The 144,179-nt window shown below is 42.2% G+C and overlaps 1 protein-coding gene across 1 annotated transcript; it reads right to left on the minus strand.

Annotated features, from left to right (window-relative positions):
- Positions 1-1,727: 1,727 nt before the first annotated feature.
- Positions 1,728-105,654, minus strand: IRX6 (iroquois homeobox 6). The gene is made up of 6 exons (XM_089692551.1): positions 105,610-105,654; positions 104,621-104,875; positions 104,188-104,297; positions 54,316-54,620; positions 31,530-31,638; positions 1,728-1,894 (listed from the first exon to the last, which is right to left on the minus strand). Exons 1-6 carry the CDS (start codon positions 105,652-105,654, stop codon positions 1,846-1,848), a joined length of 873 nt encoding a protein of 290 aa, XP_089548677.1. The 3' UTR covers positions 1,728-1,845.
- Positions 105,655-144,179: the final 38,525 nt, after the last annotated feature.

The following is a 144,179-nucleotide window of genomic DNA, read 5'->3' on the forward strand; positions in this document are numbered from 1 at the left end:
AAAATGTATTGATAAAAACGTAGGGAGGGAGAGTTTAATTAGCTCTTTGCCACTCAGTCCAGTACAGAATCTAATAGGGGTTACATTTTTAACACCACAGAGGGTTATGGAACTGCAATTCCTACTTCCCTTCTATTTGTGATGTGTCCCTGCCCTTAAAAAAGAAGTATACCACTACCTTATTAGTAAGTTTAATCACAGGGTATGAAGATTTCACATCAAAAACTCCACAATGGTACAAACTTAATCTCCATTGGATCATAACATTTGACCAGTGGTCACCCAGAGGACAGGAGGTTCACACTCTCTTGGAGCACAGGCTTCATGCTTCAGTCCTGATGTCATTTGTGCTTAAGAAAAATTAACTTGTGAGGGGTCTTTTGTACTATAAAAGCTAAACAGAGTCTAAAGCAACAAAAGAAACTGCACTTCATAAATGATGGAAGGCATCTGTAATCTTTGTATATCATGTAGCATTTTTATTCTTAGTATTTGAAGGTGTAACTAACCTTGTTGGTCATTAATACTGTAATTTGTAAACCCACAGGGAACACTGGATATCTGTCTTGCCTGGTAATGGTTAGTCTATACCACCCACAGGATGAATGGTGCCTAAGTTCACAGCCAATTCCATTGCATATAATCTGAGGCCGCACACCCTGCCTGACCCAGGCACAGATCCCCTTTCCTACACCAGAAGCAAGTGTGTCCAATGCATAGAAGACCAGCCAGTGTCACTCCTAGATGCTCACTACCGTGCTCTAGAATTTTCATGCCAAAATTTTATAGTCGGGTTTTTCTTGAGAACACCCAGTGCTGATTGTTGACCACAACAGATTTCAATATAACTGAAATCCACTCACCCCAAAAAACACTTCTCATGTACTCCTGCTAAGGTCACTTGTCACCCCTTCACAAATAAAAATAGCACAGATGGACTAGTAAAATTAACACATTTGTTTTAATTCCCTTGACTTCTTGTAGAAATGTTGACAAATACCAAATACTAAACAAGAACAGAAGGATCAGGGTAATATACTGCATATAACAATATAATGCAGCTTTTATTATAACTACAAAATATGACAGACATTATTTGCCATATTTATTTTTTACATATATAGACATTTCAGAAGGGTAATCCAAGATATAAAACTTAAACAAAAAAAAGACTATCTTTAAAGCACATTTTCAAGTTTTAAGTAAAATACTAGGGGACATTATATGCAGTGTGGACTCTCCACTGCTTGGCTATCCAGCTAGGTAATTAAGAGTGGGTCTGCACTGCATCTAGGGTCTTCCCATCCATAGTAATCCCCCAAGTGTTATACTTTACTCTCCACATAATGAAAGTCTCCATAAGTGGAAGAATCTCTATTCATTCCTATAATAAGTCCCGCCCAAAACTGAAGCCAAAAGTTGATGGCCTTTTCTAAGGAAAAAATAGAGATTTATGTGCAGTAGAGGTATAGTCTGACTGGGAGACTTTCTGTTAAGCGTTTGTACAGCTCCAAGCTGTCAGGCATAAAGATCTTTGCAGAACATTCAGGTTCTTTGCACACAGTAAGGTAATGTAAGACATGAGGGTATTGCTGTGGGTCGGCACAACTTAAAGAATAACTGCAACAAAAGTACAGTTACCATACAAAGCACAATACATCAGATGAAAGATCCAAAAAACAAAAAATTACCCCAATATGTGATAAAAATAAGGAAAAAAACATATATCATATTCCAGGTTTGGTTCTTTATGAAGTGGATATTATACAATAAAAATTAGCTGAACTTTTGCAGAAATTTTTGATAGCAGACAAGCATTTTGAAGTCATAGTGTCCTTTTTAGCATTACTGGATAAATCTGGTGGGTTCCAGCGTTTCACATAAACTGGCCAACCTGCTAAAACAAAAGTGTGCATAAATTTGTTTTAGAAATATAATTACATCAGTTCTTAACCCTTCACTTCTAAGGGTAAAACAAATCTTAAAGCGTAAGTAAAATTTTACAACTTTGACATATATTAGTAAAACTGTACATATCATCACAACTACTTTTTTTACAACTACATCCAGGTGAATTATACCTTGTTGGGCTTTCATTTGGTGGTAAATTGGGCTTTCATTTGGTGGTAAATGGTTATGGATATTCCCTGATTTTTTTTATTATTATCAAAGGAATAAAAAATAGTAAAGGCCCAAAAATAGTAAAAAAAACAAACCATTTTTTTAAATTTTGCTTTGTGTTTCTTGTTACTACCATAACCTACCACCAAAGAACAACCCAAAATAAATTTTCCAGCTCTTGACTATATGTATGTTATTTGTTGTTTGTACCTGTAGTACAGCCCAGAAACAACAGTGCGCATTTTGTATTGCTTTTTTACCTAAACACACTGACAATAATACCAAATTAAAAAAAAAAATTACAACCTGACCTTTCACCTTGACCTTTGACCCTGGCCTTGACCCAAACACTAACTCTGACACTGAACTAGATAAAACCTTGATCTAGGCATGTTTTTCTTTATTTTTTTCTTTTCTTTTTATATTTATTTATCTTTTTTTTTTTTTTTTACAAGCAGTTGTTTTTTTCTCTTTCTGCAAGGAGAGAGAGAGAGAGAGAGAGAGAGAGAGAGAGAGAGAGAGAGAGAGAGAGAGAGAGAGAGATACAATGCATCTCTCTTCTCCATTCATAGGAAAAAAAAGGGGGGGGGAGGCTACACAGTGACTGATCACTGTGATAGCCAATCAGAGGCTATCACAGCAGTTATGTGACCCGGAAGGGGGAGTCCCAGGTCCCGATTGTTAGAACGGGACCCGGGGCTCTTAGTGACACCCCAGTCTTTGTGCTGGGAGCATGCCGTGTGGTGCACTCCCAGCACAAAGACAGGTATGCAAATATGCGGTCACACAGAAAAAAAGCCCAGTTCTGTGAGATTGCATATATGTGTTATGTCGGTGCCAAGGGGTTAAATTATTCTCAAATCAACTGTAGAACTCTGGGGTGCAGGCACACATCCTTCTTTCATCCAAAAGCACAAAGCCTTACTATAATAAACTGCATGGCACTTTTTTTTTTAAGGGTAGCTTTTATTATAGTTTTTCAAAGATGCAACAAAAAGGCACAGGTAGAAAGGTACATGGACATACAGCAAATGAGTCACTACAAAGTACAATATGGTACAATAAAGATCCCAAAATATCAAATGTTGTGTGCTTATTCCATACATGTCAAAATAAAATCCCAAACACTGCCAATAAACAAAAGAGAAGTAACTGCACAGCAGCTTTAACAGTCCAGTTGTACTATCAAAGTATTGACTGTATGCGGGTAAGGTGTTAACGTATATATAGTTAATTTGCATTTCCCGGTAGGGAGCACGTGCGTGCTGCCTTACACGCGCTGCCATTGGCGGCTAGGGATGTCAATGATTGGGTCCCGGCTGGAGATCTGTGTAACAGGGGAGAGACCTGTGTGTAAACACAGGTCTCTCTCCTGCCAGCAAGGACATGCTGCTTTTTATTTCTCTGCACTGCACTTTTTTTCTTTTTGCTGTAGAACATCATACAGAAAGAACGAACAACAACAAAAAAATTTGCAACAGCCCCTACCCTATACCTATAACACCCTGTGAGGCTAGTATGGATTTTAAGGGAATTCCTTAAGCCAAAAAATAAAAAAACATGTTAAAAAAAAAAGGCTTGAGGTTCCTCAGGAAATTCATAGCAGACCTTTTGGAGGTTTGGTACAGATTGCAAAGAGGACTCCATGGAAACCAAGCATGCAGCCTGGTTGGTCAGGAAAGGGGGGGGGAGTGCCTTGTTGATGAGGACAAGGGGCCTCATCCCCACAACCCTTGCACAGTGGTTGTAGGGGTCTGCAGGCAGGGGGCTTATTAAAATCTGGAAGCCCCCTTTAATAATAAGGGCATCCCCAGATACTACCCCCCTGGTACCTTTTTCATAGGCTTTTTTGAGTTTGGACAAGGACACAGGGGCCCAATGATCCCCTATTGCCCGGGGGCCCCATGAGTTGTCAGTCTGCCCCTGGTAACAGCATACCAAGACATTTTAGACAATTTCATGCTCCCAACTTTGTGGGAACAGTTTGTAGATGGTTACTTCCTGTTCCAACATGACTGTGCACCAGTGCACAAAGTAAGGTCCATAAAGACATGGATGAGTGAGTTTGGAGTGGAGGAACTTGACTGACCTGCACAGTCCTGACCTCAATCCAATAGACCACCTTTGTGATGAATTAGAGTGGAAACTGCAAGCCAGGCCTTGTCGTCCGATATCAGCGCTTGAGCTCACAAATGCGCTTCTGAAAGAATGATCAAACATTCCCATAGGCATACTCCTAAATCTTGTGGACAGCCTTCAAGGAAGAGTTGAAGCTGTTGTAGCTGCAAAGGGTTGGCCAACTCAATATTGAACCCTACAAACTAAGACTGGGATGCCATTAAAGTTAAAGTTAATCTGCATGTAAAGGCAAGCATCCCAATACTTTTGACAATATTATTATTATTATTATACAGTATTTATAAAGCGCCAATAGTTTGCTCAGCGCTGTACATTACAAAGGCGGACAGAACATGTGAAAGAACAATACCAATACAATGCAAAACATGAGGGGATTGAGGGCCCTGCTCTTTCGAGAATATAGTGTATATGTATCTCTAAACTGTTCCACCAATCTAGAGTCAGAGTGCATACATCCTCCAAAGAAAAGCATGAGACAGGAAAAGGGGAACCATAGTGTAGCAACTGCTTTTTCTTAAATGCAAACAAGTGAAAATCACTCTGCTTTCCCAGCATTCGGGGCAGACCAGACTAGAACTTAAGATGTAAAAACACAGCTTCACATCACCATACATAGCTCCAGACTGCACTTGTTTCACTTGAATTTTGTTATTTATAGCCTAAAGCCTGTCTGACCAGTTTACTAATTTAACTGGTCATCTTCTGGTGAGATTACTCCCACTTGGGTTTACACCTTTGTTGGTGGAAAAAAATCAAGTGGATTAGAACAAGAGAAGGTAATTAATTATTCATGAAGATGCCCTGATTTAAGGAGTTTTTTGTTTCTTACTGAGACTATACTTGAACTGCACAGATTGCTCTTTGCAATGCACTTATTCTTTGGTGTTTGCACATACTGTATATTTTCTGTGTGGGGACTTTATTTAAATTGCACAGACTGTAGCAGTGCACTTACAATTTGTTGCTTGTTTGTACATATATTTGCTATTTTTGCACTGTTTTATAGGATTTGCACATTTATGCAATTGTACAGAATTATTGTTATTTTTGCGTATATTTGTTTGCATTTATGAATATTTGATTAATTATCTGCTCATTTTAAGTGCTATATTTTATGAGATTTAAAGTAATACCTGTGATTATGGGCAAAAACATGTATTAGGTTTGAATTACATAAATTTTCAAGCACAATTGAAATACTTATGATTTATTAAATTTTGTAACACTGTTTGGAGCAATTGCTTGTGAAATTTTAGAAAATGGGCACACATCCTTTATGTTTTTAATACTCAATTTAAGGGTCAGTGAAATGGTTTCACCCTTATTTCCACTGTAGCCAGTTACAAGTCTTTTAATAACAGACATTTAAACACCATGGAAGGAACCCCACTTGGTAAAGGGTTATATCCTTTTAATTTAATACTATTCATTTATTAGTATTCCTAAAAGATATGATCCCTTATCTTACTTATAACTACCACTGAACACTGACTTATCCACTGGACTCCAAATAAACTGGCAGAAAGTAATACTTTCACAGCTATAAGTAAAGTACTCAGTATATTCAACGTTATGAATTGTTACAGCTTTTAAAGTGTAAGGAAAGGCAAAACATTTTTTTTAAGTTTTAGATAAGAGGGGAGAGGGATTAGAACACCTGTCAGTTTTATTGTTGTCTATACCCCTGGTATAGAGAGTCACCCTCTCTATTTATCCTGTTTTCTCTAATTACTGAAAATGAAAATAGAGTAAAAGGAAAATCCCAAATTTGGGGTTGACATAAGAACACTAATAAAAGGGAAAATCTTCCAATGGGGACACTAGTTCTGATGGCCCTGTTTGCATATTGGAATACCCTCACTTTGGAGGGATTTCTTCTTACTTCCTGTTTCGGCTATGGGGCTGGAAGTGAAGGGAAATCTCCTAAATGGGACACAGATGGTAAAAAAAAATGACAGGGCTTGTAACTCTCCTTTACTCTATGCAAAATGTTTTTTATTGTTTGCTTTTGGTTATACTTTAAATATTTGCAGATAATTATAATTGAAGCCCGTTCTTTTGCCATACCAGAAAAAGTAGACCCATCACTACAGATCATCAAAACTTAGGCAATATCGTAACTGTCAGTGACAGGTAGAATTAACTTTAATAAGCAAATAATACTCCCCATATGTTTCAATTTTTACTCACATACACAAATATTGCTTCAATTTATTGAAATCATTATTTTCCCCATTTATCTGGGGTAACCTGAGACCCAAACTAAAATTGGCAACACTTAAAAGACAGTTCCAGATTTTTTTTTGTGCCATCTGGACATCTACAGTATTTAGCTGCTTTGTTTAGTTCTAACAAATGTCCTATCTCTGAAGACTTGTAAAGACTGGAAACATGCAACTACTAATGTTTTTGAAACCCCCAAAACTACTTTGCTACATTGGCACTACTTATTAATCCTTAACCACTAGCCTACCAGGCACTTATACCCCCTTCCTGCCCAGGTCAATTTTCAGCTTTCAGTGCTGTTGCACTTTGAATGACAATTGCGTGGTCATGCTACCCATATGAAATGTTGATAATTTTAAATAGAGCTTACTTTTAGTGGTATTTAATCACCACTGGGTGTTTAATTTTTTGCGATATAAACAAAAAAATAAGCAAAAAGTTGGAAAAAAACTTTTTCTTTGTTGCTATTATAAAATTTTGCAAACAGGTAATTTTTCTCCTTCACTGATATACATTGATGAGGCTGCACTGGTGGGCACTGATGAGGTGACATGGATAGGCAGCATTGATGGGAACTGATAGGAGGCACTAATAGGCAGCACTGATGAGCTGGAAATGACTGATGGCACTGATGGGTAGCACTGCTGGGCAGCACTGATGGGTGGCACTGATAGGTGGCACTGATAGGTGGCACTGCTAGGAACAGGTGGGTGGCACTGCAGGACACAGGTGGGTGGCACTGATGGGCACAGGTGGGTGGCACAGGTGGGCGGCACTGCTGGGCCCTGATCATCAGTGCCGATCTCTTCTCTGACAATTGCCAGCTATCGGCAGTACTTTCCTCACGCTGTGACAGCATGAGGAAAGTGCATCCGATAACCAGAAATTGTATTTACCCGGTGATCTCCATCATTGAACACAGCTGATCATGTGGTAAAAGGACACTGTGATTGTCCTTTAACCACATCACGTGATCAGCTGTGTCCACAGGACACAGCGATCACCGGAGGCGTCCTCCCAGAACTAGACAACCACGCTGTAGCTGTCTTTCGGCTATAGCGCGGTTAGAAGAGGTTAAATTGGCAGTATCTGTGTGGAACAATCAAAAATATCTTGTTTTTTTAAGTCCCAAATTATTTACTTTGATGGGATAAACCCCTATTAAATCAATTGCTTACTGTATCTAATGTTGTATAATGGAATTTGTATAGTATTGACATATTTTCAGATACATTTTAAGATGGGTCCTTTGCATTTCTGCATAGCTCCAAGAATTTGATATACCATAAACAATCTTTTATAGATTCTTTCAGCTTCTCTACAGCCTAGAAAAAACAGTTCAAATGCTAAAAAATGTTATATATATTAGTATCTACTGTACTTATTGGTTACTCATATCAAAAAGGACCAAAATAACCAATCTCAAACTATACTCACATCTAATTCATACTAAAATTGGGAGACATGTCTCAAAGCAAAAATAAAATGTAATTTATTGATTCTCTTACTGTCTGATAGCAAATGAAACTAAATTTGCTTTTATTGTGCATTTTTTTGGCAGGGGTAAATAATATACATTCCTAACTTTACATTATATACCATACTTAAATCCAACGGGCCCCTATAAAATGCTGTCAACCATAACCCAAATTTACCCATATGATCTAGAGTTGCTGCATTTTGCTAGCAAATTACTGACCTCCTTAGAAATATGTTACAAAAACTCCAGAATCTTTTTTTACTGTGTCTTTAGAGACCAATGGTTCTACTATGATGAGATAAGATATACTTTTACTTGCCTGGAAGGCTATAGTATTGAGCCCAAAAGTCATCTAGTCCTATATAACTATTATTATAACATTTTGTTTTTTGTTTTTAATGGATGTACTGGATGGCCTTTTGTCTTTTTTTCAGCCAGACTAACTATGTAACAATGTAACTATTAAGTGAAAACATTAGTCAACCAAGTAAAAGAAAAAAAAAACTTAAATTCCACCAAACATGCAAAACCTGCTGAATCCTATGATATGCTGAGCTCACATTAATGGAATATTTAGCTATGTTGACCATAGCCAGCCCCACAATAACATACAAAAAATACTGTATACACTGACGTTATCTGAATGTGCACTAAATCAGCAGTACTTATTGCCATGTCTCCACATTTGATAGATACAAATTTACTGTCCCTGAATCTCAAGTGTTTCACCACTGCATCCACAACATCAATAAAGCCTTCAAGAAAATTTCTGGATAGCCAATCCCACCAGTGTATCCAGAAAATGTGCAGGGTAGCAACTAGAGAAAGTAGAGAAAACAACAACAGCACAGAGTGCAAATTAAATGTAAAACATATCTTTGCTTTTACTTATTACTTAAAATAATAACACTCCATTTCAGAAAAAAAATTTAACTTGATCCAGGTTTACAAATTCTTCAGGGGAAATAAAGACAAAAGAAAAATCTTATATTTTCTATGTTTTCCATCCCATTTTTCTGTTCCATCCAGTAACTCCCAGTATGTAAGCAAATAAAAATATAAATACATGTTAAAATCATAAACTGATTACTTATCTTTGATAAAATAACCATGTTTATTATTCAGTAATTTAGAGTATAAGGTACTCATTTTATGAACTTATTCAGTTTCTTTCATAGAAAAGAAGTATATTACTACATCACCACAACAGTCAACAAAAACTTCTCCAATTCCAAAGATATTTAAACCATGTGATTTTATCCAGAATCATTCTAAACTTCTCTGGTTAACCATGTCTGTGCAAATGCTTCTTTACCTATGTTGTAAACACATTTCTCAATGTATTTTGCAGTCAGCATTTTTCCTAATACCAAAGTTCTTACTGGATACAAATGTAAAATCTCTTATTCAAAATACAGACATTCTATTGCTTAACAAGCCTTGTCCAACTTAAATCTCACTTTTCTCATATGGTTTACACACAAGTTTGCAGTGGGAGCCTACTTTTTCCTACTGTCCCATACCTGTATTCCTGCCCCTGCATCTTTTTTTCCAGGATCCTGACATTTCTAGTATTTGTGCGTGAGAACACAGGATTCTCCTTAGCTTTTTACTCAGTGCTGGGGAGGTAATCAGGACTGTATGATACCTGCATTTTTGCACTGTATGCTTTAAAATGACAGTCTGCAGTGAAACTGTTTTCCAATACAGTGTCTCTGCAAATTGTGTGCAAACTATGCCCACTAGGAAAACCATTATACTGTATGCAGTAATACTAAGCTTTCCCCTAAACAAGCAAAAAAGTTGCAGCACACAGACAAGTAAAACAATGACCATGTGACAATCTCAGTTATGTAAAAGATGGCAACTGTCAAGCTAATAAAAAGAATGTGCTTTGGGTCCAGGTTGAACATGAGGTCAACCTGAATCTTCCAGTTCTTAGTTTGGCTAAATTTGCCCAGTTCATCTCCCCAAACCCCTAGTTTATGTTTGCAAACAAACCAACTGGGGATTATAGGCAATGTTATTGATTAAATATGGTAGCAGTGCAACACTGTCAGGTGATGAGTCATTGTGGTTGACCAGGATCTGCATTGCTGGATGAAGTGATTGACAATGATTTACATGGGTCATTCATTCCTTTTTTCAAATAAAGGACTATGCGAAGGGGCCTGTTTTTATTTACTTTAATGGAATGAGTAATAAGGAGCGATTATGTACCACATACCATTCCTCAGGATGGACAGGTAACTTGGGCTTATTATAAAGGGAGATTCCAGATTCTAATAAGTCCCCTCCCAGCAAACCCTGATATCCTCCTAGGGATCAGATGTGGAGATAAGGCCCTTTTCCCCTCTAACATGTCTTTTACACCCTCACCAAGGTACCCTCGAATGTTAAAAGGTATGCAACCTGGTATGGTTCACAACTTCAAGTGCAGCTATAAGGAACCAAATATGTTATTTAGGGTTTTGTGTAATTTTGAATCCATATTTTGCAGTATTTTTAAAGAACAAACATGTTTTTCATGGTACATGTTCCCCTTGGCAATCTTCACTTACCCATGCTCTTTATAAAACTAGCTTGCAAATTAGCTTTGAAAAAGGCCAGAATAGTTTTCATAAACAAAGGGGTCTGGGTTTAACACAGATTTGGCTATATTATTTGACCTCTTGACTGATGAAACTGGCCTAGTGGAACATTCCAGAATCGAGAGTTCCATGGTTTAAACTTCAAAGTAAATTTTCTTTCACCTTATTATCTACCCAGTCTACTATGGTCTAATCATGGGTCTTCTGTACAGGAATTATTGAAACGTAACTTATTAGCAGATTAATCACTTAAACTTTGGCTTCTTTATAAAGATAAAAAGCACTTGATTTTCAAAGTTTCTTCATGGTACTAATTTTTGGGAGACCCAATATTTGTAACGGCATTTTCAAGACCTAATGACTTTCATTGGTGGCGGTCCCACGCAGTGACAAATCTTTCACATTTCCAAAAAGGTTACCCATACATTTCCCTTTCCCAACTCCAACAATTGAAAGCCATTTTTATGCCGAACATTATGAGCTCTCTCCTTCTGACTCCTATACAATGTATGAAAATAAATCAGACATGTCCTCATGGGAAGGGATTTATTTCATCCCTATATCAGAGATGAAACATGTCAGGATGTTGACGGGCGTAAACAGGGAGTGAGTTTACTGATTCAATGTACATACAGCAGTCATGTGTGATACGCTGAGTTTCCAGAATTTGTCTGGTGAGCCTCATTTTATATGGAAAAAAATAAAGTTTTGAATTTTATTACACTATTGGAAGCTTTTTTTCCCCCCTTACATGTCATGAGACTATTATCACACTGAAAGCAGAGTTCATAAGGAGAGATGTGTTAGGAGAAGCAAAACTGGTCTGGATGCTGTTCTAAAGTGCTTTTGCCTACCTGAAATATAAGAGGCACTATGATCTAGACACATCATCCCCCAGGTTATACAGGTGGAGGCCACTGACATTTTTGTTTCCCTACTCATCTTTTCTGACTATCTTTCACTAGTTTTGAATTTGGCTAGGGTCAGTGACACTACCAGTAGCATGAAGCAATACCTGGACCCTGCAGAGTTTGCACAGGCAGCCCAGCTCCTCCAGGATGGCACATCAGTACATGCCATTGGCAGAAGGTTTGCTGTGTCAGCAGTCAACAGCATGGAAGAGATTACTCTAGGAAAGTTGGACAGGGCCCTAGAAGGTCCTTAACTCATTAGCAAGACCGGTATCTGCTCCTTTGTGCAAGGAGGAACAGGATGAGCACTGCCATAACCTTACAAAATGAGTTCCAGCAGGCCACTGGTGTATGTCTCTGACCAAACAATCAGAAACAAATTCAAGAGGGTGGCCTGAGTGCCCAACATCCTCTAATGGGCCCTGTGCTTACTGCCTGGCACTATAGAGCTTGATTGGCATTTTCCATTGAACACCAGAATTGGTAGGTCCGCCACTGGTGCCCTGTGATTTTTACAGATGAGAGCAGGTTCACCCTGAACACATGTGACAGATGTGAAAGGGTCTAGAGGAGCCATGGAGAACGTTATGCTGCCTGTAATATTGTTCAGCATGACCATTTTGGTGGTGGGTCAGTGATGGTCTGGGGAAGCATATCCGTGGAGGGACACACAGACCTCTACAGGCTAGAAAATGGCAGCCTGACTGCCATTAGGTATCGGAATGAAATCCTTGGACCCATTGTCAGACCCTATGCTGGTGCAGTGGGTTCCTCCTGGTGCATGACAATGCCTGCCCTCATGTGGTGAGAGAATGCAGGCAGTTCCTGGAGGATGAAGGAATTGATACCATTGAATGGCCCCCACGCTTGCCTGACTTAAATCCAATAGAACGCCTCTGGGATATCATGTTTCGGTCCATCCAACACTGCCAGGTTTCACCTCAGACTGTCCAGGAGCTCAGTGATGCCCTTGTCCAGATCTGGGAGAAAATACCCCAGGACACCATCTGTAGTCTCATTAGAAGCATGCCCTGTTGTTGTCAGGCATGCATACAAGCACGTGGGGGCCATACAAACTACTGAGTACCATTATGATTTGCTGCAATGAAATCTCAGCAAAATGCACTAGCCTGCTGCATCATTTTTTCACTTTGATTGTCAGGGTGCCTTTTAATTCAGTCCTCTGTAGCAGTGCAGTTGAGCAGTGTATATATTTAATATACATCCAACATATTTGTGATAATTCCCAATCACTGTGTTCTTGAAAGTGTAACTGAATGACAGAAGTCTTCAACTACCAGAGTGTTCAACCACACGGAGATGAATTTCACATTCACCAGATCCCTGTGATCGATAGAGCAGCCTGCAAGCATTAGGTATCACAATCCAGGATGTGGAACAGCTGGATCCAGTCTACTTATAGATTTCACTAGAAAATTTTCATTCACCAACAATGAAAAATCAAGAGCCCATATATACACACCCACACACTGTATATACACTATATTGCCAAAAGTATTGGACACCCCTCCAAATCATTGGATTCAGGTGTTCGAACCACCTCCATGGCCACAGGTGTATTAAATAAAGCACCTAGGCATGCAGACTGCTTTTACAAATATTTTTGAAAGAATGAATTGCTATCAGGAGCTCAGTGAATTCAAGTGTGGTACCGTGACAGGTTGCCACCTGTGCAATAAGTCCATCTGGGAAACTTCCTTCCTACTAAATATTCCATAGTCAACTGCTAGTGATATTGTAAACAAAGTGGAAGCAACGGGCAACAACAACTCAGCTACGAAGTGGTAGGCCACGTAAAATGACAGAATGGGGTCAGTGCATGCTGAAGTGCACAGTGTGCAGAAGTCGCTAACTGTCTGCAGAGTCAATAGCTAAAGACCTCCAAACTTCATGTGATCTTCAGATTAGCACAACAGTGCATAGAGAGCTTCATGGAATGGGATTGGAATGGGTTTCCATGGCCGAGCAGCTGCATCCAAGCCTTACATCACCAATTGCAATGCAAAGCGTCAGATGCAGTGGTGTAAAGCATGCTGCTACTGGAGTCTTGAACAGTGGAGATGCGTTCTCTGGAGTGATGAATCACGCTTTTCTGTCTGGCAATCCAATGGATGTGTCAGGGATTGGCGGTTGCCAGGAGAACAGTACTTGCCTGTCTGCATTGTGCCAAGTGTAAAGTTTGGTGGAGGGGGGATTATGGTGTAGGGTTGTTTTTCAGGGATTGGGCTTGGTCCTTTAGTTCCACTAAAGCATCAGCATAACAAGACATTTTAGACAATTTCATGCTCCCAACTTTGTGGGAGCAGTTTGGGGATGGCCCTTCCTGTTCCAACATGACTGTGCACCAGTGCACAAAGCAGGGTTCGTAGAGACATGGATGAGCAATTTTGGGGCGGAGGAACTTGACTGGCCTGCACAGTCCTGACCTCAACCCAATAGACCACCTTTGGGATGAATTAGAGTGGAAACTGCGAGCCAGGCCTTGTCGTCTCACATCAGTGCCTGACCTCACAAATGCACTTCTGAAAGTATGGTCAAACATTCCCATAGACACACTCTTAAACCTTGTGGACAGCCTTTTAAAAGAGTTGAAGCTGTTAAAACTACAAAGGGTGGGTTAACTCAGTATTGAATCCTACAGACTAAGATATGTCATTAAAGTTCATATGCATGTAAAGGTAGGCATCCCAATACTTTTGGCAATGTAGTATATATACACAGTATATTTTTTTTTAATTTTGTTTATATGTTTTTCACAGTGTTACTAGTGATTACTAGTGATTACTGGTGTTACTAGTGATTTTAGCACTATATTGTTTGATTACCTTATGATGTTTTCTTGATACCTGACCTACCACATGCTACATTGCCTTCTGGTACATTTACCAACTTTGAACCTCTGTATGCACTGGAATTTACTCAATTTCCCTAATGTGATTTGAAAGTGCTCTATTTTATTTTTGTTTGCATTTTCGTGTTTTGTTCCATTTATATTTTGTATATCTGGCTCGATACAACAGCTGTGAATTGTCTTTCACAATTTTTATACAAATTATCTTGGATGTATCCACTGCATGCTGGATTTTGTACCTGTTTCACCTCTCTTTTTAATAAAAAAAGGACAGACAATATGACAATATTCACCTCCAATAGAATTCAGTAGGGTATACTGCTAAGTTTAGGGTTTGCAGAACCTGTACTAAACCAAAAACATTGCTTGGTTTGCTCATCCCTACCAATACAGTACAACAGGGCACAATAGGGAGTCTGTTTATAAATATTTTGACACAAGATTCATCCAAAATTTACATATTTCTTTCATAGAAAAATGTGCAAATCTCGGTAAAAATATATGACAAACAGTAAAGCACTATCAATGCAAAGACCCCAAAATCATTAATCAAATATCCAAAATTTTATAGAACATTTGTTTAGCTCATTACATGAAAGCAAGGTTAATAATGTAACTTAGATTACAAAGTCTTCAGTTTTACTCAAGTTCATTGATGTAAAAATGAATACACCCCACAACAAAAACTACTGCATTTAGCATTTTGTATGACCTCAGTGATTTGTAAGGACAGCACCAAGTCTTCTAGGCATGGAACGAACAAGTTGGTGACAAATTTCAACATCTTTTTCAATTCTTCAAAACAACCTCCTTTGGAGCCTGGATGCTGGATGGGGAATGTTGCTCAACTTGTCTCTTCAAAATGTCCCATAGGTGTTAAATTGGGTTCAGATCAGGAGACATACTTGGCCACTGAATCACTTTGTTCTTATTTATTTTATTTCAGGTACTTCTATAGTGCTGTCAATTTATGCAGAGCTTTACATATATGTTGTACATTCACATCAGTCCCTAACCCTTTAAGGAGCTTACAGTCTAAGGTCCCTAACTCACATTCATACATACACATACTAGGGCCAGTTTAGACAGGATCCATTTAACCTACCAGCATGTCTTTGGAGTGTGGGAGGAAACCCACGCAGGCACAGGGAGAATATGCAAACTCCAGGCAGGTGGTGCCGTAGTTGGGATTTGAACCAACAACCCTAGTACTGCCAGGTGGAAGTGCTAACCATTTTAGCCACTGTGCTGTCCTTCAGAAATGCAACTGCCTTAGGTGTGTGTTTTGGATCATTGTCATGTTGGAAAAGTGCACGATGACCAAGGGCACAGTGTGATGGTAGCATCTTCTCTTTCAATATAGAGCAGTACATCTGTGAATTTATGGTACCATCAAGGAAATGCAGCTCCCCGACACCGCCAGCACTCATGCAGCCCCACAGAAGGACACTGCCACCACCATGTTTCACTGTAGCCATCATACATATTTATTTGTACTCCTCACCTTTGCGAAGCCATACAGTTTTGAAGCCATCAGTTCCAAAAACATTTATCTTGGTCTCATCCTTCCAGAGTAGAGAGTCCCAGTAGCCTTCTTTTTCACCATGGGCCCTGGCAAATTCCAAGCAGGTTTTTTTATGCATGGGCTTTAGGAGAGGCTGGTGTCATGGGAAACAAACAATATCGCCAGTTTGGTTTTCTACTTCTTTAGCTAACTGCAGTGAACCTGCGTGGTTATTTTTTTCATCCCTTCTCATCAGAAGACGCTCCTGTTGAGGTGTTAACTTCCATGGACAACCTGGATGTCCCTGCGAGATGGTTGCAGTTCCATCTTTGTTACATTTTTTTATCACTTTTGCCTTGTGTAAAAAATACTTTTTTGCGTGTGCAAATTAACAAATCCTGTTTTGCAATCAATGGCCTGCATTTGTCAGAGTGTTTTGTAGTATAGTGTCCCATAGAAAATGTTGATTCTGAAAGGAAAGTAAAGATTTTCTGACAAAACTGTTTGGGTGTACCCATTTCTACTGAGCACTGTGTGGATATATATATATATATATATATATATATATATATATAGTGACATTATGAAAGGTGAGGTGATTGATGGACGCTTTGTGCCACCTCACATTCATATCTAGGAGACTAAAGTCCAGTCCGGGTTCTCCAGGCCACTTTGGCAGGGTTGGTTGATTTTGCAGGCCACTGATGACTACCACCAGGTGGTATAAATAAAGCAGGATTGGAGAAAGAAGTTGCTCTTGGCCTGGGACTTAGAGAGCCATACATAAGAGAGCTGTAGATGAAAGAGTTTACTTTGTACAAGAAAGGAAAAGGTTTGTACACAGTTTTGTTCTGTTGCTGACCGGGAGAAGCCCTTCACCTGTGAGATAGGAATCTCTTCTGTTTAGTTAGTGAGGATGGTGAGGAATTATTTTCTGTTTTGTTTTGTTTATGATGCATACTACTTTTTAAATAAACTGACTACAAGTCAGATTAAGAAAGACCTGCTGTCTGGACTACCTTTTTCACAGGGAAGGTGATCCCCCACAGGAGCAGACTGACCATTTGGAAACTTGGGCACTGCCCGAGGGCCCGGGGTCAGTAGGGGGCCCCATGAGATGCCCCTGGTATCTTTTTCATAGGCTTTTTTGAGTTTGACAAAGGACACAGGGGCCCCTATTGCCCAGGGGCCCCATGAGTTGTCAGTCAGCCCCTGATTCCCTACTTGAGCTAACCCCCACAAAGTACTGTATACACACCCATTTAGATTAGTGTTTATCATTTATTGATTTGGGGTCTTTGAACTGATTGCGCTTCACCGTTTGTAATATATGTTTCCTGTTGTAGTGTGATGAGTGCACATTTTGTAGTGATAGCTGCTTTCTGATTATTTAACTTTATTTTTTTATATTTTTGAATAGCTTGTGGGGATTTTATTATATAATCCTGTGTAAAAGCTGAGTGATGTATAACTTAGTAATGTATAAACAGATTGCTAGCAGTGTATAAATAGGGTCACAGTTAGGTAGGTTAAAAAATGACAATCAATTGACAAGTCAATTGAGTTCAAACAATAGAAAAATGAATGAATGAATCAAATCATTCAATCAATAACCTAGATATACATATACCTTAACCTATATTTGATAATGATAAAGGCAGAGAACCCTTGAAAACCCGTGAAAAAATTATGCAGCAGGCTAGTCCATTTTGCTGAAATTTCATTGCAGCAACTCAACATGGTACTCAGTGATTTGTATGGCCCCCCATGTGCTAACAACATCGGGCATGCTCCTAATCAGATCACAGATGGTGTCCTGGGGTATTTCCTCCCAGATCTGAGCTCCTGTACAGTCTGAGGTGCAACATGGCAGCTTTGGATGGATCGAAACATGATATCCCAGAGGTAATCTATTAGATTTAGGTCAAGTGAGCATAAGGGTCATTCAATGGTATCAATTCCTTCTTCCTCATGGAACTGCCTGCATACTCTCACCACATGAGGATGGGCATTGTTGCACACCAGGAGGAACCCAGGACCCGCTGCACCAGCGTAGGGTCCGACAATGGTTCCAAGGTTTTCATCCCCATACCTAATGGCAGTCAGGGTGCCATTGTGTATCCTGTAGAGGTGTGTGCGTCCCTCCATGGTTATGCCTCCCCAACCATCGTTGACCCACCACCAAAATGGTCATGCTGAATGATATTACAGCAGCATACCGTTCTCCATGGCTTCTCCAGACCCTTTCAAGTCTGTCACATGTGCTCAGAGTGAACCTGCTCTCGTCTGTGAAAAGCACAGGACGCCACTGGCAAACCTGCCAATTCTAGTGTTCAATGGCAAATGCCAATTGAGCTCTATGGTGTCAGGCAGAGAGCACAGGGCCCACTAGAGGACATCAGGCCCTCAGGTCACCCTCATGAAGTATGTTTCTGATTGTTTGGCCAGAGATATTCACACCAGTGGACTGCTGGAGGTCATTTTGTAGGGCTCTGGCAGTGCTCATCCTGTTCATCCTTACACAAAGGAGCAGATACCGGTCCTGCTGATGGATTAAGGACCTTCTACGGCCCTATTCAAAAGACAAATCTGACAGATTCCACGCAGAACTCCAAAAATGGATTGGACAAAATTATTGGCACTTTTTCAAAATTGTAAGAAATAATTGCATTCCAAGTTTGTGATGCTCCTGTAATTTATAATTAAACTCACCAGTATCCATTAACAGATCTTATTATTCCTGTTTCCACTGTGCCAATATTTTTGGCCATATATATATTATACACATACACACAAACCCTAGAGACTTTATATTCAAGAATTACTTATAAATCAGTTAATATCCAGTTCCACATTTAAACCCTTGGTGCATAACATGTCCAAAAAGTAGATTCATTTGGTTTCTTCCTGTGAGATGCTGCTCACCCAATTAATATCTCTCCAATAAGGTCACAGACTTTCATTCCCTCATAAATATATGGTGCTAGCATCCCTATTGTGCATTTTCCATAATGTAATAACATATTGTGGTTCTTATGCCCGATTTCAAAATTGTGTATATAATCAGAGATACGTTTACTCAAAGGCCTTTTAGTATGACCTATATACTGTAGACCACAAGGACACTGCAGGGCATGTGTAGTATCACACAAAGCAAAATTGTGTATATCATACATTTTGCCATTATAAAAGGAGGAAAATGTGTTTCTCCTTCTCAAGTTGGATCTGTTGACTTTACAGTCCTTGCACCTCCCTCAGGCATAATAAAGGAACAATTACAAACAAACTTATTCTCCCTGGAAAACAGACATATAAGAGGCAATATGATCACAATATACAAATCCCTGAATAGTGTCTTTAGCATTGTGAGGAAACAATGTAATCTTTGGTCTCTAAAAAAGACATGCAACCACTGAAGCTGGATGAGAAGCATTTCAGTCCCAAGCTACATAAGGTGTTATTTACTGTTAGAACAGTAAGGATGTGGAGTTCTCTTCCACAGTTGGGGGTGTCAGCAGAGAGTGTAGATAAATTCAAAAAACGTTTATGTCACTACCATTTTCAATATCCCTATATTATGTATTCACTAAAAAACACTAAACACACACACACACACACACACACACACGTTGAACTGGATGGACTGGTATCTTTTCAACCTTGCCAACTATGTGACTAAGGATAAAAAATATGCCATGTTGTCCCTGTATACATCCCCAATCCTGTATACTGTGTAACAAATATATCCATAATAATAATAAAAAATATACTGTGCAATAGTATACTCGTGAAATGTATAAATACACAAAAAAGTGTCCATCAAAAGATAAGCACAGTGTCAACCACAGTTGTGTCTTCAATTTAAAACTTCAGCATATCCACCACCTAGTGGCACACAATCAATTGCATAGAGACTAAGACCCCAAAATGCAAGCGGTCTTAGAAAGCTTTATTTTGATGGACACTTTTTTGTGCATTTATAAATCTTGGTCACATGTATACACTGAAGAATGACGCAATTGCACAGTGTATTTATGATCATTATCATGGATATGTTTCTTGCACAGTATAGTTATTTTCATTGATTTTTTTAGCTGGCTGATTTGCACTAAGTTTATATCATTATCACTATCTTTCTAAAGGGACAGCACAACATGTTATTTAATCATTGCTCGTTGATCAGAGGTATTGCTGTATTCAGATACCAGTGTCAACCACTGTTTTGCATTGCATTTTCTTTGTTCTGTTTGCAGTTTTGCACTGAATGAAGTTTTTTTTTTATTTTCAACTACTATTTGTGTAATCACAGCATGACCAGCACTTTACTATCCAAATAAGTGACAATTCACATTGTGCCTGGGGCATGAGTCATCTAAGGCACCTCAGGCTATGCATAAGTGATTTTTATGCTAATTTCCTATGACCACCTTTGAACAGTAATAAATGCACTTTTTTTCTTGACCAACTCCACTGAGGTTGTGGACAGTTATATACTGAATTTCATACTCCTTATTGCTCCTTACACTGTCACAAGTCTCTATTTGCAGCATCTAGTTCCCCTCTCAAATGTTGGACTGGTAGTCATGCTTTTGTAGTTTGTCTGTTACAGGCTTGGATGCTTGGACAAAGTTGCAATCCATTTGAGATCTGGTATATATGTACTCAGCAAAGAAGACTTGGAAGAAAGCACTGCAGATATAGTGATAGCTCAGGAAAACGTCATCCTTTGCCACTTACTATAAGTATTTTTTAGTGTCATTATTCATATGCAAACACTAACATTGTGATTGACATTTTTTAGGGAGATGACTAATTATATACTCTGCTGGGAATTAGTAATTGCTGAGTCTGGTCTATTCTTATTGAGTTAGGCTGTTTATAGGGTACAACAGAGAACTTAATGGCATTGCCATAGGAGGAATAGCTGAAGTTGTAAATTTTGTGATCTTTAAAGTTGAAGTTCACTCAAACACTAACTATACTTAAATCTACTCAAACCCCCATTCTAAGCCTATATCTCCCTGTAAAATAACAATCTATATATTTACCTACCAGGTGTGTATAAAATGTTTGGTGCATGGTATCAGAAAAACAAACAAAACAGAAAATACAAACAAATGACCTTTATTGGCCTTCATAATAATTGCCATCCCACACAACACACTTTTGGCAATGTTTTTAAAGCTTCTGGAAACAGTCAGCAAAGGCATCTTTACTAATCGATCACAGAACTACTGTCACTCTTTCTTGGACTACCGCCACTTTTGCAAAATGTGCACCTTTCATGATGCTTTTCAGGTGGGAAACACCCCACCTGAAAGGCACAGGCGCCAGATCAGGGGAGTACGGTAGATGATTGAGAACAGGTACGCTGCACTGGGCCAAGAATTGCCACACACGGATCACACAGTGCACAGTCACGTTATCGTGAATCAACATCCACTGTTCAGTCCTGTGCAACTCTGGCTGAACTCGACGAATATGTCGTAGCAACCATCCCTAAACTTCCTCATAGAATGTGGCCTTCATGGTTTGACCTGTAGTAACAAATTCCTTATGGATGATGCCATTGTTGAAGAAAGTGATCAAATTGTATTGGCCTTGAACTTTTGCAGGCGACTTTTTGGGTCACGGGGAAGACAGTGAGTGCCATTTCATTGATTGCCACCACTTAGATTCTGATCGAACTGGTAGCACCAGGTCTCATTACCTGTGATGTTGGTTTGCAGAAAGGATGGGTACTGGTCACACATGATAATGAAATCTCCAGAGGTTTCCATCTGTTTTGCTTTCTGTTCATCTGTAAGCTTGTGCGGCACAAACCAGAAACAGATCTTCCGTTTACCCAAGAGTCACCGTTTTTTTAATTGAATTCAATTGAAAAAAAAATGTGTGACCCCTGGGTAAAAGTTGTGTGAATTTTACAATAACATTTATAAACAGGCCCTCTTATTGTTAAGTAATGTAATTTGGATAAGAACATCCATGCATGAGAGTGTGTAATTTGTTAAAAACAAAGCAGCAAAGCTTTGTCATCTAACTATGATTAAAAACTGCAAATTAGGGCAAAATAGGGTCAGCATTTTTACTCTTGAATATGTTTTTTTAACGTAACAATAGGGATGAGCTGTCTGAACTAAGTCTGAACTCATTTTCTGACTGAATTTTTGCTTGGTGAGATTCCTCCTAAATATACATACCCAACCATAATCCATGATAAAAGGTTTGGTATGATATCAAGGGGGACCCCATGCAAAAACAAAAAAAATCATCAGGAAAAAGGATCTTGTGGAGATGAAGGAAAGCTGATAGAAGCTGTAATATATTGGCAATTTAAACTGCATTTTTTCTTTATAACTGTCAGTTTTGTTATAGTTGGTAAGGTTGAATATAGACAGTTATCCATACAGTTAAAACCAGTGTGTGTGTAATATTTTCCATATCCCTGTCCATTGCATTCACTAAGAAGTACATGCATCTAAAATTTGTTTGAATGTATCTATACTCTCTGCTGACACCACCAACTGTGGAGGAGAATTCCACAATTCCACAGTAAAGAGCCCCTTACATAGTTTAAGATTGATCCAATTTTCATTCAACTAATTGTGTTACCACGTCTTCTTTAAATACCTAAGATTAAATAGTTTCCTCGAAATGCTAGAGTCACCATTCAAAGATGTTTATATTGTGATCCAGGGGCGGACTGACCATTTGGAAACTCGGGCACTGCCCGAGGGCCCGGGGACAGTAGGGGGCCCCATGAGATGCTCCTGGTACCTTTTTCATAGGCTTTTTGGAGTTTGGGCAAGGACACAGGGGCCCCATGATCCCCTATTGCCTGGGGGCCCCATGAGTTGTCAGTCTGCGGGAATATGATGTTGTGATCATATCCCCTCTTAAGTGCCTCTTCTTTTCGTTCCTTATAATTGATGTCCTCTGGCCCTCTTATTAGATGTCTTGCCCTTCTCTGGGCTCTATCCAGTCCAAGCACATCCTTCTTGAGGTTTGGTGACCAAAACTGAATTGCATACTTAAGATGTGACTGAACCATTTGTAAAGTGATAAAATTATAGTTGTATCTCTTCAGTAAATACCCTTTTTCCATGCATGCTAAAAATCTGCTAGCCATGCTTGCCAAAGCCTTGCATTGCATGAGTCCGTGATGTACTAGGATTTCCAGATCCTTTTCCATATTTGTTTCCCCCAGAACTCCTCCCCCTGGTGAGCAAGCTGCATTCATATTTTTAACTCCCAAGTGCATTACTTTACATAGTCTACAATAAAAACTAAATTTACCTTTTAAAAAAACTATAAACGTAAAAATGTGCTTTAATTATTTTTTTCTTTTTTTTAGGAGCCTGTGAAGCATTGTACCCACAATCAGCAGATCATCGGTGCAATGCAAGGCTCCTTCAGAATGTCAGTAGCATTGTCTGCCTGTGCCTCTGATATGGGCAGGCAGTTACTGACGTCCAGAAATATCAATGAGCTACAAGAGTGCTCACCAGCACCCTTGTAATTAATTGAGAACCATAAGCTGTCTACCGCAATGGTTGATGGTAGTTGTAGTTCATTCATTCACAGAACTATGTGAATGAATGAAAAGAATGTGTGGGCAGAGCCCTGCACAGCCAGGCTGTTTTTAAATTGTGACAGTGGATGTGGGGAGAGGATCCCCCACCTGCTGTCACAATAGGGATCAGGTCGGGGAAGGCGACAGGTGATTTAGTAACATGTTATATGTTACACCCTATATATGGATATAACATGTAACATGTTACTAAAGGTAAACGTATCTTATAAATTTCATGTGCAATCTAGTTGCCCACCCCTCTATTTTAAGTAGGCCTTCTTGTGAAAGGTGCTGCATCCTCTTGTGAAGTTATTGCCTTGCTTACTTTTGTATCATCAGCAAACACTGAGACTGAACTATTATTTCAGCCTCTATATTATGTATGAACAAGTTAAACACATTTTTTACCTAGATAGAGCCCTGGGGTACTCCGCTCACAACTGCAGACCAATCTGAAAATATGACATTATCACTCTCTGGATGTGCTTCTGCAACCAGTTTTCTATCTAGGTACATAAATGCCAAAAGACTCACCCTAACTTGTAAATATTTAGTGAAAGATGCACTATGTCCACAGGCCTTCCTCTTGACAAAATTACAGCTTACCTCCTCAAAAGAATGGTAAATGGTTGATTAGGCAATAATGGTCATTCATAAATCCATATTGGTTACTACTGATTATACTATTTTCATCAGCAAATTCTTGAATATGGTCCCTAATCATTACTATTGATGTTAGGCTGACTGGTTTGTAGCGTCCAGGTATATATATATCTCTATCCTTTTTTGAATATTGGTGCTACATTTGCTTTTCACCAATCAGCTGGTACCATTCAGTCAGTATGTTGTCCTTAAAAAGTATGAATAGTGGTCTAGCTATAACATGGCTAAGTTCCTTAAGAACTCTCAGGTGTAAACCATCTGGTCCTGATCATTTATTCACATTACATTTTTCTAGTCTTTGAACATTAGTTTCTGTCAGCCACAAGGGTATATTCAATATACTGTTATTACTATTACTGTCTTGTTTATTATACCCCTCCTACAGAGGGGGTTTATATACAGTACCTCGTACTGATGCACCATTTTAGAAACAGATCAAGGGCATACTCCAGTCATGTTTTATGATACAAGTCTGCATTTTTAATGTTGCCTTTTAAGCATCAATAAAATCACTGCTTACCACCAAATGTTTTTCAAAGATTGTCTTTTTTTTTACTTTGGTAGATGTCCCCCCAAGAAAGTGTCCATTCCCCATGCCATTTGTTTGACAATCCCTTGCCTATCAGCCTAGAAAATGGCCTTTTACTGTTTTGTGACTCCCAGTGACTTTTGTGGGGTTTGGATTCCACACCTGAACTTCAGTAATGTATGGTGAACCTGCCTCGAACCAAACCTATGTACGTTTGGCTGATCACTTTGCACTGAATCAATAAAGACAACTCAAATTATAACTTATTTTTTCAGCTTCAGGTAATATGGAAATTGCCTAATATTATAAAACAGACACTGTGAATACATCTGTGTCTTCTTTGCCTTGGAATCGTTTGATGTTAGCAGTATAAATGTGTCTGTGCCATCTATACACACTGCATCAGCTGGCTCAGTATTGCTAAGCATTTCCCCAGAAACAATATATTTATAGTTTCATATATAAAAAGGTAGCTACAATCTTCAATATCACTGCCATTATATGTTCAGTTTTGATGCAAACAGGGCTTAGTAACCCTCTTCAATATGGTGCATGTACAGTAACCTGTAACAATAACTACTTTTTTTTTTTAATTTAAATATTTATTGATTTTTCATAATGTTACAACATTCCATCATAAACACATTTTAAATATCTAAGACCATTCTACATTTTCCTCTCTAAAACTCTTCCCTCTCCCAACCCTCCCCCCCCCCACTCCCCCCAACCTCACCCCCCTCCTTCCCCTCTGCCTTTTCACCCACTCTTTTCTATTAAAGCAAGAGAACCTTATCTATCATTCTAAGTTATAACTTCCTATATTTCACTTTCAATCCAGATTTTTACCATTTCTCATAATATAACCCCATCTTGTCTTCCTGCATATGATAACGTTTTTCCATCCTACTGATCTGATTCACTCTATTAACCCAGTCTTCCTCCTTCGGCACCTCTGTTTTCCACCAAATCTTGGGTATAAAGCTTTTTGCAGTATTAAGATAGTACCATATACCTGATTCTTTGTATTTATTTACCGATAGCTCAATGCTATGTAATAGACAAATCATTGGATCCAACCCTATGTCAATCCCAGTTATTATCTCAATCGATTTAACTATTAACTTCCAAAAAACTTGAATTTTCGGACATTCCCACCATATGTGAAACACTGTGCCAATCTCTCCACATCCCCTCCAGCACCACTTTGAATTCTCCACACTCATCCTGTGCTCAACATTCGGTGTGATGTGCCATCTTGTCAAACACTTATAATTTATTTCCACTTCTCTCATACTTATATTCTCGTGAGTCAATCTATATATCTTTTTCTGTTTATCTTAAACCACCCCCATATCTCTTTCCTATTTTATTATACAAATTAACTTTGTGTTCATGTGAAGTTCAGTGAGTATTCTATATACTTTGGCTATACCGTGCTTCTCATCCCCTCGTGACTCCAACATCCTTTCAAACAAATTCCAATCCTTTTTTAATCTCAAAGGTTACGGGAGATTCCTAATAAAACATTTTAATTGATGATATCTCCACTCATCTATCCTAATGAAGATCTCTCCTTTTTTCTCTTCCAAATCTTTAAGTGATCCCAATTCCCCCTCCGCCAATATATCTCTCAATTGAACATCTTCCTTTTTAAACCATTTCCCTGTTATCTCTTCTCTGCCCGGAGGGAAAAACTCAGTGTTTCCTAGAGGCATTAATATAGAATTGAAATCCCACTTCATATTTTTGTGCAAGTTATCCCAAACCCTTAAAACATTTAAAGTGTAAAGACTTGTGCTATTTTTCATTCCTCTATACTGTGCTGGCACCCATATAATCTTACTCATACTAGTTCCACTAAGTTCATTCTCAATTTTCACCCAACTTTTCCCTTTTGAATTATATGTCCAATCATAGATTCTTGCTAAAATTACTGCTTTGTAATATCTTTTAATATCTGGCAATCCCAATTCCCCCTTCTCTTTACTCCTGCTTAACGCTTCATAGGATATTCTTGGTTTTTTATTTCTCCATATATATCTTGTTATCATTCTTTTCATTGTCCTAAAAAAAGCTTCTGGGAGTTTGATTGGAATCATTTGAAATCTATACAGTATTTTGGGTACAATTACCATTTTTATCAGGTTTATGCGACCTATCCATGACGGGTTTCCTCCTTCTAATGTTTTTAATTCCTCCTTAATCTCATTTAACATTGAAATATAGTTTAGTTTATACAAATACTTATGTGAAGCAGTGAGTTTTATTCCTAGATATTTTATATCTCTTTCTCTCCATACAAAGGGAAATTCCTTTTGTATTTTTTCTTTTTCCCCCTTTGGTATATTAATATTCAGAATCTCAGTTTTTGTTGGGTTAATTTTTAAGTTCGATAGTTCTCCATATTCCTTCAGTACCTTCATTAGGTTTGGAAGTGTTATCCTGGGGTTCCCCACACACAGCAACAAGTCATCCGCAAAGGCCGCTACTTTATGTTCTGTAGTTTCTGTCTGAATTCCTTTTACATCCCCACTATTCCTTATTGTCGACAACAGGGGTTCCAATGACAGAACATACAAGAAAGGGGACAGCGGGCAACCCTGTCTTGTTTCATTTGACATTCCAATGGGTTCCAACCTCTCCCCATTTACCGTAATAATTGCGGTGGGCTCCCTATATAATTTTCCTATCCACTCTCTCATTTTCACTCCAATCCCCAGGGCTTCTAGGGTTTCTATCATAAAGCCCCAGTCAACTCAATCGAATGCCTTCTTGGCATCGATTGACAGCACCACCACCGGAGCTTTTCCTTTTCTGCTTATCTGAATGAGCATCAGAGTTCTCAACCCGTTATCTCTACCCTCCCTCCCTGGGACAAAGCCAACCTGATCCCCATGTATCCATTCAGGCATTAGATCTTTCAACCTATTTGCTAAAACCTTTGCGTACAGCTTAGTATCAGTGTTCAGTAACAAAATTTTTCTATAGCTAGAGCACTGAGAAGCATCTTTTCCTTCCTTGTGAATAAGAATTACATGGGCCTGTAAAGATTCTCTCCTCATCTCCATCCCACTTCCCAAGGCATTCATATATTTCTTCAACGTAGGTAATAATAATTCACTATATTTTTTATAGTACCTCACGGTATAACCGTCTGGTCCTGGACTTTTCCCCACTCCTGTACTTTTTAGTGCTACTTTTATTTCTTCCTGGGTAATTTCTGCATCCAGGGAGTTCAGTTGTGCTTCGCTTAATTTTGGTAGGCCCGCATTTTTTAGATATATCTTCCTTTTTTTAATGTTCACCTCTTTAGTGTCTTTTGAGGAAACTTGGGAACTAATATTGTACAGCTTTCTATAGTACTCCGTAAACACTTTAATAATCTCTTTAGTTGAATGAACCAACTCCCCCTTGGGGCTTTTTATTTTATCTATATAATTTCTGTTTTTCTTATTACTCAGGGCTCTCATTAAATATTTTCCTGGTCTATCTCCCCATCTATATCTCTCACTTAATACTTTATTATAGACTCTTCTCCTCTCCTCTTCCACCAATGTCTCTATTTCTTCTTTCTTAATTATTAACTTCTGTCTAGTTTCTTTTGTTATTTTATTCTTGTATATCTGTTCCAGGTCAAATATTTATTTTAAAAACCCACCGATTTTCTCTCCTTTCTTTTTTCTTTTTAGCTCCAATCGCAATCAAGATTCCTCTTATAAATACTTTATGGCTCTCCCACACGTTCTCCTTAAAATATAGCTTAATCTCTTCCCCAATCTTCTGAGCAGTATCCTTATCCAGGAGAAGCACCTCATTTAACTTCCATCCTAAACCTCCTGTCCACCGCCTTCCCCGTCCCATTTTCATTATAACAGGTGCGTGGTCCGAAAGTGTCTTTGCTTCTATTTCTGCTTTAACTAGAAATTCAATAAGTTGGTGGTCTACTAATATATAATCCAATCTCGAATATATCTCATGTGCATTTGAGAAGAAGGTATAGTCTCTATCATTCATATGCATAATTCTCCAGATGTCCACCAGTTGGTACTCATGGATCACCTTTTTCAAAACTCTCAGAGACCTACCCCCCTCCCTCTGCACAGAAGAGGTAGCATCCTTTTGTGGGTCCATACAGAAATTGAAATCTCCCGCTACTATCAAACGGACTTTTTTAAAATCCAGCAGTTTTCTCAACGCACCCTTCAAAAACATCTCCGGCTTCTTATTAGGACAATATATATTAGCTAATGTGCACTCGATTCCTTGTAGTTTACCTTTTAAAAACAAGAATCTCCCCTCCGGATCTGTCTTTCTATCCTCCAGCTCGAACCTTATATTCTTTGCCAACCCTATTTCAACCCCTTTTGCTCTTTTAATCAGGGAGTCGGCATAATACCATATTGGATAATATTTAGATTTTAACTTCACATTTGACTATCTCAAAATGTGTCTCCTGCAAAAATACTACTGAAGATGCTCTGTGATGTAACTCTTTAAATAATCTAAAAATCTTTTCCCAGGACAATTCAACCCATTCACAATATAAGTTATAAACTGTATTTCTTCCATCTTCCTTCTTAATTCTTTCTGCTTCTCCTCCAACTCTCCTCCTCCTCTTTCCTTGCTTTTATACCTCGCTCTATCATGCAGAGTGTTGACCCTAAAATCCCTCCCTCTCCACCTCCCCACCCTAGCCCCATCCCCCCTCCCATCCCCTCCCCCACCCCTTTTTAGGCTTGTAAACTGCCTACTAATCATTTGTGGGCCTAATCCTACCTTTGATTTAAAACTTTGGGGTTGACCTCCGCCCATGAACGGCTCTCCCCTCCTCCAACCTCCCCAATTACCCTCTCTCTATCCAATTGACTCAGAAAATTTCCACCAAACCCCCAGAACTAAAACTCTGGAGGGGGTATCATATCTTAAGAAGGGGGACGGAGAGGAAGAGAGAGACAGAGGAAGAAGAAGAAAAAAAAAATATTTTCTTTTAATTCTCTCTCCTCTCTCTCCCCCCTCTCTCCCCCTCCAACCAGCTGCCAGTCCTCTCTTCTTATAGCTTCTATTACTCCTTCTTCTTCTTCCCACCCCACTATCTCCATTCTTTGCAAGTCCAGTCTATCACAAAAGTCTCTCAATTCCTCCGGAAATCTTAGGTAGGCTGTAACTCCATTTCTCCATCCAATTAGGCACGCTGGGGTTCCCCATCTATAGTGCACATTCTCTTTTCTCATTTGCTCCAACAAGAGTCTCAGGGATCTCCTTCTCGGCATGGTCTCTGGTGTTAAGTCCGCAAAAATCTGGATATCTATTTCTCCATACTTAATTGTTCTTCCTTTGATCTTCCTCCAGATCTCATCTTTATCCCTGTACTTTTGAAATTGGACAACTGTATCTCTCGGTCTCACCTTTCCAGTAACCTGTTTGAGCCTTCCTATTCTGAAAACTCCATCCAATTTAATCAAGTCTAGTTCAGGTCTGTCCATTATGGAGTTTAAAATTCTGCAAACTAATTCATACAATGCTTTCCCTTTTGCAGTCTCTGGAATTCCTCGTACCCTGAGATTACTCCTCCTTTCTTTATTTTCTTGTACTTCCATCCTATATAGCAATTTTTTCTGAACATTCCCCATATTTTTTATCTTTTCTAAATTGACTATAGTTTGGGCCTGATTTTTAACTTTCTCCTCCATTTCTTCCACTCTCAATAACAGCTGCCCTAAATCATTACGAATAGTTGTCATTTCTTGCTTTATCATTTTCTCCAAACTTTGAAACATTTCTGTCATCTTTCTTATTTGGTACTTGTAATTCACTGTCAGATTCTTTCTTCTCCATAATATCCGCTATTTGTTGACTGCAACTACTGTTCATGCCCAATGATAATCTAGGGCTATTTCCCAGACTAGTTTCCATTTCACCCTTTTCGCTTGCGCCTTGGGACCTTTCTGGAGTAACATTTCCTTGGGATGTATATTTCTTTATCGTACCCGTTTGAGACTCTTTGAGCCCACTTCCTTTAACTCCTTTATTCTTCATGTCCTCTATGGCTCTTATTTTCTTCTATATGCTCAAGACAGGAAGATACCAAATGTCTATATTTTGTGACCCAGCCTTGCCTACTCAGTCCTCGGGGGGATTTCTCCGGGACTCCTGGGCCTTTCTTTCATAGCCCTCTTCTATTTGGGGTCCATCCTTTAACAGCAAGCTGGGTCTCCTGGGTCTAAGCCCATACAGTAAGCCGGGGAATGAAGCCAGGGGCGAACCAGCACCTCCTGCTCTCCTCGGGATGCCGGCCGGCTTCTTTTCCTCCCAGTGATCCTCCGCTGCTTACCATGTGGTTCCGCCTCGTCAGCTCATCTCCCGGCAACCCGGCTCGTTGTGACGTGAAGCTTGGGGGGATTGATCTCCTTCTCCACCTCACCGCTCCTCACATCGCCGACCCTCCGACTGCTCCACCAATACCCCCCGCACTCCGGTGAGTCTGCCCCTCCTTAACATGCATCTGGAGGGCCCCTGGGGAGGTCGGGAAGTGGAGCCTAGCAGGAAGCTACTGCCTCATGCTCTCCTCGGCCGCCATGTTCAGGCTCCTCCCCCACTCCGTCGGCGCCATCTGACAATTAACTACTTTTATTTGCTCCCTTTCAGTCCATTAAATGAAAATTTTAAAGTGTTTTGTTGTTGATCCTGCCAGAAGTTCAGTGAACTAGTAATTTTCTGTAGTGAGCTGACTGATTGAATTACTGACAGGATCTGACTTGTTGTTGAAAAAAAAGCAAAAAATAATTCAACTACCACATCTAATCACTGATAAGCGGCTTATATTAAATTTGTATTCTTAAAATTAGATACACATTAAGAACATATTTACAAATGTTTATATTTCTATTCTAGTCAATCCCTTAACACATAAGTCTTTTTACCTCTTCATCACTGGTCTGAAAGCTGTCTTTAGTAATTCATTGTGATCCACAAGATTGGTTTCCTTGTAATCTGATGTTTCTTTGCTTGTCTTAATGGCCCCCTCAATGTCTATATAGAAATAGAAGAAGAAACATTTACATTTATATAAGCTTCATTAAATGAAAAGAAGCTTTAAAAGATAAAGTTTACACAACTATTAACTTCTGCCAAGTAGTTTACTTAGTTGTGATAAGAAACAAAGCTCCAAGTTGTGCCATTTTTTAATGGTTTAGCATTTCTTTTCTCTAAGCTATTTAACAACCCCCCCCCCCAAACAAAAATTAGATTATTGTTGGACACAGGCCACTTTAAACTGCAATGCAATCAACATTATGAAACCATTGAAGAAAGGACCAACTGTGTCCAGCCTTGTAGGAAATAAAGACTGACCCTGTTGCATATTTTCAATTCCTAGCTTTTCATATTTAATGCGCATTTCTATCATTTTTCCATTGTCGTTTTTTACGCTTTTCATACAGATACAGCTATTTACTCCAAAATATAGTCAATAAAGCCTTCTGACTGAAAACAAATATTACATAATTGTGATTTCAATGCAACATAGAAGAATAAAGCCCAGCAATCTTATTTTTAATGCAAACAGGAAAATATTATCCATTTGCACTGTCCAAGGCCCTATGTTGTATTTAAGAACAAAAAATGTAATATTAAATAAAGAGTAATTGGCACTGCGCTAATTCGAAGCATGTAAAAATGTCTTTAAGAAATATTTCTCACAATATATCTTTCATAGTAAAATATATAAAGCAAATCACAAAAATAAATTGTTGAATAGGATACACATGAAACATCCAAAATAGTGGATAACAGTGATACACCCAAGATATACAAAAGGTGTAACCTAGGTACACCATTATTACATAGGTGACTATGGGTGAAAATAATACTACTTTTTAAACATAAATGGTGCCAACATAAACAGTGATATGATCCGTAAATGGGATCTCAACAAGACCATGCTTAATAAGCACTAAATAGTGCTGTGATGTGAAAAGATGCCGGAAATTACGTCACCACGTCTGGAAATTGCGTGACACAATTTCCGGCATGGACGCCATGTTAGTACTCCAATACACATCTATGCAAGTACACCCACAGCATGTGGTTCTCAAATGCTTATGTAAAAGATATATACATGTGAGTGGGCATTCATTTTTCTTTTAATTAAATTAATACATTATTACACTATGGGAGCATCTTCTTTTCTATTTCTTCTGGCTGCATGAGGATTGGCTGATCCAGGTTTATTGCTCTGGATAGGTTTCCTGCTGTGCCGGTATCCAGCAGTGAGGGGGATTGATCCATTGCTGTACCTTATACCTTCTGAAGTGGGTCCTGGTTGGTGCGATATTGTTTGAGAGGCGTTTTTGACCCTGTAGGGTCACTCCATGGAGGTGAGGGAGCATTTCGCCTAGTGTTGGATCTCCTCCTTTTGTGTATACACCTTTAATACACCAGCACAATTTAAGGACTATAGAACATCTTCACTGATTAAGGTGTTTTGGAATTTATGGTTTTGGTTGGATTGCATGGAATTTATGTGATTCATTATATGTTGGGTCATCCATATATGTTTTTTGAGGATTTATTTTGGTCCATATCATTTTTGTCACTTACTTAATTATTCATCCACTTTATCCCCTATTTAGGGGTCACTGTTATATGGTTCACTTTTATTTATTCACCAATATTTTCATTTTATTTGTATGTTTTGTCTGATCATTTTCTCTAGCAACAGAGTTACACCTTTTGTATATCTTGGCTATTTTTCACTGTTATCCACTATTTTGGATGTTTCATGTGTATTAGATTCAACAATTTGTTTTTGTGATTTGGTTTATATATTTTACTATGAAAGATATATCTTGTGAGGAATATTTCTTAAAGACATTTTTACATACTTAGAATTAACGCAGCACTAATTACTCTTTATTTAGTATTTTCCCATTTGGTATATGGTAAGGTGTTAGCAGCTTTACATATAGACTAGGAGACCTAGAGCGTGGGAGGACTCTATAGAGATAAAAATGGAATATACTGTATACAAATTGTTAGGTTTAGTGGCTACATTGGCTTTGTTCATGCTTTTAATCCATTTATTTTCACCCGGTGATCCTATCAGTAACATACATTACTTCCTGTCCTAGGATGATAGCACACACTCAGTAAAGCACTGTCCTTCTGGGATCTTTGCTTGATTTTGGGATTCTGTGAGCTTAGTCTTTTTTAAATCTCCCAAATTGCAGTCTAATAGTATAATTTTCATTAACTGTTTCAAGTACAGTTTAAATTCTAAGTATGGTACATCCTGTTAAAAGACCCTTATCTAAAATCTACTCTCGCTTCAAAACCAATAAGCAGATTTTGAAAATCTAATTCTACAAAAAACCAAGCCTCAAGCTGCCTAAACTTCTGAAAAACAAAGCAAAACATCTTACCTAGACCTCCACCAAAAACATATTGGCAGAAGCTTCATGTGTCAACACACTGGGTACTTCATATTTAATTTGACCAGCTATAAACAAATGCTATCACATATTTTAACAGCAGTGAAAACCTGATTAGATCTCTGGTGAAACTGAATATGTAATTTATTTGCTGGAATGTCTTTTGGATTCCAGTATGTTGGAAGAACCACACAGAAATTCAGAAGAATAGACCAACTTTATAGAAACACATCAAAAACTTTAATAGACCACAGTGTATTGAAACTACACACTATTTTCCCCAAAATCTATAAGCTCACTCAAAGTGCCCTCCATTGAATGCATGCATGCATTCTTCAAAAAACTAAGTAAGCATCCATATATGCTTTTCACAATCTATTCTCCATTTCAGTGGTTCCCAAACTTCTTTTCACTTGTGTACCCCTTGGCAACTCATTTCCATAAATTGTGCTCCATGATCTCAATCAGGTAGCATCACATTGTCATCTCCATAAACATATCTACATATATACAATCAGTACTGAACTGACACTGCCATAAACATGTCCACAGATATACAATCAGTACCTTAATGACACTTTTCTAAACATGTCCACAGGTATGCAATCTGCAACCTGGATATCGTTAAAAATTAGTGGCCTGAGAATGGGGGAGGGGCAGAAGGTGGAGTAGGGGAGGTCAACATCAAAAATACAAAAATCCTTTACAGAAAGTGCCTAAAAAGTCCTAAACCTACCTATGAAGTGACACATCTGTACAATGTATGCAATGTACAAAACCTACTACAACAAATCTGAACCACCAAATGCCAGGGATTCCCTTCACCTATGCCAGACCCTTATCCTAGATGAGGGTCAGGTGTAGATGTTGAATTGGGACCACCACAAAAAAACAGTCCGGGGATCCCCCTAACAATACACACCAGACCCTTATCCTTTAGGAGCACCTGGCATAGTTAAGGGGGACCCCATGCGAAAAAAAAAATGGGGTCTCTGGCAAATTCCATATGAAACCCTTCAGGACCACACACAAAATGGGTGGAGGAATTGTCAGTATCTAGAGACTCTCTTTAAAAATATAGCAGCATCCAGATACCACCCCCAATATAAATGGGTAAAACGTACATAGTACCGTTACTCATTTGCACATTTATTCAATCAGGTTTTATGATACACAACAAAAAAGCAAAAAAAAAAACACCAACCAATGGACACTTCTGATCCTGTCACTGGCTTTTGCTGATTGAAATCTCCTGGGGCTCCACTGATAAAAGTAAACAAAGAAGTGGGGTCTCTTTGGTGACATCCTTAACCAAGTATGATCATGTGGCCATAATTGGTCAGTGATGTTATGCTATCCCTATCCCTTTGTTTATATGGCTGTGGAATACTGGCCAGTAAATTAATGTGGTCAGGTGACATCATCACTTTTTCTTAAGGACACAGCAGATGCTAGCACCTGGTCCTTGCTTAGCAACCTCTGACAGATAGAAAGCTGTCATAGATATTATCAGTAGAAATACTGATACAATATATGATGTTTTGTTCCCACTGAATGGGCTAAAAGTTCAGCATTTGGACAAATTCTGAACATTAAAAGTTAATTGTTTGGATTAAACTTGATGCACATTCCTAACCAGACCTTTACCCAGTATGAAATCCTGATGGCCAGGAAAGGGTGGAAGTGAGCATGTGCCCACACCCCCTTCTGAACCACACTTGGCCACATGAAATAAAGAAACAAATGGCATACTGACCCCCCTTAAAGTCCATACCAGATCCTTTTAAGAACAAGTAGCCTGACTGTCCAGTAAAGGGAGGGGCAGCAATTGTGTGTTCTCTGAACCTTACCAGGTCACATGCCCTCAACATTGGGGAATTCTACCCCACATCTCTGGACTGGTGGATGTGCAATCTGTGGGGGAAACTTATCAGCTCAGTTTAGGATTTTGAGGGGGAATAATACACAAAAAAGTCTATATTAAACTCAGCCCTTTCCTGAATCATACCAGGCCACATGCCTTTATGCCCCCTATTTTGATTGAGATATCAGCATTTAGTAAGTAAGCATACACACACACCATAGGTAAAATCCTCTAATAAGAAAAAATGTAAAGAAATGATGCTTTCAAATGTAAATACCCCATGATGATCCTTTCCTGCCAATATAATGTTACAATTGACAATTTATCAAATGGATGTTCAGTGTAACTAGCTGGGGTGCTGGCTAATGTCATTGAACAAATAAGATCATGTAAGGTACCTGTTGTAAGGTATAGTCAAAAGTGGAGCTTTGCCTGGGGGTTGAGGCATTAGCGTAGTCAAGCAGGCCAGGTCAGCAACAAATCTTGACAGCAAGGTACAAAGTCAGAATCCAGAAGTGTGATCAGAGACAGGCAGGGTCACACACATATTGGCAAAGTAATTTAAAATCTGCAGGCAAAAAGAGTAATCCAGGAATCAAGCAAAGGTCATAGTCCAGAAGTTCAGTAGCTCAGCAGTATAGCACACCCAGGGATCCAACAAAGGCGCACAGAGCGCAGTAAGTCTTGTTATTTACAAGCTAAGCTGATTATAGATTGACTACAGCTGGAAGGGTGATGGAGCTAATGAGTCCCCGGGGTAAAAACACCAAGCAGATTATATGCTACAGAGCCTCAGACCCTCAGGCGGCAGAGTGGACAGAGCCACAACACAAAACAAAAAGGTCCCCGGGTTCAAAACCAGATAGGCACATGACAGGTCATGGCTACATTTAATCAATTATGTCATCTAGGTTCCCTTGCTGGTTTGTAGACATTCAACTGTCAGTCTGGTAAATGTCATTTTTTATGGCACAGTAGTGGGAGGGGTAAGGCAGTGCTAATTGTGTTTGTGGTACATAGTTACATAGTTAATCTGGTTGAAAAAAGACACTAGTGCATCCAGTTCAACCAACATAAAAAGAGAGAAAAAACAACCACGCACAATTAGAAAACCTTCATATACAGTTGCAAGAAAAAGTATGTGAACCCCTTGAAATTACGTGGAGTTTTGCATGAATTGGGCATAAAATGTGCTCTGAACGTCATCTAAGTCACAACAATAGAAGAACACAGTCTGCTGAACATAATACTACACAAACATTAGATGTTGCCATGGTTTAATTGCACATAATATGTAAACATTCACAGTGCAGGGAGGAAAAAGTATGTGAACCTTTGGACTTAATAAGTGGTTGACCCTCCTTTGGCAGCAATAACCTTAACCAAACGTTTCCTGTAGTTGCAGATCAGACCTGCACAACTATCTGGAGTCATTTTGGACCACTCCTCTTCACAAAACTGTTTCATTGTAGCAATATTCTTGGGATGTCTGGTGTGAATCGCTCTCTTAAGGTCATGCCACAGCATTTCAATGGGGTTGAGGTCAGGACTCTGACTGGGCCACTTCAGAAGGCGTATTCTGTGCTGTTGCAGCCATTGTTTTGTTGAATTACTTGTATGCTTTGGGTCATTGTCCTGTTGCATCACCCATCCTCTGCGGAGCTTCAGTTGGCGGACAGATGGTCGTACGTTTTCCTGCAAAATGTCTTGATAAACTCTGGAATTCATTTTCCCATCAATGAGAACAATCCGTCCAGGCCCTGAGGCAGCAAAGCAGCCCCAAACCATGATGCTCCCTCCGCCATGTTTTACAGTGGGGATGAGGTTTTGATGTTGGTGTGCTGTGCCTTTTTTTCTCCACACATAGTGTTGTGTGTTCTTCCCAAACAACTCAATCTTGGTTTCATCTGTCCACAGTATATTTTGCCAGTAGCGCTGTGGAACATCCAGGTGCTCTTTTGCAAACTTCAAGCGTGCTGCAATATTCTTTTTGGACAGCAATGGCTTCCTCCGTGGTGTCCTCCCATGTACTCTATTCTTGTTTAATGTTTTCCTTATTGTAGTTGTGTCAACAAAAATGTTAGCATGTGCCAGAGATTTCTGTAGGTCTTTAGCTGACACTCTGGGATTCTTCTTTACCTCATGCAGCATTCTGCACTGTGCTCTTGCAGTCATTTTTACAGGATGACCACGCCTAGGGAGAGTAGCAACAGTGCTAAACCTTCTCCATTTGTAGACAGTCTGTCTTACCATGGACACATGAACATCAAGGCTTTTGGAGATACTTTTGTAACCCTTTCCAGCTTCATGCAAGTCAACAATTCTTGATCGTAGGTCTTGTGAGAGCTCTTTTCTGCGAGGCATGGTTCACATCAGACAGTGCTTCTTGAAACCAGTAAACCCAAAACAGGTGTGTGTTTTTTAAGGGCAGGACAGCTGTCAGCAACACATCCAATATCATCACCCTGATTGGAGTCAAGGTTGGCTCACTCCTGGCTCCAATTAGCTCTGGGAGAAGTCATTAAGCTAGGGCCTCACATACTTTTTCCTCCCTGCACTGTGAATGTTTACATGTTATGTGCAATTAAACCATGGCAACATCTAATGTTTGTGTAGTATTATGTTCAGCAGACTATGTTCTTCTATTGTTGTGACTTAGATGACGTTCAGAGCACATTTTATGCCCAATTCATGCAAAACTCCACGTAATCCCAAGGGGTTCACATACTTTTTCTTGCAACTGTACATTATCCTCTTCCCACAGCTGATCCAGAGGAAGGTAATACAAACCCCAATAAAAAATGGTCCAATTTGCTCCAGCAGGGGAAAAAAACCTTCCTGATTATCCTGGATCAACTTAACCAAAATATTTGTATCAAGTTGTATTATGTGCATTTAGGAAATCCAAGCATTTTTAAAGCAATCTACTGAGCTGGCCAGAACCAGCTCTTGGGGGAGGCTATTCCACATTTTCACAGCTCTTACTGTGAAGAAGCCTTTCCACATTTGGAGATTACATTTCTTTTCCTCCAGACTTAGAGTACCCCCTTGTCCTCTGTGATTACCTTAAAATGAATACCTGAACACCTGGTTCACAATATGGACTACTTATGTATTTATACATGTTGATCATATCCCTTCCTTTAATCTCCTCTTCTCAAGAGAGAACACATTCAGTTCAGATAATTCATAGTTGAGCTCCTCCATGCCTCTTGGTTGCCTCAGCTTGGTTGCCCTTTTCTGCACTTTTTCCAGTTCCCCAATATCCTTTGGTGCCCAGAACCGAACTGCATATTCCAGGTGAGGTATTACTAATGATTTGTACAGGGGTAAAATTACATCTCTCTCTCTCTGCTGCCCATACCTCTCCCAATAAAAAAAATGATTTTGCTTGCTTTGGAAAATATAGCTTGGTATTGCATGCCATAATTAAGCTTATGATCTACCAGAACTCCCAGATCCTTCTCCACCATTGATTCCCCCAGTTGTACTCCCATTAGTATATGTGATATCAGGGGCGGACTGACAACTCATGGGGACCCCATGTAATAGGGGATCATGGGGCCCCTGTGTCCTTGCCCAAACTCAAAAAAGCCTATGAAAAAGGTACCAGGGGCACCTCATGGGGCCCCCTACTGACCCTGGGCCCTCGGTCAGTGCCCGAGTTTTCAAATGGTCAGTCTGCCCCTGTGTGATATATTTTTAGCCTCCAAGTGCATAACTTTACATTTTTCAACATTAAACCGCATTTTCCACATAGTTACCCAATTAAACAGTGCATTGAGGTCAGCTTGTAAGTTGGAGACATCCTGTAAGGACATTATTCCACTACATAACTTGGTTTCTGCAAAGACTGAAATAGTACATTTAATCTCAGACCCTATATAATTGATTTAGTTACATAGTTACATAGATAGTCTGGCTGAAAAAAGACAAAAGTCCATCTAGTTCAAACACAAAAAAAATTCTAATCCTATACCCACAGTTGATCCAGAGGACGGCAAAAAACCCCAGCAAAGCATGATCCAATTTGCTCCTGAAGAGGAAAAAAGTCCTTCCTGTTCCCCTGATAGGCAATTGGATATTCCCTGGATCAATTTTACCTATACAGTACATGTTAGTAACCAATTATATTCTGTATAACCAAGGAGGCCAGGCTTTTTTTAAAGCAATCCACTGAGCTGGCCAGAACAAACTCTTGAGGGAGTCTATTCCACATTCTCACAGCTCTTACTGTGAAGAAACGTTTCTGTATTTGGAGATTAAATTTATTTTCCTCCAGATGTAAAGTGTGCCCCCATGTCCTCTGTGATGACCTCAAGGTGAATAGCTCTACACCGAGTTCACTATATAAACCACTAATGTATTTATACATGTTGATCATATCCCTCCTTAATTTCCTTTTCTCAAGAAAGAATAAATTATGTTCATCTAATCTTTCTTCATATCTGAGCTTCTCCATGCTTCTTATTAGTTTGATTGCCCTTCTATGTACTTTCTCCAGTTCCCCAATGTTCTTTTTGTGAATTGGTGCCCAAAATGTAACTGCATATTCCACATGAGGTTTTACTAATTTGTACAGGAGTAAAATTATATCTCTCTCTCTGGAGTCTATACCTCTTTTAATACAAGAGAGGATTTTGCTAGCTTTAGAAACTGCAGCTTGGCATTGCATGCCATTATTAAGCTTATGATCAACTAGAGCTCCCAGATCCTTCTCCACCATTGATTTCCCTAGTTGTACTCCCCCTAGTATGTATGATGCATGCATATTCTTAGCCCCCAAGTGCATAACCTTACATTTATTAACATTAAGCCCCATTTGCCACATAGTTGCCCAATTAAACAGTGCATTGAGGTCGGCTTGAAAGTTGGAGACATCCTGTAATGATGTTATTCCACTGCATAGCTTGGTGTCATCTGCAAAGACTGAAACAATATTTTTAATCCCAGACCCTATATAATTTACAAATATATTAAAAAGTATGGGTCCCAACACTGAACCTTGGGGTACACCACTAACAACCCTAGACCATTCAGAGTATGAATCATTAACCACTACTCTCTGAATATGATCTTTTAGCCAGCTTTCCATCCATTTACATAAGGATTTTTCCAAGCCCGTAGACTTTACCTTACACATTAGCCGTGTGTGGGGAACTGTGTCAAACGCTTTTGCAAAATCCAAGTATACCACATCTATCCCTCTGTCCAAGGTTTTGCTCACCTCCGCATAAAAAGAAATCGGATTTGTTTGACAACTTCTGTCTTTCATGAATCCATGCTGTCTGTTGCTTAAAATATTTTTTTTCCAGCAAGAACTCATCTATGTGGTCTTTTATTAAACTTTCCAGTATCTTCCCAACTATAGATGTTAAACTAACAGGTCTATAATTACTTGGTAAAGATTTTGACCCCTTTTTAAATATAGGCACCACATTGGTCTTACGTTAATCCAGTGGTACTATGCCAGTCATTAAAGAGTCCCTAAAAATTAGAAACAAAGGCTTTGAAATGACAGAGCATAACTCTTTAACTGGTTGCCGTCCAGCCACAGTGTTTATACTGTGGCAGGGCAGCACAGCTGCGCAGAATCAAGTTTTTAAACGTCATTCTGCAAAACAGGTAGGGTGTGAGCACGAGGTGCATTACCGCCCTACCCGCGCCACCAATCACGGCCGCGGATGTCAATCACCAGGTCCCGGCCGGTCATTACCCGCCAGGTCCCGGCTATTACAGGCAATCACTGACAGGGAGCACAGCTGCAGTGTTTACACTGCAGCTCTGCTCCCTGTCAGTTCCGAGCACGCTGATCCTGAGAGAGGAGTTTATCTCTCGGGATCAGCATGTTCCTGTGAAGCACACCCCCCCGCCCCCTAGTAAAACACTCCCCTCACACAGTTAACCCTTTCATTGCCTAAAAAAAGTTAACCCTTTTCTCCCCAGTGCCATTAGTAGTGTCAGTGGTTTTTTTTTTGCACTGATCACTGTATTGGTGTCACTGGGGATGTCAGTGACCCCAAGTCAGTTCCCCCCCAGTGTCAGAATGTCCGCTGCAGTCCCACCATAAGTCACTGATCACTGCCATTAGTCGCTGATCGCCACCATTATTAGTATAAAAAAATTAAAAATCCAGTATCTATACCGCCATTTGTAAACGCTATAACTTTCACGCAAACCAATTAATTTACATGTTTTGTGATTTTATGTTAGCAAAGACATGTTGCAGAATACATTTTGGATGAAATTTGTGACAAAATTAGATTTTAAAATTTTTTTACTGGACGTGGTTTATAGCAAAAAGTCCAAAATTGTTTTTTTCTCAAAATTGTCAGACTTTTTTTTCAATAGCGCAAAAAATAAAAAACGCACAGGCAATCAAATACCACCGAAAGAAAACTCAGTTTGTGGGAAAAAAGGACGTAAATTTAATTTGGGTGCAGTGTTGCATGACTGCGCAATTGTCAGTTAAAGTAACGCAGCGACATAACACAAACCGCTTCTGTAACTGCTTCCTGACCGCCCTATAGCAGAAATACTGCTACACGGCGGCATGGGTGCACAAAATCACATATATATGATTCGTGCTCCCTTGGTTTTCATGCCCCTCCCAGATGGCGTCACATTGCCCGTCAGTACACCAGTTATCACATTTAACCCCTTCATTGCCAGGAACACGCTCATGCACAATAAACCTCCATTGCTAGTATAGTGTCTGAACGGATCAATATCTTTGATCAGATCAGCACTATACCAGCGTTCACATTATTATAGTGTCCCCAAAAATGCAGTGTTAGCGGGATCAGCCCCAGCACCTGCCAGCTCCTGCATTTAGCCCCTACGCCTACCCCCCCCTTCTCCCCCAGCAAGTGCAGTGTCAGTAGGTCACTGTCACTTGATATATTAACACAAAGCCGCAGTGTTCGCAGAATCAGACCTGATCTCTGTTAGCACTTGTCAGTAAATTTTGATGACTCTCATATAAAGTAGAGTGCCAGTACTAGTGCTACCTTTTGGTGAACTGGCGAGTACTAGTGGCCTAGTACATCCTGGTCTTTCACATATCTCTTAGATTGTAAGCTCCCAGGATCAGGCCCTCCTAACCCTCTTGTATTGAACTGTATTGTTCTGTATTGTCTCCCATTATATTGTAGCACTGAGCAAACTGTTGGCGCCATAAATCCTATATAATAATAATAATACCAGCACTGCAGTATGACTTGGCGATGTGGTGAGTCCCATAAGTGCAGTACAAGCTGGTGCGGTGGCAAGCACAAGTATTGTCCCGCAAACACCAAGAATTCATACACAGGCCCATAGAGCTCCTAGTATCCTTCCGATGTGCTTGCAAATCCCGATTGACAGCCCACAAATTCTGCAGCACCCGTACTTCTCCCATTCACTGCCCAACCTAGAATTCAGGTGGAAATAGCAAATTTAACTACTCCCCTTGATTTTTGGAGCTGTTTTTCACAGAATATCTGTATGCGTTGATTGTGGATCAAAACAATTTATATGCACAACAATTTATCGGTTTATTATTATTATGTATTATGATATTATTTTACATATTTATAATTAGTTTATGCTATTTATTAATAGAGATTTTGTAAACCCATGGTATGGGTGTCTACATGGGTATTTATACATCAGTATTTAGTGTTTATGATCCCTATTTATTTTAGTGGGATTTTTTGTATAGGATTTTTGAGAGAGTTTTACACACATATATAATCAGTCCTTCTGATTATAGAATCCACTACTACCACCAACTGTCTAGGACTTCCTGCACAACCCTCACCTCCCCTCCCAGATGGTCTGCCCTCCTGGCTGTTATGGATAGCAGTGACATCCAGGGCTGCCACCCCTGAGCTTGCCATCCCCACATTTTCACACATCTTCATATATATATATATAATTATTGTTTTTAAATTATTTTGGATTATTAATCATTATAATAGGTATATATGTTTTTGCCCAATTGTAAAATTAATATGGGGTAATTATCTGGGATGTAACTTGTATTAAGATTAATTACTATTGGTTGGGTATAGATTAGTGCCCATTTATTCCCATAGGTGGTGCTGGGATTTATATGTAGTATTTATACAGTAGTATTTATACAGTAATTGGGGTATTTTTAGATCTATATTAGGTGCTGGTACTGCAGTATTATATTGGGCTATAGGACTCCAGTAAAATGGCCCCTAGCTACAGTGCGGCATTGGTACATGCCCTTAGTGTGTATAAGCATACTAATATCCATAGGGGGTTTGGGTATGTTTGGGCAATATTCCTTGAAGTATTTTATTGTATTTTTTGGACCCCGATTTGTTGAATCATCACCGCTTTATCATATTTGGGGATTGAGGGAGCGGACTTCAATAAAATGGCCGCCGGAGGTCCGCCTCCAGTTCTTGATTGGTTGCCAGTCACCTATAAATGAAGTTCCTGTCACCATGGGCGTATACCCTGAGGAAGTCACGTGTTAAGTGTGACGCAACGCGTCGGGATGCGGAGAGGAACTTCTGGTAACGCGGTGACGTAATTTCCGACGTGGGGGCCATATTGGAAGACCTTTTTCATATACCGATGCAGTACACCCTAAGCATGAGGTAGAAAAGTTTCCATGTGAGGGAGGAAAATGTGAGTGGGCATTTTTATATATGCATTTAATACCTGAATAAAACATATTGCACTATGGAGGATCTTTTTGTTTTAATATGATCCTGGGAGAGTTTATGCTGGTAGCTGTGTGGAGGAGGCTTGGATTGAGGAGCATATACCACCACTGAGGGGGAGCCTGTGAGGAGTCTGTCCCTATAAGGATTGGTGTGATCCCTTAAGCGAGCTGGCCCTTTGGGGTCAATGTAAGAAGGTGAGGGGGCATTTTGGCCACTAAAGGATTGCCACGTATTATTTATCACCTGCACATCATCACTTGCATGAGAGTGAAGTTGGAGCAGGTTCATATATACAGTATGTTTTTGGGACTTGATTATATGATTGTTTGTGGATTGATTTGAGTATTGTTTAGTGCTATTTGTATTTCTGTTCTGTGTGATATATGACACATAGCACTGCTTGCACTAATGTTCCCATAGAGGGCATTCACGTGTTGCACATATCATTTATTTAGCTTATTGGATCCCTCAAGTGTGGATTTTAGGGGGAATTGAGTGTTGTGCACTTATATATGTTATATACATGTTTTATTTTATTCACTTACAATTTTGTATTTCAATTTGATTTTTGGAAGTATTTATCATATTAGTTATATGTTTAGCGCTACACTGTGTTTATTATTTGTCACTTTCACTTATTGGGTATACGTTTAGTGTCAGCAGCTTTAGGGTTAGGGCTCCATTTAAGCGCAGGAGAATCCTCTTTATATTTGTATGTGGCTAGGCTCCCAAAAATTCTCATACGCGTGGTATCCCCATACTCGGTAGAAGTAGCAGAATGTATTTTGGGGTGTAATTCCACATATACCCATGGCTTGTGCGAGAAAGAAATCATTTAAATGACAACTTTGTGTAAAAAAAAATGTTTTTGTCAATTTTCACACAAAGCAATAAATATACACTTACTGGGATTTTTTTAACCAAAAACATGTAGCAGAATACATTTTGGCCTAAATTTATGATGAAATGTTAGGTTTTTTTGGATATTTATTATGACCAAAATGAGAAAATATAGTTTTTTCAAAAAAAATTTTCTTCGAAAATTTTTCTGTTTATAGCTCCAAAAATATAGCGCACAGGTGATAAAATACCACCAAAAGAGAGCTCTATTTGTGTGGAAAAAAAGGACATAAATTTAATTTATGTACCGTATTGCATGACCGCACAATTGTCCGTTAAACTAGCGCAGCGCTGTATAGCAAAAAAATGGCGTAAATTGCAGTATCTATACCATAGTTTGTAGACGCTATAACTTTCACACAAAGCAATCAATATACACTTATTGGGATTTTTTTACCGAAAACATGTAGCAGAATACATTTTGGCTTAAATTTATAACTAACTTTGAGTTTACTATATATTTTTTATAGCTGAAAGAAAAAAATATTGTTTTTCTTCAAAATTTTCAGTCTTTTTTTGTTTATAGCATGAAAAATAAAAAGCGCACAGGTGATCAAATACCACCAAAAGAAAGCTCTATTTGTGTGAAAAAAAGGACGTACATTTTGTTTGGTTGCAGCATTGCATGACTGCGCAATTATCAGTTGAAGTAGTGCAGCGCCGAGTAGCAAAAAGAGGCCTGGTCAGGTAAATCCTCAGGAGGGCAAGTGGTTAAGGACCCGTGGGTGTATGCCATCTGGTCCAGGTGCTTTATTCACCTTTATTCTGTCTAAATATTTTTGGATCATATTTTTTAGCCAATGTGGATCATCTGGAGCTGTGTCAATTCCATGCTCATTATGGATAAGATCTCCCCCGTGCGCCTTTGTACACACAGAGCTGAAGAAGGTATTTATTAAATTTGCCTTCTTTGTCCCCAGTCACGCACTGTAGATTATTTTGTAAAGAGCCTACATGTTCAGACCTGACCTTTTTACTATTAATATATTTCAAGAATTTTTCGGGGTTTGTCATGCTATCTTTTGCAATCTGTCATTCATTTTAAATTTGTATGGCCTTTATTTCCTTTTTGCATATTCTGAAATTCTTAATTCTGTACTCTTTGTAATGTTTAAATGATGATAGCGTTTCTTCATTTTTATATTTAATAAAAGCTCTTTTCTTATTATCTATAGCTTTTTTAACTTTGCCCGTAAGCTAAATAGGTTTTATTTTTAGCCTTTTAAACTTGTTGCCCATGGGAGTATACAGTATTTTGCAGTGTGTTCACATACAGTCTTTTTGAAGAATTTCCATTTCTGTGTTGTGTTCATCGATGCCAATATTCCCTCCCAGTCTAAGTCTTGGAGAGCAGCTCTCAGCCTTGGAAAATTAGCTCTCTTAAAGTTAAACGGTTTTATTTTTCCCATATGTGCTTGTTGTTTACAGCTAACAATAAATTAAATCATGTTATGGTCAATGCTACCCAGATGTTCTTTTATATGGACATTCGTAATAAGCTCTGCATGGTTTAAGATTACCAGGTCCAGCAGAGCATCATTACTAGCTGGGGCCTCTGAACTGTACCATAAAATTTTTCCTGTACTAGGTTTATACATTTTTAACTGTTCCTGCAGTACCATTACTCCAGTCATTTCTGGGTAGTTAAAATCCCCCTCTATTATCATTGTCCCAGGCCTTGCAGCCCTTTTTACCTGTGCAAGGAGCTGAGTCTCCACCTCCTCACTAACACTGGGAGGCCTATAACAAACTCCAATTATTACCTTTGTAGCACACACCCCATCTGCAGTTCCACCCATAATGCTTCAGCCTCATCATACTCTCTCAACTAGGTCCTCTTTCACATTCGCTCTGAGATCACTTCTCACATAGAGACAGACACCACCACCTTTCCTTTTTACCGTCTCTCTGAAAGAACATAGCCAGGAATATTAATGGCACAGTCATGTGAAGAATAAAGCCAAGATTCAGCAATACCAATTAACTCATAGTTCTCTTCTTGCACCAAAGCTTCCAACTCACTTAGTTTGCTTGGCAGTCTTCTAGCTTTGGTGAACAAACACTTTAATGCATGGACATCTTGTGCACACGTATTTTGTATATTTTTTATTTTCATGCAAATGGTACCAATTCCAATGGTTGTTTATAACATGGGCATCTTCTTATTATCTGCCATAGCCCTCCCCCCATCGTTCTACATTCCACCCACCAATAAGGACTGACCCCTGTCTAATCTGTCTACCCCATTACAATCTAATTCTCCCTCCCCCCTTGATTCTAGTTTAAATACTCCTGCAGCCTCCCCATAAACCTCTCCCCCAGCACAGCAAACCATCTCTAGCATATAGTTCGCACCCCAATGAAAAGGCAGCCCAGTGCTCCTGAAACCCAAATCCTTCCCTTTTATACCAGGTCTTTAGCCATGCATTTGGTTCTCTAATCTCCCCCTGTCTTTCCTTAGTTGCACATGGCACAGGAAACATTTCAGAGAATATCACCTTGGAGGTCCTTCCCTTCAACTTGTAGCATAGTTCTTTAAATTGATTCTTAAGGAGCCTCCACCTTCCATTTATTCTGTCATTGGTTCCAAAATGAACCAAGACAGCTGGGTCATGCCCAGTCCCTCCCAGTAATTTATAAACCCGGTCCACCACATGCTGAACTCTGGTACCAGATACAATGGAAAAACAGAATGGTTGGCTGCACAAACAGCAATGTGGTGGATGCAATCCTTTATTAGAATCCTATACATGCAATATGATAAGAACCCTGGTACTAGGGAGACAGCAAACCTTCCGGTTGAGGCAATCCTGGTGACAAATTATTCAATCAGTCCTTCTGATTATAGAATCCCCTACTACCACCAACTGTCTAGGACTTCCTGCACTACCCTCACCACCCCTCCCAGATGGTCTGCCCTCCTGGCTGTTATGGATAGCAGTGACATCCAGGGCTGCCACCCCTGAGCTTGCCACACCCACATCTTCACCCAACTTTGCAAATCTGTTTGAGTGCACAAACCCAAAGTCAGCCTTCCTTTTCTGTGAGCCCCTACCACTACCTCTCACTACGGTAACCCATCTTCCTACCTGATAATGCTGATTAGCCCTTCCACCCTCCACATCAATCCCATTAGCTATCTGCTCAGACCAATTTCAGGGTTGTTGGTGCTGCCTAGTGTTGCAATTTGCTCCTCCAGATCCCTAACACGAGCTTCCAGAAGGGCAACACGCTCACATCTGTTGCAGCGGCACCCATCCTGGAGCTGTTGCTCCATTGTTGCATACTGTGCACTGCACAACACCTTCAACTCTGCTAGTACTTATATCCCAGTTACAATATTAATATTAATAATAGGAAATATCAGTTGTCACTTACAGGTTAGTAGACTCCTGTTATAATCTCCTGTTTTCCACTCCATTCTTTTTATCTCCACTTAATCAACGGTCTAGCACGCAAAATACAGGCAAGCTCAAGGATGAGCAAGCTCAGAGTGAGTTCTACAGAAAGTTATATAGTACCTGGAGCACCTGTGACCAATTAACCCCCCCTAATTAGCAGACTGAAGGAAGGCAAGGAAAGGAAAGGAAAGGAAGAAACAAAAATGCTACTTAAGTGACAGAAAAAGTGATTTAAGAAAGTAAAAGTTTATATCAAGACCCAAAAGAAGAAAATAAAACAAGCACCAGGAATCACCAGCAGTCAAAAGTAAAACTGACTTTCACTCTCCACTCAAATTTCCCACTCTTTTAGCTATCAGCCAGCATGTGCCAGATATATGTGTTAAAAAGTAACCCCACAACTGAATCTTGGGGTACACCACTAACGACCCTAGACCATTCAGAGTATGAATCATTAATTACTACTCTCTGAATACGGTCATTTGGCCAGTTTTCTATCCATTTACAAACTTATTTTTCCAAGTTTTTAGACTTTACCTTACAGATCAGCCATGTGTAAAGGAACTGTATCAAATGCTTTTGCAAAATCCAAGTATACCATGTCCACAGCCACTCCTCTGTTCAAAAATTTGCTCACCTCCTCATAAAAAAAATTAAATTTGTCTGATAACCTTTGTCTTTCATGAATCCATGCTGGCTGTTGCTTAAAACATTTTTTTCTGGCAAAAACTTATCTTCGTGGTGTTTTTTAAACTCTCCAACATCTTCCCTTCTATAGAAGTTAAACTAACAGGTCTATAGTTACTTGGCAAAGACTTTTAACACTTTTTTTAAATCTAGGCAACATGTTGGCCTTACGTCAATCCAGTGGTTCTATGCCAGTCATTAAAGAGTCCCTAAATATTAGAACATTAGAAGAATGATTTGAAATGACAGAGCTCAATTCTTTTAGGACACATGAGTATAAGCCATCCAGTCCAGGTGTGTTATTCACCTTTATTCTGTCTAAATATTTCTGGATCATATCAATTTTGAACCATTGTGGATTATTTGGGGCTGTGTCAATATCATCCTAATTATGGACATGAGCTCCCCATGCTCCATTGTATACAGAAGGTATTTCATAAATTTGTTTTCTCTTTTCCACAGTCACCCACCCTAGATTATTTTGTAAAGGGCCTATAGGAACAGAACTGACCTTTTTACTATATTTAAAGAATTTCTTTGGGTTTGTCTTCTTCTCATTTGCAATCTGTTGTTTGTCTGGAAATTTTTTAGCCTTGATTTCCTTTTTACATATTCTGTTATATTCCTTATAACAATTGTTGGAGAGTCACACAAAGTGTTGTGGGAAAGTCATTCATTGTGATTGATGTTGAATCTAAATCACTGCATGACATGATTGACTTTGAATGTCCAGAGTAGGACATGTTTATTTTGGGGGTAAAGAAAAGGCTCGCTGTCTTTCACTTTCCTGGCTAGGCTGAATACTTAAGGGTGCATAAGGGCCTGGTATAGATTTTGAACAGCACACATTATTTTTTGCTTGGTGTTCCCCCTCAAAATACATACCAGACCTATCCTAGATAAGGGTCTAGTATAGATGTTGAAATGTCAATTTGTTTTTTTTCCCAGTGTCACTTTTGCTGAAGTACATCCTACAAGTGTCCTACGTCATGTCAAGATTAAGGCATTCCTCAAGCATTGCATTTGAAGAAATTATTTTATCTTTTAATTTTGTTTTTTAAACTTTTGAAAAAGGTGTGATAAGTATTTTGTAAAACAACATTTTGCACTGGTACGTGTCCCCCATGGCAGTGCTCAGCTATCCATGCCTTTTTCCCCAAAAATGTGCATTGACGTCTATTCTGCTTCTAATTAATAAACCAAATTTTTACTTGCGTCATCAGCTCATCCCCTACAGTTATTACCATTTGTATCACTTGACCCTCCCTCTTAGACTGTAAGCTCTGACGAGCAGGGCCCACTGATTCCTCCTCTGTTTAATTGTATTGTAACTGTATTGTCTGCCTTCATTTTTGTAAAATGGTGTTCAAACTGTTGGTGCTTTAAAATCCTAAATAATAATAATAATGGAAAAAGGCAAGGACAATAGTAAGATTCAGCTACTACAGCTTTTAGGTTCGTCGATTCACCAGCAGACCCAACCCGGGTCAGTTCTCTCATCACTATTTGCTACCAATAATTGCTTTAAATGATTAGAATTTTTTTTCAGTTTGTAATAGTAAACACTCAACCTTTCAACCTGGCATTGGAACTTACCTGACTTAAAAGTTGCTCTGGGTCCTCACACCTCTCATACATTGTGGTTAGGAAAGTCATGAAAACAGTGTTTTCCTACAGACATTTTACAGAGGTTGTGTACTGTTAATGTGTTTTTTTTTTTTAAATAGGAGTTCAAATAAAGACAGCCCAGCAGGTGGGCATAAAACAGCTGTTTACATTATTTCAGGATGACAGTAAATCTGACTATAGATCTATTCCCCCATCAACACAGTCAGTGTTGATGGGGGAATCCTTCCAGGCCATACATGGCTTGAATCTCTGCAGGTCCCTGCTGAACCAGCCGAGATTTGAACCATCTGAGATTTGAACCATCTATGCCTGACTTTAGCCAATTTCCTATATGTAGTATCAGATGGATTGGATTAATGTGTAAAAGCAAGATTTTACTTGCATTGGTGACTTATTCTCCTTGGTGCTAATAACTACTACCATTCCACAGGATTTCTAAATCATAACACGTGTCACAACATTTAAAATCAAAACAATGAATTGACTGTTTTGCATAAATGTAATCCTGGGAATCACAGTGCATGGATGTAATTGCTCTTTCAAATAAAAAAATTAATTGCACAATTAACAATTATCAATTATTTGCACACTTAAAAGGTGCAATACCTTCAACTGTAGAAAATTCATATATTTCTCCAGGGACAGGGTGAGGACAGCTGCATTGAAAAGATTGTAGGTTTGATGAAGTACTAAGGATCTTTGGTGATTGAGAACTTTCATCAAAATAGTATGATTTGTGAGTTGGAGGTTTTTTACTGTGCACGGAAAATCCATGAGTACGCAGTCCTCTAACAAACAGACATTCTGGGCTACCTGATCTGTTGTCACTGCTTTCAATATCCTGAGCAATGCTTTCATCTGCTGTGTTAGCCAAAGACCAAATATGGGATTGGAGTTTTTCATTTTCACAGCTGACAGCAGTTTTGCCAAAACAATGGAGATTGTTTTTCTCGTCCATATTTCCCAACAGTGATTCTTTGTTGTTATTGTTGCATGAATGGTTGAGGCCTTTGCCATTCAGTGTCAAGTAACATTCATTAAGTTCTGATATGTATGTAATAGGTTTTGTGTCAGCAGGGCAGCTTAGATCGCTTTTAGTGTCAGTCTCCAAGCTGTTGGTCTGTTGTTCCGAGTTACTTAATGTTTGTTGTCTAATGTATTTTTCACATTTGCATATTTTTTCATCTGGAATATAAAAAGTATTTTAGAGGTAAACTAAAAGCATTCAACTACTGAGTATAATTTCGGCAAATTGAATTATTTTACAAATGTGATATCCAGAGCTTCTAAAATAAATATATGAATTATGAATCCACAATGCCATTATAATCAAGTTTCTTTAAATGGATTTCAGACATTCAGAAAATAAGTACCAAATATGTTCTGCTTGGGTGTAAAATCAGGGGTTGGGTCCCTTTTGAAACTTTATTTATGTAACAATCTACAATCATTCTCCAATTAACTACAGGTTGTAGTTAAATACAAACCATAGTACAGCACAATGTGGTGCTTTGTAGTACCATTCAGTTTAATGTGATGGCCAATGAAATGCATGCAGACTGCACTATAATTCACATATGTCAGTGGTGTGCTGCATTAAAAATAAAAAGGGTTAAGTAGGCTTGTTAGTGTGTTAAGGTTAACTACAGCCTATTCCATATGAATGGACTGCCTTAGTGTAACATGCTTTGATGCATGATAACACGTTAACATAGATGCCAATAGCTAACCTTATACCTAATTTGCACCTTGTTTAATACATAGATATACTACAAGTAAGAAATATTTTTTCTTTTAATGTGTGAAATAGATTATGTATTCAATACATTATATTTTAAGGCAAACCAAGAATAAACCTGCTCTATTCAGACTAAAGCATACCTTCAGTAAATATCTCATGTCAAAACAACCAGTAGGATTTAGAAACATTCAGTAGACATCTGATGTTATATGCAAATATAATTATTTTGCTGGAAAATAAAGCCCTGCCCTCTAAGCTTCCTTAATGATATAATTTTAAACAACCATTAAGACAGCTTGAAATATGAAAGCAGTCACGGACAATTATATAACCATTTTTATACCACTGTACTTCTATCAATGGAGGATCAGGGACCATTTAATTACCTAGTGCCATTTATGAATGGCACTGGATAAATAGGCATTGGGTGGCCTGGTAATCACTGTGTAAAAAGCTGGCACTGGGCAGGTAGATACACAGGGACACTATGCTGAGCTGGTCCAAGGCGCTAAGTACCATGTGACCACTGTGATTGGTCATGACCGTGATCACATGGTACTGTTTACAGTGCTGATCTCTCCCCTTCCCCTTGCAACAAATTGTGTAGTTGTGAATGGGAGTGGAAGGAATAGATCTGCAGCTTCAGGTTCATTCATTCTGTTTCAGTGACTCAGAAATCATTTTTGTTACCCATTTCATGCCTCCTCATACTATTTCTATGCTATCTCCATGTGAACTATATATTAATCCTTTCACCTCCCTAATCCTACACATCTGAACATTAACCCCTTATTTTCTGCATGATGCCACTGTATATATTAACCCCTTCACTTACCCCCCCCATACAAGTTTACTTTAACAGAAAGGCACACGTTTTTCAAAATTTTTGGTCTTTTTCTTTTTAGCAAAAAATAAAAAACCTACAGATTATTGAATACCACCCAAAGAGATCTGTCTCAAAACATGACATAAAACTCATCTGAGTACAGTGTTGGAACATAGTAATCATCAGTCAAACTATGACAGTGCTGAAAACTGAGAAATGGCCTGGTAATGAAGGGATATTAAAGGCTATTACTCAAGTGGTTAAAGAGTCAAGAATCCCATTTAACTTCAGCAATGTATATTTGGATGTATTAATTGCATTCACATGTGGCTTTCACTGACAGTCACCACTTTTTATGCATTTTTTTCATCATATGCTCAATTTGAGTTGCTTGGTATTTGGCCAGGTTTACTTTAATAGTGATGCTAAAGTTAAAATGTGTTGAACAGCACATACTGTACATTGATTCAAACACAACATGAACTAGTCACTTATATTATGAATGTTAATCTTATTCAATTTAAAAAAAAAAGGTATCATATTTACCTGGATCATCACTGTCAAAATTACTTTTTTCTTCACCTGGTTTTTCTTCTGTCCTTTCTTCACCAGATTTGCTTTTAGGTGACCAAGTCATCTTATTCTCCTTTTTCAACCTCCTTCTTGCATTAGCAAACCAGGTGGACACTTGAGTAAGGGTCATCTTAGTTATAATTGCCAGCATTATCTTCTCTCCCTTTGTTGGGTAGGGATTCTTCCTATGCTCATATAACCAGGTTTTAAGTGTGCTTGTATTCTCTCTAGTTGCATTTTTCCTTCTGGCAGAAACCGTGAAATCCAGTGTTCCAAACCTTTCCACAGATATTGAGTCACAAAGGGCAAAGACAGCGATAAAAAAAAATGTTACAGAGGGTCTAACTCTAAGCCAAGTTATGTAAAAGTGAAACAAAGTTTTGTTCAAAATAACATTGTAATTTATATTCATTTTGTGTCTCCTGTTATAATATCATTTCTTCTATATATCCCTTTTAAGTAGTAGCTTGTTTCTATTACACTGCGCTGATGATTGCCCACAAGCCTAAAGCAGGCTATCTTCATTATCTGTGCTGTAAACGAGTTCTGAATGCACAATAACTAGGAACTGTCCCACAAGACCAGAAACTAAAAGGAATAATTTGCACAGCTTTGCTGACTATTATAACATGAAAAATAATCTCCTTATTTTTGGGTCTGTTTTGGAAATAGCTCATAGCTGAACTCCTCCATCCCCCTTAACAATTTTGTTGCAGTTCAATGCTGCATATTCACGATGATACAGAAACTGTGTTTTTGTAAAGAGGTAAAATTATTTTAGCATTGCATAATATTGCTAAAGATGTGACCTACAAGCACTCCCAGATGCTTTTGAATTCTCGATTCCAACCTCAATATCATTTGAATTTGAACAACATTTAGCCCAAGACAGAACCCTGACGCACACCATTCACAACTTTAGACCATTCAGAGAAGTTATTTATCACTACTCTTTGGACCTGCTCATGTAACCAGTTTCCTATCCATGTGAATACAATGTCATCAACTTCAACAGACCTCATTTTAGAGTAAACATTAACCGCTTGCCGCCCTGCCACTGTGTATATACGTGTGCAGGGCGGCAGTGGAGCGCAAAACCACGTTTAAAAACGGGTTCCGCGCTCCCGACACTTTCGCCGGCAGGGGGCGCGCGCGCGCGCTCCCGCCGACCCGCGGGTGATCCGATTCGATCCAGGAGGGATCAATCATTAGATTTCAGCCAGTGATTTCTGGCTGAAATCGGATGATCGGTCCCTGTCCTATCCTGTCCTGTGTTGATATTTACACAGGGCAGGATATGATGTCATTCTTCTCTGCCTGGACACATTCCGTTCCAGACAGAGAAGAAGAGACATTTAAACGTGAGTAAAACAGCACACTGACAGTTAGAACACAGTCTAGGACACATTTAACCCCCTGATTGCCCCCCCCCAGTTAACCCTTCACTGCCCTGTCACCAGTGTCACTGATCAGTGAAGCGATTTTTATTGATCACTGTATCAGTGTCGCTGGCGACTTCCAATAGTGCTAGCGCCCCTCCCAGATAGCGCCAGTTTGCCCCCCAGTACACCAATAAAGCCATTTAACCCCTTAATTCCCCCCCCCACCCCCCCAGTTAACCCCTTAACTGCCCTGTCACCAGTGTCACTGATCAGTGAAGCGATTTTTACTGATCACTGTATCAGTGTCGCTGGCGACTTCCGATAGTGTTAGCGCCCCTCCCATATAGCGCCAGATTGCCCACTAATACACCAGTAGTCCCGTCTAACCCCTTGATCGCCCCCCCCCCTCCCTGAGTTGACCCCTTCACTGCCCTGTCACCAGTGTCACTGATCAGTGAACCAATTTTTACTGATCACTGTATCAGTGTCGCAGGCGACTTCCGTTAGTGTTAGCGCCCCTCCCAGATAGCGCCAGATTGCCTGCTAATACACCAGTAGTCCCGTCTAACCCCTTGATCGCGCCCCCCCCCCTGAGTTGACCCCTTCACTGCCCTGTCACCAGTGTCACTGATCAGTGAACCAATTTTTACTGATCACTGTATCAGTGTCGCTGGCGACTTCCAATAGTGTTAGCGCCCCTCCCAGATAGCACCAGTTTACCCGCCAGTACATCAGTAATCCCATTTAACCCCTTGATCGCCCCCCCCCAGTTAACCCCTTCACTGCCCTGTCACCAGTGTCATTGATTACAGTGAACAGATTTTTACTGATCACTGTATTGGTACTGGTGACTTGGTACTGGTGACTTCCGATAGTTTTAGCGCCCCTCCCAGATAGCACCAGTTTGCCCGCTAGTACACAAATAATCACATTTGACCCCTTGATTGCCAGGAACACGCTTACTTGCACGCTAAACCTTCATTGCTAGTATAGTGTCTGATTGGATCAATATCTTTGATCAGATCAGCGCTATACCAGCATTCACATTACTTTAGTATCCCCAAAAACGCAGTGTTAGCGGGATCAGCCCCAACACCTGCCAGCACCTGCGTTTAGCCCCTACGCCCCCCCCTTCTCCCCCGGCAAGTGCAGTGTCAGTAGATAACTGTCACTTGATACATATTACACACAAAACCGCAGTGTTCACAGAATCAGGCCTGATATCTGTTAGCACTTGTCGGTAAATTTTTTGTAGCGGTTCAAGCAGTCCCTGACAGCCAGGCGCTCTTTTTCCCGTGAGTCGCACTAGGTACCTGTAAATTTAGTGGCCAAAATGTCTAAGCAAAGGTACACTAGTGAAGAGGCCTATAGGATTCTGAGCATGTCAAGTGAGAGCGAAGGGGAAGACTCACTGGCAGAACCAGGCTCAGAATACGAACCTATAGACAGCAGCGGCACCCTGACAGCTAGCTCAGACGACGAGGAAGTGGTCCCTGCTAAGGTCAGGCGTACCCGATCCCATTCACAGGTTGCTGAGGTGGTACAAATGCATGATGACTCTCATATGCAGCAGAGTGCCAGTACTAGTGCCGCAGTATCTTTTGGTGAACTGGCGAGCACCAGCGGCCTAGTACGTCCTGGTCGTAGGCATACCAGCACTGCAGTATCACTTGGTGACGTGGCGAGTCCCATAAGTGCAGTACAAGCTGGTGCGGTGGCGAGCACAAGTAGTGTCCCGCGGCCACCAAGAATTCGCAGACAGGCCCGTAGAGCCCCTAGTGTCCTTCCATATGTGCTTGCAAATCCCGATTGGCAGCCCACAAATTCTGCAGCACCCGTACTTCCCCCATTAATTTAAATACTCCCCTTAATTTTTTTGAGCTGTTTTTCACAGAAGATCTTTATGCATTGATTGTGGATCAAAGCAATTTATATGCACGCCAATTTATCGCCGCCAACCCAAATTCAAACCTTGCCAGACCATTCGCATGGAAACCCATTATGGTTTCCGAATTTAAAGTTTTTTTGGGCCTAACCCTCAACATGGGCATTAATGATAAAAATCAATTGCGGTTGTATTGGTCCACCGACCCTCTTGTTCACATGTCCGTGTTCTCTGCTGCCATGGCCAGGCATAGATATGAGACGATAAGGCGTTTTATGCACTTCTACGACAACTCACTCAGTCGTCCTCAGGGTGACCCTGAATTTGACCGGCTCCACAAAATTCGGCCCCTCGTAAATCACTTTAACCAAAAATTTGCAGATGTGTATACTCCCCAGAAAAACATCTGCATCGATGAGTCCCTCATTCAATATTCTGGCCGCCTTGTAATCAAACAATATCTCCCCAGCAAGCGTGCCAGATATGGGATCAAGATGTATAAGACCTGTGAGAGGGCAACAGGCTATACATGTAAGTTTCGGATTTACGAGGGAAAAGATAGTTACTTGGAGCCCCCCAGATGCCCAGACTACATGGGGAGCAGTGGCAAGATAGTTTGGGACTTGGCGTCATCCTATTTCCATATGGGGTACCACTTATACGTGGACAATTTTTATTCAAGCGTGCCACTATTTAGACATTTGTTCAATTTTGGGAATTTGCACATGTGGCACTGTGCGATCTAATCGCCGAGGCTTCCCCCAACGGCTTGTAAATACCCGTCTTAAAAAGGGGGAAAAAGCCTGCTTGAGAAATGAAGAATTGCTCGCAGTGAAGTGGAAGGACAAACGGGATGTTTACCTCCTGTCTTCCATTCACGCAGATACGACCGTCCAAATTACCACGGCAGCTGGTGTTGTTGAGAAGCCCCTCTGTGTCCATGATTATAACCTTAACATGGGAGGGGTGGACTTCAATGACCAGATGATGCAGCCGTATTTAGTTTCCCGAAAATCCAAACGCTGGTACATAAAAGTGTCAGTTTATTTATTTCAATTGGCTCTATATAATGCTTTTGTTCTCTATAAAGCAACTGGACATAGTGGATCATACCTAAATTTCCAGTTAGAGAACATCAGGGCCCTTTTGTATCCAGAAGGTGCTGCGCCCCAAATCCCTCTCCCAGATGCAGTTAGCCATCTGCATGAGAAACATTTTCTCGATACCATTCCTGGTACCCCAACCCAAAGAAGACCCCAAAAAAGATGTCGTGTCTGCAGCAAACGTGGAATTAGGCGTGACAGCCGCTATTGTTGTCCCTCCTGTCCTGGCCAACCTGGCCTCTGCATCAAGCCCTGCTTCCGCCTCTACCATACACTAGTGAACTATTAGTATAGGGTACAGCACGGCACAGATCAGGGCACATTTACACAGGGTCTCAAAAGATGTTAGGTAGTCAGGAAACTGGCTATCGCATTTGGAGAGACCCTACCAGCTGTTTAAATATTTGAAGTTTGGAAAAAAAAAGTTAAAAAAATAAAAAAAATAAATAAAAGTACAAATACCCCCCAAAAAAAAAAAAAAATATAAAAACCAAAAATAGTTATAGTTTTTTTTGTTGTTGTCATTTTTGTGATTGTTCGACTTTCACTGGTTTATTGTTGTTTTATTGTTAACCATTTCTGTTTGCAGGAATGCTTTCAGCTGCAGCGTTGACCTGTTTATTCTGACAGCAACAGGAACTTGCTCTCAGAATAGACATAAGTCAGCGTGGGCAGCGCTGTTGGATGAGATTTTTCATCCGCAGTTATAAAAAACAGAATATATGCCAAAGCATGGGGGCCTGGGGTGGCCAGTGGGTGGATGGCCCCTATGCTTCGGCATATATATTTTATATTTGTTGGCACATTTCATATGTGCCCACCATTAGAAGTGGGTGGATTTAGGGAGGTTTCTAATGGTGGGCATACCACCACACACTTTTCCTTATAAAGTTGTTTTATTGAGTTTATGTTTTATTGTTAACCATTGTTGATTTCTTTGCAGGAACGTCAAACTGCAGCACTGACCTGTTTATTATGACAGCAACAGGGTCTTGCTTTCAGAATAGACATAAGTAGGTGTGTGCAGTGCTGTTGGATGAGATTTTTCATCCGCAGTTAAAAAAAAGAGAATATATGCCAAAGCATGGGGGCCTGGGGTGGCCAGTGGGTGGATGGCCCCTATGCTTCGGCATATATATTTTATATTTGTTGGCACATTTCATGTGTGCCCACCATTAGAAGTGGGTGGATTGAGGGAGGTTTCTAATGGTGGGCATACCACCACACACTTTTCCTTATAAAGTTGTTTTATTGAGTTTATGTTTTATTGTTAACCATTGTTGATTTCTTTGCAGGAACGTCAAACTGCAGCACTGACCTGTTTATTATGACAGCAACAGGGTCTTGCTTTCAGAATAGACATAAGTAGGTGTGTGCAGTGCTGTCGGATGAGATTTTTCATCCGCAGTTAAAAAAAAGAGAATGTATGCCAAAGCATGGGGGCCTGGGGTGGCCAGTGGGTGGATGGCCCCCATGCTTCGGCATATATATTTTATATTTGTTGGCACATTTCATATGTGCCCACCATTAGAAGTGGGTGGATTGAGGGAGGTTTCTAATGGTGGGCATACCACACACTTTTTCTGGCAGAGATTTCTTCTCTTTTTTTTCATTCAGCCCACAGGCTGCATAAAGAAAAAAAGAACATAGCATATACACCCAACAAGGACCAGTGACGTATTGGTACATCACTGGACTTTGAATGGTTATACCAGGGTGATGCCTGCAGCTGCAGGCATCATCCTGGTTTTATTTTTTTCAGCCGGCAATGGGCTTTCATGTAAAAGCATTCCTAGTGGTTAATTAGCTGCAGAATTGCCTTTACAAGCAGCGGGAGAAAATGGCCCCCCCTCCCCCTCCCTGAGATAGCATTAAAAGTGATTAAAAAATAAATAAATTAAAGGGACAGTGTAAAAATAATTAAATAAATCAGAAAAAAAGAAAAAAAAAAAAAAAAAAAAAAAAAAGGACCCTCGCCCATCCGCGCACGCGCACACCTGCGGTCGTGAGCGTTGACCCTTTCCCAGTATGGACACAGCGATTGCACCATGCATGTGAGGTATCGCCACGAACGTCAGAACAAGGGCAGTAATTATAGCTCTAGACCTCCTCTGTAAATCTAAAATGGTAGCTTGTAAAGGCTTTTAAAGCGTTGCCTATAGATATTAAAAATGTATGCAGTTTGTCGCCATTGCACAGGGCATGCGTAATTTTAAAGCATGTCATGTTTGGTATCTATTTACTCAGCATATCATCATCTTTTATATCATACCAAATAATTGGCCAATATATTGTAATTTTGTGCATTAAAATTAAAAAAGTGTATATTTTTCAAAAAAATTGCGTTTGAAAAATCGCTGTGTAAGTAATATGTGAGATAAAAAATTGCACCACCCACCATTTTATTTACTAGGGTGTCTGCTCTAAGAAAATATATAATGTTTGGGGGTTCACTTTAATTTCCTAGCAAAAATACAGATTTTTTTAATGTGAACAAAAAGTGTCAGAAAAGGCTTGGTCTTCAGGTGGTTAGAAGAGTGAGTGATGTGTGGCATAAACCTCTAATGCTGGGCATAAAATGCCCCCACCCCTCAAAATGACCCCTTTTTGGAAAGTAGACACCCCAAACTATTTGCTGAGAGGCATGTTGAATCAATAGAAGAATTTATTTTTTTACCACAAGTTTTTGGAAAATGAAGAAAGAAAATAAAAATATATTTTTTCTTTTCTTTTTTATATTTCAAAACCTTGTGAGAAAAAATTAGATCTGCAAAATACTTACCATGCCTCTTTTTAAATTCCTTGGAGTGTCTACTTTCCAAAAAGGGGTCATTTGGGGGGGTTTGGTGCTATCCTGGCATGTCAGGGCCTCCAAAACTGTGATAGGTAGTGGGGAAGTGAAATGAAGAAGTTACGCACTTTCAGGCTTTCAAAGTGCTCATTGGATTTCAGGCTCCTGTATGTGGCTAGGCTCCCAAAAAGTGTCACACGTGTGGTATCCTCATACTCGGTAGAAGTAGCAGAATGTATTTTGGGGTATAATTCCACATATACCCATGGCTTGTGCAAGAAATAAATCATTTAAATGACAATTTTGTGTAAAAAAAAAAACAAAAAAAAAGTTTTTGTCATTTTCCAGAAACGTGTGGAAAAAAAATAAATCTTCCATGGACACAATATGTCTCTCAGCAGATAGCTTAGGGTGTCTGCTTTCCAAAAAGGGGTCATTTGGGGGTGTTTTTTTCTATCCTGGTATTTTAGCACCTCAAGAGATGTGATGGGCGGTCAGAAAGTAAAAGCTGTGTAAATTTCAAATTATCTATACCATAGTTTGTAGACGCTATAACGTTCACACAAAGCAATCAATATACACTTATTGGGATTTTTTTTTACCAAAAACATGTAGCAGAATACATTTTGGCTTAAATTTATGACTAACTTTGAGTTTACGATATATTTTTTATAGCTGAAAGTAGAAAAAATTGTTTTTTTTTCAAGATTTTCGTGTTTTTTTGTTTATAGCGCCAAAAATAAAAAGCGCACAGGTGATCAAATACCACCAAAAGAAAGCTCTATTTGTGTGAAAAAAAGGACATAAATTTCGATTGGGTACAGCATTGCATGACCGCGCAATTATCATTTGAATTAGTGCAGCGCTGTATAGCAAAAAAAGGCATAAATTACAGTATCTATACCATAGTTTGTAGACGCTATAACGTTCACACAAAGCAATCAATATACACTTATTGGGATTTTTTTTACCAAAAACATGTAGCAGAATACATTTTGGCTGAAATTTATGACGAATTTTGAGTTTACGATATATTTTTTATAGCTGAAAGTAGAAAAAATTGTTTTTTTTCCAAGATTTTCGTGATTTTTTTGTTTATAGCGCCGAAAATAAAAAGCGCACAGGTGATCAAATACCACCAAAAGAAAGCTCTATTTGTGTGAAAAAAAGGACGTACATTTTGTTTGGGTACAGCATTGCATGACCGCGCAATTATCATTTGAATTAGTGCAGCGCTGTATAGCAAAAAAAGGCATAATACAAGATTTATATAGCGCCAACAGTGTACACAATGCTTTACAACATGAGGGCAGACAGTACAGTTAAAGTACAATTCAATACAGGGAGGAAACAGGGTCCTGCTTGTTAGAAATTACAATCTAAGAGGAGGGTTAGGTCATACAAATGGTAATAACTGTGGGGGATGAGCTAATGGATAAAACAAAAGTACAGTTGTTAGGTGGAGATGGGATAGACTTCTCTGAAGAGAACGGTTTTCAGGCATTGTCTAAAAGTGGACAGATTAGGAGATAATTTGATAGATTGGGGTAGGGAGTTCAATAGGATGGGAGGAACTCTGGAAAAGTGAGTATGGAAGGAGGTGACAAGGGAGCTAGATATCAGGAGGTTGGTATTTTGAGACTAGGTTAGTTATGTAACTGGGAGCCGAGTTGTGGATGGCTTTGTAAATTGTTGGTATTTTTCATTCAATTTGAAAATAGACAAAAACATATTTCTGTTACATGGAAATGTGCATACAGTATATTGTATATTGTTTTCACGCATCACAATTGGTAATTTGCTGTTGCTGAATCTTGAAAAATAAGGGCTGGGAAAAAAAGTGCATGTGAGCTTAGAGTTGGTTCAAAAATGGTTCACATTCATTATATAGAGACATAAATATGTTAACCACTTCAATACTGGGCACTTTTACCCCCTTCCTGCCCAGGTCAATTTTCAGCTTTCAGTGTTGTCGCACTTTTGAATGAAAAACACTGTACCCATAAAAAAAATGTATAATTTTTTTCACACAAATAGAGCTTTCTTTTGGTGCTATTTAACCATTTGCCACCCGCCCTATGGCCGAACGGCGGGCGGCAAATGTCATCAGCGTTCCGGGTGGACGCCATATGGCGTCCTCCCGCACATGCGCAGATTGCACTCCTGCAGAGCGGCGCAGCGGCACGATCTGTCACCGGCCGCGTACCTCGGACACGGCCGATGACAGATCTGAGTATCGGCCCCATTGCCGGTACCATGTGACCTGTTGTGACCAATCACAGTAGGTCACATGACAGTTGTATGCAATGGATGGCTTCATTCATGCCATCCATTGTATACTAGTGTCTAGCTGTGAATGGTCACAGCTAATCACATGCACATGTCATGTGATTAGCTGTGGCCAAATCACAGCTAAGCACAAAAAAAAAAAAAACAGAATGAATCGATGTCATTCAGGTAAATGCTTGCTTAAAGCAAAGTAATTCTTTGCTATAAGCAAATTGTGTAAAAAAAATAAAAAAATATACTGATCACTTCCCCAAAGTAGTACAATGTTACTATGGTAACATTGTACTACTTTGGTCATAGTGAAATATGAAAAACAAATCTTAAAAAAGAAAAAAAATTTAATAAAAAATAATAATAAAAAAAAAATATATATATATTTTTTTTTTTTCATACTGTCACCAGTCAGTGTCCCTGATCACCGCCATGCCAGTTATATGATGGCACTGTACTGCACTGGTGACAATATGTAAAAAAAAATAGTGAAACTAATTGTTTTAATTTTTTAATTTTCAGAAAAATTATGACAAAAAAAATACAACTTCAAAAAAGTCGCCATGCCTCTTATGAAGTACGTCGGACTGTCTACTTTGCAAAAAGGGGTCATTTGGGGGATATCTGTACTGTTCTGACATTCTTGGACCTCAAGAAATTAGATTGGCTGTCAGTACTTCAGGATTGATCAATATTCAGATCTATACCATAGTTTGTGAACTCTATAACTTTCCTACAAACTAAAAAATACATCCTAATTTGGGTTATTTTCACCAAAGACATGTAGCAGAATACATCTCGGCCTAAATTTATGAAGAACAATTATTTATTTGCAAACTTTTATAACAGAAACAAACTTTTTTTTTTTCCAAATTTTTGGTCTTTTTTTATTAATTTATCAAAAAATAAAAACCCCAGTGGTGATTAAATACCACCAAAAGAAAGCTCTAGTTGTGTGAAGAAAATGATAAAATTTTAGTTTGGGTACAATGTTGTAGGACCGTGCAATTGTCATTCAAAGTGTGAGAGCGCTGAAACCTGAAAACTGGCCTGGGCAGGAAGGTGTAAAATTGCCCGGTATTGAATTGGTTATTCACCACTGAGTTTTACATTTTTTGCTAAATAAACAAAAAAACTGAAACTTTTGGAAAAAACTCCTTTTTCTTATTTTTGTTATAACATTTTGAAAATAAATAAAATGTCTTCATAAATTTAGGTCAAAATGTATTCTGCTACATTTCCTTGGTGAAAATACGCCAAATTAGTTTATATTATTCAGTCTGCAGGAAACCTTGATATATATATATATAGCTAGAATATATATATATATCTCTATGACAATCGATCAATCAATGTACTGACGGCCAATCTCATTTCTTGAGGCCCGAAACTACCAGCATAGTACAAATACCCCCCAAAATACCCATGTTTGGAAAATAGACAAGGTATTAAGAAGCATGATGAGTTTTTTTGGAGGTTGTAATTTTTTGTTACAATTTTTTGAAAAATGTAGAAATAAAAAAAGTCACTTTTTTTTTTTTTACATATTGTCATCAGTCTAGTTTAGCGTGATTTAAATAACTGGTGTGGCAGTGATCAGGGACACTGACTGGTGACAGTATGTAAACAAAAAAATAAAAATATTTATTTGTTATTTTTTTTATTTTTTATTACATTACTTTTTCTTTTTTTTACTATTTTTTCATTTTCAACACACTGTGACCAAAGCAATACAATGTTACCATAGTAACATTGAACTACTCTGGGCAAGTGAATAGGAATGAATTTATTTATTTTTACACATTATGATTTCAAATACCAATGTCTTTCAATGATATTTACAATCATGGTTACTGAATGAAACTGATTCATTCAGTATTTTGTTGTGATTAGCTGTGATTAGGCATTGATACAGATGGGCTGTGATTGGCCCTGTCTGTACCATGTGCTTGCTTTGATCAATCACAGCTAACAACACAATTGTATACAATGAATGGCATGACAGAAAGCCATCCATTGTGTACAGCATGTGATCTTCTGTGATTGGTCACAGCAGTCACACGGCACTAGCAAGGGACTGGTGTAGTGATATGTCATCGGCTGTGTCCCGTGGCCCCGCAGCCGCGTGAACGGCTGCTTTTGACAGGACATCAAATGACGCCCAGTTACAACAAAGGTGTTAATAAGGTTTATTTGGAACAAAATTGAAGTTTTACCACAATCACTAAGCTAAGAGAAAATTTCCTTAGAGAGTAAAAATCCCCTTGCAAAGTGAAGAGCCTATTTGTCTTCAATGAATCAACCCCATTATATGGCAATCAAGGGCAGTACTAGTTGCTAGCACATAAACAGTGTTTTATCACAATGCCAATTTAAACTTTTTATCCTAAAAGGTATCATCTGCTAATTATAGCACCCTAGCTTATTTAAGCTAAAGGTCCAGCGCAATCCTTTTAGTTTGATTTACTAAGTGCAAGCAGGCTGTTCACTTTGCAAGGGAATTTACCAATGTAGCCTTATCTTACTGAATTAGGTGGACCTGTGTTGGCTTCCTTTGTCCAACAAGGAAGCAAAAATTCATTTTGTTTGTTTTTTTTATTTTCCTTGCACGTAATTGGGTATTCTTTGTAAAGTGAATTTTCACCCCTCCCCCTAAGCTAAGAAAAATTCCCTTGAAAAGTGCAAATTCTCTTGCAAAATGAACAGATTGTTTGCCAATCAACCTCTATGTCTTTTTCACATGTCTTTTTTGGAGACAATGGGATTAACAGTGTCAATGCTGTACTTCTCCATGCTGATATATTTTTTTTACATGACATGGAAGTAAAAAAGAATGCATATATTGCACATATTGGACAATCTCAGTCACGAAATGCATGCACTGCACTCCTATTGTGCAAACTCATCATTGATTACAAAAATTAGGCAACCAGCCATAAAAGATGTGGTACCCCTGGCTGTGCTGCTTTATGTATTGGCAGGGATGCAGATCCAGGCACATAGCAACAAGGCAAGGGATATGGAAGCAATGTGACTGTACAGCACAATTACAGCTTCAGTAGTACTTTGGACTTCCCAGTGTGGCCTGGCCCAGTCATATGTTAGTGTAAGAAACTAGATCTTTCCAGAACTGCAGCATCACCATCTTAGCCAGATAAGCATTTAATTCATAGACTGCTATATGTTTAAATGTGTGCTTTTTCTTCTTTTGTAGTTATTCTCTGAAGAAGGATTGGCACTAATAGTGGAAGTTAAATGAGAAAGATAAGTATATCAGCCTGTCAGATGTTTTTTCTGTCTTAACCCTTTCATCTTAGCCATTGTGGCTCAATCTGCTAATTGATTGATTGATTCATCAAGCATAGCAAATATGTTGGGTAGGTCAGAAATGTATTTCTGGTGGGTTGGGAAAGGGGTGGAGAGGTGTTAGAGAATGATTTCTGAGAAATGCACTTAAAAGTTCTTTCTCATTCCACTCTCCCTAAAGTTTTTTGAGTTGTTGCATCATTTCTGTCCCCACTACCCCATCAGATGTTTCTCCTGCTACACATCCTGAGGAATGTTGCAGGTCTTATCCATGCTGTCAAGTTTTTTTCTACCATTATTAGAGCTGATATCTGCAAAACCCCCTAAAGGTTTTATTTTTATTTGCTTCATCTCCACTGCATTTTACACTCTACATGTTACACATTTCTGACCCTTGCACTCTTTTCATTATGCTTTCTTGAGTCCTGCCTTGCCCTGAATACACAGTTTACAGTACATTAAATACTTCTGATGAAAATGTTCTGAGTAGTTGCTGATTGCTAAACAGTCCCTGGCTATGTCAATTAAGTTATTCTTTCATGTTGCCACAATGAGTAGTGTAATCTTCAACGTTTTATTTTCTGCAAACTTAATAACATACTAAAACAAAAAAAAAATAGTCAATCTTTCAATGGACAGACTTAGTACAGACCACCCTTTCACCAGTGTTGGCCTTACATATTGTTTTTTTCAATGTCTAAATCAGTGGTCTTTAAACTGTGGCCCAGGGGCCAGATGTAGCCCTTTGCTTGCCTTTATCCAGCCCTTGGGGCACTATTCCTTCTACTGACACCAATGATGGGGCACTATCCCTCCCACTGACACTAGTGACAATGCACTATTCCTCTCATGGACACCAATGATGGGGCATTGTTACCAACGCTAGGACATTTTCTACTCCCACTGACCACAGTCCAGCCCCTCTAAAGTCTAAGGAATAGTAAACTGGCCTTTTCATTTAGAAAATTTAGAGAACCCTGGTCTAAATAATGATCTTATAATAAATACTTGGACATAAGCACTTCCAGCATTAACACCAAACATATATGGTCAGGCCATATACTCTTAACCCACCTGACATCTTCTCATGGGTGAAGACTGAGAAACAAATGATTGCAACAACTCATAGAGTCAATCTTTTGGAATACAAGAACTGCTAGACTCCTGAGTTATGAGAATTTGACAATCTTTATGGCTGAAATATCAGCCATCATCATATTCAGACCTCTAACTTCAGTTTGAAATGACTCAGAAAATCCTTTATTACTCATTCCAGTCACTCTCCTTACTTAGAAAACTGACTTATACTAATGAAGGGTAATGTAAGTAAGTAAAATGTCTAGCTAACAACCTATGGAACAACTGGAGGAAACATAATTTCTCCACTCTGCAGCCACACAAGTGACAAAACAATGCAACCCAGTTCAAATCCTGGTAACATTGTCTTTGTGAAAGACTGCCTTCCACAAAGGAATGAATGGCTCTTCAGTCCTATCACCAAGATATTTTCAAGTGAAAATGTGGATTTCAAGAGACTATTCAAAACATTTGCATTTAATTGACTTGATAGATACCTATTTTACCTAAATATATACAGTACATATATTGAATAATCACATTCCTATTAACTAAGATCTGCAGCATGTAAAAATGTATACAAAGTTATGTATTTCATTTATTAGGTTTTTTTAAGCAGGCATGTCTTCCTTCTCAACTAACCTTAGTTGGAGGGAAAACAATTAAATATCCTGGGAAAAGTAGCCATCATCTTGGGGACTTCAAGTGTGGAGGGAACATTTATTTTGTCCATTGGTTCACATAATGAACATGGTATACAATTAATCACCCTGTGGTCATTACAGAGGACAAGGGGGCACTCTTTTCATCTGAAGGAAAATAAATTTAATCTCCAAATATGGAAAGGTTTCTTCACAGTAAGAGCTGTGAGAATGTGGAATAGATTCCCTCAAGAGTTGGTTCTAGCTAGCTCAGTGGTTTGCTTCAAAAAAAGGTCTGGATTATTTCTTGGATACACAGAATATAACTGGATACTAACATTTATAGGTAAAGTTGATCCAGGGAATATCCGATTGCCTCTTGGGGATTCAAGAAGGAATTTTTTTCCCCTAAAGGACCAAATTGGATCATGCTTTGCTGGGTTTTTTGCCTTCCTCTGGATCAACTGTGGGTGTAGGATTATAACTTTTTTTTATTGTTGAACTGGATGGACTTTTGTCTTTTTTCAGCCAGACTAACTATGTAACTATGTAAATATGTAACCATGTGACAGCACCTACCTGCACTAAGTTATGGCTACTTTTTCCAGCAGCACAAAACACTGTTATATCTATTCTGATTCTGCATTATCAAATGGCTGCACATGTTACTTGTAGTCTGTCTGGACACATGCTTAGCTGTTTTCTGCATGTGCATTATATGTAAAGTTCACTTTGCAAAGAAAAAAAAATAATTTAGCTTAGTCCAATCATTCCTTTTTTTTTCTTTCTTACACATAATTGGGTATTTCTTGCAAAGTGAATTTTCATTTTGCTTCACCTCATACTTGTACTAAGATAAGTGTAAAATTCACTTTGCAAGGATTTAGATACATTTCAAGGTACACATAAGCAATATGGTAACATGGAGTGACCACAGAACACTCTGCTTAGATAACTGGTTGACACTGCTCATTTAGGACCTATGTACAAACATGTATTTACAAGCATAGAACATGAATGAATCTGTTTTTCTGTAGCCTGGGAACCCCAGTTGTTGCATAACACTGTGAATGTTGATGAAAATGCACCCATATTTGTGTGCCTGTAAATGCAAGTATTGGCATTTACATGCACGTACCCACAAACAGTATATTTTGTAATTCATTCCTATGAAACAGAAGTACACAGCACTTGGGGATCTCCAGTACCACAAGTCCATGTGCATTTTATGCTGTATGCCCATATGCCTGCAAATATGTCCATGTACATTAGTCTTTATGGTGTACACATAGTGAAGTATAACAAGAGGAGAGAAAATTAAATACATACATACACTCAGGTTGAACCGGATGGGCTGGTGTCTTTATTCAACATTATCGAATATGTAACTATGTAAATGTACTTGTTTTGAAAGTATTTTCTGTTCATGATAAGGTGTTGCCTTTTTAATCACCCCACTACTAACCAATGTAATGTAGGTAAATAGTCAGTAGGAGCCATTAGAGATGAGCGAAGTATTCAAAAATTCGATTCGACTGATTCGGCGAATTCGTGGACAATATTCGATTCGAGACGAATATATTCGCTGTGAATTTAACTTAAAAAAGGGTGTTTCTAGGCTTCAGAGAGACTTAATATTAGTGCAGAACACTGTACCTTTAATTTAAATGCCCTTGGAGTCTGCTGGGGAAGAGAAATAATACTGTCAGTCAGTATGACATGCAGATGAGTGCCGTCGATCTTAGAATCACCGCACACTTCACTCATTTGGCCAGTCACGGGGCCAAAACCAGTGTTTGGAGCCACAGTGTGGCGGTGGAGGCAGCAGCAATGGGAGGCCATACAGCAACCTATGACAAAATGGAAACCAGCAGGAGTGTGAGGAGACCTCAAAGTGGCACATGGCAGAGTGGGAGCAATGGGAGGCGGTACAGGGACCCATGTCACACTGTGGACCCAGCAGCAGCGTGACGAGGCGGTACGGGGGCCCATGGCAGATTTGGGGCCTGGCAGCACCTATGGGAGGCCTGTAATCTGCCAGCAACCTATGACAAAATGGAAACCAGCAGGAGTGTGAGGAGACCTGAAAGTGGCACATGGCAGAGTGGGAGCAATGGGAGGCGGTACAGGGACCCATGTCACACTGTGGACCCAGCAGCAGCGTGACCAGGCGGTACGGGGGCCCATGGCAGATTACAGGCCTGGCAGCAGCAATGGGAGGCCCGTAATCTGCCAGCACCCTATGACAAAAAATGGAACACACCAGCAGTGTGTGAGGAGACCTGAAAGTGGCACATGGCAGAGTGTGGCGATGGAGACAGCAGCAATGGGAGGCCGTACAGGGACCCAAGAGAGACTCTGGACCTGGCAGCAGCATGAGGAGGCGGTATAGGGTCCCATGGCAGATTAGGGGCCTGGCAGCAGCTATAGGAGGCCCGTAATCTGCCAGCACCCTATGACAAAAAATTGAACACACCAGCAGTGTGTGAGGAGACCTGAAAGTGGCACATGGCAGAGTGTGGCGATGGAGACAGCAGCAATGGGAGGCCGTACAGGGACCCATGAGAGACTCTGGACCTGGCAGCAGCATGAGGAGGCGGTATAGGGGCCCATGGCAGATTAGGGGCCTGGCAGCAGCTATAGGAGGCCCGTAATCTGCCAGCACCCTATGTCAAAAAATTCAACACACCAGCAGTGTGAGGAGACCTGAAAGTGGCACATGGCAGAGTGTGGCGATGGAGACAGCAGCAATGGGAGGCCGTACAGGGACCCATGACAGACTCTGGACTTGGCAGCAGCATGAGGAGGCGGTATAGGGGCCCATGGCAGATTAGGGGCCTGGCAGCAGCTATGGGAGGCCCGTAATCTGCCAGCACCCTATGTCAAAAAATTCAACACACCAGCAGTGTGTGAGGAGACCTGAAAGTGGCACATGGCAGAGTGTGGCGATGGAGACAGCAGCAATGGGAGGCCGTACAGGGACCCATGAGAGACTCTGGACCTGGCAGCAGCATGAGGAGGCGGTATATAGGGGCCCATGGCAGATTAGGGGCCTGGCAGCAGCTATGGGAGGCCCGTAATCTGCCAGCACCCTATGTCCAAAAATTCAACACACCAGCAGCGTGTGAGGAGACCTGAAAGTGGCACATGGCAGAGTGTGGCGATGGAGACAGCAGCAATGGGAGGCCGTACAGGGACCCATGAGAGACTCTGGACCTGGCAGCAGCATGAGGAGGCGGTATATAGGGGCCCATGGCAGATTAGGGGCCTGGCAGCAGCTATGGGAGGCCCGTAATCTGCCAGCACCCTATGTCCAAAAATTCAACACACCAGCAGTGTGAGGAGACCTGAAAGTGGCACATGGCAGAGTGTGGCGATGGAGACAGCAGCAATGGGAGGCCGTACAGGGACCCATGAGAGACTCTGGACCTGGCAGCAGCATGAGGAGGCGGTACGGGGGCCCATGGCAGATTACGGGCCTGGCAGCAGCAATGGGAGGCCCCTAATCTGCCAGCACCCTATGACAAAATGGAACCCACCAGCAGTGTGAGGAGACCTCAAAGTGGCACATAGCAGAGTGTGGCGATGGAGACAGCAGCAATGGGAGGCCGTACAGGGACCCATGAGAGACTCTGGACCTGGCAGCAGCATGAGGAGGTGGTATATAGGGGCCCATGGCAGATTAGGGGCCTGGCAGCAGCTATGGGAGGCCTGTAATCTGCCAGCACCCTATGACAAAATGGAACACACCAGCAGTGTGAGGAGACCTGAAAGTGGCACATGGCAGAGTGTGGCGATGGAGACAGCAGCAATGGGAGGCCGTACAGGGACCCATGAGAGACTCTGGACCTGGCAGCAGCATGAGGAGGCGGTATATAGGGGCCCATGGCAGATTAGGGGCCTGGCAGCAGCTATGGGAGGCCCGTAATCTACCAGCACCCTATTTCAAAAAATTCAACACACCAGCAGTGTGAGGAGACCTGAAAGTGGCACATGGCATGAGAGACTGTGGACCTGGCAGCAGCATGAGGAGGCGGTATAGGGGCCCATGGCAGATTAGGGGCCTGGCAGCAGCTATGGGAGGCCCGTAATCTGCCAGCACCCTATGTCAAAAAATTCAACACACCAGCAGTGTGTGAGCAGACCTGAAAGTGGCACATGGCAGAGTGTGGCGATGGAGACAGCAGCAATGGGAGGCCGTACAGGGACCCATGACAGACTCTGGACCTGGCAGCAGCATGAGGAGGCGGTATAGGGGCCCATGGCAGATTAGGGGCCTGGCAGCAGCTATAGGAGGCCCGTAATCTGCCAGCACCCTATGTCCAAAAATTCAACACACCAGCAGTGTGTGAGGAGACCTGAAAGTGGCACATGGCAGAGTGTGGCGATGGAGACAGCAGCAATGGGAGGCCGTACAGGGACCCATGAGAGACTCTGGACCTGGCAGCAGCATGAGGAGGGGGTATATAGGGACCCATGGCAGATTAGGGGCCTGGCAGCAGCTATAGGAGGCCCGTAATCTACCAGCACCCTATGTCAAAAAATTCAACACACCAGCAGTGTGAGGAGACCTGAAAGTAGCACATGGCATGAGAGACTGTGGACCTGGCAGCAGCATGAGGAGGCGGTATAGGGGCCCATGGCAGATTAGGGGCCTGGCAGCAGCTATGGGAGGCCCGTAATCTGCCAGCACCCTATGTCAAAAAATTCAACACACCAGCAGTGTGTGAGGAGACCTGAAAGTGGCACATGGCAGAGTGTGGCGATGGAGACAGCAGCAATGGGAGGCCGTACAGGGACCCATGACAGACTCTGGACCTGGCAGCAGCATGAGGAGGCGGTACAGGGGCCCATGGCAGATTAAGGCCTGGCAGCAGCAATGGGATGCCCGTAATCTGCCAGCACCCTATGACAAAATGGAACCCTGGGCTGGGGCAGGCAGAACCGCCGTATCTTTATCACGGTTTTCCCAGGCCACCGAATGGCGATGCTGCATATGCTGACGCAACGCTGTAGTCCCAACATGGGCCCCCTGGCCACGCTTGACTTTCTGGCCACATAGTCGACATACGGCTACGTTTACTTCCTCGGGCGGCTTGACGAAAAATTGCCACACCCCCGAGTAGGAAACTTTGCCCCCGCTACTCCTCACTGGCTGACTGCTACTTCCTCCGTGCACACCGGCATCACTACTGGCCGTGGTGGTAGGCTGCAGTGGAGCTGGTGCTCTACTCCGTGGCCGTTTGCCTCCACTGACACTGCTGCGACCCTGCTGCCTCCTGGCAGCATCAATGGGAGGCCGTACAGGGACCCATGACACACTCTGGACCTGGCAGCAGCATGAAGAGGCGGTACAGGGGCCCATGGCAGATTACGGGCCTGGCAGCAGCAATGGGAGGCCCGTAATCTGCCAGCACCCTATGACAAAAAATGGAACACACCAGCAGTGTGTGAGGAGACCTGAAAGTGGCACATGTTTGGGGCATGATTCATGGCGGATTTAGTCAGTTGTGTCAGGAACTGTTGGTTTGAAATCCAGACTAATCCACGCCTGATTCATTTTCACAAACGTGAGTCTCTCCACACTTTGGGTGGACAGTCGTGTCCTCCGCGGAATTACAATACCTCCTGCCGCACTAAACACGCGCTCCGATGCCACGCTACTGGCCGGGCATGACAGCCTTTCAAGGGCAAATTCAGCTAGTTGGGGCCAAAGGTCAAGTTTCGTTGCCCAGTAGTCAAGGGGATTGTCTACCTCGGTTGGCAGGGTGCTGTCCAAGTAGGCCCAAGCCTGTTGTTTGAGGTCCTGCTCCAGGTCCACCTGATGCTGCTGCTGCTGCTGCGGCTGGTTAGTAGTTTCCTCACTGCGCTGGTGAAGAAAGCTACTCATCATCGACTGCAGACTGAGGCAGCCGCTGCTGGTGGAGCTGCCACTGCTCCTACCACCCCACCCCTCCTTTGCTGCCATGGCAGCGGAACGCGAGCGCACAGGGCCCACAGTGTCTGAGGATGGACGTTGGCGCACAAAGGCAGAGACCAACTGACTACATAGGTGGTTTTTATAGTACGTTATTTTGGCCTCCCTCTCAGCAGGTGTGAAAAAGGCCACCATTTTTGAACGGTAGCGAGGGTCCAACAAGGTGGACAGCCAAAAGTCATCCCTCTGTCTGATGGTTATTATTCGGCTGTCGCTACGCAAGCAACCGAGCATGCTATGGGCCATTTGTGCCAAGGAATGCGAGGGACTCCCTGCCTCCTGTCATGGAAATTTTGTATTGTTGGTCGAACTTTAAATGTGTCATATATTCGTGTTATTCATATGTCTCTCGTGTGGCTTAATTAAAGCTCTGAAGGCTGCAATTGGGCCATGCGCATGTACAATGTATGTATTACAGTACTCAGCTTGGTAATGGATGAGATGGCAGATCTACGCTTATAGACCGGCGTGTATACCACCACGGCATTCGATGCGAATGTCGCTGGCAGTAGACCGCGGGCCTGTATCCACATATCAGCAGCATAGTACCACGTGGGCTTCATAACGCAAGGCGCCAAGCGGTACGAACTCCGCGTGTAGGCTTATGCATATCTTACAACCCATTACCAATCTGAACTGTATCCGGATGGATGTGTTTTAATAAAGATCGTACCGGGCCCATCCAGGTACAGACTGATATTTTTAGGGAGTGCTTGTGCAGAGAATGGACATACCAATAGAAGCTAGTAGGACAGGAAATATGACCTCAGATGGCTCATGGGGGGGAAGGGGAGGAAGTCTGCTGACCTCAGAAGACTCATGGGGGAGGACCAGTGATAGATAATAGGAAAGGCTATGCTCCAATTGGAATATACATCCTGTGTATAGGCACTCCCCATTGCATTGTTTGGTGGGAGGGGATTGACTTTATTCATGTGGGGGGCATGTGTGTATTTTTAATAAAACAGAGAGCTGGGTCTAAAACCAGCCCTTATGTGAATTGCAACCATCATCCTGAGAGTGTCGTTTGATCATTCTAGGGTAACAGAGCTCTAATTCCCCCACATTTCAACAGAGCCAAAGTATTTGGATGGGCAGGAATCGTGTAGTTTAGCTGCAGTCGTGGTAAGCGAGATTCGCACAGCTTTATGGGGGATTTCTGCGCATCCAACTGCGAGTACTCAAGGTAAGGAGAAATTCGTTAAAGCGAATTTCCAAGACAGTTTGGCGAGCCTGGTGGATACTAACGCGTATTCTTGCATAGCTAACCAAGAACGGGGGGGGGAATAGCCATCATGAACTAGCAAAAAGTATGCCGGCACATTTCAGGTCTCTCTGCCATTAAGAGGATCGCTTTTTGCGTGTTCGTGTGGCTCTGTTAGCTAACAAGAATTACCGCTTGGCAGGGACCTAGTTTTTTGTCCTAAACTCTTGATTTGTGGGTGAAAGACAAGGGTTTGTCTCTGCGGAGAGCAGCAGAGGGGTGGGTTTGGTTGGCTGGATTTGGTCAAGTTTAAAAATCTTCCAACCAAAAATTAAACGGGTATATGTTTTAGTGGGTAAAAGTTGTTGCATAGTGTTAGGTAAGTATTTGTGGGCTGTAGGTACTGTGGTAATTGCTCTACCCCCTCCACGTGAGGTAATTATTACAGTGCTGAAAGTTTTAGGTTAATTGTTAACTGCTGTAAGATCTCTGTGTGTATATAGTCTGTGCCGTGTTTTGTGGTACTACTGCTCCCAGCAAGCATGCAGCAGGGGGTCCTTTCTGTTACATGTGCATGTTAGTGTGATATGTTGGTGTTTTATGTCCGTTCTGTGATTGTGCCAAATTGTGTTGTATGTGTGCTGTATATTGTTGTGTAATTGTCCAGTGTATGTTCTGTCCAAAAGTCTGTTTTATGTAAGAGGTTAGAGGCAATTTTGAGGCTAGAGTCTGCCGTGTGCTCCTCTGTGGGGGGCCATTCTAGTGTTACCATGTGCTTCCCTGTGGGGGGTCACTCTAGTATCTGCCATGTGCTCCTCTGTGGGGGGTCATCTTCTTGACTAACCACATGGACTACTTTTGTTTGGTGGCCATTTTGTTGGCTACCATGTGCTTTCCCTGTTGGTGGCCATTTTGTTGACTACCATATGTGCAGTAATCTCTATGCAATGTGCATGAAGTTTCCTATATGCATTTGAGCCATATTGTGTTTTTAATCCAAATTTTTTACAGTTTCATTTGTTTGCTTTTAGCTTTAAATTTGCGTATTGCCAGCCAATTTAAAGTGTGTTAAGCGAGTTTTCCCTTCACGTGTTCCACATTTAGTGAGCGCGGTGAAGTCTGGGTTTTTGCACATAGATTTCTTGTATAGTGATTATGTTTTTCTTGTGTTTTTCCTGTTAAAAGTAGTTCCTTATTGTAAAGCGGGTTTGTTTTAAGCTGCTGCGTCACGTGTTTCGCGTCCAGCAGACTTTTTGTGTAAACGGTTTTAGGTGGTTGCAGTGAAGATTGCGTGTGTAACGTGGATCATTTAGCGGTGCTGATAGGAGTGATTTTTGCGTCAGCAACAAGGTTACTTTTGGCGCAGTTTTTCGGTTTACCTCTGTGTAATTGTTTTACTGTGAAATGTCCCGTGTTTTTCATAAGGATCCACTTTGTCCTTTTTAACAGTTTTTCAGGTTGAAAAAGGGTTTTTCTGTGTGTATTAGGAAAGTTTTTTTCTTTACACAAATTTCCTAAAGGTCAGTTAGCAGGTTTCTGGCCAACCAGTGACCCCTAAGTAACATCCAAGAACCCCTCTTTTTGTTTTGACTTGTGTTAGCTACTGTGTGAAGGGAGAGAAAAGCCACTTTCATCATTGTGCGGTGTGGCCTGCCAAACACAGTGGGTGATGAGAACCACATAAATTACGCTGTGCGAGTGGGCGGTCCAGGGAAGTAACACTTAGCCTGGTTACCACAAACACTTCGGGTGGTCAGGATCACATAAATTGCGCTGTGGGAGTGGGAGGTGTGCTCTCAGTCTGACCGCCACTTGATGCGCTTCGGGTGATCGATAAGTATCACATAAATTACGCTGTGCTGGGAAAGTGGTGGAATCAGGCCTCTCGGTAGGATCCCACCGAGTGCTCCAGGGGGTAAACAGGTACCCGGACGCGGGATATATACCAGTGACTAGACACGATGGGCAGTAGTCAGTCCATGAAGAGAGAGGGGGAACCAGCCCTCTTCAGGGTAAGGACAGCTGCACAACTGATGAAGGTGAGTTTGGGGGGGAAGTCTACAGAACCCCTCAAAAGGTGGAATAAATGGTCGAAGGGTACCAGATGGGAAATTCCCCGGGAAGGTACATTTGACGCATGGAGGTGGGAAAAATTCATCTCTGAATTTGAACCACGGATGCAGGCGTCAGAACTAGAGATCGCACAGCTATGGCTTCACAGGTCAATCCGATTAGGGAAGCAGGGCATACATAAACTGGTGTCTGTCCGGAAGAACCAGGTGATGTATACCTGGCCTCCAGAGGGAATAAAACAGGAGGATCCAGTGTCAGAGGTGGAGGAAGCTCTTTCAGGGCTGACTCTACTAAGGCAGGCAGGATCAGGGTCTGCTGGGGTTCCCGAACAACCAACAGTGGCTGAGATAAGTATAACTGCACCTGTCTCTTCTGTTAGTGATGTCACTCTTGATGTACCTTCTGTGTCTTCTGTATCTATGCCTCAGCCTCTACCTCTACCTCTCCCTTCTTCCTGCTTTACCCCAGCTCCTTCTGTTTCCAACTATGAAGCCTACTCAACAACCGATTTGCAGACTATCTGTGAATCGAGGGGAATAGACACCCGGTTAAGAAACAGGGCGGATTGCATCAAAGCGCTACGAACCACTGATCAGACCCCTGCCCCCCAGCTATACCCTGATCTGAGGGACCTCAAACCTGAAGGTGCAGTAAGCGAGGTGGTTAATCTAAGCCCACCGATGAAGCTGGGTCAGCCCTTGCACTCTTCCCGAACCGAGGCCTATCCAGTCAGAGTGCAGCAATTTGAAGGTCCTCCCAATGCACAGGGGGAACGGACTTTAGGGGAACGGGTAGTTTGGCATGTCCCCTTCACCCTGGCAGAGATCTGCACTATTCTGGCTGAGCTCCCGGACTATCGAGTCAATCCGAGAGGATTTGCTCGAATGTTTGGACAAAACCAGTTCAGCTATGGTATGAGCGGGTCAGATTGTGCGCAGATCCTGCGGGCAAAGGTGGGCATGGAAGTGGCCAGTACAGTGATTGCAGGGTGCTCTATAACCACGCATGAGGAGATGAGTTCAGGGGGCAAAGAGTTCTGTACACAGCTAAAGGCAAAGCTTCCAGAAATGTATGGTGCTACCTCTACTACAGACATGATGAAGCTCACCCAGGGTCCTAATGAGGAAAGCGCCTGCTTCTGGCGCCGTCTCAAGCAGACGGCACTGGATGCGGATCTGGAAGTTGGACCTGATGCTCCAACTGAAGGGGTAAAGGTGACCGCGACGCACATTCTGTTGCGGGCCAAATTTTTGGAAGGCATCAATATTAAAATTCGGGAAAGGCTGGTTCTGGCCCGACCCGAATATAATGAGATGTCTATCCCTGCTATCCTTTCCACTCTTGCGGCAATAGAGAGGGAAATGGATAGAAGAAAACAAGACAAGGCCAAAGTTCTTATGTCCCAGACCCCACACGAAAAACCAAGGGATCTGGGTCACAGGAAGGATAGGCCCCCACCCAGGTGCTTCCAGTGCCACCAAACGGGGCACATGAGGAGGAGCTGTCCCCAATTACCTAAAGGTCGATGGCAGTTCATTCCTGATGAGTCCTCCGCCCCTATGACCACCATGGTAAGTAACTCCTATGAATTCTCATAGGAAGTTGACAAATCAGTGTCGGCCCAGATCCATCTTTTTCTAGAGGAATTAAAATATCCCCTCCCTTGCCTCACCGACACCAGTGCAGCAAGAACGGTCCTGCGAAAACAGGACATCCAAGGCAAGGTACCCCTCTCAGGGGAAAGCCCTCCTAACCCCTACTAACTTCACTTTCAAACGATGCACTATTCTTAACCCAGCTTCTCTTCTTCCTGTGTCGGAAGATGAGAAGGGGGGGGAGGACAGCAATGACAGTGCTGAATTTTGCAACACGACTAACAATACTAACACCTCTTCTGCTAACATGTCTTCTTTGTCCACTACTAATCTCTCTTCCAAAGGACACGACTGCATTTCTTTGGTGGAACTGGAGTCAGCGGCGACACACCCCATATCACCCCGAGAGTAGCGGTAAGGTTGAACGTCTTCCGATACCCAAAAACCTTGGCCTGAGTGTCTCCCCATTGCCCCCGATTCCATCCGGAATGCCCCTCGGCAACCACATGGGCTGTCACCCTACGAGGTGTTGTTTGGGGGACCTCCCAAAACAGGGTTGTACTTTCCTCAACAGTTGTCGTCTTTGCATTCACAGCTTACAGGTTATGTGCAATCTCTGCAACGGGAGCTGCAGAAGATACACCATCGGGTTCGCGAATCGCTCCCCGATCCAAATGCAATAACTGGTGTTCTTTCTATTGAGCCAGGTGATTGGGTCGTCCTAAAGAAACATCAAAGAACCGGACTCGAGCCACGGTTCACCGGACCATACCAAGTCCAGCTGACGACACCTACCTCACTCAAACTCGAGAGACGAGACAACTGGGTGCACGCAAGCCACTGCAAGAAGCTTTTCAGCTACACCAGAGAATGAGGGGTGTCATTTTCCTTTTTCTTTTTGTTTGTATGTCATACATGTGTGTGAACGGAGGAAAAGACGGCAGATACCCCAACCTTTTATTTAAAATGCACCTGCGTTTAGCCAGAACCGCCAACAAAACCAACTGTTGGGTATGCTCTAAGCCCCCACCCAGTCATCACATGTCCGCAATGGCCGCTGTTCATGCCCTATATGACATCCGCATCGGCATGAAAAAGCAAGGGACACCTGGTCAGCCCCCACGTAGACATTTGTCGGTAGAACTTAATGACACATTTTTAGCAGGTAACATCAGTTTTAGCACCAATATTAGCTCTAGCTCCTGTAGGACCCTCGTCAGTCCATTATGGGTAACTGGGCAGCTAGGCAGCCCTCAGGTGTGCTTTAACATCAGCTTTGGCACAGGTAACAAGTTTGTTGGGACTACCACCTGCGAGGGAGGTATAACTGTCAATCTGACTAACCAGACTTCCCTTCTGAGTAACCACACTGACCGACCAGACCACGTGTGTTGGAAGGACGGATGTGATGTGCAGACTGAGGGAGCAATCCCCCAGTCTGTGCAACTGTTGCTCAGTGCCAGAGGCCGAACGAGGAACTCTTCCTGCTCTGCTCTGACAGGTCCATACTATTTTCTGTGTGGTTCGGCAGCCTATAGAACATTTCCCCAGAACGCGAAAGGTGCCTGTGCCCTCATAAAGCTAGTCCCCGCATCCTATATAGTGATGGATCATGAAGAGTTGATGGTCCACAAGAAGGTAAGGATGGCAGGGAGAGTTCGCAGGGAGCTGTTCTCTGAGGGCGACCAAGCATGGGCTTGGTTCCCCTCATGGACAGGATGGGGAATAGAACTTATGAAGCGCCTGAACAATTTTTCTGTCATCGTGGATAGTATGTTTAACGAGACCGTAGAGGCTGTCAGAGAAATTGCCCAAGAACAACGGCAGATGGGAATTTTAGTGCTTCAGGAGAAGATGGCCCTTGATTATCTTTTAGCCGCCAAAAGGGGGTTCTGTGAGGAATAGAACTTATGAAGCGCCTGAACAATTTTTCTGTCATCGTGGATAGTATGTTTAACGAGACCGTAGAGGCTGTCAGAGAAATTGCCCAAGAACAACGGCAGATGGGAATTTTAGTGCTTCAGGAGAAGATGGCCCTTGATTATCTTTTAGCCGCCAAAGGGGGGTTCTGTGAGTTCATCGGAGAGGATTGTTGTACTTGGATAGAAGACACCGATGACAAGGTCCAGGCCCATATGGACAAAGTTAGTGAACTACAGGGAAAAGCTAGAGTTATAGCTAGTGAGGGTTGGAATCCGTTCAAGGGTTTGGGAGGATTGGGAGATTTCCTGTTCTCCATCGGATCTTGGTTGAAGGAAGTGGGAGTGTATGTCCTGATGCTTCTCTTTTTCATCTGCCTTTTATATGCCGCGGTGAGATGTTCCTGTTGCCTCATCGACCGTGTAAGCCAAGCTCGGGCAGACGACCACATCTCCATGCCCGCTCCTGGGATCCCACTCCAACCACTGATCGGAGGAAGACCTCACCAACCATCCACCTTCTCTACAGATTACGTCCTGGCTTCCCTCTAATTTATCTCTCTGACCACATTCTCCAAGACCTTCAAGCAAGCTTCAAGCCTCATCATGGTTTGTGTCTGCAATTTGGAAAACCGTCTGGGTCGAGACCAGCCTTGTGTGGCCCCGTCTGCAGGGGCAATTTGAGAATCTATTGCTGGATCTCCCCAGACCACCGTGGGATCACAAGCCTTATTCATACCACAAGTCTGTTTGTGGTTTTTGCAAGAGCCTTCCTGTAGTGAAGGTTCCAACGCTCTTGAGGATCATTGCTTCAATCAAGCCTGTTTGCGTCGAGTCTGCGTCGGGTCTTGTTGTTTCAGGTACCCCGTGGAGCTTTATTCTCAGGGACAACTACAGGAACTCTTTGAAGTTTGAGACTACACCCATCAAGCTGAAGAAGATCAAGAAGGGACACGAGGAGAATATGATAAAACAGGAGGGAATGTCATGGAAATTTTGTATTGTTGGTCGAACTTTAAATGTGTCATATATTCGTGTTATTCATATGTCTCTCGTGTGGCTTAATTAAAGCTCTGAAGGCTGCAATTGGGCCATGCGCATGTACAATGTATGTATTACAGTACTCAGCTTGGTAATGGATGAGATGGCAGATCTGCGCTTATAGACCGGCGTGTATACCACCACGGCATTCGATGCGAATGCCGCTGGCAGTAGACCGCGGGCCTGTATCCACATATCAGCAGCATAGTACCACGTGGGCTTCATAACGCAAGGCGCCAAGCGGTACGAACTCCGCGTGTAGGCTTATGCATATCTTACAACCCATTACCAATCTGAACTGTATCCAGATGGATGTGTTTTAATAAAGATCGTACCGGGCCCATCCAGGTACAGACTGATATTTTTAGGGAGTGCTTGTGCAGAGAATGGACATACCAATAGAAGCTAGTAGGACAGGAAATATGACCTCAGATGGCTCATGGGGGGGAAGGGGAGGAAGTCTGCTGACCTCAGAAGACTCATGGCGGAGGACCAGTGATAGATAATAGGAAAGGCTATGCTCCAATTGGAATATACATCCTGTGTATAGGCACTCCCCATTGCATTGTTTGGTGGGAGGGGATTGACTTTATTCATGTGGGGGGCATGTGTGTATTTTTAATAAAACAGAGAGCTGGGTCTAAAACCAGCCCTTATGTGAATTGCAACCATCATCCTGAGAGTGTCGTTTGATCATTCTAGGGTAACAGAGCTCTAATTCCCCCACATTTCAACAGAGCCAAAGTATTTGGATGGGCAGGAATCGTGTAGTTTAGCTGCAGTCGTGGTAAGCGAGATTCGCACAGCTTTATGGGGGATTTCTGCGCATCCAACTGCGAGTACTCACGGTAAGGAGAAATTCGTTAAAGCGAATTTCCAAGACACTCCATCTCCACAGCATACTGCCACGGTGCATCTGGGTCCTCTGTCTCCTCCTCCTCCTCCTCTACCAGATGCTCCTGCTCCTCCACTCCTGTCCGCTGAGTGGAAAAACCACCCATTTCACTCAATAATTCCTGAGCACAAATGTCCTCCTCTACCTCCTCCTCTTCTTCCTGTCCTGCCCCCACAGGGGTCATGTGGCGTTGAGATCTGTGCGCCACGTCTACCGCACCCTGACCAGCCATTGTTAACAGCATTTGTTCCAGGACGTGCAACAGAGGAATGACGTCGTTCATCCCATAGTCCTGCCGACTCACGAATAGCGTGGCCTCCTCAAAGGGCCTGAGCAAGCGGCAGGTGTCACGCATGAGCTGCCAATGGCTGACATCGAAGTTACACAGGGGAGTACCTTTATCCGCTTGTAACATCAGGAAATCGGTGATGGCCTTTCACTGTTCGTAAAGGCGGTCTACCATGTGTAGGGTTGAATTCCACCTTGTTGCAACGTCGCAGATCAGGCGATGCTGTGCAATTCTGTTCTGCCGCTGCAGCTCAAGGAGGGTGTGCTTTGCGGTGTAGGAATGGCTGAAATGCATGCAAAGTTTACGTGACATTTTAAGGATGTCTTGCAGTGGGATGGTGGATTTTAGGAACCGCTTGACAACCAGATTGAACACGTGAGCCATGCATGGCGCATGGCACAACCTTACTTGACGCAGAGCAGACACCATGTTCTTTCCGTTGTCGGTCAACATGGTTCCGATTTTCAGTTTGCGCGGAGACAGCCATCTGTCGATTTCTCTGTTCATTACACTGAGAAGTTCCTCCCCTGTGTGACTACGTTCGCCTGGACCTGGCAGCAGCATGAGGAGGCGGTATAGGGGCCCATGGCAGATTAGGGGCCTGGCAGCAGCTATGGGAGGCCCGTAATCTGCCAGCACCCTATGACAAAAAATGGAACACACCAGCAGTGTGAGGAGACCTGAAAGTGGCACATGGCAGAGTGTGGCGATGGAGACAGCAGCAATGGGAGGCCGTACAGGGACCCATGAGAGACTCTGGACTTGGCAGCAGCATGAGGAGGCGGTATAGGGGCCCATGGCAGATTAGGGGCCTGGCAGCAGCTATGGGAGGCCCGTAATCTGCCAGCACCCTATGTCAAAAAATTGAACACACCAGCAGTGTGTGAGGAGACCTGAAAGTGGCACATGGCAGAGTGTGGCGATGGAGACAGCAGCAATGGGAGGCCGTACAGGGACCCATGACAGACTCTGGACTTGGCAGCAGCATGAGGAGGCGGTATAGGGGCCCATGGCAGATTAGGGGCCTGGCAGCAGCTATGGGAGGCCCGTAATCTGCCAGCACCCTATGACAAAAAATGGAACACACCAGCAGTGTGAGGAGACCTGAAAGTGGCACATGGCAGAGTGTGGCGATGGAGACAGCAGCAATGGGAGGCCGTACAGGGACCCATGAGAGACTCTGGACTTGGCAGCAGCATGAGGAGGCGGTATATAGGGGCCCATGGCAGATTAGGGGCCTGGCAGCAGCTATGGGAGGCCCGTAATCTGCCAGCACCTTATGTCAAAAAATTGAACACACCAGCAGTGTGTGAGGAGACCTGAAAGTGGCACATGGCAGAGTGTGGCGATGGAGACAGCAGCAATGGGAGGCCGTACAGGGACCCATGAGAGACTCTGGACTTGGCAGCAGCATGAGGAGGCGGTATAGGGGCCTATGGCAGATTAGGGGCCTGGCAGCAGCTATGGGAGGCCCATAATCTGCCAGCACCCTATGACAAAAAATGGAACACACCAGCAGTGTGTGAGGAGACCTGAAAGTGGCACATGGCAGAGTGTGGCGATGGAGACAACCCACCGATTGTTTTGCTCGCTGCCAAGCTGCCACCCTCTGCTCCTGATGATGCGGAAGCAATAGCCTGATGACGACGAGGCTGCCAAGTGCAATCAGCCTCATCATCATCAATTAGGGTCTCCGCCTCACTACTAGCCCCCTCGGCTGCGTGTGGGTCAGGAGACAGACCTGTCTCTAGACCGGCTACCGAGCCACTCTCCTCGCCACTACTTCTTCGCCTGGCTGCTGAAGAGGCGGATGTCTCCCCCCGTTCCTGACCGCCCTCCAGTACAGTTAGCTCTTCCTCACTGTACTGGATGACACCGGGAGCACTAGCCTCTGGCTGCGAATAGTGCTGCCTCGACCCCTTCCTCTGCTGCCACGTCTGCTCGCTCCTAAAACATTGCCTCCTCTGCCACTCCTCTGCATGTTGTCTGACATACTCTTTAATTAAACGATTCTGTGTCCCTGAGTAACAATTCTGTGTCCCTGAGTAACGTTTCTGTGGCCCTAAGTAACAGTTCTGTGGCCCTCAGTAACAATTCTGTGTCCCTCAGTAACAATTCTGTGTCCCTCAGTAACAATTCTGTGTCCCTCAGTAACAATTCTGTGTCTGTCCCTGAGTAACAATTCTGTGTATGTCCCTGAGTAACAATTCTGTGTCCCTGAGTAACGTTTCTGTGGCCCTAAGTAACAGTTCTGTGGCCCTCAGTAACAATTCTGTCTGTCCCTGAGTAACAATTCTGTGTCTGTCCCTGAGTAACAATTCTGTGTCCCTCAGTAACAATTATGTGTCCCTCAGTAAAAATTCTGTGTCCCTCAGTAACAATTCTGTGTCCCTCAGTAACAATTCTGTGTCCTTGAGTAACAATTCTGTGTCCCTCAGTAACAATTCTGTGTCCCTGAGTAATAATTCTGTGTCTGTCCCTGAGTAACAATTCTGTGTCTGTCCCTGAGTAACAATTCTGTGGCCCTAAGTAACGGTTCTGTGGCCCTCAGTAACAATTCTGTGTCCCTGAGTAACAATTCTGTGGCCCTAAGTAACGGTTCTGTGGCCCTCAGTAACAATTCTGTGTCCCTGAGTAACAATTCTGTGTCTGTCCCTGAGTAACAATTCTGTGGCCCTAAGTAACGGTTCTGTGGCCCTCAGTAACAATTCTGTGTCCCTGAGTAACAATTCTGTGGCCCTAAGTAACGGTTCTGTGGCCCTCAGTAACAATTCTGTGTCCCTGAGTAACAATTCTGTGTCTGTCCCTGAGTAACAATTCTGTGGCCCTAAGTAACGGTTCTGTGGCCCTCAGTAACAATTCTGTGTCCCTGAGTAACAATTCTGTGGCCCTAAGTATCAGTTCTGTGGCCCTCAGTAACAATTCTGTGTCCCTGAGTAACGTTTCTGTGGCCCTAAGTAACGGTTCTGTGGCCCTCAGTAACAATTCTGTGTCCCTGAGTAACAATTCTGTGTCTGTCCCTGAGTAACAATTCTGTGGCCCTAAGTAACGGTTCTGTGGCCCTCAGTAACAATTCTGTGTCCCTCAGTAACAATTCTGTGTCTGTCCCTGAGTAACAATTCTGTGGCCCTAAGTAACGGTTCTGTGGCCCTCAGTAACAATTCTGTGTCCCTGAGTAACGTTTCTGTGGCCCTAAGTAACAATTCTGTGGCCCTCAGTAACAATTCTGTGTCTGTCCCTGAGTAACAATTCTGTGGCCCTAAGTAACGGTTCTGTGGCCCTCAGTAACAATTCTGTGTCCCTGAGTAACGTTTCTGTGGCCCTAAGTAACAATTCTGTGTCCCTGAGTAACAATTCTGTGTCTGTCCCTGAGTAACAATTCTGTGGCCCTAAGTAACGGTTCTGTGGCCCTCAGTAACAATTCTGTGTCCCTCAGTAACAATTCTGTGGCCCTAAGTAACGGTTCTGTGGCCCTCAGTAACAATTCTGTGTCTGTCCCTGAGTAACAATTCTGTGTCTGTCCCTGAGTAACAATTCTGTGGCCCTAAGTAACGTTTCTGTGGTCCTCAGTAACAATTCTGTGTCCCTGAGTAACAATTATGTGGCCCTAAGTAACAGTTCTGTGGCCCTCAGTAAAAATTCTGTGTCCCTCAGTAACAATTCTGTGTCTGTCCCTGAGTAACAATTCTGTGGCCCTAACTAACGTTTCTGTGGCCCTAAGTAACAGTTCTGTGGCCCTCAGTAATAATTCTGTGTCCCTGAGTAACGTTTCTGTGGCCTTAAGTAACAATTCTGTGGCCCTCAGTAACAATTCTGTGTCTGTCCCTGAGTAACAATTCTGTGGCCCTAAGTAACGGTTCTGTGGCCCTCAGTGACAATTCTGTGTCCCTGAGTAACAATTCTGTGTCTGTCCCTGAGTAACAATTCTGTGGCCCTAAGTAACGGTTCTGTGGCCCTCAGTAACAATTCTGTGTCCCTGAGTAACAATTCTGTGGCCCTAAGTAACAGTTCTGTGGCCCTCAGTAACAATTCTGTGTCCCTGAGTAACAATTCTGTGTCTGTCCCTGAGTAACAATTTTGTGGCCCTAAGTAACGGTTCTGTGGCCCTCAGTAACAATTCTGTGTCCCTGAGTAACAATTCTGTGGCCCTAAGTAACAGTTCTGTGGCCCTCAGTACCAATTCTGTGTCCCTCAGTAACAATTCTGTGTCTGTCCCTGAGTAACAATTCTGTGGCCCTAACTAACGTTTCTGTGGCCCTAAGTAACAGTTCTGTGGCCCTCAGTAACAATTCTGTGTCCCTGAGTAACGTTTCTGTGGCCCTAAATAACAATTCTGTTGCCCTCAGTAACAATTCTGTGTCTGTCCCTGAGTAACAATTCTGTGTCCCTAACTAACGTTTCTGTGGCCCTAAGTAACAGTTCTGTGGCCCTCAGTAACAATTCTGTGGCCCTGAGTAACGTTTCTGTGGCCCTAAGTAACAATTCTGTGGCCCTCAGTAACAATTCTGTCTGTCCCTGAGTAACAATTCTGTGGCCCTAACTAGCGTTTCTGTGGCCCTAAGTAACGATTCTGTGGCCCTCACTAACAATTCTGTGTCCCTGAGTAATGTTTCTCTGTCCCTAAGTAACGTTTCTCTGTCCCCAAGTAACGTTTCTGTGGCCCTAACTCTGTCCCTAATACAGAGCGGTCTGCCTCTCTTGAATGACTGGAGGCAAATGAAGAATTCTAAAATGGCCGCCATTTATAGCTCGACCATTACACAGTGCTGGCTGGCTGGCTGCTGATTGGCTAATGCGATCACATGTCATTAAGGAATGCATTATGGGTCAGCGCGCCTTGTCTGCGCGCCTTCCCAGACATCCCCGCTCCGTCGCCGCACATGTCCGCCGCCATTTTAGGGAAAAAAATCGAAAATTTTCCAATATTCGAAACGAATTCCACTTCGCCTACTTCCTACGATTCGCTCATCTCTAGGAGCCATTTCTTTTTTCTTCCATAATCTTTATATTGAGTATAAAAATGACAAAGACAAATGAAAAGTAACAAAGTGTCAGTACAAGAAAATATGAAGACATAGTCACAGAATCGTATGAAGTGATAGTGACACTCCTCAGTGACAAGGTTAAGCAACACAAAATGCATGTTTTAAATCAGAGTATAAAGCGAATGGGATCATCAAATAAGCTGTGAGAATCTTAGGCCAACTGTTTAGTTCACAGAATCAATCATATAAGTAAATGGAATGCAAAATATATAACTAAAGGTGCAAGTCCTCTTGATAGCACTAAACGCTAACTCAATAGTTACTGTACAGAGCAGCTGAAGTTATTGTGAATCCACCACACATTGAGGACCTCCGCAGGGAACTACGGAGGCCAGGGCAGCAACGTATGAAACATATTGGTATGGGGACCATCAAGTATCATGGTATTGGACAGAAAAACTTTGGTTAGATAGGATAATGTTTGAAATTAACTGCCAATGTTTATGTTGAGAAGAGGCAGTGACTATACAGTAAAGGGGGATTTCCTCTATAAACAATGAAGATATAATTCCCCAGCAAGTATCCCATGATGAAGAGTCCAGTGGGGGCAATGTGTGTCTTTATTGGACATTTTTAAACAGCCTTTTTTACTGCATTGACCAACTACAGTCATGTCCATATTTATTCAATGATCTTTTGGGAGACCCCCACTCTTTTGTTTATATTTAGCTGTCATCCGTCAAAGCTGTCATTCACGGATGAGCAGTTGTCAGGATCAGCAGCTTTTTTTATCCTTTGGTGGGTTGGGGAGTATTGTTCATCATCAGTGACATGGATCTGCTGGACTATGTGATTGACTGTGGATTTACAGCATGGGCAAGTTTTTTTGTATTTCTTTTTATCAAAAAGCTTCACGGGGGCGCATGTGCAGCCGACATCCAAAATGGCCACTCAGTAATTCAGGTCCGCTGCCTCACCTCCTTAGCAGTGTGATTTATCGCGACAACCAGAACTCCACAAGAAATCAATAAGGGGTATAACCCTCTGGTGCCATGCCCAGAAGGAGGAAGTCCCCGTTGACCCCCAGCAGCTCACGGACTTCTATCCAGCCCTGGACACATGGAGCCAAGATGGCACCGGCACCTCACAGCGAGGATGCTCCATCCTTGCTGCAGGCACTGACAGCTACACTCCAGATCCCAAGCTCCTGGTACCCCTGTACAATGGTGACCCTGGTGAGTCCTCTCCTCCTCTATCCCCACATATAGGAGCCCTGCGAAGTCCAGACCCAGAATGGAGGAGCTCCCACTTCCAGACCCACACTTCTCAGCTACTCCTCCCACCCCTGTGCTGCAATTACAACCTGTCATTGAGAATTTTCCTGCTTCTGACCAACCTATTTCTGAATTGGCAATGAAAAATATGTTAAGGCAAACCCTTCAGAGTGATATTTCAAATGTGATTGGCCCTCTCTCAAATGCCTTAACGGATCACTCCAAGCGAATGCATCATATTGAGAATAAAATGGCCGCATGTTCACAGCTCATAACTCGGTAGTAGACGCCCACACAGATCAAGTATCCAAAATCACTCAATTGAAAAATAAAATAGCAGACCTAGAAGACCGCTCCAGAAGAACAACATAAAAATATGCGAAATTCCGTAATCGGTCACCAATGACGCCGTTCTACCATACATACAATAACTGATGACACACCTCATCCCTACAATTAATGTGACTGAGGCCACCATAGATAGGGTGCATAGAATTCCAAAACCCTAACTTCTACCAGCATCCACCCCAAGAGATGTGATAATTAGATTACACTTCTACCACATCAAAGATAAATTAATGGCGGCCGCCAGATCCCTGCAGCATTGCCCCACTCACACGCAGGTATTAAATTGTATGAGGATCTGTCTAAAGAAACTCTCCAAAACAGGAAAAAATTTATCTCAATTACTAAAGCCTTAAGAAACCACAATATAAGCTACAAATGGGGCTTCCCCACCAAACCCCTCCTTAACCTCCCTAGCAGTATGATTATATCCGTATTTCTGTGCTCAAAGCAGTAAATTTTTTTGCATGGAAATATGTATTTTTTTATTGTAGGCCTGTAATTTTAGGAATAACTTACTGAAATCTGTCCAAACAAGAGTCTAGTAAACATCCCGGGTATGTTAAAATTTGAAACACGAAATCATAAATTATAATTTAATAAATAATCATAAAAAATAATTTAATAATAATAAATTTAATTCAATAATATAATCAAACCAAAAACACTGAAATGTGAAATAGAGCGCCAAGTTCGCACATCACTGAGCAAAGTCGCAAAATCGTTTTCAGTGTCTGATGACGAATTTCCCCACGAATCATTATCACTCAATTCTGCAAGTAGTTCTATTTTACTATCGCTGTTCTCTAGCTGGTCTAAAACCGATTTTGACCTAAAGGGATGCTTTTTGACTGCCATGGACGTTTCTCAGTTTCCAGGCAGAAAGAACAGTAAAAATGTAGGCAGGGCACAGGACAAAGCACTAGGGACAAAATGTATGTGAAATGGTTTGATACAGTAATATTTTACTATGTTATTTTAGTGAATGTCACTTTTTGCCATTTTCAAATTTGCCGTCGTTCCGTCCCCGTACGTCCCGACGTGGCAGGGGATGGAACCCAGAAGACAGATGCCGGCATCCGCCGGAGGACATTACAGGGGACACTGCAGGAGGGACATCGCGGGAGCGCAGGACAAGGTAAAAGAAGAACAGATCCCGGAGCAGCGCCGCATGGTAAGCCCGAGTGTAGCTCGGGGTTACCGCTTGTGGTACTGAAATTTTACCCCTAGCTACACTCGGGAATACCGCCAGGGAGGTTAAGCCTCAGGGGAGATCCATTACTCTTAGGAACCTAGATGATAGCATAAATCTTCTCAAGGAATGGAATATAATTCCAGTAGATGAGTGCAGGAACAACCCTAACCAGTCACTCCAAATAGAGGGTGACTGGACCTGACCATCATCTTCAAGCAAGTCAGAGTCCCGAATAAACCACCACAACTTGCTGCTTTAGAGCCTAGGCCTATCTCTAATCCTAGCTCTGTTTCTTTCGTCATTGCATGATGACAACAATGTGGTGTTGAACCCTTCCTCACGCCCCACTATGACAGTAGTCCTCCAGACTACTCATGTTTCTTGCATTGTTAGCAAGATTTTTTTATATACAAGTTTTCCCACTCTCCCTCTCTGTTACTACCAGTCATCAATACTCCACCAACTCTCCACATATCCTTGGCAAACGTCCTCACATAACCAAGATATAAGTGTCATACTCTCACATAAAGCTTCCACATCAACGTAGAGAATTACCATTAACTCTCCATAGAAAGGATCTGTCCACCTTCAACACTCTTCCAAGCGACTCGTGCTCATTGTGAAAATATATACGACCTCAAAATCACCCAACTAACACCCTGCCACAAAATGATTAAAATAACCTCACTAAACGTTAGAGGACTTAATTCACCTTTCAAGAGATTCTTCTTAAATAAGGAAATAACTGACCTTCACGCAGACATTATCTTTGTTCAAGAGACTCACTTCGCTCTTTCTAAGACACCGTCATTTTACCTCAAGAATTTCTCAACATGATATCTGGCATCCAATCACAAAAAAACGAACGCAGTTATGACTGCAATCAAAGACTCCCTTCCCTTCCAACTCCGATCGGAATATGCTGATCCATCGGTCGCTTCCACATATTGGTAGCTCTGATTGATAATAATCCATTCACCCTGGTAAATGTTTATGGCCCAAACTCAGACCAAATACGATTCTACAAACAAATTATTCCCAAAATATCTTCAATTAATTCAAGGACAACTACTAATCGGAGGAGACTTCAATATTGTAAACAATATACATATGGATTATACAATATAAAAGATGCGGCGCTATAGATAAAATGTCCAAAATATCAATATATGGTGGTTAGGTGATTAATGTGATCACAAAAGAGTTATATCACAAGCAAAGTGACATGCGGTGCAAAACCAGTCTTTGTGACAATTATTTTTCTTCAAAGTGCTGCTTCCATGCAGTAAAACGTGAAAAGGATAAGGCTGTGCACTCACCAGATGCACAGTGTAACTGCGCATTTAGAGATATATTATCTCCACTAAATCCACAAATGGCTTCAAAAGGTCAGGTCAGGCCGGATATTCCTCCATCCGCTGAATGTTGCTAGTAATCCACGGTCTCTCTCTTAGGTGGCTCTATAGGTGATGAGTGACTCACCAAGGGCCACAAAGAAAGGAGACCAATAGCGTGATACCGTTTAAGGAATATTTATTTCATCAAAAAGCCTTACAAACCATACAATATAAAAGATGCGGCGCTATAGATAAAATGTCCAAAATATCAATATATGGTGGTTAGGTGATTAATGTGATCACAAAAGAGTTATATCACAAGCAAAGTGACATGCGGTGCAAAACCAGTCTTTGTGACAATTATTTTTCTTCAAAGTGCTGCTTCCATGCAGTAAAACGTGAAAAGGATAAGGCTATGCACTCACCAGATGCACAGTGTAACTGCGCATTTAGAGATATATTATCTCCACTAAATCCACAAATGGCTTCAAAAGGTCAGGTCAGGCCGGATATTCTTCCTACAGCGTCACTATCTCTCTGCCGCCGGCACCACGGAGGTCCCGGCGGCCACCTTTCTATTCACCTCATGGTCAGTGATTGTTTGTTTTCCTATATCATACTGTATATGAAATAAATATTCCTTAAACGGTATCACGCTATTGGTCTCCTTTCTTTGTGGCCCTTGGTGAGTCACTCATCACCTATAGAGCCACCTAAGAGAGAGACCCTGGATTACTAGCAACATTCAGCGGATGGAGGAATATCCGGCCTGACCTGACCTTTTGAAGCCATTTGTGGATTTAGTGGAGATAATATATCTCTAAATGCGCAGTTACACTGTGCATCTGGTGAGTGCACATCCTTATCCTTTTCACGTTTTACTGCATGGAAGCAGCACTTTGAAGAAAAATAATTGTCACAAAGACTGGTTTTGCACCGCATGTCACTTTGCTTGTGATATAACTCTTTTGTGATCACATTAATCACCTAACCACCATATATTGATATTTTGGACATTTTATCTATAGCGCCGCATCTTTTATATTGTATGGTTTGTAAGGCTTTTTGGTATCCTTTTTGATGCTGTGGCTGCTTTTTGTTTTCATAGCGCTCACAACTTCTTTATATATTAATATACATATGGACACCTCATCTGGCAAACGACCCTCAAAACGTGAAGAACAATTTCTTCACAACAATGATCTATATGACATCTGGAAATGTCAACACGGCTCTGAAAAGGACTACTCATACTTCTCTCCTTCCCAATTATCGTACTCTAGAATAGATTTCTTCCTCACAGACAAATGGACATTACAACATATTATCTCTTCCTCGATAGGCTCTATAACCTGGTCAGATCACGCACCAATCAGCATTACACTGACCACATCTAGTAGCATGAATATCCCTAAACCGTGGAGATTAAATTCTATGTTACTGTAAGATCCTCTTCACAGGAAAACGATTGTAGATGCTCACAATCTTTTCTTTGAAACTAACAACACGCCTGACATATCAATTAACACCCTTTGGTCTACTTATAAAGCATTCATGGGAGGGATCCTTATTCAATCTCTTCCCAAGTGTCATCCCCTAGAAGATTTCAGATAGATGAGGTCTTATCCTCTATAAAAACCAGAAAAGAAATTAATAAAAACAACCCCTCCCAACAGAACTCCTCAGCCCTCTTTAAAGAAAGGGAAAAACTCAGACCCATCCTACAATCCCAATATGACCTAAACTTGAAAAAGTCAAAGCCAAATATTACACGTTACACAACAAAGCAAGCTCCCTCTTGGCTAGGGCAGTTAAACGCCAACGTCTCAAACTGAAAGTCCATATAATTTGACACCCACGATCCAACAAGCCTCTATTAAATCCTTCTGATATAGAAAATGCATTCGCAGACTTTTACAAAATTCTCTATAACCTCAAAGTGGACACTGAGACCACTCAACCCTCCTCCACCAAAATAAATTCCTTTTTACAATCAAACTCCTGGCTCTTTCTGCAGACCAGTTACAAAACATTTCATAACCCTTCAACCTTAGGGAAATTGAATCTGTCATCCAATCCCTACCACTCCACAAATCTCCAGGCTGTGATGGATATTCCAATGAATATTATAAACATTTTGCCACTATCCTATCTCCACAATTTACAAGTCTCTTCAATATAATTGCCTCCATGGGCTTTATACCTAAAGATATGTTACAATCCAAGCTTGAGAAAGGAGCGCACTTCCGCCATTAGAAGCCAGCACATGCTCCAAAATGCGTCGCATTGCATCTTGGTCACTGACGACATCAAGCCTACGCCGATGCTGCGGTTCAGCGTGTGTTTCAGCCACCAACTTTTTGGGAGCACGTGCATGCTGGCCGGCTTCACATCTGTCTCCCTCCTGAACCACACTCCCTACCATTGAGACGTGGACAATACAGGCACCACATGGCACCACCATGTGGCAGGCACCACATGGTGACAGCCGTTCCACATGGTGTTTCTACACCACAATACCCTACATGCTTTTTTTACTCTACTACCATGTGAGGGATCATACTTTTATCATATATTAAAGTGGTCTGCTGCACTTGGAGGCGCTTCTTCTTCTCTCCTTACTACACCATAATAACCATACCTAAAACAGGAATAGATCCCCAAAAGGTACAAACCAATAACCTATATCTATCATTAATACCAACATCAAACTATTTGCTAAACTAATTGCCAGTAGACTTCTCCCTCTTCTCTCCTCCTTGATACATTCAGACCAAGTGGGTTTCAGACCAGACAAGCCCCATACGCCACTAGACACCTAATTTCATTAATACATGACCTACAAGAACACCTTACACCCTCACTACTCTATTCATTAGATGCAGAGAAAGCATTTGACAGGATTCTCTGGGGTTTTATGCAATCAGTTCTACAAAAATTTGGAATCATAGGATGGTTACAAACGGCAGCATTGTCCCTATACTCATCTCCATCGGCCAGATTCTTAACAGATGGAATACTTTCAAACCCATTTGACATCTCCAACGGAACAATATAAGGCTGCCCATTATCCCCAATAATCTTTGCACTACTAACTGAGCCACTGGCAGCAAAAACGAGACAAGATACTCAGATAACAGGTATAAAATTTCATGATGTTGAACATAAAATAAGTCTATTCACTGACGACATTATATTAATGATAAGCAACCCAGCCAGATCCCTATACAGAATAAGAGAGCTCCTGAGAGATTACGCTGCAATCTCATACTATAAACTCAATGAGCACAAATCCTTTATCTTAAACTTACACACACCTAAACAAACCCATTCACTCCTCACAAAAAAATGTCCTTACATCTGAGCTGAACACTTGCTCCTCTATTTGGGATTCAACCTAACAGCTTCTACATCCCAACTTTACAATCACAATCATAAGATGTTCCTTCAGAACCTCCCCAAAGAGATTTCTACACTGCACACCTTTGGGCTGACCAAATTAGGATGCATAACCACCCTAAAAATGTTCATATTGCCTAAAATTCTGTATATTTTTAGGACCCTTCCCATACCCATAACTTTTTTCATTTCGCACAGAAACATTTTTCACAATTGCTATGGGAGCTCAAACGCCCCAGATGCTGCAATAATCTCTTAATATGCCCTTAGGTGGAACAAGTTTCCCCCATCTCCACACATACTACCTAGCCTCGCTTCTCGACCAGCTTTACTACTGGTGGCACTCATCAGAGGAAAAAATCTGGTCTTCTATGGAAGCCCATGCCTTCCACCCCAGCTCACCACAAACCTACCTTCTACTCTATTCCATGAACCGCAAACTCCCTCCAATCAACCATTCCTGCATAAAAGCATCACTAGATGCATGGCTTTCCCTCATGACACACTCCCTCCAAAATTCTAGAAAGATATCTATTCTGTTGAATGCCCTCTCCACCTTCTCCCCATTTCTTAACCTAACCAAATGGGAATCCTCAGGAATCACTTTGATTTCTGACCTTTTTATAAACCATAAAATAGCCACGTTCCATCAACTCCAACTCAAATACTCCATACAACTATTTCCGCATAAATCACTGCCTAAAATCCAATGAGATTCCCCACACAACAGAAATACCAGATTCATCTTTCCAATCCTGAACAAACCCAATTACCCAGGCAAAGGAATCTCAACATTCTACTCACTTTTACTAAACTTAAAATTTTCTTTAAAAACAACCTCTCTGACAAGCTGGGAGACATTACTTTCCCAAAAATTCTCCGACCAGATATGGCATAAAGCCTTTGCCATCACATATAAAGCCTCGCATTGTGCTACACACTGGGAATCTTACCTTAAGCTGTTACACCAATTGTATCTAACTCCATTGCGCCAATCTAAAATATACCCAGCACATTCTCCACACTGTTGGAGACAATGTGGAGAAGTGGGCTCCCTATTTTACATCATCTGGTCCTACAAATCCATAGGATCTTACTGGAACAGCATCTTTACAGTAATATCAGAAATATCTGATACTATAGTATAACCCTCCCCTGAACTAGCTCTACTCCATATGGGGATAGATAAATTCTCCCCTGACCTATATAACATCATTATACACACCCTCTATGCAGCTAAAAACAATATCAATACCCTATGGAAATCCACAGCTTCACCCTCCATAAATAAAGTGATAACTTACCTGAACACCCAGTGTGATATGGAAAAGAGATTCTCCATATCCCTTCTCTCCTACCCCAAATTCCACAGATCTTGGCTATCATGGTCACTTCATTCTAAATGTACAGTTCAAGTTTGATAGCATCCCCCCTTTGGAGTATAATAATTTCCAAACTACATACTATCTTCTTCCTCTATGACTAGTATTTTGTATTTTTGTACCACTGTTACCCATTCCTATCACCCTTCCCCATCCTTTCTGCCCTACCTATTACCCCCCCACCCCTCCCCAAGGTCCCCTGTATACTGGCTCATATAAGTTCATTATCTAATCCTAGCTCTTCCTATGTACCAATCTTACAACAATGTACTTCTACCAGACATAGCCTCAAAATTATACTAATGTACATCTGTGAACCTACTGCTTACCCTGTTCTCTTCTACCATGTTGTCTGTAAAAATTTCAATAAAACAAGTTGAATAAAAAACTTGACTCGTGTGTTTTTTATTTCCTTTTCACTTTTATTTTATGAATGATTAAAGGTACATTGTACCCCTTACTCGATCACATGGGTGGCATGGTATCTGGGTGTCCCTTTATTGTTAAAGGGGCTTCCATATACCTAAAAGCCTTCCGCCTGCAGAACCCCAATAAATACCAGGCCATGGTTGTGGGAAATAGGCCTTCATCCTCATTAACATGGTACATGGTGCTTTGCCAGGGTCAATCTTTCCTAGCAAGGTACCCCCTCCCAGGGGCAGACTGACAAATCATGGGGCCCCCGGGCAATAGGGGATCATGGGGCCCCTGTGTCCTTGTCCAAACTCAAAAAAGCCTATGGAAAAAGGTACCAGGGGCATCTCATGGGGTCCCCTACTGACCCCGGGCCCTTGGGTAGTGCCCGAGTTTCCAAATGGTCAGTCCACCCTGCCCCCTCCTGATGTTGCCATTTAGCCTAGAAATGGCCATTATTGTTTACCATTCTGATCCCACTTACTTCAGTTGTATTTGCATTTGGCACCTAAACTTCAGTCATGGATACATATGGCTCATCTCTAATAGTGATTACAAGTGTAAACACTGGCAGTAATCAGATTACACACAACTGTCTCCTCTTACATGATAAAAGCCATTGTGACAGTGGGAGAGGGAGAGCTGGCTGAATTGCATCCAGTGCCAGTGTTCTGATCATATCACAATGCACACAATACACATAATCACAGGCAGTAGTGGTTTTTCAAGTTTGCTGATCATTCTCAGTGTAGGTGTTGCTGATTATTGCAAACACTAAGTACCATTGTTCAAATCACATTACAATACACCTAATAACACGCAGTAGCAGTTTTCCAATGTACTGATCACTATCAGTGCCAGTGTTGCTGATCACAGCAAATTCCAGTGGTCTCAGTTTGCAGATCACTGCAAATGCCAGTGTTTACAGTCTGCACATCATAGCCATTGTTTCCAATCTGCTGGTCACAGCCAGTGCCAGTGTTTCCAGTTTTCTGGTAACAGACACATTTTCCAGTGTGCTGACCACATCCAGTGCCAGTGTTCACATCCCAGTACAGTGTTCCAATTACATCACAGTGCACACGATACAAATAATCACAGCCAGTGGCAATTGTTTCCATTTTCCTGAACACTGTCAGTGCAAGGGATTCCAGTTTTCAGATCACAACAACTGCAGTGTTTACAGTTCGATTATAGCTTGTGCCACTGTATCAAGTTTTCTGTTCACAGCCAGCACCAGTGTTCCCCGTTTGCAAGTCACCGCCATTGCCAGTGTTCAAATAACATAACAGTACCCACAAAACATATACAGTAATTTCAGCCAGTGGCAGTTTTCAGGTTTTGCTGATCACTGTCAGTGGCAGTGTTGCTGATCTTAGCAAATGCCTGTTTTTTCAAGTTAGTGGATCACAGCCAGTGGTTTTGATTTGCTGATCACATCCAGTGCCAGTGTAACTTCACAAAGCACACAATAAACATAATCACAGCCAGGCAAAGTTTTCCGGTTTCGTTGATCACTGTCATTGTCAGTATTGCCAGTTTGCTGATCACAGTAAGTGTTGTCAGTCTGCTAACTGCATCCAATGCTAGTATTCAAATCACGAATCAAAAAAACAATATACATAATTACAGCGGGTGGCAGTTTTCCAATTTTGTGATCACCGTCAGTACTAGTCTTACTGATAACAGTAAATGCCAGTGTTTCCAGTTTATTATTCAAAGTGCTAGTGTTTCCAGTTTGCTGATCAGCAGCCTTGTCACAGCCAGTGGCAATGTTGCAATTCACAGCAATTTTAGGGTTTCCAGTTTGCTGATCATAGCCAGCGCCAGTATTACCAGTTTGCTGTTGACAACTAGCTCTAATGTCTATAGTCTGCTGATTGCAGCCAGTACCAATGTTCAAGATCGCATCACAATGTTCAAATCATTGCACACAATACATATAAACACAACACCCAAATGCAGCCAGCGGCAGTATTCAGCTTTTGCTGATCACTGTCAGTGTCAGTGTTGCAGATGACAGCATATGTCAGTGTTGTCAGCTTGCTGATAACAGCAAGTCCCAATTTTTCAATTTTGCAGATCACAGCCAGCACCCATGTTTACAATTTGCAGAACACAGCAAGTGCAGTGTTTCTAGGTTGCTCCAATGTTTTTAATTTTCTGATTGCAGCCAGGGCCCACTTTCCCAATTTACTGAAAACACTCAATTCCAGTGTTTTCCTTTTGTGCACATTTTTACTTTGTTTCCCTATTGTCCAAAAAATGTGCAGCACTGAGGAGGATACTGAAAGCAGCAATGATCCCAAAGTCATATTCCAATTATGAACCTGTAGAAAACAGCTGTAAATTATATCCATCTCTGATTAAGAAGGCAAAGAGTTCCCTGCAAAAAGAATCAGGCCTCTTAGCAAATACCTTGTGGTATTGATTTTTGAAAATGGGGTCATTTGGAGGAGTTTCTACTGTCTTGGCAACTAAGGGCCTGACAGGTAGTCAGTAAATCAGCTGTGTAATTTAGGTCCATTGAAAGCCTGTATTGTAGATGCCATTATGTTGCTATGCAGCAAAAAAGTCTCACCTATGTGTTTTTCACATTCTCAGGAAGAGTAGCAGAATGTGTTTAAGGTATAATTGTAAGTGTGCTTCTGATGTTTGCAAAATATCTTATTAAAATTACAACAATCATTTTTCTTTTCTTTATTTTCTGAAAAAAACTTGTGGGAAAAAAGAAATCTGCATAAGACTTACCAACCATACTTTAAAAAAAAACCTGTTTTCTGCTTTCCAAAATGTTTTCATTTTGTGGGTATTTCTATTGTCTTGGCACATCAGGGTCTCCAAAAATGTGTCAGATTGTCAGGAAATCAAATGTATAATACAGTATATGTCCTGTGTGTCTGAAGGTACTCCTTGGATTGTGGGCCCCTCTCTGCAGCTAGGCAGTGAAAGGGTCTCACTTATGTGGTATCCACATACACAGAAGGAGTAGCATAATGTGTTTTAGGGTGTAACTATAAGTATGCTCATGCTGCATGTGAGAAAATATTCATTACAATTACAAATTTATGTAAAAACATTTATTTTCTTTCTTTGTTTTCCAAAAAAAGTGTGGCAAAAATATAATCTTTAAAGACTCATCATAGCTCTTAGCAAATAACCTTAGAGTTCTGCTTTCCAAAATGGGGTTATTTTGCAGGCATTTCTACTATACTGGTACTTCATGGCCTCCAGAAATGTGATAGTCAGGAAATCAGATGTGTAATATATGCACCTTAAAAGTCTGAAGTTGCTCTTTGGATTTCAGATACCTCTATGTGGCTAGACAGTGAAAGAGTCTCACATGTGGTATCCCCATACTCAGGAGGAGTATGACAAGTAGTAAGAGTAAGAAATGTAGCAGAATATATTTTAGTTTACAGCTATGAGGGTGGACTACTTAATTTAGTTTGTTTCATAACATAAAGTAAGGGTAACAGATGTTTTTTTTTTTTTTTAAATGTTGGCATTTATTATATAATAAAAAAAACAGTGTTTATTATATATCACCAAAATAAATCTCTATCTGTCTCAAAAATGGTACAGTGTTGCATAACTAAGCAATTGACAGTCAAACTATTACAGTAATGAATCCTGAAAAAATGGTCTAGAAAGAAAGAAGGTAACATGTTGTTATTGAAGACATTTGCAAAATTGTAGAAGAACAGCATTTTAATTACTGTTCTTCAGTAAATATTAACTTTAAAATATCACAATACTACTAATGAACAACCAGAACAAGATCTACAATGCAGCAAAAAAAAAAAAAAAAAAGCTTCTATGATTGGCTGGTTGGTTAACAGGACTCAGGGTATACTTCTTTGCACTTTAAACACTAAATGCAGGCAGTACTTTCAAATGCACATATTTTAACCTATTAAAAGCCAATAAAAACATTGAACAAAAAATCATGTGACTAAATAATAAAAAAAATGTATTGCATACTATGCAAAATAACAGGTTTGCCTTTCATGAAGTAGTTGTAAGCAGTCATTTTTGCCCTTCCCATGATCAAGCACTGTCCTGAGAGGAGGATGGAAAAGCCCTTCCAAGTCCTATAAAAGATTTTAAACTGAAAAAAAAATTGGCCATTTGCACTGTAAAAATAAATGAACACTAATGAAATGTGTGCAATGTGTGACCACTGCTGTGTTATGTATTATTCTTGCTTTCATTTCTCCCTTGCAGGAGAGTCAATACTAAGCAGGGGCGGGCTGACAACTCATGGGGATCATGGGGCCCCTGTGTCCTTGCCCAAACTCAAAAAAGCCTATGAAAAAGGTACCAGGGGCATCTCATGGGGCCCCCTACAGACCCCAGGCCCTCGGGCTGTGCCCGAGTTTCCAAATGGTCAGTCCGCCCCTGATACTAAGCATCCAAAACTAAAACTTACAGTTCTTGTGGCAGTACAGAGCGTACAGAGATCACAGTTGATCACTTGCTCTGCAGCTCATCTATTCTAAAACCATCTCTTTTCAATTAATGCCAGGCATTCTGTGATTGGAGGTGGTGCAGATGAACAGCACAATCTCCTCTTGTCCAGAAAAAGAACACATCACATCCACTGAAAAGAATGCAAGAAGTTTCTGAGATGAACTGCATATAAAGTATGTGTAAAGATTAAATAAGGTAAACAGTCTGTCTAATGTAAAGAGATACAATTTATACCTCAATCCCTAAACACAAGTACACAATTTACACAATATATTTCTAGCCCTCACATATTTGCTAACATTTCAAACTAATCAGAAGATACATGTTTCACTAGAAGGATAACAGAAATGTGTTGGTGAGACCAGAACATGGATGTGTCTTTATAGGGGCTGGCAGAGATAATGTCACAGTGCTGCTAAAGAGTCCTGCAAGGCAAAGAGTCCTGAATTCTGTGGGACATCCTGTTAGAATAGATGATAAAGAGTATGGCACAGAGTTCAGACCCACATGGATGTCCTGTAGGATTCAGGACACTTAGCAAATATAGTATGCATTCCTGAATGTTTAATAAAGAAATGCCTCCTAATGCAATACAAACAAAATGACCATACAATAAACATATAGCTATCTCAAAGTGTATCATGCAGGAGTGACATTACATACATTGGTTATGAGAAGTCCTTGATACAGGAAAATGAGGAAATACATGCATGCAGTGGATAAAAATAAAGAGTCATATGTAGAGTGAAGAATGTGTCTGTCACTGTAGTTGGAAATGAAAAAAAGAATGTATCATAGAAAACTTTGTAGGTTAGTGTTAGAAGCTTGACACACTAGTAGCTGGTGTAATGATCAACAAAGAGGGACTGCACTGGATAAGTCAGAAGATTGGTGGATGAGGCAAATACCTTAACTTCACCAAGCAGCAGACTAATATGAGATTGTTTAAAGTATACATTAAGCCAGGAAAAGGCATCTCCAGATGCCAGCATGTCAGTTCATCTTTCTTTTGAGCCCTCCATGAGATCTTAAACCTAAGAGCACCAAGATGCAAATTGCAACATGCTCTCATGGTTAAAAGTCTTAGCTGGTTTCTTCTTACCTCTTGCATTTCACTATTTACCAGTTAGGCCAGCCATCCCCATGACAGTCAATAGTGCTGGGCAAGAAAAAAGGGTGGCTGCTTTGGCTTTCCATTAAAGCTGTGCTGATTTAAATTAGCTTCCTAAACTCACATTAGTTTCATGCATAATCATTTGCTACATTCTCTCTCTTTTACATTACTATAGATAACATATAAGACAACATTGTTTCTGCAGATCATACTGGACATATATACAAAGTTGTAAAGTTCATATTTGTTGATACTAAGATCAGTGTAATATTCCTATATTATTCGGCATTATCATTCTACAGATTATTAGAGTTTACTTAGTTGGTAACCTAACATGCATTTTTCTCTATGATATGATTGCTTTGGGATTCATCACACAAAGTGTTAGCTGAAAGTGGTGTGGTTTGATGTCTGTTATGCCATCACAGACAGAGCATTAGTTATTCTTATTGATCAAAGAAAACCTTACCTATCATACTGGTACTGCCCCAAGGAATGATCATATGGAGAATATACAGAGGGTTGAGATATCCCTGAATGCAAGGCGCTGCTAGAATCCTTCATTTCATACTGCGAGGTCTTACATTTGTAGAAAAAAAAACATGCAATTAAATTAACATACAATCGAACATTTGCAAGGAGTACATAAGAAAATAATGTGCAGCATTGCATGTAACATTTGGGAAAGTTACATTTTTCTCTCTACCACTAAGTGGTTAAACTCTATGGAAACGCAATACAAAGAATAATTAAAAATACCAGTGTTAAAAAAGGACTCATAGTTTCAATATTTAAATGTAACATGTATTGCAGTTTATAGGTTTGGACTGCTTATGAAAACATTGAAGATCAGCAGGAAGAACTGAAAAGAGTAGTTTGTCAGCAAATTCAATGCTACTCACCAAGGTTGAATAAAAGGCTGTGGGATCAGAGCTGCAAGGGAGGTAACTGGCATAGCCCAGGCTTGCTGTGGTTTGCGGAGGGTTGTACATTCCAAAAGCTGCATTAAGATCAGTTCTTGTGCTAACCAACAGCCTTTTCTCATAGGAAGGACAGCAGATGGCAGAGGTTTGGACAGAAGCAGCAGAGATCATAGGCAAAGATCCGGATGAAGAAGTATCGTAACAAATTGTGCTGGGATTTACAGAAACCAAGAACTGTGGACAGAAATGCAGCATACAAAATCCACTAAAGTTTATGCAATAAATATTTGTAAAGTAATAACCCTGCACAAATTATATTCAATTATACATTGACATATTTATGTAGCTTTATACTGAAATGATGTGTACACTGTACTCTGTGTTTTGCTGCGGCATATACAGGATAAATAAAGAAGTTATTTGATGTAATTAGAATACCCTTATTATAACATAACTCAGTAATAGATTTAATATATACTATTTTATAATACACTTATAATTAATTAATACTAACTTATACTGCACTTATATTTATTTAATACTAATTTATTCTGCACTTTTCTTTTCATATATGTGTAGATACTATTTAGGAAAAAAAGATGCAAAATAATGCCAATTTTAACTTTTTGTATGCAGAAAATACATATAAAGCTAATATGAGATACATTCATAAATTGTTGTGTAATAAAATTATTAATGAAAATTAGTCAATAAAAATCAATTTATAGCATAATAACAATAACCAGTATTGATTATTATTTAAGTTGTAGGCAATAAACATATATATATATATATATATATATATATATATATATATATATATATATACATACCACGTACATACATATACACATACATATACATGCACACACTCAACAGAAGTACAAATAAAATGCCAGTTCATGCAGTAATCCTCCTCATGTCTGCGCTATTGGACTGATGAATGAAAGCAGAGTATTGGCACTTACCTGTGAGTTGCTGTTGTATGGATAACTAAACTGTGAAAATGACATCTTCTCTTTGTTTTTTTTACCATAAACAATAGCTCAAAAGCAGAGCATCAGTAACTGAAGTTGAATCTGATCTACATCCCAGGTCTTTTTACATGATTATATATGAGTGCATGTAAAAGTACAAGTGATTGCATGTAACAAGTACAGCATCTTCAGCTTCCAGGTCAATGTTCCAAAGTGGTTAAGCTTTCTATTAGAAAGAGTAAATTAAGGATTCATAGTTCAGCTGACAAGATTAAAAAAATATATCTTGCAAGATGGGAAAGCAGCCTCTCATGTTATTTACTTGTATATATATATATATATATATATATTTTACATTCATCCATGGAAAAGAAGGAGAAATACGTCACAGTAATCCCAAAGCACAGTACATGATAGGATCCCAGACATGCAGTTGATTTTTCTAGATAGGCTGCATATTTGTTCCACATTTTTGTAACCCCTTCAGTACAGAGATATTGTGCTGAATCCTTCTGCTGATTTCCTAACAATATCATTGGTTAACTAAGTGATTTCACACAGCAGTTTGTTTTCATGAATAGAAATGTTTGCTGTTAGTCAAAAATTTTAGATAAGAATTATTAAATGTTTAATATCAATTTGTGATGATCAACAAACAACAAATGTAAAAGCTAAATAAAGTTTTTTACCTTGTCTGTATAGGACTAAAAATGTACTAATTTAGAAACATTCCACAGACATTTTAGGATGTAATGCTAAGATTATATACCTAAAATTAAATTTTGTATTAAATAGGTGTTCCTGATTTCCTTTATTGTGGAAGAGTGGAACTACTAAAATATGCATTTTGAGTCAAACTGTTGAGTCAGTATTAGTTTTTACATTATTCACACCAAAAGTTAGGGCTTTACATACTGTAAGTTTATTTCCTGGGCTGCATAACTACAACAAAGAAAATCTTCACACAAAGCTGAAAAACTATCTCCAGTCTGTTTTGGCAAATAACATTTCCTATTTCTCATGTCTAATATATTCCCTATTTTATACTGTGGTCTACTTCTTTTCTTTCGTACCTTCAGACAGAAACCAGTCATGGCAAATTCCCTAAATCTAAAATGCTATTTTATTTCTATGGATACAATATTTAAGTGTGTGATGCATACATCCTAATAAATTACTATATTGTTTACTCACATGAAATACCTGTAAAATAGTATGGATAATGGATGGCATTTTTATTTACGTAGCTAAGCACTAAGATTCTGAAAATCAAAAGCAATCATTTAAAGCATTGAATTTAAGTGCATTTACATATGTGTTTATACGTTTCTCTTACTGATATTTGTCAAAAATATCAAAAAATAAAACACGAGTTGTTACAGCAAAATAATAATTGAGGGTACATTGTCAGTTTTCAGCAAAAACAAAAAAAAATATAAAACAAAAAAAACTTGATGTTACCCAAGCAGGACATATGGCACAGACAGGCCACCGGCTTAGAGACAAACAGTACTTACATGCAGAGTTAGGTGATTGCATCAGTTAAGAAGTTAAAATGTCTTTTATTACTTTACCTTTATAAATTGTCCCAGATTTACCTGTGGAACAATGTTCATCTTTTACTGGGTTTACAAGGTTGATATCTCCAGAACCTCACTGGGTATTTGAAATAACAGTGGAAGGTAAAATTACAGACTCACATAATGAGATTATTAGGCTAAAAAGGATAATGTGTACATTTGACTTTTCTGAGCACATATTTCCTTTTTCTGTACAATGGGTCTAATATTGTTTTCCTCATATTATCACCTTCTGAATACCATACTGACATTCTAAAGGATTTATTTATTTTAAACCATTTAAGTTCCATAAAGAGCTGGAGGATTTTCAAAAATAAATATACATTCATTTGAAATTCAAATAATTTGTCATCAATGGCAAGGGCCCCTATGTAAAACCCTAGTTTTCTACACTAATTGCTGGACCTACCACACTCCCTTTTTACTACTTCCCTGTGAACATACAATAAAGCAGAGTAGATATGCTGATGATTAGTGGTGGTATGTCTACTCATGTGTCCTGTGTACATAGCCATGTGTCTGGTTCTCACATGAGTAATTTATTGGGACATAGGGCATAGTCCTTGTGAAGTGCTGTTATCTACCATATCCCCTGCAGTGTGGTAAGTTTATAGTAGTAAAAGGTGGAAAACAAACTGTCTCACGCCACCTCACAACACCATCTTTCACTATATTAATTTTTTTTCCTTAGAGTAAGCACTCTTATCAAAGAGCATCACATGCTATTAAAAGGGCTTGCTGATTATGTTACACAATTATTGCATTCATTCTGTCTACCTGTATATCAGTTATTATTTTCAAAGGATGAAATGAACATGGGCTGCTGAGGATTTGTGTTTGTGTAATTTATACCTCCTTGCTGCAATGGTTCTGCTAGATCTGTGATTCTATTCATATGTGCTGCTGGCTTCTCTGTTCACCAATGGGCTTCGCCTGCTCCACTGTGGATTTATATCCTTTTCCACTTCCTGGGTTGCCTCCCAGTTTGCTTCTCTATATATCAGGGGTGGACTGACAACTCATGGGGCCCCCGGGCAATAGGGGATCATGGGGCCCCTGTGTCCTCACCCACACCCAAAAAAGCCTATGAAAAAGGTACCAGGGGCATCTCATGGGGCCCCCCACTGACCCAGGGCCCTCGAGCACTGCCCGAGTTCCCAAATGGTCAGTCCGCCCCTGCTATATATACACATTCTCAGTGCAGGCTGCCTTGCCTGAGCAACTTCACAGTTCTCTGAGCTCCTGTTCACTTACTATTACTTGTATTGTGTGTTTGACTTCCCGTGCACCAACCCCAGCTTTGTCTTCCATTTGTGTTTGTCTGCCACTTGCCCTAACTTCAGCTTGTTTCCTGGATTGTCTTCTGCCATTTGTTCTCTGCATACAATAGCAGTCTCTGTCACATCAGCTGGGCATACTTGGGGGCTGCGACCTGGTTCCAGCTTGCTGCACATCCATTCTCACCATCAGAGATACTAGTGAAGAAGCAGGGTGGGGCTTAGACTCTGCACCCTGGGGAACCCCAGGTTGGCATTCTACAAGGGCTAACTACCAAAGAAACCTGACAAAGACATTTTTCATAGATATACACCAGCAGGGATGCACTGAAACCACCCACCAAAGCTACCATGACTTTTATAATACAACTATATGAAACTCGTAATATGAAAGATAAAAGGAAGTCACAAAAATTTGCCCAGTGTTTGACTTTAAAGGGCAATGTAGGACTGGTGCAAGGATATGATATAATAATCATAGAAGATGTACACTTTCCCTTGTTATAGGGAGGTACACATAGCATATCAACAAACAGCAGATATGCTTTTGGCTATCGTTGATAAATCTGAGCAAGTGGAGATGTGTATAGGGTAGGGTCAGTATCCTGACCCTACCCTGATGTGTTAGCCGTATAATAGAGTAAGCTTGAACTTACCCCTCTGAGTACGTCCTTGCTAGGATGAAACATGTCAGGGAACACATAGCCCAGAGAGGGAGTTCAGCTTACATACATGGATACAGTGAGATACCATAAAAAAACACAGCTTTTGCTTTTAAAAGAGAAAAACCTTTTGCTTGGCTTTCTAAAAAGAGGAGAACTTTTGCTGGTTGGAGAGACTGCTGCTTGCTAAGCAACACCACTTTTCACCTGCCTACTGTTCCATCCAAAATCTCAAAGAACGCTATACCTGGGAGTGGTGAGATATTGTGGTCAAAGTATCATAACTTTTATTCAGTTATTACTAGAACTTAATAACTATTTTTATTGAGCTGTAGTACTGGTACTGTGCATGGTGATATCAACTGCTAATTATTTCGTAATTGTATAGATCTTGTTGAACCATAGAGATTGGATGGTGTATAGGGAGATTGGATGCTAATTTATCGTATCGGGTTGTATTGGTTGTAGAATAGAGTTTTTTTTTTATATATATATTGGTATGCTGTAAATGCATTGTTATTAGGATGCATTTAAAGTGTTTCAGTTTTTATAATATCAGAAGTAGTTTCCCTACCTCCCATCGGCCGCGGGAGTTGTGGGGAAATGCACTAAATGCTGAAATCAGCTGAAAAGAATTCAGGAAAATTACATTGTGGTGGTTTTATCAAGGTGTCTGTATTATTTATTTTTATTGATTAAGTTATTTTGCTATAATGGCTGGAGGCACTGTGTCATAATTATATACAGGAGTCAGACACCGCCCAATTATTTAATAATTCATTATTCATAAAAGCACCACATTACCCCAAAAGCACTACAATTTGCAGCACAGCAAGCGACATACATGTATATTTGCGAACAGTGATATTTTTACATACAAACATAATGAACAGAAGGAAAAAAAACCCAAAATGATCATACACACCAATGGTAGAAAACAATTGTACATACTGTAGCTAACTGGCTTTGTCCCAACACACAGTTGGAGTGGATAAAACAACTAGTATACCAAGGGTAGATAGACCCCAAGTGGGGTCAACTCAGGGGCATGGAATCAATGTGGGTATAGATATAACACAGTGATAACAAAAGGACATATCACTGCTTTTAATTCTTTTGGTAGGATGCAATTTCAGATGGGCAGAGAAGGCAGATTTTATCTGATTCTGAAAACAAAAAAAGTAATGTCTTTTTTTCTAAGACTAAAGAAAGAAAAAGTGTACAGATTTGCTGCACAGTATGTACTCCTATTTTGCTATGATGCAGTTTCAAGAGAGAAAACATGCAGATCCCATCTGTAGAATTCAAAAAGGCAGCATCATTTCTTTCTGAGACACAGATTTGCAGCACAGCTTTTAATTCTTTTTCTAGGATGCAATTTCAGAGAGACAGAGCAGGCAGAAAGAAAAAAAACTAATGTCTTTTTTATGAGACTGAATACAGAACAATTGTACAAATTTGCAGCACAGATTTTAATTATTTTGTTAGGATGACATTTCAGAGGGACAGAACAGGTAAATTTAATCTAAGAACAAAAAACTATTGTATTTGTCTCTGAGACAGAAGGCAGAAAAACTGGACACATGTATAGTATAGTATATAGCCCCTTTTTTGTTTGGATGCAATGTCAAAGGAAGAGGTCAAGCAGATTTAAAAAAAAAATAAAAAGAAGTGTCTTTTTTCAGAGATTGCAGACAGAAACAATTATACAGATTTTTACTCTTTTTGGTAGTTTATTTCAGAGGGAAGAGCAGGCAAGTGCCAATGTAAACTAAGAAAAGAATGAAAAATTTAACAGATTTTCTGGATTTTTTAAAGCCTTTTTCATAGGCCACTATGAGAAAGAGAATGATAGAAAGAGATTCCATCTGGAAGTAAATTATTGTTTATTTTTTAGATTAAAAGCAGAAAAGTTAGACAGATTTGATAGACAGTATGTGGTTCTTTTTTGCTAGCATGCACAGAAGAAATAATTAAATGTACAGATTTACTGCACAGAGTGGTCACATGGTCATATTTGAACAAAATCATTGGAATTCACAAGCAAGAATGGAATACTCCCAGGTGTGTTATTTAAAGGAATTGGGCATGCTTAATGGCTTTTAATTGCTATGAGTTTCCTTCAGTTTCATAGTTTCTTCAGTACAGCTGGCAAGGAACTGTAATCCCTCACCCCTATATATACACACCAGAGCCATGTGTTATACCCATCTGCACCATTTGGCTCCACCCCTGACATCATATTGTCATGTTACACCTGATGCACACATGTAATGTCATCATCATATATGCGTAGTATAGCCAATTGGAATCAGAGGAAGCAGTGGCCGAGAGATCCACCCCAAGATGGCCAAAGAGAGTGGGTGAAATGGGATAGACCTCTCCAACTTCCCAACTACGTGCAAATAGCCCACAATGGCTCTCATGGTGGCAGGGACCTGCATTGGCTTAACGTAATCTCCTTAGGTGACATAGGAGGACTGTTGTGTGTGTGTGTGTGTGTGGTGTGTGTGTGTGTGTGTGTGTGCATGCAACTCCTCCATCGGGAAGCCTCCAAGAGAAACATAGAAAATAAATGCAACCATTAAGGTTTACCAATGTTACAGATAGTATTCTATAATACTATGTACAACAAATCTAGGCAATGTGATACTGAGTATGTACAATTCACAAAGCACCAACTTGTATCAGTGCTTCAACTGTATCACAGAAGTGGTTTACAATGTTTCACAATCATATCATCAATATGTGTTACAAGCAATTGAACAGGTGTACCAGTGCTTAAAGTGATTCTAAAGCCTGAAGGTTTTTGACCTTCATGCACAGAATGAACCTTCAGTGTAGCTTCCCCCTCATACTTCTCTTATACTCACCTGAGCCTCATCCCAATCTAGTGATGTGCATGAGAGCAGAAGCTATTCCAGGTCTCTGCCTTCTCATTGGCTAAGACACAGCCAGTGGCTAATGTCAAATCACAGCTAATGAGGGGAGACTGGGGGGGGGGGGGTTGGGTTGAACCGCACTCTGTGTGTCTCATAGACACATAGAGGTAGCTTGGGAGTGAACAGCTGCTTGCTCTGGGGGCACTCAATAGGGGGGATGGGGAAGGGACCAGGAGCAAATTCTGTCAATTCAGTAGAGTGGCAAGCACTCTGATTGGCCACTTTTAGGAGCCCCTTTGATATTCTGGGTGATAGGTAATGCCTTTTGGGCTTGAAAAGCTGCAGTCATAATTCTAATCAAAGTTGTTCAGATATTTCCTAAACTGCGTTCTTTTACTATTATTTAGATAAACACGTTGAAGAAAGCTATTTACCATACTTAATACCCCTTTTCATGTTATTAGATAGTAGTCTTTTCAAGTCTGACTGAGTTATCTGCAGTTTATCACCCTTGCAAGTTTGCAAATTACCTCATTTGAAATGTAACAAGTTGGCCCCTGAGTGCCAAAGTAATATTGCATAAAATTAACATAGCAAAGAGTTCTTGGTTCAGCTTAGCATTTGTTGTGTAAAATACATCTAGCTCATTCCTAGAATACACCACATACAGTATATATATATATATATATATATATATATATATATAATTACAATATCCCTACAAAGACCATTGCACAGAGCAGGTGAGTATAACATGTTTGTTATGTAAAAAAAAATCTGAACCTTTACAATCACTTTAAGTCATTACTACTCAAAAATGGTTTGATGCTGATCACTTAATTCACCTGCAGCTAGTACTGTATATCCATTTTATCCCCAATTGTAGGAGTAGGTGATCAAATCGCCACCACACCAAAGTCCTATCCAAAGCAAAAACGCTAACCTAGGATAGTCCAATAGTAGTGATGTAGGGCCACATGTTTGGAAATGGGAGCCCTTAGATCATCGTTTTCAGTAGAAAAAATGTGGTCATATATCCTAGGACAGAAAAGATAGTTTATCTTTCTACTGTAGAATGCATCACATTAGCAGTTCATGTATGTAAATGTATATGTAGTTAATGATGCTCATTATCATGGGATAATGAGTGCTAGCAGGGTTGAAGGTTTTGTGCAGTGCACAGTGTGCCGCATGTATGCAACAATGGAGCAACAGCTCCAGGATGGATACCACTGTGACAGATGTGAGCAGCATGCCCTTCTGGAAGTTTGTGCTAGAGATCTACAGGAGCAAGTTGCAACACTGGGCAGAACCAACAACCTTGAAAGGGGCTCTTCAGCTCTCTGAGCATGTAGCTAATGGGATTGATGTGGAGGGTGGAGGGGCTAATCAGGATTATCAGGTAGGAAGATGGGTCACTGCAACAAGAGGGACTGGTAGGGGATGGCAAACTCAGGGGTGGCATCCCTGGATGTCACTGCTATCCCTAACAGCCAAAAGGGCAGACCATCTGGGAGAGGGGGTGAAGGTAGTGCAGGAAGGCCTAAACAGTTGGTGGTAGTAGGGGATTCTATAATCAGAAGGTCTGATAAAATAATTTGTCACCAGAATCACCTCAACTGAATGGTTTGCTGTGTCCCTGGTACCAGGGTTCGGCATGTGGTGGACCGGGTTGATAAATTACTGGGAGGGGCTGGGCATAACCCAGCTGTCTTGGTCCACGTTGGAACCAATGACAGAATACATAGAAGGTAGAGGATCCTTAAGAATCAATTTAAGGAACTAGGCTGCAAGTTGAATGGAAGTGTCAGGGATCTCCACGATCCCCGCAGCGATGGTCCCGGTGCAGGCGCGGTGCGCCGCCCTGTGCAGGGACTCGGGCACCAGGTCCGGGCCGACCGCGGCGTTCGAGTTCGCGCATGCGCAGTAGAAGCCTCGGCCGCCCGCTGGGCACCAATGGCAGCGCAGGGCGGGATATTTAAATGGCCCTGAGCTGTCATTCAGTGCCTTCTGGTCTTACCTGCATCCTGTATCCTGTGAACCTGTGCCCTGTAAGTTTTTGACTCGGATTGTACCTGACCTTGCTATTTTCTCCTGTTCTGACCCTTGCTTTGTCTGACCTCTCTCCTGGATGCCCCCTATTGGATCTGACCTGCTGTTGCTGACCTGGCGTGTGACCCGACTATTCTCTGCCCGCTGCCTTGTACCATACCGTCCTCTCTGTTACCGACCCGGCCTGTCTGACCTTGCTCATCCATCCCTCGCAGTGGGGTCTTCAGACCTCCTCATATCAGACTCTTTCCCGTGGGAGCCCTCGGCGCATACCACTACCACTGACGGACGTACCCAGTAGCCCCGACCTGGTCTCGGGGTGCTCCAAGTCCATCCCCACCATCAGGGGCCCTGGTGAACAAGCACTCTGGGGCTTAGACTCTGTGCGCTGGGGACGCCTATTCAGTGGAGTGCTAGTGGTACCGCCGGGTGGTCCCTTACAGTACCAGAAGGCCATGACTGAGTCTAGAGGAGGGCCCTCTCCGCTTGAGGAAATCTGCAGGCACCTATCTAATTTGACACAGGCCGTATCGGCCCTGCAGGACAGATGTTTACAGATTGAGAATCAGTTCCAGACCTGCACTATATCTGTCCCTGCCCCACAGGCCGGGGTTCCCGCACCCCCGGCCGTAGTGGCCCCTGTACCAGCTTCTGGGGCTTCCGCACCACTTCCTGCGGCCGAACCCCGAGTACCCATACCAGAATGCTTCCATGGGGACCACACACGCTTCAGGTCGTTCCGTGAGTCCTGCCTTCTTTATATTGAATTACAACCACGGACCTTTGTGACTGAATCCGTGAAGGTGGGGTTCGTCATCTCCCTCCTGCAGGGTGAGCCCCAAGAATGGGCTCACCGACTGCGGGGAAAGAATGACCCTCACCTAAGTTCGGTTGACAGTTTTTTTGACGCAATGGCTATCCTATACGATGACCCACAGCGGGCAGCCTCGGCTGAAGCCACTTTGTACACGCTCCGGCAAGGCCGTCGAGCGGCAGAGGAATACACATCTGAGTTTAGGCGTTGGATGGGGGACACACGCTGGAACGAGTTTGCACTTTTGCATCAATTCCGTATAGGCCTATCAGAAGCCCTGAAAGATGAACTCGCCCGGGTAGAGGTGCCTGAGACATTAGAGGACTTAATTGCTCTGACCATTAAGATTGACCGTAGACTGCGGGAACGCAGGTTTGAGAGGTCCGGTCAGGGTCATGGAAGTACCTGGGGGTCATTTCAAGGTTCCAGCCAAACAACTAGGCCAAACATCCAGAACCTGCCACCTAGAGATATTCCTGAACCCATGCAGCTTGGCCTGGCACGGCCTAAATTATCTCCAGAGGAACGCCAGCGCAGACGATCCCAGAACCTGTGCCTCTACTGTGGTGAAGCTGGTCACATGGTACGATCCTGCCCGCAGAAACTGAGTAAGTGCACCTCTTCTTCCTTGTCTATTGGCAATGTTAGTCCATCCCAATACTTAGTGGTGCTCCTTTCCTTTCAGCTTCCAGAAAGGACCGTGGAGGTGACGGCCATAGTTTATTCGGGGGCATGCAGCTGCTTCTTGGATATTAATTTTGCTCACCAGCAGGGTATTCCCCTCCAATCAAAAGAGAAAGGGTTCAATATATTTTTGGCCGATGGTTCCCGGATAAAATCGGGGGTAGTTAACCAGGAAACCCCCTCCATTGCCACTGCCATTGCCGACCAGCACCAGGAACTCCTCCGCCTGGATGCTATTGCATCGCCCCTTTTCCCAGTCATTTTGGGGCTCCCATGGTTACGGGCCCATAACTCCCAAATTGACTGGGAAACTGGGGTAATCTCGTTCCCTTCCCCATACTGTCGGGAACACTGCCGCACTTTCGGGCCCGGAGGTCCCCCAGTTCCTCCTGTGCTCTGAAGGGGATGCCGATTTAAAACAGTTAATCCCTGCAGCCTACCATGAGTTTCTAGATGTGTTCAGTAAACGGGGAGCCGATACTCTACCCCTCACCGCCCATATGACTGTCCTGTTGAACTGTTACCCGGCTTAGAGATTCCTTTTGGGCGAATCTTCCCCCTTTCGGAGCTTGAATTGGGGGCCCTGAAGGAATACATTGAGGACAGCCTCCAGAAGGGGTTCATCTGCCCCTCCACTTCTCCGGCAGGGGCGGGAATTTTCTTTGTAGAAAAAAAAGACAAAACCTTGAGGCCGTGTATCGATTACCGGGAATTGAACAGGGTCACAATAAAAAACCGTTACCCACTGCCATTGGTACCGGAGTTATTTCAAAGTTTAAAAGCGGCAATGGTTTTCACAAAGCTGGATTTGAGGGGTACATGCAACTTGGTTTGCATAAGGGAGGGGGACGAGTGGAAGACGGCATTCCGCACCCGCTTCGGCCACTTTGAATATTTGGTCATGCCTTTCGGGTTGTGCAATGCACCGGCCACCTTTCAACACTTTGTGAATGACATCTTTAGGGACTTCCTGGATATCTTTGTTATCGTCTATTTAGACGACATTTTGATTTTCTCACCTTCCTTGGGGGAGCACAGAATACATGTAGCAAGGGTATTGGGGCGATTGCGGCAGCATGGGTTGTACGCCATGGCAGATAAATGTTGCTTCGAACAATCCAGCATTACTTTTCTGGGCCTGATTATCTCCACCGCGGGGGTCGCGATGGACCCTCAGAAGGTCGCTGCAATTCTGGATTGGCCTGAACCCACAAACAGGAAAGGCATCCAACGATTTATCGGGTTTGCAAACTTTTACCGGACGTTCATCAAGAACTTCTCGGGTCTGGTCTCCCCCATTACTCAGCTAACCAAGCTTGGAACTCGGTTCAGATGGACACCAGATGCTCAGGAAGCTTTTGAAGCTTTGAAGAAGCTGTTCACCTCGGCACCCATTTTGGGTCACCAAGACGCCGCCCTACCCTACATCTTAGAGGTAGATGCATCGGAGAATGCAGTAGGTTCCATTCTTTCCCAGCGGAAGGGCACCAAGGAATTGCTCCATCCTGTAGCATTTTTCTCACGGAAGCTTACCCCCGCGGAGAAAAACTACGATATCGGTGATCGAGAACTACTGGCGATCAAAACGGCAATAGAGGAATGGAGGTACCTGCTGGAAGGTGCCGTGCACCCAATCTTGATATTTACAGATCACAAAAATCTAGAATACCTGAGGACCGCCAAGCATTTACGCCCACGACAGGCGAGATGGGCATTATTCTTTTCAAGATTTAATTTCCACATCACGTACAGGCCTGGATCAAAAAATACAAAGCCAGATGCGTTATCACGCATGTACGAGGATGCCAAGGAGATCCCAGTGCCCGACACTATCCTGTCCTTGGGTAACTTCTTGGCACTTCAGTCGGACCTTCGTTCCAAGATAATGGAGGTGTCCACAACCGTATCAACCCCAGTTGGGGTGTCCCTCCAGAACAAGAGGGGACTCCTATGGAAGGAAGATCGGATTATGGTGCCGGAGGAAGCCTGAACCCTGGTCTTGGGACATTGTCATGACCACCCGATGGCAGGGCACTTTGGCCCAGAAAAGACCCTAGAGCTTCTCCAACGCTCCTTCTGGTGGCCGGACATGGCTAAAGATTGTAAGGGCTATGTAAGATCCTGTATCACCTGCCAGAAGAACAAACCATCAAGGAACAAAGTTTGGGGTCTGCTGCGGCCTTTATCGATTCCTGAACGACCTTGGCAAAGAATCTCGCTAGATTTTATAGTCGAGCTTCCACCATCACTAGACCACATGGCAATCCTTGTGGTCGTGGACCGTTTATCCAAAATGGCCCACTTCATTCCATTGAAGAAAACTCCCTCGGCAGCCGAGACTGCGTGAGTATTCATTCGTGAGGTTGTAAGACTGCATGGGGTCCCCGAAGACATTGTCTCGGACCGAGGGGTCCAGTTTACGTCAAGATTTTGGAGGGCATTATGCAAAGCCCTGGACATCAAATTGTCCCTTTCCTCTGTGTTCCACCCTCAGACTTTCGGACAGACCGAAAGGACCAATCAGACCCTGGAGCAATACTTGCGATGCTACACATCTTTTGCTCAAGATGACTGGATGCTACTTCTACCCCTGGCGGAATTCGCGTAAAACAGCGCTTGCCATTCAGCAACGGGGCAGTCCCCGTTCTTTTCCAGTTATGGGTTTCACCCTGTCTTCCTCTCGGATTTGGTCTCGGAATGCCCAGTTCCAGCAACACAAGATGTAGTAACGTTTTTTTCCGCAAACAACAAAAAACTTCAAGAGGCCATCAGTCGGGCCCAAGAGGACTACAAGAAGGCATTCAACAGGAAATCTGGTGTTGCGGCCTGGGGAGAAGGTTTGGTTAGTGACATCCAATTTAAAGATGCTTTGCCCTTCAAAGAAATTGGGACCTAAATTTATAGGCCCCTTTTGCGTTAAGCGGATGGTCAACGAGGTGGCTTACGAACTTGTCCTCCCTGACACACTCAAGATCCACCCAGTCTTCCATGTGTCCCTGCTGAAACCAGTGATCCCAGATGCCTTCCCTGAATGAGAATCTAGACCTCCAGAGGCCATAACGGTTGAAGGACAAGAAGAATTTGAGGTAGAAACAATCCTGAAGTGCCAAAGGAGGGGGGGCCAGACCCAATTCCTAATCAAATGGAAGGGCTATGGCCCTGAGGAGAATTCTTGGGAACCAGTCCATAATGTCCATGCACCCAGACTTGTCCGGAGGTTTTTTCGCGATCACCCGTGGTGGAGAGATCGGGTGGGCATCCGGAGGTTGCCCGTAGGGGGGGGGGCAATGTCAGGGATCTCCACGATCCCCGCAGCGATGGTCCCGGCGCAGGCGCGGTGCGCCACCCTGTGCAGGGACGCGGGCACTAGGTCCGGGCCAGCCGCGGCATTCGAGTTCGCGCATGCGCAGTAGAAGCCTCGGCCGCCTGCTGGGCACCAATGGCAGAGCAGGGCGGGATATTTAAATGGCCCTGAGCTGTCATTCAGTGCCTTCTGGTCTTACCTGCATCCTGTATCCTGTGAACCTGTGCCCTGTAAGTTTTTGACCCGGATTGTACCTGACCTTGCTATTTTCTCCTGTTCTGACCCTTGCTTTGTCTGACCTCTCTCCTGGATGCCCCCTATTGGATCTGACCTGCTGTTGCTGACCTGGCGTGTGACCCGACTATTCTCTGCCCGCTGCCTTGTACCATACCGTCCTCTCTGTTACCGACCCGGCCTGTCTGACCTTGCTCATCCATCCATCCCTCACAGTGGGGTCTTCAGACCTCCTCATATCAGACTCTTTCCCGTGGGAGCCCTTGGCGCATACCACTACCACTGACGGACGTACCCAGTAGCCCCGACCTGGTCTCAGGGTGCTCCAAGTCCATCCCCACCATCAGGGGCCCTGGTGAACAAGCACTCTGGGACTTAGACTCCGTGCGCTGGGGACGCCTATTCAGTGGAGTGCTAGTGGTACCGCCGGGCGGTCCCTTACAGGAAGAACCTCCAAGGTAATATTCTCTGAAATATTACCTGTGCCATGCGCAACTCAGGAAGGACAGGAGGAGATTAGAGAAACAAATGCATGGCTAAAGACCTGGTGTAAGAGGGAAGGATTAGGGTTTATAGAGCACTGGGCAGACTTTTCATTGGGGTGCAACCTATATGCTAGAGATGATTTGCACCTAAATGGAAGGGGGTCTTCTATACTGGCGGAGAGGTTTATGGGATGGCTGGAGGAGTATTTAAACTAGGATCGAGGGGAAAGAGAGAATTAAATTATAATGGGGCAGATAGATCAGACAGGGGTCAGTCCTTATTGGTGGGTGGAATGGGGAAAGATGGGGGGAGGGCTATGATAGGTGATAAGAAGTTTCCCATGTTACAAACAACCATTGGAATTGGTACCATTTGTACGAAAATAAGAAATGTGCAAAATACATGTGCACAAATTGTCAATGAATTAAATTGTTTGTTCACCAAAGCCAGAAGTCTGCCAAGCAAAATAGGTGAGTGGAAGCTTTGGTGCATGAAGATAACTATGATTTAATTGGTATTTCTGAATCTTGGCTTCATTCTTCACATGACTGGGCCATTAATATTCCTGGCTATGTTCTCTTTCAGGGAGACAGGGTAAAAAGGAAAGGTGGTGGTGTCTGTCTCTATGTGAGAAGTGATCTCAGAGTGAGTGTGAAAGAAAACCTAGTTGAAGGAGACTGTGATGAGACTAAAGCATTATGGGTAGAACTGCACATGGGGGTGCATACTACAAAGGTAATTGTTAGAGTTTGTTATAGGCCACCCAGTGTGAAAGAGGAGGTGGAGACTCAGTTCCTTGCACAGATCAAAAGAGCTGCAAGGGCTGGGACAGTGATAATAATGGGGGATTTATCTACCCAGAAATTGACTGGGGTAATGGTACTGCAGGAACAGCTAAAGGGCAAAAATGTATAAACCTACTACAGGAAAATTTTATGATGCAGTTCATAGAGGACCCAACTAGGAATTATGCTGTGCTGGACCTGGTAATTTCAAACCATGGAGAGCTTATTACTAATGTCCATATAAAAGAACATCTGGGTAGCAGTGACCATAACATAATTTCTATTATCGTTAGCTGTAAACAACAAGCACATATGGGAAAATAAAAATGCTCAACTTTAAGAGAGCTAATTTTCCAAGACTGAGAGCTGCTCTCCAAGACTTAGACTGGAAGGGAATATTGGCATCAATGAACACAACACAGAAATGGGAGTTCTTCAAAAAGACTGTATGTGAACACACTGCAAAATATATTCCCATGGGCAACAAATTTAACCACCTCCCTCCCGCCATATAAGAACATAACAGGTGGGCGGCAGTTCTTTCATTCTGGGAGGATGTCATATGACGTCCTCCCACTTTTGCTGTGCATGTTCACCCTCATGGGCATGTGGTGCGGCTATCGGTGGTGCACTGTGGCTCTGGGACACAGCGGATCACCGATCACTGTAAAGAGCCGATGACATCGGCTCTGTCATGTGATCAGCTGTGTCCAATCACAGCTGATCACATGTAAATAGGAAATGCTGGTTATCAGCAGTCCTCTCCTCACGCTGACAGCTCATGAGGACAGGAGAGCCAGTAATCGGCATTTCTCAGAGGGGACATCTACACTGATCATCAGGGCACTGATAATCAATGCCCTGATGATCAGTGTAGCCCCATCAGTGCCACTTGTAAGTGCCCATCAATGCCAAATACCAGTGCACATCAATGCCACATATCAGTGCCTGCCAGTGCACGTACAGTAAATGCCACATATCAGTGCCTGACAGAGCTCATTTCAGTGCCGCCTATCAGTGTCAGTCAGTGCTGCTTATCAGGGCCCATTAGTGCTGCCTATCAGGGCCCGTCAGTGCCGCCTAACAGTTCCAATCAGTGCTACCTATCAGTGCCAGTCAGAGCCGCCTATCAGTGCCATATACAGTTGAAACTCAAAAAATTAGAATATCGTGCAAAAGTTCACTTATTTCAATAATGCAACTTAAAAGGTGAAACTAATATATGAGATAGACTCATTACATGCAAAGCAAGATAGTTCAAGCCGTGATTTGTCATAATTGTGATAATTATGGCTTACAGCTCATGAAAACCCCAAATCCACAATCTCAGAAAATTAGAATATTACATGAGATCAATAAAACAAGGATTGTACATAGAATAATATCGGACCTCTGAAAAGTATAAGCATGCATATGTACTCAGTACTTGGTTTGGGCCCCTTTTGCAGCAATTACTGTCTCAATGCGGCATGGCATGGAAGCTATCAGCCTGTGGCACTGCTGAGGTGTTATGGAAGACCAGGATGCTTCAATAGTGGCCTTCAGCTCTTCTGCATTGTTCTGTCTCATGTCTCTCATCTTTCTCTTGGCAATGCCCCATAGATTCTTTATGGGATTCAGGTCAGGCGAGTTTGCTGGCCAATCAAGCACAGTAATCCCACGGTCAATGAACCAGGTTTTGGTGCTTTTGGCAGTGTGGGCAGGTGCCAAGTCCTGCTGGAAAATGAAGTCAGCATCCCCATAAAGCTCGTCTGTGGAAGGAAGCATGAAGTGCTCCAAAATCTCCTGGTAGATGGCTGCGTTGACCCTGGACTTAATGAAGCACAGTGGACCAACACCAGCAGATGACATGGCTCCCCGAATCAACACAGACTGTGGAAATGTCACACTGGACTTCAAGCAGTGTGTGCTTCTCCATTCTTCCTCCATACTCTGGGTCCTTGGTTTCCAAATGAGATGCAAAAGTTGCTCTCATCAGAAAAGAGGACTTTGGACCACTGAGCAACAGACCAGGTCTGTTTTTCTTTAGCCCAGGTAAGACGCTTCTGACGTTGTTTGTTGTTCAGGAGAGGCTTGACAAGAGGAATACGACATTTGAAGCCCATGTCCAGGATCCGTCTGTGCTCTTGATGCACCGACTCCAGCCTCATTCCACTCCTTGTGAAAGTCCCCAACACTTTTGAATGGACTTTTCCTGACAATCCTCTCCAGGCTGTGATCATACCTGCTGCATGTGCACCTTTTTTTCCACACTTTTCCCTTCCACATAACTTTCTATTAATGTGCTTTGATACAGCACTTTGGGAACATCTAACTTTTTTTGCAATTACCTTTTGAGGCTTTCCCTCCTTATGGAGGGTGCCAATGATGATTTTCTGCACAACTGTCAGGTCAGCAGTCTTTCCCATGATTGTGATTCGTAGTGAATTAGACTGAGAGACCATTTAAAGGCTCAGGAACCCTTTGAAGGTGTTATGGCTTAATTAGCTGATTAGAGTGGGACACTTTGAGCCTAGAATATTGCACCTTTTCACAATATTCTAATTTTCTAAGATTGTGGATTTGGGGTTTTCATGAGCTGTAATCCATAATTATCACAATTATGACAAATCACGGCTTGAACTATCTTACTTTGCATGTAATGAGTCTGTCTCATATATTAGTTTCACCTTTTAAGTTGCATTACTGAAATAAATGAAATTTTGCACGAAATTCTAATTTTTCGAGTTTCACCTGTGTATGAGTGCTTCCTTTCAGAGCCCATAAGTGATGCCTGTCAATACTCTCAGGTGATACCTGTCAATGTCCATCTAGTAAAGTAAATAGCAAGGAAGGCACCTCTAAGTGCAGTATGCAGCAGTTTATTGTGTAGTAAAGGTTAAAAACACTTACAAAAGCAGTCAGATAAAAGCTCATCAGGTATAATGCCATGGAGACACACTGAGCCGACCAGCGGTAGTGAGTGTGGTAGAACGCATGGGCAAGATGGAGGTGTGGAACACACAAGCCGGACGGGCAAGGAGAGGTGTCGAACACACAAGCAGGACATGACATCAAGAGGACGGTAAAGTGTTTTGGAGCACGTGCAGACACTCCTTCTTCAGACCATATACCCCCATGATAGCCACTACTACGTCTCCCACCTTTTCTACCATCATTGGTATGTATCAGTGTAGAAAACCACGGTTGTTGACCGGTAAGTTTGTCCTTCATGCTCAAAATAAATTTACCATCAAGGGGAAATCTTACAGGATCAAGGAATTTTGCACTTGCTCCTCAGAATATGTTGTTTATTGTTTAGCCTGCCCATGTGGTATGCACTACGTTGGCAGGACCACATGCAGTGACGTCCCTAGGGAGGTGCGGGCCGCAGAGGGTAACACCATCAGAGGGAGTGCAGGAGCAGGATGCCAGCAGAGCTTCTGGGCTCTGTGAAGGTCCTGGCCAGTTATTGGGGTGATCCTGGATTCCTAGCACAGTGACAGCTGAAACTGGTGTGGATGGTAAAATGAGTATCCCGAACCCGTGAAGATATGTATCCCTTGAAGCAACTGTGCATGTGCTGGTTTCAGGCTGAAGAAGCCAATCTCCGACTTAAGCACAGAGCTGCCACAGTTAACCCATTACAGGCTGCAAACCACTGAAGCTGATCCCGCGGATCACTATGGGTTGCAAGATCAGTTAACCCCATATAGGTTGAACCTATATGGGGTTAACTGATCTTGCAACCCATAGTGATTTGCGCGATCAGCTTCAGCGGTTTGTAGCCTGTAATGGGTTAACTGTGGTAGCTCTGTGCTAAGGTCGGAGATCGGCTTGTCTGACTCTGCTCCTCGCTACACGGTGCACCTGCATCCATCCATCCTGCACGGATCCAACCGCTCTCACCAGACAGATCCCAGGCCCTCTTACCCCACGGAGCTCCTGCGACCGCTGTTCCACTCTCAGCGGTTCCCGAGCCGGGGTTGTACAAGAAGTCTGCATCTTCACGTCAGGCTCACTACCCAGGTACGTGACAGGCTGCCCTAAAATAGATGTGCTGGCAGCATCTTTGCTTTCTGTCTAAATGATCCCTAGAATGTGAATTAGAATGAAGCCTTGTCTGTTTAAACACCTTCAAAGCTGCACCTTATGTGAATGTCAAACGATGGGATAAGATAAGGCCCTAAACTAACGATTGATTTGATAATGCTGGTTTGCACTCCGCCCCCTTTTGGGAAGGGTTTGTCAAGCCAATAGCTGAGAGAGAGAAGAGGGAATGAGAGAGAAGAGAGAGCGAGAGAGAGAGAAAAGGATTTGGAGGGGAATCCTCACGCCAAAATTTAACAAAATAATGGCATGGAGTCCTCCCCCCAAAAAAATCCATAACAGACCCTTATGCGAGCATACAGATACCGCATGCCTTCAAAGATTTTTTTTCCTTTGTTGAATTGCCTGCTTGGTTCACACTAGATGCAATTTAAAATTGCACTTTTGGTTGGCAATTTCACTGTGTTTTCTGTAGATTTCCCAATGAGTTATTGCGTTTTCAATTGTGTTTTGCATTGCGATTTCTATTGTAGTCTATACAGTATGTGAAATCACTACAAAATGCAGAAAAAGTTAGACAAGAACTACTTTTGAAATAGTGCTGCAGCAAATCACGTATGTTAAGACACTCACATTCACATTCATTAGATCCGATATTAGGTATGATTTCAATTCCCAAATCGTACCTGAAATTGCACACCCTGGATGTGACTTGTCATACTATTTTCATGCCCAGTGACTTGCAAATCGTATGGCAAATTGCAACAGATGTTACCGGGGGTTAAACCCACAGTCATATCTAATCTGATTTGGAAATCGGGCAACTTACAGTGAAGTCGCACGATTTCAACATTGGATTGGATGTGAATGGAGCCTATAGTGGACAATAGGGTGCAACTTGGCCTACGATTTGCAAGTTGCCTCTTCATGCAAATCGCATGGCAAATCGCACCCGATGTGACTGGGGGCCAAGAGGATTTTGAAGTGGTGCGACTTACACTACGGTCATATCATGTGGCTTACAGTGAAGTCGCATGATTTCAAAGTCGGGGGACATGCTGATTTAAAGTGCGATTTGCAAGACATCTGACACAGATCTCTCTGCAAATTGCATGAAAAGTTGTGTGTTCATTACTTTATAAATCGTTGCGGCTCTGACCAAGTTTGAACAACACCAATATGAACGCTCTAATAGCGGTCACATTGAGTGTGATTTGCACGACATGCGACTTGCAAATCGTATGCCAAGTCGCACTCTATTGTCCGATATTAGAGCGGTCACATGGGTGCATTTCCGATACTGATTTCTAAAGTAGTGCATGTACTACTTTTGTGGCGATTTGCATAGATATCTGTGTCAGATGTCTTGCAAATCGCAACGACATTGGCAACTTCACTGTAAGTCGCACTATTTCTAATCGGCTTTGATGTGACTGGGGTGTAAGGTCTTTTTATGTTTGATTTCCGTAGTGTTTTCCCAATTTTTGGGAAATCCTGCATACTAGCAAAAGTGAATTGACATTTTCAGCATTGCTTAGGAGATGTGGTCATGTGACTGCCTTAACTCATGCAACAATCTGGAGTGAATTGTGCCCATAGTGCCAATAAATGTTGCCATGGGGTTCTCCTTCACATACCTGTTCAATGTTCTTTTGTATACTGCACAGGTACACTACACTATTGCTTTCTTTCTGACTTTGATTTGTGGGGCCTGTATACCAAGGGTTAACTCAGGTGAGAAGAGGATTAATCAGGTGGAAACACTTTCTCTGACCAAATGAATGACAGTGGTGGGTGTGGCCTTCATTGGGGGTGGGGTCTTGTTTGGCATGCTCCAAATGCAACCTATGCTATATAAAGACTTGCAGTAGTGGGTGGCTTGAACTAGTAATAGGCCAGGGTATTTTCAGCAAGTCCTTGCCTGTCGTGGTTTGGGGAGGAAGAGATATTGTGCTGAATTGTCCCAGACCCCACTCAGGCTGTGATTTGATGTGGGCTGTAAATGTTTTGCATTTTTTTCCTTCTAAAGTGTGTTTGTGTGTTATTGTACGATTATGTGTTTATTATCTTTGCATTGTAATCCTAACACGTCAATTGCTCTGCTCTTCCAATACTGCACTTGGCTTTAGTTTTCTTATTTAAACTGGAATGCAGTTTTAGGACAAACCTGGCGAAGCGCGTTGACGTCATACGTCAGATACGTCACTTCCGGTCATGCGCATTGGTGATATGCACGCCGACCTACCAGGAGGCAGCCATTTTCACATGCCATGAGTCATGCAAAAGCTGTACAGGTGCCATGGAGAGGTTGGAACCCGCGAAATGTCGGCTGATGTAAGCGGTAGTTCCCTGGATCAACACGGCAGTACCTATGAAGGATAAATCTATTTTTTTACTACCCATGGCACAGGTGGTGAGTGGACTGTAACAAGATTAACGAAGAAGGCATCTTGTTACTTATACTATATATACATCAGAGTGAGAGTACCCAGAGAGACTATCCTCATATTATTTGTCTTATTTCAGGATGGGGACATTATGATGCATTATCTAGTTGCAAGATATACAACATATATTGCAACAGGCGGAAGACCCATTGGGCCTCATTCTATTTCAAATATTAAAGTGGTTTGCAGTCCACATGTTGTGGTGAAGAAACCATATAAAGCAGGCCTCTGCTATTTGTATTCATCTCTCCATCAAGACATCAACAGGGACAGCCGGGTCCCAAGTGCGCATGCACAAGAAGCAGTGCTCCTTGTGAATGGTAAGGCGGTACCTGGGACACATGACAGATCCCAGAAGCCGCCGGACCAATCACAAAGCGCAGCGCTTCTCGCGCATGCGCACTGGGCATCCGGCTGTCCGACGAGCGCCCACACTACAGAAGCCGGGAAGACAGCGCGCGGCTGGATCGAGGAACAGGTAAGATAAAAAAAAAAAAAACTCTGCGGAAGTAAGAGCGGGTACCTGTCAAATTCAGGTACCCGCTCCCCCTCCCTCCCCAAAGGTCAGCAGTCATCCCTGTGCTGTCCGCAGTCTCTGGTCATCCCTGTGCTGTGTCCCCAGTCTCTGGTCATCCCTGTGCTGTGTCCCCAGTCTCTGGTCATCCCTGTGCTGTGTCCCCAGTCTCTGGTCATCCCTGTGCTGTGTCCCCAGTCTCTGGTCATCCCTGTGCTGTGTCCCCAGTCTCTGGTCATCCCTGTGCTGTGTCCCCAGTCTCTGGTCATCCCTGTGCTGTGTCCCCAGTCTCTGGTCATCCCTGTGCTGTGTCCCCAGTCTCTGGTCATCCCTGTGCTGTGTCCCCAGTCTCTGGTCATCCCTGTGCTGTGTCCCCAGTCTCTGGTCATCCCTGTGCTGTGTCCCCAGTCTCTGGTCATCCCTGTGCTGTGTCCCCAGTCTCTGGTCATCCCTGTGCTGTGTCCCCAGTCTCTGGTCATCCTTGTGCTGTGTCCCCAGTCTCTGGTCATCCCTGTGCTGTGTCCCCAGTCTCTGGTCATCTCCTGTGCTGTGTCCCCAGTCTCTGGTCATCTCCTGTGCTGTGTCCCCAGTCTCTGGTCATCCCTGTGCTGTGTCCCCAGTCTCTGGTCATCTCCTGTGCTGTGTCCCCAGTCTCTGGTCATCCCTGTGCTGTGTCCCCAGTCTCTGGTCATCCCCTGTGCTGTGTCCCCAGTCTCTGGTCATCTCCTGTACTGTGTCCCCAGTCTCTGGTCATCCCCTGTGCTGTGTCCCCAGTCTCTGGTCATCCCTGTACTGTGTCCCCAGTCTCTGGTCATCCCCGTACTGTGTCCACAGTCTCTGGTCATCCCTGTACTGTCCGCAGTTCTGGTCATCCCTGTACTGTGTCCGCAGTCTCTGGTCATCCCTGTACTGTGTCCGCAGTCTCTGGTCATCCCTGTACTGTGTCCGCAGTCTCTGGTCATCCCTGTACTGTGTCCGCAGTCTCTGGTCATCCCTGTACTGTGTCCGCAGTCTCTGGTCATCCCTGTACTGTGTCCGCAGTCTCTGGTCATCCCTGTACTGTTAATTAGTTTGCACTACTGTACGAGTTGTTTTTTCTAAACCAAAAGCTCGATATTCAGGTTTCATTGCAGTGTTGGCACTTTGAAAGAAATAAGTTGGTTTTGGGTTGCAGTTTGGGCACTCGGGCTCAAAAAGGTTCGCCATCACTGCTCTAGACTATGGTTGTCACAGCCTTTGCAGCACATATATATCCAGACCAGTCTTGGTGTGATTTTAAATGGTTTTAGGTCTGTGTGTATTGTCTCATACTGAGGTGATGGTAAACCAGGGCGATTGCCCGATTGTCAATTATTAATGTGTAATAAAGCATAATTTTTGGAAATTTTTCTGAGTATCACATTCTGTCCACAATGTAGCCGCTTTCTTGTGAATCTCTTTTTACAAATCTCTTTGTTGGTCTCCAATTAACCTAACAGCATGTCTTTGGAGTGTTGGCAGAAACACATTTGTGCAGAGAAATCATGTAAACTCCAAACAGGTACAGCCATGACTGGGATTAGAACCCATAACCCAAGTGCTCTAAATTCTGAGGACTAACCACTAAGCCACTGTAGGAGACAGAGCTTGATCTGGAATGTAGAATAGTTACATGATTAAAGAGCATGAAGATATATAATTATATCGGGAAATTAGAACTAGACATTCAAATTATTTGAGATATACACCCTGTTCCAAATTATTATGAAAATGATATTTTTCTCATTTACCTAAATAATTGATGTAAATAACAGTCAGCATAATTCTCATGTTATCAACTATTAAGAGTACAATTCAAATTTTATTGAACAAACCTCCTAATGATAACAATATTTTTTTAAACATAAAAGAAATTTTTTTTTCAACATAAAAAACTTACAATGCACTGTTCCAAATTATTACGCACAGTAGTTTTCAAAACACTTTATAGGTTGTAAAGAACTGAAAATTCTCATTTGTTGTGTTTGCAGCATATTTACTGAAATCAAAAGCTATTTCAATCAAACTTTTAACAACATTTTAACTTTTTAAACATTTTAACAGGTCACGTTACATTTTAAAATAGGACCCCTTATTTGATAGCAGCTTCACAAGTCTTGCATCCATTGAACTTGTGAGTTTTTGGACAGTTTCTGCTTGAATTTGTTTGCAAGATGTCAGAATAGCCTCCCAGAGCTACTGTTTGGATGTAAACTGCCTCCCACTCTCATAGATCTTTTGCTTGAGGATGCTCCAAAGGTTCTCAATAGGATTGAGGTCAGGGAATGATGGAGGCCACACCATGACTTTCTCTCCTTTTATCCCCATAGCAGCCATTGATGCAGAGGTATTCTTTGCAGCATGAGATGGTGCATTGTCATGCATGAAGATGATTTTATTAAGGAAAGCATAGTTCTTCCTTCTGTACCAGGGAAGAAAGTGGTCAGTCATAAACTCCACATACTTTGCAGAGGTCATCTTTACACCTTCGGGGACCCTAAAGGGGCCGACCAGCTCTGTTCCCATGATTCCGGCCCAAAACAAGACTCCACCACCGCCTTGCTGACGTCGCAGCCTTGTTGGAACAGGGTGGCCGTCCACCAACCATCCACTACTCCATCCATCTGGACCATCCAGGGTTGCATGGCACTCATCAGTGAACAGGACTGTTAGTCTTTATGTATTTTTCTGCCCAATGCAGCCATTTCTGCTTGTGAGCATTGGTTAGTGGTGGCCGAATAGAAGGTTTATGCACAGTTGCAAGACTTTGGAGGACTCTACACCTTGATGTTTGTGGGACTCCAGAGGCACCAGCAGCTTCAAATATCTGTTTGCTGCTATGTAATGGTATTTTAGCAGCTGCTCTCTTGATCCGATGCATGGATCTGGCAGAAATCTTCCTCAATGTGCCTTTATCTGCACAAACCCTTCTGTGCTCTGAATCAGCCACAAATCTCTTAATAGTGCGATGATCACGCTTACGTTTTCGTGAAATATCTAATGTTTTCATACCTCGTCCAAGGCATTGAACTATTTCACACTTTTTCGGCAGCAGAGAGATCCTTTTTCTTCCCCATATTTCTTGAAAATGGTGTTCTGCCTAATAATGTGGCACACCCTCCTTTAGTAGTTTTTCCTTAAATTGGGCTCACCTGCCAATCTAATTATCACAGGTGTCCGAGATTGTTTTCAGTAATCAAAAGAGCCCTGAGACACAATGCCATCCATGAGTTAAACTGAAAAACAAAATATTTAATCTTTGTGACACTTAAATATAATTTGCATAATAATTTGGAACAGGGTTTAAGTGTGAAAATGTTTGACATTTGAAAATAGAATGTATGACATTCATTAGGAAATGCATTAGTTGGCCGATCATTTTTGGAGAAACAGCAACAAAAAAAAATAATAATAAAAAAAAAATTCTAATATAGCTGTGCTTTTTATTTTAAGTTATAAGTATTCTCATATGCAAACAGATAAACTCCAACGGGACAAAGCCCACGCTTGTGTGCCACCTAGCGAACATATTCGGCATTGCATCTAGAAATACGCCCAACGTGATTTCGTATTTATGAATAGGAAAAAGTCTAGAAAGTAGACTCTTTCTAATCAGCTTGCTGGGCACCTTTCTGAAGGTCTTGATTGAATTGAGTCTGCCTGAATGTTCAGCGACTGCTGGTAGACTCAATTTTTAGTAAATAAAGGCCTATGTGTCACCTCGCATGCAATCATATCTGGGAGATTAAGGTAAAGTCCAATCCGGGTTTTCTGGGCCATAAGGCAGAAGTGGTTCCGGACCGGATTTTGTGGACCACTAATGACCACCAGCAGGTGGTATAAATCAGACAGGACTGGAGCAAGAAGTTGCTCTTGGCCTGGGACTCAGAGAGCCATATCTGAGTGAGCTGTGGATGAAAGTTTGCATTGTGCAAGAAAGGAAAAGGTTTGCATACTGTTGTCATTTTGTTGGTGACACCTTTGAGAGAGGAATCTCCTATGTTTAGTTAGTGCCTGGATGGCGAGGATTGGTTTTCTGTTTTGTTTGTTTATGATGCTCGCAACCTTTTAAATAAAACTGACAAGTCAAATTTAAAGAACGCTCTGCTGTCTGGACTACCTTTTTCCCAGGGAAGGTGATCCCCCACCTGAACTACCCCCCACAACATGTTACAGATTCCTGTACAAAAAAATCTGCATGTGATACTAGTTTAGTAGTATGAACAAGGCACTTAGAGAACAATTGATTTTTTTGTGTCCTTGCAGAATAGGTGCAGAAAAACCAATGTCTCTGTACCATGGTGTGAACAAGCCTTTAGTGTCAGGGTAATCGGCAGTTAGAGGTTGATTTACTAGAACTGGAGATTGCAAAAATCTCTGGTGCAGTTGTGCATGGTAAACAACCAGCTTCTAACTCCAGCTTGTTCAATTAAGCTTTGACAAAAAAAATTGGAAGCTGGTTGGCTTCTATACAGAGCTACACCAAATTTTGCACTCTCTAGTTTTAGTAAATCAATCCCTTAGTGTCAGTATAAGTGTCAGTTAGTGTCAGTGTTCATTTCAGCTTGTGGCAGTACTTAAGGTAAGAAAAAAAGGCTTTCAGCGCCAGTGTTAGATAGATAGATACATACATATAGTTAGTCTGGCTGCAAAAAAAACAAAAGTCCATCCAGTTGTAATCCTACACCCACAGTTGATCCAGAGGAAGGCAAAAAACCCAGCAAAGCATGATCCAATTTGCTCCTGCAGGGGAAAAAAATTCCTTCCTGATCCCCCAAGATGCAATTCCCTGGATCAACTTTACCTATAAATAGTAACCAGTTATATTCTGTGTATCCAAGAAAGAATCCAGGCCTTTTTTAAAGCAATCCACTGAGCTGGCCAGAAACAACTCTTGAGGGAGTCTATTCCACATTTTCTCAGCTCTTACTGTGAAGAAACTTTTCCATATTTGGAGATTACATTTCTTTTCCTCCAGACGTAAAGAGTGCCCCCTTGTCCTCTGTGAGGACCTCAGGGTGAATAACTCTACACTGAGTTCACTATATGAACCACTGATGTATTTATACATGTTGATCATATCCCCCCTTAATCTCATTTTCTCACGAGAGAATACATTCAGTTCCTCTAAACTTTCCTCATAGCTGAGCTCCTCTATGCCTTTTATCAGTTTTATTGCCTTTCTCTGTACTTTTTCCAGTTCCCCAATGTTCTTTTTGTGAATTGGTGTCCAAAATTGAACTGCATAAAGTAAGTGTACACCTCTCAAAAGCACTGGATTCTGACACATGTCCTGCAGTCCCACTCAGCTAAGTGTTTTCCTGCATTACCTCTACTGCCCCACTCACTCTTCTTCTGCACAGCAGATACAAGGCAGGAGAAATGACAGCCGTTTTTGTCACAATTCATTTGTTTTACAAATTTTCACTTTTTTGTCTCCAATTCTCAATACCTACAGCCGATCTCATACACATCAGAACACCCTGATCTGGCCATACAATATAACTCCACCTCCACATTTGTCTGCAGAATCATACACCCACTGCCATTTCCAATTCTGCTCACCAACATCCACTGCCTGATATGCCAGTCCTCTGACATCTGACAGGTTGGTGATCTCTCCTGCTGCACCTACACACTTTCTCCTCCCCGCAAGTTCTCCTCTCCAGTCCATCTTAGCTATTCTCCTTTGGTCTATACTTTCAATCCACCCTGCCATCCCAGTTCAGCTACACCTGTTCCCTGCTCACTCCTCCCTGCCATCCCGGTTCAGCCTCACCTGTTCTCTTCTTTCCTCCTCCCCTTCCCTACCACTGAGAGCAACAGCTCTGCTACTCCTCTCTCTGCATTCAGTGACTTTAGTCACACAGCTCTATTTTCCAGCTCACCTCCCTGATCCTGATACACATCTCTCTTTCCCAGTCATCAAACACTCCTGTCTGACTTATAGCAGACATCCATTTTCTTTCCAGTAGATGCCCACTCCCTTTTCCCACCAACAGACACTCTGGTTCAGTCACCACTCTATTTAGCCATGCTCCTTAAAGCCACCTCGATATTCAGCACATTTTAGCCACACCCATTTTTTACACAGTGTGCATGTGCTCCACATGTCTTTTCCATTCCTAGGTGTCCCTCACTCTCAAGTTCCAAAGTTGTGAGGTATGTCAGTGTCAATGTGTTTGGGTACAACAAAAAAAATACTATTGTTCTTGGCTCTACTAGTGGCACAAAGAACAAATCACACACATATAGTATGTGGTATCTCTGTGAGTCAGGGACAGTTGAATTTTTTTAAAGTTTTTTTGGTGGTGGTACATGGTAATGGCATAAAAATATACAGCTAAACAACATATTTCTTTTACTATTTTGGGCCAGTTTTCCTTTGCTAATAAAAATAAATCAGGAGATATTCATTAACATTTTCCACCAAAGGAAACCCCAATCTGCCCTGTAAAACCAAAGCATAATACACCTGAATACTCTAAGTAGTTGCAATGATAAGTACAGTTATAGTAACATGTAAAAGCTGCAAAACTGGGCTTGGACATTAAGGTTAGTTTTGTCCCTGGTCATGAAGGGGTTAAGCAAGCAAAATACTTTCTTGTAATAAAAGAGTATAGACGCCAGAGATAGAAACAAAATTTTGTACCTGTACAAAGCATTAATAAAACCTCTTGCAGAATATGCAGTCTAGTTTGAAGCATCAGTTAACAAACAGAATATTGGGGAACTGGAGAAAGTGCAGAGAAGGGTAACCAAACTGATAAGAGGCATGGAGGAGCTCAGCTATAAGGAAATATTAGCACTTGGCGACAACAAATGTACACACAAGTTACTCACTGGGGGACATTTGGGGAAATCCAAGGTGAAAAAAGATATTGGGGTCCTAGTAGATCACAGGCTCAACAATGGCATGCAATGCTAAGCTGCGGCAAGGAAAGCAAGCAGGGTATTAGTTTGCAATAAAAAGGACATTTTGTGCTATGTACAAATAGCAGCTTCAAGAAAAGATGGCCAGAAACACTTTTGAGCACTGAGTACCCCAAAATTAAAAAAAAGATCTTATCAACATACTACAACAATGAAAAGAAACAAAAACTCCAAAATATCAACCCTGCAACTAAAGCTCCCTATTAACCGCTTTAGGACCACCCACAGTACTTTTAATGCTACAGGGCGTGCATTCCCTATTATCCGTGCCACCGATCACGGCCCTGGGTGTCAGTCACCGGGTCCTGGCTGGTGATTACCTGCCGGAGCCCAGTGATTACCGACAGGGAGGAAGGCTGCATTGTTTACCAACAACCCTCCTCCCTGTCAGTTTGGGCACACTGCTCGGGATGGCTGAGCACAGTCATCCCCATCAGTGTGCTTACAGTAAAGCACCCCCGCCCAACCAGCCCCTAGTAAAACACTCCCATCACACAGTTAACCCTTTGATTGCCCCTCATGTTAACCCATTCCTGCCCAGTGCCATTAGTACAGTGTCAGTGTTTTTTTTAGCACTGAGCACTGTATTGGTGCCATTGAGGATGTCGGTGACACCAAGTCAGTTCCCCCCAGTGTCAGAATGCCAGACGCAGTCCCAATATAAATCATTGATCGCTTCCATAAGTCTCTGATCTCCGCCATAAGTCACTGATTGCCACTATTATTAGAACGAAAAAAAAATTCCAGTATCTATACCGCCATTTTTATTTCAATAATTTTTATTTAAAATTTTTCAAAAATGTAACAGGAAGAAGACATTTGGTTCAGTATAGATTGTATTCATACAATATAACTTTTGATAAAGAGGCACCCCACCTTTTGGTTGGGGTTAGAATTAGAGTTGCGGCATAAACATCAGAGGTAAACTTGGGGTTAAACTGAACCGTGGAGTGGAGTAGGAAGTAGTAAGGGGGTATTGAACAAGGGGAGGATAATAGGGAGGGTAGTGGGGAGGGGAGGGATAATTATGATGGGGTGGGGAAGGAGTACCAGTCTGAAGTGGATGGGTAGATCAATTATTTGTAAGGTATCAGGATTTTACGGACCAGTTAGAATTTTGTAACCAGTTAGACCATAAGGAATTAAACTTGTGTTGAGTGCAATTATTAAGAGCCGTTCTTTTTTCCATTTTGCATTGGAAGTTAAGATCTGAAATTAGAGATTTGAGGGAAAGAGCAGTGGTGGTATTATATAATCAGGTTATATTTATTTTTGCTGCGAAAAGTATGTGGATAATGGTGGTACGGGAAGTATATGGGAATTTGTCAATCCCGATGTGTAAGAGCGCAAGTGACAGATTTGAGGTTATCATTATTTTGGATACTTCAGCTATTAGTTGAAATACACTATTCCAGAAGGATTTAATGGATTTGCAGGACCATAATATGTGTAGAGTGGAGCCTGTGTCCCCGCATTGTCGCCAGCAAGAGAGGGAGTGGTGTGGGTAGAAAATGGCAAGTTTGGTAGGGGTTAGGTACCATTGATGAAGTATTTTCAAATAGGATTCCCAATGTGAACTGCATCAAGAGGATTTGTAGGTGGAGTTAAATGTAGTAATCCATGTATATGTTGTAATTGTTTCTGCTAGGGTTTTTTCCCAATTGGATAGGGAGGTAGATTTTAGAACGAATTGTAGGTCCGTTAAATATTTGTAGAAGGTAGAGATGCCTTTACCTGGGTATTTTGGTCTGGAGAAAAAGAGATAAGCCGTAGCTGGAATTTTTATGGTATGGGGTATGTTTTTTTGTTTGGATGAAGTAGGTGATTTGTAAGTAGGTGAACTATTCAGTGGTAGGGAGATTAAATGTGGTTTGGAGATATTGAAATGAGTGTAGGGTGTGGTCTTTATAGAGGTCTACTATGTTATGTATGTTTCATTTTTCCCACTGAGATAGATCTAGGAAGGGTGTAATGGAATGTAGTATATCGACTGGGGTATGGAGTTGTTTGGAGTCTGTGTAATCTGTGGACAAGAGATCTTTCCAAGCTTGAAGAGTGGCTTGGATACATGAGTGTTTTAAGTGATAAGATGTTTGTGAGATTGTTGGAGTTAAGAGTAAATGGTGGGGTTTAAGTGGAAGGAAGCGTAAGGTTTCCATTGTGGACCAGGTTTTTTTTGTGGTTGGGTTCCACCAAAAATATATTTGGTCCAGGAGAGTGGCATTATAGTAGGATTTGAGATGCAGGAGGCCTGCGCCTCCTTTGGAGGGGGGTCTTATTAAGAGATTGGTGGTACATCTAGGTTTTTTGGAATTCCATAAAAATCTGGTAAGAATCGATTGGAGTTTGGAGAAGAAGGTATTAGGGACCGGTATGGGAAGTGTGCGGAAAATGTAAAGAATTTTTGGTAGGATGAGCACTTTTAATGTTGCCTCTCTGCCTATTTTAGAAAGATCTGAGGTATGAAAGTTGGCAATTTCTTGGGGTATAGTTTTGAGTAATTTTTTGTGATTCGAAGTAAATAATTGGACTGTTGTAGCAGTGAGTTTGATTCCTAAGTATGGGATGTTGTTTTTTTCCCATGTGAAAGGGTATTGTTTAGTAAGGGATATCTGAGTGTGATATGGCATGTGGAGATTTAAGATTGAGGATTTGAGCTCGTTTAGTGTGGTATAGTAGGAGACCGTCGTATATTGTTGAAGATGGATGCGTATTGTTTGAACGGATTTGTTTGGCTTGGTAATCATCAATATGATGTCGTCTGCAAATAGGCTAACTTTGTGTTCATTGTTAAGGTGTCTTATGCCAGTGAACATTGGATCGTCTCGAAGTTTAGAGGCTAAGGGTTCAATGAGTAATGCAAATATGACGAGGGATAGCGGGCAGCCTTGTCTAGTACCATTGGTAATATCAAAGGGATCTGATAGTGTTCTGTCTGTTAATACTCTGGCTGAAGGGAGGGAGTATAGTAATAAGATGGCCGTTAACATCCAACCTGTAATGCCAAATTTCTGTAGGGTAATTTGCATAAATAGCCAGTGTATTTGGTCGAATGCTATTTCAGCATCTAGTGAAACGTTACTTAGGGACATAGAAACGTTAGTTAGAGACACAGAAACGTTACTTAGGGCCACAGAAACGTTACTTAGGGACACAGAAACGTTACTTAGGGCCACAGAAACTTTACTTAGGGACACAGAAACGTTACTTAGGGACACAGAATCGTTACTTAGGGCCACAGAAACGTTACTTAGGGCCACAGAATCGTTACTTAGGGCCACAGAATCGTTACTTAGGGCCACAGAATCGTTACTTAGGGCCACAGAAACGTTACTTAGGGCCACAGAAACGTTACTTAGGGCCACAGAATTGTTACTTAGGGACAGACACAGAATTGTTACTGAGGGACACAGAATTGTTACTGAGGGCCACAGAACTGTTACTTAGGGCCACAGAAACGTTACTTAGGGCCACAGAATTGTTACTTAGGGACAGACACAGAATTGTTACTTAGGGACACAGAATTGTTACTGAGGGCCACAGAACTGTTACTTAGGGCCACAGAAACGTTACTTAGGGCCACAGAATTGTTACTTAGGGACAGACACAGAATTGTTACTGAGGGACACAGAATTGTTACTGAGGGCCACAGAACTGTTACTTAGGGCCACAGAAACGTTACTTAGGGACACAGAATTGTTACTCAGGGACAGACACAGAATTGTTACTTAGGGACAGACACAGAACTGTTACTGAGGGACACAGAATTGTTACTGAGGGCCACAGAACTGTTACTTAGGGCCACAGAAACGTTACTTAGGGCCACAGAATCGTTACTTAGGGCCACAGAATCGTTACTTAGGGCCACAGAAACGTTACTTAGGGCCACAGAAACGTTACTTAGGGCCACAGAATCGTTACTTAGGGCCACAGAATCGTTACTTAGGGCCACAGAAACGTTACTTAGAGCCACAGAAACGTTACTTAGGGCCACAGAATTGTTACTTAGGGACAGACACAGAATTGTTACTGAGGGACACAGAATTGTTACTGAGGGCCACAGAACTGTTACTTAGGGCCACAGAAACGTTACTTAGGGACAGACACAGAATTGTTACTGAGGGACACAGAATTGTTACTGAGGGCCACAGAACTGTTACTTAGGGCCACAGAAACGTTACTTAGGGACACAGAATTGTTACTCAGGGACAGACACAGAATTGTTACTTAGGGACAGACACAGAATTGTTACTGAGGGACACAGAATTGTTACTGAGGGCCACAGAACTGTTACTTAGGGCCACAGAAACGTTACTTAGGGCCACAGAAACGTTACTTAGGGCTACAGAAACGTTACTTAGGGCCACAGAATCGTTACTTAGGGCCACAGAAACGTTACTTAGGGCCACAGAAACGTTACTTAGGGCCACAGAATTGTTACTTAGGGACAGACACAGAATCGTTACTGAGGGCCACAGAATTGTTACTGAGGGCCACAGAACTGTTACTTAGGGCCACAGAAACGTTACTTAGGGCCACAGAAACGTTACTTAGGGCCACAGAATTGTTACTTAGGGACAGACACAGAATTGTTACTGAGGGACACAGAATTGTTACTGAGGGCCACAGAACTGTTACTTAGGGCCACAGAAACGTTACTTAGGGACACAGAATTGTTACTCAGGGACAGACACAGAATTGTAACTTAGGGACAGACACAGAATTGTTACTGAGGGACACAGAATTGTTACTGAGGGCCACAGAACTGTTACTTAGGGCCACAGAAACGTTACTTAGGGACACAGAATTGTTACTCAGGGACAGACACAGAATTGTTACTGAGGGACACAGAATTGTTACTGAGGAACACAGAATTGTTACTGAGGGACACAGATTTGTTACTGAGGGCCACAGAACCGTTACTTAGGGCCACAGAAACGTTACTTAGGGACACAGAATTGTTACTCAGGGACAGACACAGAATTGTTACTGAGGGACACAGAATTGTTACTGAGGGCCACAGAACTGTTACTTAGGGCCACAGAAACGTTACTTAGGGACACAGAATTGTTACTCAGGGACAGACACAGAATTGTTACTGAGGGACACAGAATTGTTACTCAGGGACACAGAATTGTTACTGAGGGACACAGATTTGTTACTGAGGGCCACAGAACCGTTACTTAGGGCCACAGAAATGTTAATTAGGGACACAGAATTGTTACTCAGGGACAGACACAGAATTATTACTCAGGGACAGACACAGAATTGTTACTGAGGGACACAGAATTGTTACTGAGGGACACAGAATTGTTACTTAGCGACAGACACAGAATTGTTACTCAGGGACAGACACAGAATTGTTACTGAGGGACACAGAATTGTTACTGAGGGACACAGAATTGTTACTGAGGGACACAGAATTGTTACTCAGCGACAGACACAGAATTGTTACTCAGGGACAGACACAGAATTGTTACTGAGGGACACAGAATTGTTACTGAGGGACACAGAATTGTTACTGAGGGACACAGAATTGTTACTCAGGGACACAGAATTGTTACTGAGGGACACAGATTTGTTACTGAGGGCCACAGAACCGTTACTTAGGGCCACAGAAACATTACTTAGGGACACAGAATTGTTACTCAGGGACACAGAATTGTTACTGAGGGACACAGATTTGTTACTGAGGGCCACAAAACCGTTACTTAGGGCCACAGAAACGTTACTTAGGGACACAGAATTGTTACTCAGGGACAGACACAGAATTGTTACTCAGGGACAGACACAGAATTGTTACTGAGGGACACAGAATTGTTACTGAGGGACACAGAACTGTTACTCAGGGACACAGAATTGTTACTGAGGGACACAGAATTGTTACTGAGGGACACAGAATTGTTACTGAGGGACACAGAATTGTTACTCAGGGACAGACACAGAATTGTTACTCAGGGACAGACACATAATTGTTACTGAGGGACACAGAATTGTTACTGAGGGACACAGAATTGTTACTCAGCGACAGACACAGAATTGTTACTCAGGGACAGACACAGAATTGTTACTGAGGGACACAGAATTGTTACTGAGGGACACAGAATTGTTACTCAGGGACACAGAATTGTTACTGAGGGACACAGAATTGTTACTGAGGGACACAGAATTGTTACTCAGGGACACAGAATCGTTTAATTAAAGAGTATGTCAGACAACATGCATAGGAGTGGCAGAGGAGGCAATGTTTTAGGAGCGAGCAGACGTGGCAGCAGACGAAGGGGTCGAGGCAGCACTAGTCGCAGCCAGAGGCCAGTGCTCCCGGTGTCATCCAGCGGTCGTGTCTCCACCGACAACCCTGCCGTCATCGATTGGTTGGCTCGGTCGTCTTCCTCTTCCCAGGTCACCTCTGACACCTACAGCCAACGGTCGGTGGGTACGTCAGACACAACCGTTAGTTGGCATGGCCCGGGAGCAAGCCCACTGAAATCACGTGTCCTCGACCTGCCCCTGTCCTTTGGTGTTCCCTCACCAAGCGAAGTATCGTATGCTGTGGGCTCAGCCCCACTGTACAGTGAGGAAGAGCTAACAGAGGGCGGTCAGGAACGGGGGGAGACATCCGCCTCTTCAGCAGCCAGGCGAAGAAGTAGTGGCGAGGAGAGTGGCTCGGTAGCCGGTCTAGAGACAGGTCTGTCTCCTGACCCACACGCAGCCGAGGGGGCTAGTAGTGAGGCGGAGACCCTAATTGATGATGATGAGGCTGATCGCACTTGGCAGCCTCGTCGTCATCAGGCTATTGCTTCCGCATCATCAGGAGAAGAGGGTGGCAGCTTGGCAGCGAGCAAAACAGTCGGTGGGTTGCCCAGGAGGCAGCAGGGTCGCAGCAGTGTCAGTGGAGGCAAACGGCCACGGAGTACAGCACCAGCTCCACTGCAGCCTACCACCACGGCCAGTAGTGGTGCCGGTGTGCACGGAGGAAGCAGCAGTCAGCCAGTGAGGAGTATCGGGGGCAAAGTTTCCTACTCGGCGGTGTGGCAATTTTTGGTCAAGCCGCCCGAGGAAGTAAACGTAGCCGTATGTCGACTATGTGGCCAGAAAGTCAAGCGTGGCCAGGGGGCCCATGTTGGGACTACAGCGTTGCGTCAGCATATGCAGTGTCGCCATTTGGTGGCCTGGGAAAACCGTGATAAAGATACGGCGGTTCTGCCTGCCCCAGCCCTGGGTTCCATTTTGTCATAGGGTGCTGGCAGATTACGGGCCTCCTATAGCTGCTGCCAGGCCCCTAATCTGCCATGGGCCCCTATACCGCCTCCTCATGCTGCTGCCAAGACCAGAGTCTCTCATGGGTCCCTTTACGGCCTCCCATTGCTGCTGTCTCCATCGCCACACTCTGCCATGTGCCACTTTCAGGTCTCCTCACACACTGCTGGTGTGTTCCATTTTTTGTCATAGGGTGCTGGCAGATTACGGGCCTCCCATAGCTGCTGCCAGGCCCCTAATCTGCCATGGGCCCCTATACCGCCTCCTCATGCTGCTGCCAAGACCAGAGTCTCTCATGTGTCCCTGTACGGCCTCCCATTGCTGCTGTCTCCATCGCCACACTCTGCCATGTGCCACTTTCAGGTCTCCTCACACACTGCTGGTGTGTTCCATTTTTTGTCATAGGGTGCTGGCAGATTACGGGCCTCCTATAGCTGCTGCCAGGCCCCTAATCTGCCATGGGCCCCTATACTGCCTCCTCATGCTGCTGCCAAGACCAGAGTCTCTCATGGGTCCCTGTACGGCCTCCCATTGCTGCTGTCTCCATCGCCACACTCTGCCATGTGCCACTTTCAGGTCTCCTCACACACTGCTGGTGTGTTCCATTTTTTGTCATAGGGTGCTGGCAGATTACGGGCCTCCTATAGCTGCTGCCAGGCCCCTAATCTGCCATGGGCCCCTATACCGCCTCCTCATGCTGCTGCCAAGACCAGAGTCTCTCATGGGTCCCTGTACGGCCTCCCATTGCTGCTGTCTCCATCGCCACACTCTGCCATGTGCCACTTTCAGGTCTCCTCACACACTGCTGGTGTGTTCCATTTTTTGTCATAGGGTGCTGGCAGATTACGGGCCTCCTATAGCTGCTGCCAGGCCCCTAATCTGCCATGGGCCCCTATACCGCCTCCTCATGCTGCTGCCAAGACCAGAGTCTCTCATGGGTCCCTGTACGGCCTCCCATTGCTGCTGTCTCCATCGCCACACTCTGCCATTTGCCACTTTCAGGTCTCCTCACACACTGCTGGTGTGTTCCATTTTTTGTCATAGGGTGCTGGCAGATTACGGGCCTCCTATAGCTGCTGCCAGGCCCCTAATCTGCCATGGGCCCCTATACCGCCTCCTCATGCTGCTGCCAAGACCAGAGTCTCTCATGGGTCCCTGTACGGCCTCCCATTGCTGCTGTCTCCATCGCCACACTCTGCCATGTGCCACTTTCAGGTCTCCTCACACACTGCTGGTGTGTTCCATTTTTTGTCATAGGGTGCTGGCAGATTACGGGCCTCCTATAGCTGCTGCCAGGCCCCTAATCTGCCATGGGCCCCTATACCGCCTCCTCATGCTGCTGCCAAGACCAGAGTCTCTCATGGGTCCCTGTACGGCCTCCCATTGCTGCTGTCTCCATCGCCACACTCTGCCATGTGCCACTTTCAGGTCTCCTCACACACTGCTGGTGTGTTCCATTTTTTGTCATAGGGTGCTGGCAGATTACGGGCCTCCTATAGCTGCTGCCAGGCCCCTAATCTGCCATGGGCCCCTATACCACCTCCTCATGCTGCTGCCAAGACCAGAGTCTCTCATGTGTCCCTGTACGGCCTCCCATTGCTGCTGTCTCCATCGCCACACTCTGCCATGTGCCACATTCAGGTCTCCTCACACTGCTGGTGTGTTCCATTTTTTGTCATAGGATGCTGGCAGATTACGGGCCTCCTATAGCTGCTGCCAGGCCCCTAATCTGCCATGGGCCCCTATACCGCCTCCTCATGCTGCTGCCAAGACCAGAGTCTCTCATGTGTCCGTGTACGGCCTCCCATTGCTGCTGTCTCCATCGCCACACTCTGCCATGTGCCACTTTCAGGTCTCCTCACACACTGCTGGTGTGTTCCATTTTTTGTCATAGGGTGCTGGCAGATTACGGGCCTCTTATAGCTGCTGCCAGGCCCCTAATCTGCCATGGGCCCCTATACCACCTCCTCATGCTGCTGCCAAGACCAGAGTCTCTCATGTGTCCCTGTACGGCCTCCCATTGCTGCTGTCTCCATCGCCACACTCTGCCATGTGCCACTTTCAGGTCTCCTCACACTGCTGGTGTGTTCCATTTTTTGTCATAGGGTGCTGGCAGATTACGGGCCTCCTATAGCTGCTGCCAGGCCCCTAATCTGCCATGGGCCCCTATACCGCCTCCTCATGCTGCTGCCAAGACCAGAGTCTCTCATGTGTCCGTGTACGGCCTCCCATTGCTGCTGTCTCCATCGCCACACTCTGCCATGTGCCACTTTCAGGTCTCCTCACACTGCTGGTGTGTTCCATTTTTTGTCATAGGGTGCTGGCAGATTACGGGCCTCCTATAGCTGCTGCCAGGCCCCTAATCTGCCATGGGCCCCTATACCGCCTCCTCATGCTGCTGCCAAGACCAGAGTCTCTCATGTGTCCCTGTACGGCCTCCCATTGCTGCTGTCTCCATCGCCACACTCTGCCATGTGCCACTTTCAGGTCTCCTCACACACTGCTGGTGTGTTCCATTTTTTGTCATAGGGTGCTGGCAGATTACGGGCCTCCTATAGCTGCTGCCAGGCCCCTAATCTGCCATGGGCCCCTATACCGCC

The sequence above is a fragment of the Staurois parvus genome, unplaced genomic scaffold (genome assembly GCF_062004578.1).
Source record: "Staurois parvus isolate SC_StPar_1 unplaced genomic scaffold, SC_StPar_1.0 ptg000594l, whole genome shotgun sequence".
NCBI classification, from domain to species: Eukaryota; Metazoa; Chordata; class Amphibia; order Anura; family Ranidae; genus Staurois; species Staurois parvus.

What these genes read in the sequence shown, in the direction of transcription:
- IRX6 (XM_089692551.1), bottom strand. Translation starts at nt 105,654, where the DNA reads ATGTCATTTTCACAGTTTAGTTATCCATACAACAGCAACTCACAG. An exon ending in CATACAACAGCAACTCACAG is followed by an intron (nt 104,876 to 105,609) that starts GTAAGTGCCAAT and finishes TTCTGTCCACAG; the next exon opens with TTCTTGGTTTCTGTAAATCC. An exon ending in TTCAGACCAGTGATGAAGAG is followed by an intron (nt 1,895 to 31,529) that starts GTAAAAAGACTT and finishes TTGTTTTAGCAG; the next exon opens with GTTGGCCAGTTTATGTGAAA.